The sequence below is a fragment of the Mustelus asterias genome, chromosome 25 (genome assembly GCF_964213995.1).
Source record: "Mustelus asterias chromosome 25, sMusAst1.hap1.1, whole genome shotgun sequence".
Classification (NCBI taxonomy): Eukaryota; Metazoa; Chordata; class Chondrichthyes; order Carcharhiniformes; family Triakidae; genus Mustelus; species Mustelus asterias.
In genome coordinates, this window is record NC_135825.1 from 46,484,939 (window position 1) to 46,626,770 (window position 141,832).

Here is a 141,832-nt window from a genome sequence, read left to right on the forward strand (position 1 = left end):
TTTATTGTAGATGTTTTGGAGAGGATTATGCTGCATTGATGAAGCCCTTACATGGCTTGATAAAAGGAGGAAAAGCCAGCAAAGAAAAGATAGAATGGAGAGAGACAGAAGCACAAGCTTTCTCAGATTTAAAACAACCTATGGTAAAAGCCCCAGCCTTGGGATTGCCAGATCTCACGAAACCTTTCCACATTTTCTGTCAGGAAGCAGCTGTTGTGACTCAGTGACATGGGGATAAATTAAGAGTGGTGGGATACCACTCCGCCCAATTAGATTTGGATGCCAGAGGTATGCATCGGTGTGTGAGAGCATTAGCATGTGCTTCATGGGCATTCAGTATTTCAGAGCCACTCACTTTGATAGGAAAAATAATTCTCCATAGCCCCCACACAATGGAAGATGTTCAAAATGGGAAGGGGGCACAAAATATCTCTTGCCAGGAGATAGGTACGTAGAAATTAGCAGAGATATAAGGGAAAATCCCACAGGAGGACAGACGGTGCAAGGAATGGAGCATGAGTGTGTTTCGGAAGTGAATGAGGAAGTGAGTGAAGGTTTAGCAGAAGACCCACTTGCAGGAGAAAGGGTGATTAACCTGTACGTAGATGGGGCAAGAAAATATGTCAGTGGAGAATCCCACGCTGCGTGAGCGGTGGTAAATGATGAGGGAACAGTGCAGGAGAAAAAAATCCCCGGAAATAGTTAAACACAACCAGCAGAGTTGTAAGCTTTAATTAAAGCTTTTGAATGGAATTAAGGAAAGCGAGTTACTGTTTATACCGTTAGCAGGTATGCCTTCGGAATAGTGCATGATTACATGGCAGCCTCGAGCAGGCGAGGCTTTGTAAATTCTAATGGGGGGCACATTAGGGAGGCCACACGTCCGGCTTTAGGCCAGACAGTCCGGCTTTAGGCCAGACAGTCCGGCTTTAGGCCGGATGGTCCGGCTTTTGAGCACTCTGTCCTCCGTCCGGCACCACCCCAAGCCGGACGTTAATTTGTCTTCCTTTTTTGGGTCTGACTAAAAAAGGGCAGGCGCTCGGCTCTTTCCGGAGGATTTCCGAAGTCAGCTTCGTTCCGTGGAGTGCTCGAAGGCCGGTGACGCAACCTCCGCGCCTCCGAAGATGATGCAATGCTCGGTCGGAACGCAGCGTCCTCGGCTCATTCCGATCAGTGTCCGAAGATGAGTTGGGAATGCTCGGGTGGGTGGTGACGTTCTCGGCTGGGTGGAGGCGCTTGTCGAAGCTGACGCAATGGGCGAGTGTCCAAGCGCTCAGATGTTTCCGGAGGGATCCGAAGATGAGTCGGGGGGAGCTCGGATGGTGACGCGATGACATTCTGGTCTGAGCCGGCACGTTGCCGAGGATGACGCAGTTGGTGGGGGGGGGGGGGGGGGGGGGGGGTGGAATCGGTCGGAGCGGCTCTCCTGGAGATCTTCGGCTATTTTGGGCGGCTGGCCAAAGCTGACTTGGGGAGGGGGAGACTGCCGAAGATGCCGTGTTGGGGGTGGGTGGAATCGGTCAGAGCGACTCTCCTGGAGATCTTCGGCTATTTCGGGCGGCTGGCCAAAGCTGACTCGGGGAGGGGGAGACTGCCGAAGGTGACGTGTTGGGGGTGGGTGGAATCGGTCAGAGCGACTCTCCCGGAGATTTTCGGCTATTTCCGGCAGGTGGCTGAAGCTGACACGGGAGGGGGAGAGGCTGCCGAGGATAACGCAATGGTGCGCTCGGCTGTTTCCGGATGGTTTCCGATGATGACGCGACGCGGGGAGGCTGGCTGAGCGGATGTTGTCAGTGTGCACGCGCGGCTGCCATCTTTGTCCTCGTTTTTGGAAATTTGGAAATGGCCACCCTCGGGCACATACAGCATGAGGATTTGATTCGAGGTTTACTCCAAGCAGCCCACAGCCCCTCAGAGGCAGCAGTAATAAAAGCTCAAGCCCAAAGAAAGATTGAGAATCAAACACAGCGGGAAACCGCTTGGCTGATAAAGCTGTGAAGGCCCTAGTGGAACAAGATTGGGTATGGATACAGACGACGGGAGTAGCAACCGTGTCAGTCAAAGATTGCTCAGATATTGATGTGAAACAAGTGCAGGAACAATCAGCTGAAGAGTAAAAGGAAATGTGGAAGAAAGATGGAGGACAGGAAGATCATGATAGAATGATAGAATATGGAGAAGGGAGGAGAAATAATAGCTCCTGAGGTAAGACAGCAATCACTGCTGAAAGTGTACCACGGATTAGCACGTACAGGCAGAGACAAAGGGGGTGATTCTTCCATCCCGCTGTGCTAACCTTTTAGTGTAGCGGGCCAGGAGAATCGCATATCGGCCGATTTGCAGGATTCCCGCAAGGGTTCGCACCGCAATTGCACCTCCCAGACCCGGATTTCCAGCATTGTCTGCACGGCGCCAGAAATCGGCTGGGAGGCGGGACTAGCATTTAAATAGTATTTTACATACTATTTCAATGCTATTAGCGGGCCCTGGCCTGCTAGCATCTCCCACCCCGCCAGAGTATTTCACTCCAGCAAGATTCAGACCAAGATTCAGTGGAACCAGCAGGATGACCCCGCTGGAGTGAAGGGGGAGAAATCGGGGGCCCCCAGGGGGGGTCAGGCAATGGGGGGGGGGTGGCACTCCCTGGGCATGGGCATCCTGGCAGTGCCAGCCTGTGCCCCCGGCACTGCCCAAGAGGCAAAATGCCCATGCCCAAGGGGCACCTTGGCACTGTTCATCAGGCATGGGGCAGTGCCAAGGGGGTGGGGACTATTGAGGGGCAGATTTGAGGTCCTGCAGGGGTGGGAGGGTCCCGCTGCCATTCTTCATTCGGATCCGGTCGGGGCTGGGGGGAGGCCAGCGATTGGGGTGGGCTGGGGGTGGGTCAGCCAGGGGGATCTGCGGGGGAAGGGGGGGTGGTGTTATGCTGGGGGGGTCTGCCAGAGGGTTGGGGGGGATTGTCACTGCTGGCTGGAGGTCAGGTGGTCCAGGGTGGGAGGGGGTGGGGGGGAGTTCAGGGCTGGGCTGGGAATGTTTGGGGGTCCATGTTCGGGCTATGGGGTGTTGCGGGGGACAGCACTGAGGGAGCCCCGGGCTGGCCAGCGATCGAGCTGGCCAGCAAAGAGGGAGGCTGACAGTTCAGGGATACTGCGCATGTGCAGAGGCCTGTTGGTTTCAACCTCCCGGGCGGGGATAGGCCCCACCCCCTGAAATTTAATGAAGTAAAAACTTTTATTATGGATACATGTGTTTATATCTTTTTAGTGTGGAATGTACAAACCTTGATTCAGGTAGGACCAACAACTGAGGTCCTTCCGTGTTTTCCTTGGGAGGTAAGTGTGAATATTTTCTTATATATGGCACACACATATGCTAGAATGTCCAAGCAGTCAAAGTGTTGGGTATATTCACACATCCCCATCCATGCAGGGGGAGTTGGGGGGGGGGGGGGGGGGGCATATCTACAACTATTGCCTCTGAAGTGGTCAGAATTGGTAATGGTGGATCACATAGCCCAGAATTCCAAGTATTCTGGACATCCAATACCAGGATTCATTAGTAGAAAGGTAAGTAAAGAATTTTATAACAGTGAGTCTTCTGCAGGAAAGTTGATATATATATATGGACACATATACACCTATACACATATACACATCTATAACCTAGCTCCTAGTTTAGTCTTAAAACAGCCAATACCAAAACCAAAAGGAATATATTGTGCTAGAAATATGGAAGGCCAAGGGAAAAGCTTAGGCATGAGTGAATGTGACTTCATGGTAGATCAAACCACTCGGCTATGCCTGAATCCACCCAGTAATGACCAATCTTGCAATATTTCTCACTACTTCACAGGAGGGAACACTTATCCAACTCTCAATGGAACATATTGGATTTGTGGGGATAGGGCATACTCTTGGCTCCCTGTCAGAATGAGGGGGTCATGTTACCTTGGATATGTTATCCCATATATACATATATCACACTTCTAAACTTCCTCCCTTGCCAACTCATCGACGGGCTATTACAGAGACAGAATGTTTTTTTAGCATATTGTTTCCCCATTATGGAGTAGCTAAAACAATGTGAGAAATTTTGATTCGACGCTTCATCTTGGAACAAGTTGCCAATGATACAGCCACTGCCCTTACTAAGATCAATGATGAGATGGTAGCCACGCGCACTGTGATGCTTCAACACAGATTGGCATTGGATTATGTCTTGGCAGCAAGGGGTGGGACAAGTGCAGTAATTGGATCAGAGTGTTGCACGTACATACCAGATCATTCAGAAAACATAACTAATCTGGTTGATCACGTCAAAAAAATGGTGGAGAAACTCAAAAACACCAAACCATTCACTTTAGGCGGTTGGCTCTCAGGTTGACTAGGCTCTTTGGTAACATCAATCCTGCAAGAGATTGTATTATTTTTCATTGTAGTCTTGGCATTGGTGGTAATCATAAACTTGATTAAATGTGGCTGTGCATGACTTGTTAAATCCACAGAAGGTACAACATCAGTGATGACAGTCAGGGCAAGAAAGAAAGGATACCAAGAACATTTATTGGGACACATCTATTTAGTGGCCTAATCTTGGGCTAACCAAGGGCCAGAAGAGGGGACTGCAGAAGGGGATACAGAAATCTCAACTCTTGAGACTATTAAAACAAGTAGATTAGTTTAAAATAGGGACCACAGTGCGTCTTATATATATCAAAGGTATCATAATATGCCTCACTTATTTATCATACAAAGATATTGTCTGTATAAGCACATACATAATAATTTTGAACAAGTATTATAGATTTAAACTGTATTTTAGTATTTTCTTGTGAGCTTTGGCCAACAAGCAATTTACCCCTTAGCATAATTTGAAATAAGTTTCTCCTCACCCCAGTTCTAATATCCTCAAACTAAGACCACATTCTTTTGAAGCATAGAGTGTATACTCTATTATCAGGGACAGGCAGGCAGCCACAAGAAGCCAAAGTTTTTGAAATGAATAGACAGATCCAGCTTCCAGCTGTAATGAATAGCTGCAATTCAACCTCCACTTATAAAGGGACAGAAAACAGCCCAGAGAAGATGACTCCTGTCTGGTTCCGGTACTGCAGGTGTTAGGGGTGACCCTTGAACCTACCGGATTTGCATAGGTAAGGTTACTAGGCAACGGGAGGATCTAGGTTCAGTTGATTTCCTAATTCTGCTGGAATGTAGAATGCTATTGGCCAAAGTAAATAAAGTGTATTAATGTAATTGGACCATCTTGGGTGACAGTTTGGGCAGGAGTATCAAATCTTCAGAAATGTATATTTGTTATACCCATGTGATGTAAGGTCAGAGAGAAGTTGGAATCGTCTGACTATCTCTCTCCCAATGCGTTGGTCAAATAAAGAATGTTTTCAGGCACATACTGTCTTTTGCAAGTCTTTGTGTTTGCTAAGATAGGCTGAATACAAGACCCCACCAGTGGGACGTCCCGAGAAAATCTCCTTACTACATTCTGTGGCAGTGAATTCCACACATTCACCAGCCTCTGGGTGAAGAAATTTCTCCTCACCTCAGTTCTAATAGGTTTACACCTTATCCTCAAACTATGACACCTAATTCTGGACTCCCTCCACCATTGGGAACATTCTTTTTGAATCTACCTTGTCTAACCCTGTTAGCATTTTATAAGTTTCTATGACATCCCCTCTCACTCTTCTAAATTCCAGTGAATATAATCCTAACTGATTTAATCTCTCTTCATATGACAGACCTGCCACCCCAGGAGTCAGCCTGGCAAACTTCACTATATTCCCTCTATAGCAAGGACATCCTCAGATAAGGACACCAAAACGGCACACAATATTACAGATGTGGCGTCACCAATGCTCTATACAATTGCAGCAAAACATCCCTATCCCTATACTCAAATCCTCTTGTTATGAAGGCCAACATACCATTTGCCTTCTTTACTGCCTGCTGTACCTGCGTGCTTACTTTCAGCGACTGATGCACGAGGACTCCACGGTCTCATTGAGTGTCCACTTCTCTCAATTTACACCCATTCAAGTAATAATCTGTCTTCCTATTCCTGCCTCCATGGTGGCGCAGTGGTTAACACTGCTGCCTCACAGTGCCAGGGACCCAGGTTCGATTCCCAGTTTGGGTTACTGCCTGTGCAGAGTCTGCATGTTCTCCCTGTGTCTGCGTGGGTTTCCTCCGGGTGCTCTGGTTTCCTCCCACAGTCCGAAAGATGTGCTAGTTAGGTGTAATGGCCATGCTAAATTCTCCCTCAGTGTACTCGAACAGGCGCTGGAGTGTGGCGACTAGGAGATTTTCACAGTAACTTCATTGCAGTGTTAATGTAAACCCACTTGTGCCTAATAAATAAACTTAACTATTATTGCTACCAAAGCTGATAACCTCACATTTAACCACATTATACTGCATCTGCCATGCAGATGCTCACACACTCAGCCTGTCCAAATCATGTTGAAACATCTCTGCATCCTTTTCACATTTCACCATCCCACCCAGCTTTGCAACATCCACAAATTTGGAGATAATACATTCAGTTCCCTCTTTCAAATCAGTAATATATAATGTGAACAGTTGGGGTCCTAGCATAGATCCCTGCTGAACCCAACTAGTCACTGACTGCCAATCAGAAAAAGAACCATTTATGCCAATTCTTTGCTTCCTATCTGCCAACCAGCTTTCTATCCATCTCATGATATTAGCTGCAATCCCATGTGCTTTAACTGAGGAAGAATTTCTTCAGCCAGAGGGTGGTGACTCTGTGGAACTCATTGCCACAGAGGGCTGTGGAGGCCAGGTAATTGAGGGTCTTTAACACAGAGATAGGTAGGTTCTTGATCAATAAGAGGATCAAGGGTTCGGGGAGAAGGCAGAAGAATGGGGATGAGAATCATAGCCATGATTGAATGGCAGAACAGACTCAATGGGCTGAATGGCTTAATTCTGCTCCTATATCTTATGGTCTTATGTAGTAGTCTGTTATGTGAGACCTTGTCGAAAGCCTTCTGAAAATCTAAATAAACCACATCCACTGGTTCTCCTCGGTCAACTCTACTAGATACATCCTCAAAACATTCCAATAGATTCATCAAACATTATTTCCCTTTTGTAAATCCATGCTGACTTTGTCTGATTATACCACTGCCTTCCAAATGCTGAATTATGAAATCCTTGATAATAGACTCTAGCAAGTTCCCCAGTCCCGATGTTAGGCTCACTGGTCTATAATTTTCTGTTTACTCTTGACCTCAGTTTTGAATAGATGGCTTACATTAGCTACCCTCCAATCTGTAGGAACTATTCCAGAATCCAAAGAATATGGGAAAATTCTATATCCAGGGTCACTTGCTTAAGTACTCTGGGATGAAGATGATCAGGACCAGGAGATTTATCCACCTTCAATTCCATCAATTTCCCCAAAAACATTTTTCTGCTAATGCTGATTTCCTTCAACTCTTCACTAAGACCTGTTTCTCTCAGCACTTCTGGTACATTATTCATGTCCTTGAATGTGGGCCATGGTTGATAAATGCAACTTAGTGAAACCGACCACTGATTTTCCCCCCATGTAGTTCCTTCCCCTCTTCAACTCTTTCCCATCCCTGTAACCCACAGCCTCTTCCCAATGCAACATAGAAACAGGATTAGGCCATTCAGTCCATCAAGCTGCTCCGAAATTCAACACAATCATGGCTGATCGGACACTTTAATGCATTTTACATGCACTATCCCCATAGCCCTTTGCATTATTGATAACCTACTTTTCTCTTCCCCCAGAGTCCATCTCCTTGCAGCCTACCCTTCCTCCACATCTCAAAACCCCTCTCACTCAGCCCTGCCCTTTCTCCTGCAATCACAGCTCCCACTATTCCCCCAATTACTCCCCTCCTCTCTCTTGCAGCCTCTCCTCACAATCCTGCCCCCCCCCCCCCCCCCCCCTCAAAGCCCCCACAACCCATGTTTGCGGGGTTTCCTCTGGGTGCCACTCTTTCCTCCCACAGTCCAAATATGGGCAGGTTAGGTGGACTTGGCCATCGTAAATTGTCTCTTAGTGAGCCAAGATGTGTGCCATGATGTGGAGATGCCGGCGTTGGACTATGGTGGGCACAGTAAGAAGTCTCACAACACCAGCTTAAAGTCCAACAGGTTTATTTGGAATCACGAGCTTTTGGAGCGCTGCTCCTTCATCAGGTGACTGGGTTAGGGGGATTAGCAGAGTGACTACATGGGGGTACAAGGGGAGGGCCTGGGTGGGATGCTCTGTTGGAGAGTCAGTGCAGACTTGATGGGCCAAATGGCCTCCTTCTGTATTGTGGGGATTCTATGAAACCCTGCCTCCTTTCCTCTGTCCCCCAGCCCCTCTGTCCCCCACCCCCTCTGTCCCCCAGTCTTGCCCATCCCCTCTATCCCCCACAGTCCCCCAGCCCCGCCCCCTCCCCTCAGCCCCGCCCCTTCTCGCGCGGCTTTGCCCGGAGCTGCTGGTTTTCTCGCGAGACTGCGATTTATTCCTACGTAATGTGCCGTGCTGCTTATGGCGGCGCTGGAGTGCTTCTGCTGTTGGGGTGAGTGGCTGCCAATGGACGGCATCTGTCCACCATTCACTCTTTCCACCATTCCAGGCTGCTCGGGAAGCTGCTGCTCCGGCGGGGCGCGTCCGTTGGGCTGGCGTGGGCGGCTGGGAATGTCGGTTGGTTGAGGCCGGGGCCTGGGCTGGCTGAGTTGCGCCATCGTGGGGGGAGCTTGTTGTGTTTCTGTCCGTCATGTCGCCTCAGGCGGCCGGGAGGAGGAGGAGGGGGGAGCGGCGCTTTGTGTGTGGAGGAGGGGGGGCAATGTCTGACGGCGGGGACACAGTTACCCCGCTCCTTATCACCAGCTTTGTCTATAAAGGAGCCTCGGGGCTCTGGCTGCATGTTTGTTTTTTTTTAAATCCGAAGCTCTGGTGAAAAGCTGCTGCCTGCGTGTGGATGGCCTTTTATGGCTTGCCGTTGATGGACGGGCCTCGGGGCCAATGGCTGACTGACAAAGGGGCGGGACGTCCGGCGGCGCGCACCGGCCGCTGGGAGTTGTAGTCCAGGCTCTCGGGAGGCTGCGGCCACCGGAAGCAGGGGCGGGGCCGTCCGGGACTACAAATTCCAGCGTGCACTGCGCGCCGCTGCTTGGCCAGGCCCGGCAGGCTCAGGCACAAAGTAGGTGCAATTGCGCAACCCTGTGTGCTCGGTGCCTGTAAACAACCTGCATAAGATCATGGGGCCATATCTGCAATATTGCCCTTCAGAAGGCTGGATTCTCCGTTAACTGGTGTTAAATGTTGGGTTAAGTCTCCCGCACTTATCCAAATTGGAACGCTTTTTTTTGGTTATGGATGGAACAAAGGGTTATATACATGGAGGGGTAAATGGTGCTCTTTTGGGAGAATACATGCGTTCGAGTAACCGAAGCGTTTCTTTATGTGATTTTTAAGTATGTATGTGCTGCGTTATTACAGCAACTTTTGTGCAGACGTTTATTTTCTCCATTTATACATTCAGAATCAGGTTATAGTTATCAGCTGAGTAAAATCAAATTGGGAGACCATATGGTCAGCAGGTTTATCAGCTAAACAAATCTAAATTGGGAGGTTTTTATGGTCTGCTGGTTTAATATTGCCATGATAGCAAAAGTAGTTTTTTTAGATTTTATGGTTGTCAATTTCCAGGATGGTCATCTGCACCAAACTTTAAAATGGAATATAAAATTTTGAAAATCTAATAAATTAAAATGTGCACTTCAGATTATTGAACCACTTTTCTATGGATATGGAAATGTATAATATATATGGGCTGGGTGAAAAAGTTCAACTTACACTTGGACCTTGCAGGTTTCTAGAACCTGATATTGGTTGGTTGTGATGTTATGGTTTCTATAATTGGCTCTAAGGATGCATTGGAAAGGGAGGGACAAATCAATCAGACCCAATTCTGGTTGTTACCCAGGAACTCTTGCTGCAGATGTCTGCATTGGAGACCTATATCAATCCTCACCATGATTGCCTTTGGAGCTGCCAGTGTAGAGACTCGCTAGAGAATAGTCATTTGGGCTGTATACCAAAGAGCAGTCTGTTTGTGGTATATGTACGTGCTTTCTTGGAGAACTGAGGAAAGAGAGATGAGTTAGACTGATTTAAATGGTTGGATTATTGCAAGGATAGTTCTTGTTGAAAGATTTGCTTCTGTTATATCACATTAAGAAATGGTGTCAATTAATCATGCTATATGATTCTTGTCCATGTCTTATTCTTGTGAATAGATTCAGGTCAAAGTAAGATTTTATCTTTCCTCTATTCCAGTGTACAGATCATCATTTTTTTAACTTGCCATCATTTTGCCATTGCCTTCTTTCTTTCCTGACCGTGTTTAATTATGCTGTAGGACGACTAAGGGAATTGATCATCCACTGCTTTCTCAGCCAAGTAGCTGTTGATGTTTGACTGTAAACAAGTGTTAGTGGCAGAGCTTTGGGCTAAATCTACCCATATCTGGTATCCCCTATTTCCAGCAGGAATTGCTGGAGCATATATCGAGTTTATTCTTCTGTTAATTTAGGGTATTGAAGCATTATTAAGGAACTATAGTGCATAATCTTGAAGTTAGGGATCAATATTGGACTTCATATACTGATACTGTGATAAGTTAGCACACTCCATTTTTCACTGGAAGCCCCCATTAAAACAGGCAACCAGTACATTATTTGACTATCATGACACAAAATCCTTATTTCAACCGATGGGAAAATCTTTAAGGAACTGAATGATGTTTTGTGTTGTAGTGGATGTTGAATTCTGGGAGATACAGCAGCATTTCCTCCCCCCACCCATGGCATATTAATGTGATGTACCTCTGATGTAGTTGGCATCATGTGCTCAGTAACATGGTGATCATTGTGGCACAGTGTGCGAATGTATAGAATTATCCTTAACCATAAAACATTAATCAACCAAAATAAAGTTAATGCTTTGGTGCCTTAGTGTAATTTGTAGCAATTTTGTAACTTCGACTAAACTTCCCAACACTAACTTTAAATATAGAAACATCCTATTATTGGTTCAAATCTTATAGTGCAGCACTTCACTGCTCATTTTACTTGGGTTAGTGAAGTACTGTCAACTGATCTTCCTTATAATATGGGGTGTTAAGCTAGAATTAGAAGATAAGTTAAATTGAGGGGTCATGGTTTTAATTTCAGTTCTTTAAAGTATTGATTTCTAGAAAATGCTAACGTTTATCATGAAGTATAACTGTACTCCATTATCAATTTCAGTTTAGTTCTGCTAAAGTTTTGAAAGAAAATTAATTCTTTCTTCAGCGTGCTTAAGTTGCCTTTGAATTTCCAGTGTAGCCTGCTCCCAAGTCTCTGCACCGTTGCTGTATAACTAGCTCAGGTATCTTGCTTTGCAGCTGCTTTTTGGATCACTGAAATGAAAAACCTGTAACTATTTGCATTCTTTCCACCCCCACCCCTGCAATTTTCTTACCTTTTCTGAAGACTTGGCTTCCACTGATTATTTTCAATAACTTGCTTGAGTAACTGTTCTGCATATATAAGCATAGAAAGTGAATGTCACGCCTTTCGAGATAAAGGGACAATGCAGCCAAAGCTGTCCTCATCCACAACCACATGTACACTTTCTAGATAGCGTGCAGGGATCCTAGGCAAGATTGGTTTTTTTCTTGGAGACCATTTGTCTCTCCCTCCACCTCCCCAGTGATCATGTAAAATTATTGTAGAGCTTGTTTGAAATTCTGGAACCTTGCACTCTACTCCTTCGTGGCACATTAGCTAGTGTCTTTTTATTAACCAACCCATTTGGGGGAATTCCAACTTTACTTAATTACAGAAATCTTTTGGGGAGGGGAAAGGAGAGGGAAAGTGCACTAAAATATCTGCTGTTAGGATTAGAGGGGTTACCAGACCCATGATATGCTTCCACATTTATTGCCTGTCACATTCAGAGCCAACTTGGCAAGCCTCTACAAATGTTCACAAGTGATCAGGCTAGTCCCTGGAGGGACTTATTGAAGGGCTATAAAAATGGTACTTGTCTCTGTCCTCTGAATGTGTTCTGTAGAATGTTTTACATTTCCTAGGGGTAAATCATTCACCTCAATCCCTGTTTAGTTTAAATAGCCAACATCTAGTTCTATAAGGCCCTTAATATTTTCAACTTAATTATCAATGTCCTTAACTTCAAATACCTGAATCAATCTCTGTAAAATCTGTGCTTGTCCAGTGAACCCAAATCTGAATTATAAAGTCTGCCTTCATAGCTCAATGCACTCAGGCCAAAGTTTATCCATGTTCACTTTCTCTAATGTCACAATGTCCTTGAGGTGGAGGGTGCACTAGAATTATACACCGTACTTCAAATGAGGTATCGTTGATCCTTGTTTGAGTGCATTAAATATCAATCTACAGTGCAGAAATAGGTTTGTCAGTTCTATAGGTCTATGCCAGTACTGTACTCTGAGCCTGTTCATACCCTGCCCTTGTATCCCATCTCCCATAAGCCAGCTGTAAAAGGAATTAATGTTGTCTGCTTGATCCATTATGTAAAAGTTCTTTATTTTTGCTGGTCAAACTGTATATTTAGTCCCTTGGACTACTCAGTTACAAAGTGAAGCCTTTTATCCACCTAAATTCTATTAAAACTCTTCAGCAATTAAGATCTAGAGTTTGGCATTGTAGTTCAGGAGCCTTTTCACATTGGTTCCAGGATCCTGATTTGTGCTTAAACCTTTAGCGAGTGATCAGGGATCACTTTTATTGCATTCTGAACACCTATATACATAACAGCACAGTTTATATAGCAAGATAAAATCTTGCTCCACTTTCCCAGCCTTTCCAATGGTGGTTGCAATCTGTTTTCTTTTAAGGTTCTTCTAAATTTGCTGTGTAATTTGGTATCATTTGTTGTTCAGCCACAGATTATAATGAGCCAAGCACTAAACCCATATCACCAGATCCAATTTGGAAATAACCCTGTTCAAACCCACATTTTATTTGCGATCTGTAGCCAATTTCTGATCTATCTTGCATTATCACCTTTCAAGCCAATTAATTTTAGCTTCCAGTCTCCCACAAGACCCTTTATCTAAGCTTTTAGGAATAATTGACTTAACCTTCAGACAAAAAGAAACACTGAATATCAGTGCAGTTCCTCAACTGTGGTGCTATTCGCCAGTTTTGTAGGTGACTGAAGGACCATTGATGCATTAGTAAACTAGTAAAGACAAACTATATGGGACATATAAACTGTTGCCTCTTCCTTGATGCTGTTTTTTTTATAATTAACTACCTTTGTTACTGGCCTATATCTGGTCACGTAATGTCTTGATTCTCATCCTTGTTTTCAAACCCCTCCATGACTTCACCCCTCCCCATCTCATCTCCTCCAGTCTCACATCCCTCCAATATCAGATAGTATTCTGATTGTTTTTATATATAAAGACATAGCTTTATTGTGATTATTTTCAGTGTTAATTACATTTTCAAGCTTGATGTACCTAGATCTCCAAGTCTTTTTGGACTGCAATTGTTTTTAGCTTTTAAGTGGATGATCTCACTCTATTTGCCTACATTAAATTCCACTTTAGCATCTGGAAAGAAAATCAGTTAACATAGACCTAGAAGTTTTTTTAAAATCTCAGGTACTGCCTGACCTGAGTTTCCAGCATTTTCTGTTTTTATTTGAGAATTTTAAATTGAAGTTTTGCTTGTCTGGGAGACGATGTAGGTCAGTGAACACAGGAGTGATGGGTAAACAGGATTTGGTATAAGTTAGGACCCTGGTAGCAGAGTTTGGAATGACCAAGTTATGAGAGTAGAATATGGGAGACCTGCCAAGTGCATGTTGAACTAGCCAAGTCCTGAGATATGAGTTTCAGCAGCAGATGAGCTGCGGCAGGGAGTGAAGTTAGGGGATGTTATGGAGGTAAGAAGTCTTAGTGATAGCATGGATATGTGGTTGGAACCTTGTTAGTCAAATCTGATCCAACAGGTTTAGGAGGTGGGGAAATTAACGTGGTTCTTGCTCCTGATCATCTTGATTATTCAGTGATCCAAAGCATGTATATTGGTTGAAGGCAGGATGGAGTTTGGTTGTGATGTACTCTTATTCCCCATCCCTTTCTGGCCTTTGGCGAGATGGAGACAGATTGGATGTGTCAATGCAACAATTAATTCTTCAAGAATAATTGAGAGAATTGGATTTTTTTGAACTTTACACAATTTATCTTTGTAGTGTTATTATGGTCCCAATCTAACTTTTTGCTTCCCCTCAGATCTTTCTTGTTGAATTGTTGAAAATGTGGTTTGGTTTTGACTGTACTCCGAACTGGCTTGGAACTTGCTGGACTTATTTCATTCGCACCTTTCTCCCTGACTTAAACCCATCTCTTGGAAATAATTGGACCAGAATTTGTCAATGGGTGTGTTGAGCATCCTAAATTGCACTGAGGTAGACAAGCCCCGGGGCTGGATGGGAACTATCCCAGGTTACTGCAGGAGGCAAGGGGAGAAATAGCTTCACATCCTGTTTGACCACAGGCAAGATTCCAGAGGACTGGAGACTAGCATGTTGTTCCTTTGTTTAAGAAAGGAAGTTGGGGTAATCCAGGAAATTGTAGACCAGTGAGCCTGACGTCAGTGGTGGGGACGTTTTTGGAGAAGATACTGAGGGACCGGATATATGCACATTTTGGAGGAAAATAGACTAGTTAGTGAAAGGCAGCATGGTTTTGTATGAGAAAGATCATGTCTCACCAATTTGATTGAGTTTTTGAAGAGGTGCCAAAGTTAATTGAGGGAAGGGCTGTGGATGTAGTTTGTATGGACGTTAGTAAGAAGATTGACAAGGTCCCACATAGACTGGTACAAAAACTAAAATCACATGGGATTCGGGGTGGGCTGGCTAGATGGACACAGCTGGCTTGGTTATAGAAGACAGTAGCAGTGGAAGAGTGTTTTTCAGAATGGAGATCTGTCGCTAGTGGCGTTCTGCAAGGATCAGTGCTGGGACCTCTGTTTGTAGTATATATAAATGATCTGGAGGAAAATGTGGGTGGTGTGATTAATGAGTTTGCGGATGACACAAAGATTGGTGTAGTTGCTGATTGCGCTGGGGATTGTCAGAGGGTACAACAAATTATAGATTGGACACTTGGGCACAGAAATAGCAGATGGAGTTTAATCCAGACAAATGCAAGGTGATTCATTTTGGAGGATCAAATTTAGATGTGAATTATACTGTAAATGGCAGAACCCTTGGACACTAGCATACAGCGAGATCTGGCCGTGCAGATCCACAGTTCCCAAAAAGTGGCAACATAAGTGGCCAAGGTGATTAAGAACGCATATGGCATGCTTGTCACCTTCAGCCAAGGGAAATCATGTTGCAACCATATAAAACTTGGTCAGGTCGCATTTGGATTGTTGCGTGTAGTTCTGATCACCAAACTACCAGAAGGGTGTGGAAGCTTTGGTGAGAGTGCAAAGATGATTCGCCAGGATGTTGCCTGGTCTCGGGTGTTGGCTATGATGGGTTGAATAGACTAGGATTGTTTTCACTGGAAAGACAGATGGAGGGGAGACCCGATACAAAACTGAGGGGCATCAACAGGGTGGATAGTCAGAGGCTTTTTGCTAGGGTGGAAGTATCAATTACAAGGGGCACAGGTTCAAGGTGAGAGGGGAAAGTAAGGGAGATGTGGAGTGGGGGTGTTTTTCGGACCTGGAATGCGTTGCGAGTAGGTGGTGGAAGCAGGCACATTAGTAACATTTTAAGAAGCATCTGGATGGGTACATGAATAGGGAGGGAATAGAGGAATATGGACCGAGTAAGGGCAGAATTTCTTTTAGGGCATCATGATCAGCACAGGCTTGGAGGGCTGAAGGACCTATTTCTGTGCTGTTCTTTGTTTTTCATAATGTAAGCCCACTGCATTGTCCAGTACCCCTGTCCATTTGGTAACACTGCAAAGTTGTCCCTAAATGGCCCTTAAGATGCCTGACTGCAGGACAATACAGTCTTCTATAACCTGGCCCATTGTTTTTATTTGCAGGAAAAGTTAGATGAGAACATTATCATTTTTATAAAAGTTTCATTCTCATACCCTAACTCTTTGAATCTGGATGCTATTTTAATTGCTTAAATACATTTTTAGCAATTGTTCTGCACACTTTTTGCCATTTTTAATGCTAATTATTTTTCTCTTTCCAGTATGAAGTGAAATAGAACTGAATTTACCATCTGAAACTGCTGCTTCAAGTTCGGATCACGTTGACAGAAATAAAAAAATAAGCTGAAACAACCAAAGAGCAAACTGCAGCTAAAGAAAACTTGATCTGAAACCGAAGTTTGTGCCTACTCAACAGCCTACAAAGAGCACTTCCCAACGCTGCTAGACCTTCTTTTCTCAGTGCTGCCCTGGGACACTCTCCCCAGTGCAGCAAGAATAGGAATTCTCTGCTAGCTTGATAGATCCTTTTCTCTGCCTCTTTGAACACCTAGCATTTGAAAATCTCTTTGAGCGTGTGCTAAACCGATCTGACAACCGTACAAAGTGCAATATTCAACATCAACACAAGGTATGTAATACACCCGAATATTTACTGAAAAGAAACCAATCCTGCCCCGGTCGCACTGTGGAAGTCCTTATCTCTAGGGAGAAGCAATTATCTGTTGATTATAGAGAAGCTTGTAGCCCCCACCTTTATACTTCACAATTGCTGCTATCACCTTATACTGGTGTCTGTGTCTTCCACTTTGTAACTGATATAAATACATTTGGAGGCTGTCTTGCCACAAACTCCCAGTGACAATGCTTGAATTTGCTTTCAGACTTGAAAGGAAACCTCATAACTTTCAGCCTAACGTACCAAGCTGCAATCTTACCATTACGTACCTTGAGTGGAGCCTCCTAGCGGATGCCCCACTGACGATTTAAATATTTTTGAAGTCAAGTTACTGTTGTAAAGGCTTTCCTTTTTCCAATAGTGACCTGCATTTTTATAGCTTGTTCAACATGGAGAATGTGTTGTTCATGGGAAAGAAGAACCAACCAGTAGTGAAAATGTTTGGAGGGGTGAACATGGCAAGGCCTGGCTGAAAAGATCAGTTTTGAGGAGGCTTTAAGGCTGGAACAGAAATGGAAAAAATGCAGGATTGTGGGGAGGGAGTTTGAGTAGGACTGATATAGTTGAAAGATTTGTCAGTGATAATTGGGGGAGGAATATACAGGACCAATGGACGTGAGCTTGGATGCAAGGCGGAGGAAGTTGGAACAACAACAACATGGAGCAGGCCCCTAGTGGAATTTCTGCACATTTAGCCTCACAGAAGATTGCTGCCCCTTATCTGATTCGGTTGTGTGCATCATGGGGTAACATCATGAATGATTACAGATGATTGGATAATTTACTGGTTGTATGATAAATCTCACCCAAAAGAAGATTGTGCTGCATCTCCTTGAAGGGAGAAGGTTGCGTGCAGCACAATTGGTATTGGCCAGCTGAAATGAACCAGACAAAGCATTGAAATTGATGTGTGCAGGTAAGAATTGAATTGCAAAAGTGCAAATTAATCATGCAAAAGAAGTATCATCTCAACTAGTTAAGCAATTGAATCATAAACTTAAGTGTGCCATGACATAGTGGCAGAAGAGAGAATACTTTTGTTGTATGATGATTTCCTATCTAACTCATTTGAATACCTATCTGCTTTGAGCCCAACAGGACAATGAAATAGTTTTCAGCAAATTGAAACTTCATTATTTGGTTATGCTGTACCACTCAATACTGATTTATAGGTCTAGGTTAGCAATTCCTGCTCTTTAGACCACTTAATTAGCGTACTGTATCTAGCATATTGTAGAGATTGGCAAGATAGAGCAATAGTTCTCCAAAAAATGCTTCCCCAAGCGCAGTGTGGGACTTTATAGAGCAGCACAAACCATTCTTTTGGAAACTTCTGTTTTTTTTTCCCCTTGTATTTCATTTTATAATTGCTAATTGGAATGCTTTTAGTTTTGAGTGAGAACACAGTCCAAACTATTTGCACATCTATGGAGAAATTAAGTAGGAAGCATATCACTTATACTTGTTATCTGTTTTGCAAAGGTCCTATGAAAATTTGTGCAGATTTTTGGTAATACGAATCTATTTTTGGCAGGCTGGCTACATGAGGAAATTCTAGTTAATAAAAGGTCCCTCTGTTTATAAAAGCAAAATACTGCAGATGCTGGAACTTGGAAATAAAAACACAGGTCTGGCAGCATCTATGGTAAGAGAAACAGCATTAATGTTTTGAGTCAAATATGTCTTTGTCTTCAGTTTTGAAGAAGAAATGTAATGGGTGTTATGCAGTTTAAAGCGCAAAGGGGAAGGAAGAACAAATGGAATTGGATAGAGGGTAAAGGAGAAACTGGGAGATTGGAATGGAGTCCTTGCAGGAGGTAGGGTGTGATAGCTGTGGGGCTTATATTGAATATTAATAGACAGCCTCAACTACACTTCGCTGTTTCTGTCAACATCTGTTCTGATGATGCAACCTCTCGCAACAGTTGTCTGTCTTTTTCCTCAATTGACGATTCCTCCCTCGCCACCTCTTCCCTATCTCCCAAACTGTGGTTGACAGGGCTCTCAACTATATCTGATCCTTTTCCTGAATTTCTCCAACCTCTTCTCCTCCCCCCTAAAAATGTGATAGAGTTCCCTTTATCCTCACTTTTCACCCCCAGTCTCCAGATCCAGGTGAGGCAGTGATTTACTTGTGCTACTTTCATTTTGGTCTATTGTATTTGCTCCTCACCATATCGTCTCTATTGGGGAGACCAAATGCAGATTGGGTGACTACTTTGCAGAGCACCTCTACTTAGTCCACACCATGATTCCAAGCTTTTAGATTCTTGTCATTTTAGTTCTCCACCTTGCTCTTGCACTCACGTTTCTGTCCTTGACCTGCTGCAGCGTTCCAATGAAGCTCAGTGCAAACTCCAGGAACAGCACTTCATCTTCCCATTAGGCATGTTACAGCTTTCTGGATTTGATGTTGAGTTCAACAATTTCAGATCGTGAACCCTGTTCCCCATTTTTTGTTTTCTTTTGCCGTGTGCTAGTGTTGATCTTGTTTTTCATGTTTTTGCTTTCAGGTAGAACTTCATTATTCTGCCATTCACACTCACTCTGGCCAAATGTTATTTCTTTAAGTACAACCAAAATCATGCGAGGTCTGGACAGAGTAGTTGGGGAGAAACTGGTTCTATTCGTGAAAGGATCAGGAATGCAAGAGCATGGATTTAAAATAATTGACAAAAGTGACTTTATAACGCAGTGAGTGATTAAGGTCTGGAATGCACTGCCTGAGATTATGGTGGAGGCATGTTCAATAGAGGCATTCAAAAGAGAATAGGACTGTTAATCCAAAAAGGAAGAATGTGCAAGCGAATCTCTCATTTGGAGAGACTGCAGGCGCAGTGGGCTGAATGGCCTCTTTCCCTATTGTTTCATGACATCTTTGTCATTAATCTCTCTCTTTTTTGCCTTCTACCCTATCTTAGACCTTCCCTTTTGTTCTTCCTGCCCCTCTGCCCTTTCAAGGGCATAACTGAAGAAGTCATATTTGACTTGAAATGTTAACTCTGTTTCTCCTTCCACAGGTGCTGCCAGGCTGGCTGAGTATTTCCAGAATTTTCTGCCTCTTCATATTCTGCCTGTGACATGTTGCATTGAATTAAAATTTTATGTATTTCAGATGATGCATGTTGCCAACAAATGAAGGGTGCTACTTTTTCTGAGACTTTATTTTGCATTCTAACTATCCCAATCTTTTGTAAAGCGTGCAGTATGATGCAGGATTGAAGTGTATTTCCTGTGTTTTACTTGATTAGTGAAGTGGAATTTTAGTAGATTGTGTGGGAGATTGACACACTTTTTAGGGAGGAAAAAATGTACATTTAAATGTTAAAGGCTACTGGAAGATCTGTTGATCCTATATCTTTCTATGTAGATTATAAAGGAAGATATAATTAGATTATTAAATTTAAAACTCTCAATTTTTTCTTTAGTTGTTGGTCTAGGAAAGCAGCAGCATTGTGTGTTAAGATTAAGTGTAGTCTTCGGGTGACACATGGTTAGAAGTTAGGATGATTGGGTCAGATGTCTACAGGTGTAATTTTGTTCCTGTATATTTCCATTCTAAATTCCTCTGTACCCATTTTATTAAGGAAGCTGCTCATGTTAACTTGACAAATTAATTAAATCCTTATGCCAGTAGCAACACTGTACAGAAAAGGAAAAGATGACTTGGACAGTGCACAGTTAGAGGGTTTTTAATGTATTGTTAGTTGCTTGCACTTGACATTGTTACTGCCAAGTGGAGTAGGGTTAGAGGGTAGAAGGTAATTGGAACAGGGTGTATAGGTGAAAGTTTTTAAGGTAGAGATGGATATAAATAAACATGTTGCCTTTGTTTCAGTCTTTGTCTCAATTAGATATAATAGCTAAAATTATGAAAGTTTGGGAAGCAATGGTTTGTTGGAATAATCAACATACTGAGGGCTAACTGACCAGAAACTGAACTGGACTAGTCATGTAAATACTGTGGCTTCAAGGGCAGGTCGCATGCTGGAAATCCTGTGGCGAGTAACTCACCGACTGCCTCCCCAAATACTGCATCTACAAGGCCCAAGTCCAGAGTGTGATGGAATCCTCTCCACTTGCCAAGATGAAAGCAGTTCCAACAGCATGACATGCAGAGCAAAGCAGCCCGCTTTGGCACCCCTTCTACAAACATGTGTTCTCTCCACCACTGAAGAACAGTGGCAGCAACATATACCATCTACAAGATTCACTGCTCCTTAGGCAGCACCTTCCAAACCCATTAATATCTGAAAAGATGAGGTCACCGCCTGGAAATTCTCCTCCAAGTTACTCACCATCCTGACTTGGAAATATATTACCATTCCTTCACTGTTGCTCGGTCAAAATCCTGGAACTCCCTCCCTAGGTGTACCTACACCCCATGAGCTGCAGTGGTTCAAGGTAGCAGCTCACCACCACCTTCTCAAGGCCAACTACAGATGCAGCTCGTGCCTCTTCATTGCTAAGATGGTGATGCTAGTAATGGCTACTGGCTCCTGCTGAGGCTGCTCCAAGCTGCCCTTCTGCTGCTTTGATTTACAACTTTTAAGGAGCTACACCTATCGTTGGCAGTGTGCCCTTCATGACCAGGATAGTGAGTGATTGCTGGGTACTAGCAGCGGGTTTCAGGGTGAAGTTGCTTCTCGGGATGCAGGGAGATGTGGTAGGAAGCGAGGTCCATGTCAGTCACTGCAACACTGATTGCTGCAGATCACCACTGTCTCTTCCCCTTGCAGCAAGCTGGTGCAGCCTGTTTAAGACCAATCCGTGATGTGGAGATGCCGGTGTTGGACTGGGGTAAGCACAGTAAGAAGTCTCTCAACACCAGGTTAAAGTTCAAGTTTATCTGGTAGCTCAAGCTTTCGGAGTGTCACTCCTTCAGTGTCATCTGAAGGAGTGACACTCCGAAAGCTTGTGCTATCAGATAAACCTGTTGGGACTTTAACCTGGTGTTGTGAGACTTACTGTGAGACCAATCCATCAGACTGCATTTAAAATGTAACAAGCCTGTCACTCTGGTGGCTTTAACCACACCAAGATACCAAGAAGGGGACTTGGGTGTACTTTTACAAAGAATACAAGTTTAGCAGGCAGGTACAGCAAGTAATTGGGAATGTGTGTAGTATATTGGCCTTAGTTGAAAGGGGATTGTGGTAGAAAGTAGCAGGTAATATGGCAGCCCTTGGAATCTGCTCTGCCATTCACTGATCTATCTCAACGCCATAACCCTGTGTTCTCCCTGTACCTCATAACACTTTTAAAGTCCAGAGATCTTACCTATTTCCTCAAATATATTGTGACTTGGCCTCCTCAGCCTTCTGTGGTAGAGAATTCCACAGGTTCACCACCTTGAATGAAGCATCTTCTCCTCATTCTCGGTCCTTAATGGTCTACCCCATATCCTGAGACTTTGACCCTTGTTATAGACCTCCCCAGCCAGAAGAAACAACATCCTTGCATCCAGTCTGTCCAGCCCTGTCAGAATTTTGTTTCTATATAACCCTCTCTCATTTTTCTAAACTCCAGTGAATGCAAGCCTAGTTGACCCAACCTCTGCACATCCAGGAATCAGTCTGGTGAACCTTTGTGGCACTGATGGCAAATATATCTTTACTTGGCTAAGGAGACCAAACTGTGCGCACTACTACGGGTGTGACCTCACCAAGACCCTGTAGTAAGACATTTTTGTCCCTGAAGGTCAACCTACTATTTGTCGCCTTACTGCTTGCTGTACTCACATGCTTGCTTTCAGGAACTGATTTACTAGGACACTTGGGCCCCTTTGTCTGTCAACATTTCCCAATCTATCACTATTTAAATCTGTTTTTCCTTCTGATGGGATAGCTTCACATTTATCCACATTATGCTGCATCTGCCATGTATTGGCCCACTCACTTGTCTAAATCACCTTCAACATCTTTCTCAGCACTCTCATTCCCACAGAGTTTTGTGTTGTCAGCAAACTTGGAAATATTACATTTGGCTCCCTCATCCAAATCATTGGTGTATATTGGGGCCCAAGAACTTGCACTAGTCACTGGCTGCAACTTCGAAAAGACCCATTTATATTTCTACTGTTTCTTGTCTGCTAACCAATTCTCAATCCATGCCAATATATCTCCAATCACATGCTTTGATTTTGCACACTAACCTCTTTTGAGATTTTGTCAAACCTTTTTGAAAATCCAAATACACCACATCCACTGGTTCTCCCTTATCTATTCTGTTAGTTACGTTCTCAAAAAAAACTCCAGGAGGTTATTCAAACATGATTTCACTTTCATAAATCTATGTTGATGTAGATTAGTGTCCTATTATCACATCCTTTATGATAGACTCTAGTATTTCCCTATTAATGTTAGGTCTAATTTTGTTTTCTCCCTTTTTTAGATAGCGGGGTTACATTTGCCACCCTCCAATCTGTTGTGGCTGTTCCAGACTCTACAGAATTTTGGAAGATGATAACCAACACATCCACTTATCCCCATGGCCGCCACCTTTAGTGCCCTGGGGATTTATTGGCTCAGTCCCATTAATTTCTCCAGCACTATTTTTTTTACTAATAAGAATTTCCTTCAATTCCTTCTCATTAGACCTTTGGTTCCCTATCGTTTCTGGGATGTTACTTGTGTCATCTTCTGTGAAGGCAGAACTAAAGTGTTTAATTATGGACTGTAAGGGACCTATATTTGTCTTCATTGATTTTGTTTTTACATACAAGTTTTTACAGTCTGTTATGTGCAAATTTACACTTGTACTCTTTTCCCCTCTGAATCAATGTCTTGATCTTCCTTTGCTGAATTCTGAACTGCTCCCAATACTCAAACTGGCTACCTTTTCTAGCAACTTTATATGATGATACTTTGGATCTAATACTATCCTTAATTTCTTTGCTGGCTGTGGTTGGGCTGCTTTTGTATTTTTGTACTAGGAGGGATTGTATAACTGTTGCATTGCACATTTGTTCCTTAAATATTAGCCACCGCCTAACCACTGTTATGCTTTTTAATGAAGTTCCTCAATTTATCTTGGCCTACTCACATCTCATACCTATGTAGTTTCCTTTGTTTCAGATTGAACTTCACTTTCCACCTTAATGAAGAATTCTATCATGTTATGATTATTGTTCCCTAAAGCGCACAATTTGACAGAGTCAGCCAGACTTGAAACATTCGCTTTGTGTTCTCTCTCCACAGATGCTGTCAGGCCTACTGAGATTTTCCAGCATTTTCTGTTTTTGTTTCTGATTCCAGCATCTGCAGTAATTTGCTTTATTTTGAGACTATAATTAACTCCTTATTGCAAAATACCAAATCTAGGATAGTATTTTCCCTAATTGGTTGTTTAACATACTGGTCTAAAAAAATCCATCTCGTGTACACTGGATAAAAGCAAGTTACTGCAGATGCTGGAATCTGAAACCAAAAGAGAAAATGCTGGAAAATCTCAGCAGGTCTGGCAGCATCTATAAGGAGAGAAAAGAGCTGATATTTCGAGTCCCGATGACCCTTTGTCAAAGCTCAATGGTAAACCCTCCTGGCACCCTCTCCAAAGCTTTGACAAAAGATCATTTGGACTCAACGTTAGCTGTTTGAGGAAACAAGGTTCAGGTGGCTCGATTGAGGGTTACAAGTTAGCAAGGAATGAGCTGAAAAAGGGGCTTAGGAGAGCTAGGAGGGGACATGAGAAGTCCTTGGCGGGTCGGATCAAGGAAAACCCCAAGGCTTTTTACTCTTATGTGAGGAATAAAAGAATGACCAGGGTGAGGTTAGGGCCGGTCAAGGACAGTAGTGGGAACTTGTGTATGGAGTCAGTAGAGATAGGCGAGGTGATGAATGAATACTTTTCTTCAGTGTTCACCAAGGAGAGGGGCCATGTTTTTGAGGAAGAGAAGGTGTTACAGGCTAATAGGCTGGAGGAAATAGATGTTCGGAGGGAGGATGTCTTGGCAGTTTTGAATAAACTGAAGGTCGATAAGTCCCCTGGGCCTGATGAAATGTATCCTAGGATTCTGTGGGAGGCAAGGGATGAGATTGCAGAGCCTTTGGCGCTGATCTTTGGGTCCTCGCTGTCCACGGGGATGGTGCCAGAGGACTGGAGAATGGCGAATGTTGTTCCTCTGTTTAAGAAAGGGAATAGAAATGACCCTGGTAATTATAGACCGGTTAGTCTTTCTTCGGTGGTTGGTAAATTGATGGAAAGGGTCCTTAGGGATGGGATTTACGACCATTTAGAAAGATGCGGATTAATCCGAGATAGTCAGCACGGATTCGTGAAGGGCAAGTCGTGCCTCACAAATTTGATAGAATTTTTTGAGGAGGTAACAAGGTGTGTTGATGAAGGTAGGGCAGTTGATGTCATATACATGGATTTTAGTAAGGCGTTTGATAAGGTCCCCCATGGTCGGCTTATGATGAAAGTGAGGAGGTGTGGGATAGAGGGAAAGTTGGCCGATTGGATAGGTAACTGGCTGTCTGACCGAAGACAGAGGGTGGTGGTCGATGGAAAATTTTCGGATTGGAGGCAGGTTGCTAGCGGTGTGCCGCAGGGATCAGTGCTTGGTCCTCTGCTCTTTGTGATTTTTATTAATGACTTAGAGGAGGGGGCTGAAGGGTGGATCAGTAAATTTGCTGATGACACCAAGATTGGTGGAGCAGTGGATGAGGTGGAGGGCTGTTGTAGGCTGCAAAGAGACATAGATAGGATGCAAAGCTGGGCTGAAAAATGGCAAATGGAGTTTAACCCTGATAAATGTGAGGTGATTCATTTTGGTAGGACAAATTTAAATGTGGATTACAGGGTCAAAGGTAGGGTTCTGAAGACTGTGGAGGAACAGAGAGATCTTGGGGTCCATATCCACAGATCTCTAAAGGTTGCCAGTCAAGTGGATAGAGCTGTGAAGAAGGCCTATAGTGTGTTAGCTTTTATTAACAGGGGGTTGGAGTTTAAGAGCCGTGGGGTTATGCTGCAACTGTACAGGACCTTGGTGAGACCACATTTGGAATATTGTGTGCAGTTCTGGTCACCTCACTATAAGAAGGATGTGGAAGCGCTGGAAAGAGTGCAGAGGAGATTTACCAGGATGCTGCCTGGTTTGGAGGGTAGGTCATATGAGGAAAGGTTGAGGGAGCTAGGGCTGTTCTCTCTGGAGCGGAGGAGGCTGAGGGGAGACTTAATAGAGGTGTATAAAATGATGAAGGGGATAGATAGATAGATAGACTATTTCCTCGGGTGGATGGAGCTATTACAAGGGGGCATAACTATAGGGTTCGTGGTGGGAGATACAGGACGGATATCAGAGGTAGGTTCTTTACGCAGAGAGTGGTTGAGGTGTGGAATGGACTGCCTGCAGTGATAGTGGAGTCAGACACTTTAGAAACATTTAAGCGGTTATTGGATAGGCACATGGAGCACACCAGGATGATAGGGAGTGGGATAGCTTGATCTTGGTTTCAGATAAAGCTCGGCACAACATCATGGGCCGAAGGGCCTGTTCTGTGCTGTACTGTTCTATGTTCTATGTTTTCTCTCCTTACAGATGTTGCCAGACCTGCTGAGATTTTCCAGTATTTTATCTCTTGGTTTCATCTCGTACACACTACTTGAATTTATCTATCACTATATTATTGCTAATTCAGTTTGTCCAATCTAAATGCCACCCATGATTACTGTACAAGAACATAGAACAATATAGCACAGGCCCTTCGGCTGTCCAAGCTATGTTCACCTCCCATTCATGTCTATCAAGATACACCTTGATCGTTGCTAATGTGCCTGTTTCCACCTTCACTGGCAGTTCAGGCACACACCACCCTCTGTGAAAAACTTTCCCCGTGCGTCTCCCCTAAACTTACCACATCGCACTTTAAAGCTGTGCCCTCTTGTCAACCTTTCCACCCTGGAGAAAAAAAAAGCAGGGTCCAACCTATCTATGCCTCTCATAATTTTGTGGACTTCTATCAGGTCACTCCCTCAGCCTCCATCTTTCCAATGAAAATAATGAGTTTATCAAACCTCCCATGCCTAAAACCCTCCAGATGTGGAGATGCTGGCGTTGGACTGGGGTAAACACAGTAAGAGTTTTAACAACACCAGGTTAAAGTCCACCAGGTTTATTTGGTAGCAAATGCCATTAGCTTTCGGAGTGCTGCTCCTTCGTCAGATAGAGTGGAAATCTGCTCTCAAACAGGGCACAGAGACACTGTGCCCTGTTTGAGAGCAGAGTCTCTGTGCCCTGTTTGAGAGCAGATTTCCACTCCATCTGGCGAAGGAGCAGCGCTCTGAAAGCTAATGGTATTTGCTACCAAATAAACCTGTTGGACTTTAACCTGGTGTTGTTAAAACTCTTGCTGTGTAAAACCCTCCAGACCAGGCAACATCCTGGTAAACCTTCTTTGCACCCTCTCCAAAGCATCCATGTCCTTCTGGTAGTGTGGCGACCAGAATGGCATGCAATATTTCAAATTTGGCTGAACTAAAGTTTTATACAGCTATAACTCGCCAACTTTTATACTCAATACCCTGGCCGATGAAGTCAAGCATGCTGTAGGCCTTCTTGACCACTTTAGCCACCTGTGTTGTCACTTTCAGGGATTCGTGGACCTGTGCACCCAGATCCCTTGTAACACCCTTGTTACATGCATTTCTAATTTCCTGTTTGGTGACATCCCCTACCATACCATTACTATTTGGAGGCCTATAGACAACTCCTACTAATGTTATCCACCTCTCTGTTCTCAGACTGATTCGACATCTAGATTTTCTAACCAATATATTCTCTCCAATTGCACCGAATTCATCCTTAACTAACAATGTCGCCCCACCTCCTTTTGCTTTTTGCTTGTCCTTTCCAAATCTAGAGTACTCTTGGGTATTCAGTTTCTTTCCTTGGTCACCCTTCAGCCTTCTCTCTAATTGCAATCATATTGTGCCTGTTTATTTCAGTTTGCACTGTTAATTCGTCTACATTATTGCGAATGCTCTGTGCATTCAGCTAGTGTCTTTAGACTTTTAAACATTTTTACAGTTTTTTTTGTACTATGGCCTCATCGGAGTCCTCGTTTTCTCCTGCCTTCCACTTTGCTTTCTACTTTTCCTGTCTTTCATTTCTATCTTTATTTCCCTCTTGTATCTCCCTAATCAAGTCCCCATCCCCTTAGTGGGGAGGAACAAGAAAAACTTGCTACAGTTGTGCAGAGCGGGTCCATAACAGGAGTACTGAATGCAGCCTTGGTGATCTTATTTAAGGAAGGTTACTTGCATTGGCGGCATCATAGTAAATGTCTTCTAGATTGGTCACTGGGATGAGAGGTTGACCTATAATAGGCTAAATTGGACCTATGTTCTCTGGAGTTTAGAAGAATCTTAGAATCCTACATTGCAGAAGGAGGTCATTCAGCCCATTGAGCCTGCACCAACCACAATCTCACCCAGGCCCCATAACCCCATGTATTTACCGTAGCTAGTCTCCCTGACACTAAAGGGCAATTTAGCATGGCCAATCCACCTAACCTGCACATCTTTGGATAACATCTTGTGGGAGGAAACCAGGGCACCTGGTGGCAACCCATGCAGACACTGGGAGAATGTGCAAGCTCTACAGACAGTGACCCAAGCTAGGAATCGAACCCGGGTCCCTGGCGCTGAGAGGCAGTTGTGCTAACCACTGTGCCACTATGCCGAAAGTTTAGCTTATTAGAACATACACAATTCTGAAGAGCTTTGACAGGCTGGATACGGAGAGGTTGTTTCCCCTGTTTGGGGAATCTGGAATGTGGGGGCACGTGTGGGAAGAGACTGATCATTGAGATGGGGAGGAAATCGGGGGATATGTGGTGTGGATGGGAAAATGGAGTTCAAGTTATAGGTCAGCTGCAATTGTGTCGAATGGCAAAGTAGGTTTAATGAGCCATATGGTCTACTATCTCTTATATTATGTTCGTGGGGAAGGTTCCAAGTACACAGTTGCAGTAGATGACTCCCATCGTCTTGTCCTCATGCATCCACATCTACATTGTCTTTTGTACCCTACTTGAAACCAGGACTTAAAGTGAGGGGGCTTGAAATTTTTATATTTAAAGTGGCAGAGAAGCAGAGAGCTGACTGGGTTTAATCTGTATTAGTGCTTGTCTGCCTCAGTCCTGTAGTTTCTCTGGAATCCTTTTACATCAGAAGGATTTGGAAACTGTGATCAAGACATGTTGATAGATTTCCACACACTAAAGACATCCAGGAATGCAACAATAGTCTGGGAAAATAGCATTGTGTAGGTCAGCCATGATCTAGATGAATAGTGGAGCAGGGTTGAGGGGCTGAATGGCCTTATGCTCATATTTCCTATGCTCCAATGAGAGTCCTATGGTTAGCACTGGTATCTACACTGCTCCTGGTTCCACCACTGAACAGAACACTTCCACCTAGTCTAATGCACCAAACCAGCCTTCCACTATACATTTCCTCTTTTTTGTTATTCTTGCTGGACATTGGTAACTTGCCAAGTGCTCTCGGTTATTGAGTGAAGGAAACGCAGCCACTTTACTCGCTCAGTAATACTTTGGTAGAGTTTGTATTCTGTTCCTTTTATAATGTAGTAACAGGAAAATCAGCATCCTGACCAGATCAGATAGAATCCCTACAATGCAGAAGGAGGCCATTTGGCCCATCGGATCTGCACTGACACTGTCCGATGGCTGTGAATGAACCCAACTGCGCTCATCTCGCTGTACTTCTACAATTCCTGGTGGTCAGATATTGCTCTGTTCAAAGGTGTATTGGCTCAAAGATACCAGTTTACAGTAATTATTGGGTGAAAAAACATTAATTAAATCACTAGCAACAGCAGTAGTGTTTTACTGGTTGCTACCAGTATTTAGAGCAGACCCACCAAGTTACTGTTGTGTGGAGCATGTTCAAATATAAATATTTTCCATGATTTTAATTTCCCCCCCCCCACACCTGAAGTCATAAAATACTTTGTCCTTCTGAGTGACCATATGATGGGAAAACATTTTTGAGCAATTTGACTATAAATTGTATTTTAATCAGCAGCACATGTACAGAAGAAAATGCTCCCTCAGAAAAATGATTTTATTCACAACGTAGATGCAAGGACTGTAATTTTCCTTTTGTCATTTCAGTGATTGTTAATAATTACAATATACAATCTTTACATTGTCAAGATAAAAATCTCTGGCCTTGAGCTTAAATGTGCACCATTATCTTCCCAATCTGACAAGGTATCTCAGGGATGTGATGACTACTTGCTTTAATGAGCTAGTCTAGAAGCATTTGGATTTCACTATAGATCATAAAATGTTCTATAATTTTCTGATCCCTCGCGCTGACTCTGTGCATCATTCCTTGTCTCAAATTTTCAGCCCCTTTTTTATATTCAGCCATTCTTGCCTGTTTTTAAAATTACTTAGTTTTGACATTTTTTCTTTTCAAGAATTATTTTAAGGAAACCTACTCCCTTTTTTATGCTGGAGTTAATTTTATCAGTAAATCAAACTAAAATTTTTGCTACTCTTTCGCATTGATTTGGAGTTGTTCCTATTGAGTTTTGTAGATTTTCCTGCAACTTTGTTCACTGGATGTCTTTTTTGCTTGCATAATGTCTGAGGGCAGGCAAAAGATAATCTGGTATTAAAGGATGTAAGAAGTTTAACAACACCAGGTTAAAGTCCAACAGGTTTATTTGGTAGCAAAAGCCACACAAGCTTTCGGAGCTCCAAGCCCCTTGGAGCTCCGAAAGCTTGTGTGGCTTTTGCTACCAAATAAATCTGTTGGACTTTAACCTGGTGTTGTTAAACTTCTTACTGTGTTTACCCCAGTCCAACGCCGGCATCTCCACATCATTAAAGGATGTGACATGATTTGTTTAAGAACTCATGGGTTTGTAGTTATGCGTTTTAGCATGATACAAGTAGCTTTTACGGAGTTATACTGGGGGCTTCTCATTCCTAAATATTTCTTTCTACTGAAAATATTGCAGGCCACTATTTTGCAATAGTATTATCTTCCATGGGAATCATGGCCCTCATCAAATCATTTTGCCAACATTCTGTATAAAGCTATTTTTAGATGAGAGCATTTTCTTCTGTACACATGTGCTGTTGGTTAAAAGACAATTTTTAGTCAATTCTGACATGCTGATATCTTAGAATTGGATAGTGCATATTATTTAAAAGGAGAGAGACTGCAGAACTCTTATGATGCAGAGGGATCTGGATGTCCTAGTATATTGATCACGAGTCAGTATGCAGATATAGCAAGTGATTAGGGAGGCAAATGGAATGTTGGCAGTTATTGCAAAGGAATATGAACATGGAGCAGGAGTAAGCCATTCGGCCCTTCGAGCCTGCTCTACCTTTTGGTAAGATCATAGCTGATTTGATAGCCTCAAATTTGTATCCCACTGACTCCTAATGACCTATCACAGCCTTTTCTTACCAAGAAAAGGTGCCCCACAAGGTGCTGTCCTCAGCCCCCTACTATACTCCTTATACACCTATGACTGTGCGGCCACATTCTCCTCCAATTTGATTTAAGTTTACTGACGACACCACTGTAGTGGGTTGGATCTCAAACAATGATGAGACGGAGTACAGGAATGAGACAGAGAATCTGGTGAACTGGTGCAGCAACAATAATCTCTCCCTCACTGTCAACAAAACAAAGGAGATTGTCATCGACTTCAGGAAGCGTAAAGGAGAACATGGCCCTGTCTACATCAACGGGGATGAAGTAGAAAGAGTTGAGAGTTTCAAGTTTTTAGGTGTCCAGATCACCACCAACCTGTCCTGTTCCCTCCATGCCGACACTATAGTTAAGAAAGCCCACCAATGCCTCTACTTTCTCAGACTAAGGAAATTTGGCATGTCGGCTACGACTCTCAACAACTTTTACAGATGCACCATAGAAAGCGTTCTTTCTGGTTGTATCACAGCTTGGTATGGTTCCTGCTCTGCCCAAGGTCGCCAGGAACTACAAAAGGTCGTGAATGTAGCCCAATCCATCACACAAACCAGCCTCCCATCCATTGACTCTGTCTACACTTTCCGCTGCCCCGGCAAAACAGCCAGCATAATTAAGGACCCCACGCACACTGGACATTCTCTCTTCCACCTCCTTCCTTCGGGAAAAAGATACAAAAGTCAGGTCACGTACCAACCGACTCAAGAACAACTTCTTCCATGCTGCTGTCAGACTTTTGAATGGACTTACCTTGCATTAAATTGATCTTTCTCTGCACCCTAGTTATGACTGTAACACTACATTCTACACTCTCATTTCCTTCTCTATGAACGGTAAGTTTTGTCTGTATAGCGTGCAAGAAACAATACTTTTCACTGTTAATACATGTGACAATAATAAATCAAATCAAAAATCTATTCCCCTCTGCCTTATAAAAATTCAAAAACTCTTGCTTCCATCATCTTTTCAGGATGAGGGTTTCAAAAACTCATGACCCTCAGTGAGAAAATATTGCCTCATCTGTGTTTTAAATGGGTGACTCCCTATTTTTAAAGTGACCCTAGATCTAGAATCTTCCACAAGAGGAAACTCCCTCTCCACATTCATCCTGTCAAGACCCCTCAGGATTTTCAATCAAATCTCTTATCCTTCTAAACTCTGTACAGGCCTATCCTGTCTAACCTTTTCTCATAAGGGAATTGAGTATAAGTTGGTAAGTATTGCTACAACTGCACAGGGCCTTAGTAAGACTACATCTTGAGTACTGTATACTGTTGGTCTCCTTGATAAAGATATAATGGTATTGGGGACTATTCAGAGAAGGTTCACTTAACTGATTCCTGGGATGAAGGGGTTAAGCTTATGTTCAGTCTATACCTATTAGAGTTCAGAAGAATTGGGAGGTGATCTTGAGATCATGAGGGGACTTGTTGGGGTAGATGCTGAGTCCAAAACTAGAGGACATAATTTTAAAAATTAGGTATCCCTGTTTAAGACTCAGATTAGGAGATTTTTTCCGAGGGTCATTATTCTGTGGCATTCTGCCCCAGAAAGCGGTGGAGGCTGAGTCATAATTTATTTAAGATTGAGTTGGATCAATTTTGGATTGACAAGGGATTTTGGGTTATTGGGGGCAACAAGGAATGTGGAGTTGAGGCCAAAGTCAGAGCAGCCATGCTTTTATTGAATGGGGAGGGGGCGAAGGGGCCTACTTTTCCTTGTTCTTGTGAATTTAGAACATTGGTTCTCAACCAGGGCTCTACAACTCATCTGTGATTTTTGGGGTGAGGAATAATTTTAAACAAAAAAAATCACACTCCTGATGACACTCCAATGGTACTTGATGTACAACGAATGGATAAAGCCCAAGTATAGTGCTTTTCCTCTGGTTGTAATTGTTGGCAATACTATCTGGACCTGTGAATAATGAATGGTCACTTGTATGAAGCTGCCTGTGGAAATATTGCCTGGTATGTCCCCTTTGAGAAGGAATAGAAATAAGTATTATTGATTCGACGATGCTGCAGTTCATGTTGGCCACAGAAACCACATAGTTCTGCTATCTCTTGTAGCTCCTACAGTGTATTTGTGCGAAATGAGATTTACTGGCTATACAGAAGCCAGTATATAGTTTATTTGGATACATCGGTAAACCGATCCTTTGGGTGGTTTGTCTGGGGACTGATTTTTATTTTAGCTTTGCTGGCTAGGCCAGCATTTATTATCTGTTCCTAAATGTTCCTGAGATGGTGGTGGTCCTCTACCATGTGCTTCTGGCAGTGAGAAACTGCAGATTTGTCTGACCAAGCCTGTATTTGCGAGTGGTGTACTGCACAGGAGCCATAATCTCCAAGGTCATTAGTCCAAATAAGAGCTATTGAACTAGTGCCTGAATGCCTTTATGGCAGCTTTATTAACAATTTACAGTTGGAGCACCTTTCTTCATTGTAAAACATCCCAAGGCATTTCAGAGGAGAGTTATCAAACACAGTGTAAATGGAAATAAAAATAGAGATTTTAGTGCATTTTATTGCAATTGTAAATGGTTCTAGCTCAGAGCTTCAGTATTGTCAGCATCCTTTCTCTCAATGGCTGCATCTAGTTCTACAGTTTGGCAGTGTGAACAGCAAAAGGAATGACACACAGAATTGAGAGCTGTCCTTCAGCTCAATTAATGTATTTGTTGGGACTTGGATAAAGACCAAAATGGGTCTGCCAGTCTGGAGTGTGGAGGCAATCTGGTGATGAGCTGATGAGCATGATCAGCCCCATAATTGATACTTTTGCATTGGCAATGTAAATTGCATAATAAGAGTAGCAAGCTTACTTTGATCGGAGAGCTTTTCGGGCCAAACTAACCAGAGCATTCAGCCTGTAAATGGTAATTTTGAAATGCAGATGGTTAACGGTTATTGTGTTTTGGCCTATAAGTGATTACCCACTTTAAATGTACACTTTAAGTGGTGCGGGCTATACCATTGACTGTAATCACTGCAGTATATTACCTATTCTAGTTTAATAATCTGCCTTCGCTGCTCTTTTTAATCAAGCTTATTCAGGCAGCCTAAAGTTTTTGTATGGCAGAGCAAATTTAATCTGATTTGTTGAATAATACCTATAATTGTCCAAAAGTTGAATGAATTTGATTTTACTCCATTATACAGATGCATTGCTTAAACAGAACTTCCCTGACACACATGGCCTGTGTATTGAGATCACTTCTGGCTGTCAGTTGCTGTTAATGTGGCAGCTTACCACTTCATTCTTGATGCAAGTCCAGTAACTAACAATTGAAATTTCCTTTATTATGGATTAAAATATTTTTGTACACTAGGCACAAATCCTACATGGAATTTCATTAGCAGATATTGAGTGCTCTTTTTTAATTCTTTGCTGGCTGGCCAAATTTTATTGCCCATCTCTAATTCCCCTTGAGAGGGCATTTAAGAATCAATCACTTGGTTATGGATCGGGAATCAGGTGTAGGCCAGACCAGGGTAAGGACGGCAGATTTCCTTTCGTTAGGACATTCGTGAACGAGATGAGTTTTTACTGCAATGGACAATGGTTTCATGGCTATCATTAAACTTTTAATTCCAGATTGCTGTAAAAACTTGTGTTGTGTTTTACAAAAGCAAACACTAATGCTGGAAAAATACAACAGGTCATTCAACATCTGTGAAGAGAGAGAAAAACAGTTTCAGGTTAACCTTTTGTCAGACCTGGAAAATGATGCAACAGGTTTTGAGCAAGTAAGGATATGGAAGAAATAACAAAAGGGAAGGTAGGAATGACAATCATTTTCAGTACCTGCAACTTGAGGAAAATGGGAGTGGTGGTTTATGATCTAAATTGTTGAACCAGATGTTGAGTCCGGAAGGTTGTCAAGTGCCTAATGAAAAGATTTGGTGCAGTTTCCCGTTGAGCTTCATTTGCAGGAGGAGATGTGAAATGGCAAGTGACTGAAACTCAATCCTGAACAGGAAGAGCCATTTCTAGTCTGCTCCATCATTCAGAAACATAATTCCACCTTTTCTGCACTATACCCATACCGCTCAATTCTCTTGGAGCAATAATTGCTTCGATACTGCCTTAAATACAGTAAATTGAGTGTCCAGAGCTCTCTGGAATAAACTGTTCCAAGATTCCGAACCCTTGGGTGAGAAATTTCTCCTCCCAAGTCTTAAATGACCGATCCCTATTTCTAGACTCTACAGCCAGAGGAAATATGCACCCTGTTAAACTCCTTGGGTATCTTGTGATTCAATGTGGTCACTTCTCATTTCATTCTTCTTAATTCCAGAGAATAAAAGTCCAGTCTATTATCTCTCCTTACTGTACAACACCCTTGTGCCAAGAACCAGTCAAAGAACAAAGAAAATTACAGTGCAGGAACATGCCCTTCAGCCCTCCAAGCCTGCACCGACCATGCTGCCCGACTTAACTAAAACCCCCAACCTTCTGGGGACCATATCCCTCTATTCACATCCTATTCATGTACTTGTCATGGCACCCCTTAAAAGTCACTATCGTATCTGCTTCCGCTTCCACTACCACCTCCGGCAACGGGTTCTAGGCACCCACCACCCTCCGTGTAAAAAAACAAAATCTGCCTCGTGCATCTCCTTTAAACCTTGCCCCTCGCACCTTAAACCTGTGCCCCCTAGTAATTGACTCTTTCACCCTGGGAAAAAGCATCTGACTATCCACTCTCCATGCCCCTCATAATCTTGTAGACTTCTTTCAGGTCACCCTGCAACCTGTCATTCCGGTGAGAACAAACCAAGTTTCTCCAACCTCTCCTCGTAGCTGATACCCTCCATACCAGGCAACATCCTGGTAAATATTTTCTGTACCCTCTCCAAAGCCTCCACATCCTCCTGGTAGTGTGGCGACCAGAATTGAACATTGTATTCGAAGTGCGGCCTAACTAAGGTTCTATAAAGCTGCAACATAACTTGCCAATTTTTACACTCAATGTCCTGGCTGATGAAGGCAAGCATGCCATATGCCGCCTTGACTCCCTTCTCCACCTGCATTGCCACTTTCAGTGACCTGTGTACCTGTACACCCAGATCCCTTTGCCTATCAATACTCAAGGGTTCTGCCAATTACTGTATATTTCCTATTTGTCTTGGACCTTCTGAAATTCTTCATCTCACTCCAGTCTGGTGAATCTTTACACTCCAAGGTTAATGTATTTTCTCTAGATATCTCATGTTGTCTTTAATTCACATGCCATGTCCCTCTACCAACATTTCAGTCTCTCACCATTTAGAAAATATTCTGCATTTTTTCTATTCAAAGCTCTTCACACTTCCCCACATTATATTCCAACTGCCATTTCCTTACCCATTCACTTAACCTGTCTATATATAACCTTTTTGCATGCAGTTTATTTTCTCGGCTTTCGTATTAAACATTGTGTTCAGTCTTCTCATTAAGTCATTGAAGATCCGTTAGTAGCAGAAGCCCAAGCACTGATCCTTGTGGTACTCTATTAGCTACTATCAGCTAATCCAATATAGAGATCTGTTTATTCTGTTGTCTTTCCACTCCATCTGACGAAGGAGCAGCGCTCCGAAAGCTAGTGGCGTTTGCTACCAAATAAACCTGTTGGACTTTAACCTGGTGTTGTTAAAACTCTTACTGTGTTTACCCCAGTCCAACGCTGGCATCTCCACATCAGGTCTTTCAGTTAACCAGTTTTCACTCCTTGCTAATATATTACCTGTTAATCCCATAAATTCCAATTTTGTGAATGAATCTATTGTTGGGGATCCTACTGAATGCTTTAAATCCAAAGACAGTACATCCACTGGCTTCCTTGCCTACCCTGTCAGTTATAGTGAAGGATTCGGCAAAGGAAGCACTCCCCTCCCCTCCCCATTGTAAAGACTGCCTCAAGGACCGTGGTTGCAGTATGTTAAAATTGCAGTTGAATTGCTGTTTCAACAAATGTTTGACCCTGGGTGATGAGAGAAAAGGGCAAGTATTGAATCTCCATCAGCCCAATGCCACCTTTCTTTCCATTGCCCCCTTCCCAGGAAAACACAAAATTGCAGTAACAGCATAGTGTCAATGTCGTGAAATACCCCAATGTGCCACATGGGAGCATTGTGAAATTTTATTTGCTGTTGTGCCAACTAGGACATTAACGCAGATGACCAAAGACTTGGTCAAACAGGTAGGTTTTAAGGTCTTAAATGAAGAAAGAGACAAATTTAGGGGAGGAATGTTGCAGTTTAGATCCTTGGCAACTGAAGGCATGATGGAGCGATTAAAATCAGGGATATGTAACAGGCCATAATGGAATAAAATTTAGGGTCTTTCTGGGACCCCTTTACATACTGTGGAACTCTCGGTCTTGGGACTTTCTTCCAGTTTTTTTATTCCACCCCCTTTTTATAATGGAGCTGCATGCTATTCTTTTGACTAAGTAAATTGTTCTGTGGTTCGTATGCAATTCAGTTAAACTATGCTGTAGATATGGGAGGGTAAGGAATTCCATTTGGTGTATGTTCACCGAGTTCTTCAGTTGATTTATGAAAAAAGTGACCGTATCTATCAATGTTAATCATTTTGGGGGTTTTTTAAAAAAAAACAAATTACTTGATTCCAAGTGCCAACTATCAAAGAGTGAATCACATTAGCTGTGTTTCAGCATCAAGTTTATTTTCTCTGGGTACTGGTGGGATTTTGGCTAGATTTGTTTTGGCTTTACATTCTAATGTGTTTTCGGTGACTATGGGCTGTTGTGAGGGTGCATATAATTTAACCTTGACAGTGAACTATCTTGCTGTGAAATAATAACTTGGGTAACAAGATCTGTTTTCTGTGAAGGAAATTATTGTAGAGTTTGAAATCTCCATTAGCCATGGTTTTGTGTAGAGGGGTCTGGCTCCGAACTAAAATATTCATGATTAAATGGTCATCAGAGGTAGCACCATATGGCCACCCTACTTAATAGTTGGTGGGGTTTTGCAATATTTAAAATAAAAACTAGTTCTTATTTTCAAGCCTATAAAGTTTTCAGAAGAAGCACAGCCTCATTCAATTAATTTGAGTCTGGGTGTATCTTCTCAATATGAGCATCAGTGACCAGTTCCCTCTATTTTATTCAAGCTTGAATATTCTTGCTGTACTTGTATAAGACATAGAGAGAGGAAAAATTACAGCCGCTGGAATCTGAATCCGATTGCCAATTTGTCCTGAATATTGGCAAGTTTTGTGCTGAATACTAGTCCAAAGTTAGTTTATTATAATTTTTACAGCTTGCAGAAAAACTATTATTTTGGACCTAGATCTGAATGGAATCTGAGATTTATGACCACATTCTAACCATTTTACTGCACCAGCAATCCCTTTACGTTTTCAACTACATAATAAAATGGAATAGAGCCTGATGGGTTTTATTTATTTTACATGGGTGAGGCTATGTTGAGCAGGACGATGTGGTGGCTGAGTGTAACAAGTTATGCTAACAATGCACAAACTATAAGAGAATTATAGGCAAATACACTACATTGCTTTTTTTTCTGAAGTGTGCATAGTGAATTGTTAAAATGGCACCTCCAGCTTCATGCTTGCATCACAGCTGTTAAATGGTAGTGACACTTGGTTTAGAATGAAAGCAATCTCTTGCAAAGCTGCTGATTTGGAGTGAGATGGAGGTGAACATATTATCAGAGGATGTATATTCGTGAACTGTCTTTGTATAAACAGCTGCTGTAGGAGAAAATTCTGCACTACTACACAGTTCTGGCTGTTATATTTCTTGAATAAACACATTTTTGTAACTCAGTTGAAGATTTAATCAAAAAAGATTGTGATCCTCCTTTGAACCACAGGGTTATGCAAATCTTGTCATTAATTAACGTATACTGTTGGAGATTTGGTAACTGAAAAATCCAGAGATAATCTTGTATTCAAAGTGCACCTTGTTCGTTTTTATCAAATTGTCTTTTTGTTGACATGGAGATCCTTGTGCAGTTTCTCTCTCCCCATTAAACTATCCTGGCGGATGTTGATGGGGAATGTTCATAGCAATTCCTGTTCTGGAATTGCATGGTCTTGGACAAACCCAATGTATGATGATTTCCTAGTCACATCAGCAATTTAAGGATGCCACCGAAACCAACCTTATGTTGCTCCTTTTGAGATGTATGGAACAAGCATTGCATCACTTGAATTCCATGTACAAACCCTCATTCTATAACAGTATTCGGACTGTTTGTACCAAGTAGATGAACTTCAGCAATGCTTGGAATTACGTTTTTGTAAATCTGTGTTTTTCTGTCCAGTTTTTCATCGTTTCCCTATGCACCTATGTGCAAGCTGCCATCTGATGTACCTTGCTCAAATGAACTTTATTCAAGTTTGCAAAAGCCTTCTGAGTAACCCTGACAGATACGTGCATTATCAACCATGATTTTTCTTTTCTCTAAATCATGATTTCTTGCAGTTTATACGGAGAGCCAGATTTTGCAGTGATTTTTAGTGTTCTTGGTGTAGAAGTTAGAAATTTTCTAACTTTGAAGAAATTGAGATTACTATTAATGTACGTAGTTAACCTACATTTATGAATTTGTTCTATAATGCTGTACTTTCATACTCCAGCTGTATAAAATGGAGAGTCTCTACGCTGTGTCTTCAGAGCAACTTGCTCCTCCAGCTCCGAGTACTCTCTCTCACCCTCTTTCAACTACACGCTCTGCCTCAATCAGTGCTAAAAAACAGAAGAGAATTCCTCTTTATCAGAGATCAGTAAGTGAGGAAGAACTGACCAGTAATCCAGTAGTCATACTAACAGCATGTAGTAATGGTAGCATTTCATTTGACCTGCTGACTGGGGAGTAAATGCATTTGCATGGACTGACATTGAATGCTTTTTCTTAAAATCTTGAGCCTTTGACTAACAGGTTGCCAGTGGATCACTAGATTTATCTATTTGTGGTAGGTAATGTAATAGAATTAAGTATAACTTGAATTATATCAAAAATGTCACTGAATCCTGTAATTAACCAACTTCATCTTGACCTGACATGCCTGAATTCGAATAAATGGAACGTAGAAATGTTTAGAGAAAATAGAGCTATTTTGAGAGAGGATGTTACTGGGTTTCAAAGCTAATTCTTCTAGAAGTAGAAGGGAGAAAGTCTCTACCAGGTATAATTGACTACAATACCAGAGCTGTGAAGATGCTTCGACAACAATAGGGCTATGAATTTCAGCCAGCAGCATATGGGGAAAGTAATGAGTAAAATACAGCAGATGCTGGAAAACAAGTAAGATTAAAAATATTGCTGGAAACACTGCAAATTAGTTAGCAGATTTGGGGAGAACAGATAATAACTTGCAGGTGTAAACCTTTCCAAATTGGAATGTGCAGTGGACTGTAAAATGTCCACTTGTGATTCAGCTAATGATTAGGGGGGGAAAAAATCAAAACTTGTTTAATTCCTTAATAAAGGTTTATTTAGAAACTTATAAGTAGAGGAGAACAGATCTTGGGTTGGTCTGAGGTAGATATTGAAGCACCTTTTACACCTTGGAAGTTCTGAGCATCCATTGAACCGAAGTAGAAATGATCCACACATTCGAGCAACAATTCGCATCTGTATCCCATAGTAGTCGTGGTCACAGCCAGGAGATGCTACTCTTTAGTTCAGCAGTAAGGATTGTTACAAACATTCCTCGAAACAGTACAGTAGCTATCTTCTGGCAGCAATCATTATTAGAAGTGAGCATATATTTTTAATATACAGACTGTAAGCTTGGTTTGCTAAATGAATATTAATTGATGTAGTTGCATGTTGAACTGTATCTTTGGACTTTTGCAGCATCAGTTATTTTTTGTTTAAATTGACCTTTAGATTTTTTTTACTTTGTTGCTGTATCAACCACTTTAACTGCAGATATTGTGGCTACTGAAGGATCTGAATTTTAATCTCTGACTCTGGGTGTTTTGCTTTTTGAGAAGGCAAGAAGTATTATTTTGGTTGTCTGCGGGAGCATTAATTTCTCAATACTTAATACTTTAAAAGCTCCATGTCCTTCATCCTGAAATTCAGGATACTGTAAGGTATCCATGAAGTGATATCCCCTTTAAAACTAGTTGAAGGTTGTCACAAAACTTGCATGGCTTATTTTTGCTGAATTGACTTTGGTGGTAACTACAAATAATGGCATGATTTAGTCTGAATTGTCAAATCATTAATCATTTGTATTTTGAAGCTTGGACAATATTGTCAGATGCCCTTTGAAAATAAATAAATTCAACCTTTCACATCCTCAGTTACAAAGGTACCCAATTAAATCCTCCAGTAAATTTGCTGTGGGTCAAGAACTTGATCTTAGCTGAGTAACTTTACTTTGTGCCCAGAATGGCACATTGGCTATGCTTAAAATATAGTTAACTGCTTCACTTTCCTCCCCTGAAGTTGATTTGCATGTCAGTGTACTACTTGGTTTTTTGAATGGTAGCGGTGTCTTGGTCATGGTGAGGTTTATTTCTGGTGCACCATTCGGTTAAATTTGCATGTTTCATTTTGAATGCATGAGAAAAGTGCCATTTAGAAAATGTACTTCTGATCATTATCCAAGTTCTCTAGTTCCAGCCTGCTTTGATTTGCAATGGTTATTAACAGGAAATGCTCCAGTGTGATTTCTAGTTTCTCTTGAATGTTAGCTTATTGAAACCCTCTTTTCCCCGTACAGATGAGCTTTGATCCGAACCTCTTGCATAACAACGGCCACTCTGGTTTTGCTAATGGTACCTCAGGAGCCCTGCGCGAAACAGGCATCATTGAGAAGCTGCTGACATCATATGGTTTTATCCAGTGCACTGAACGTCAAGCTAGACTCTTCTTCCATTGCTCTCAGTACAGTGGAAATCTCCAAGATCTCAAAGTGGGAGGTAAGAAATAGTCACTGTTGGTTCTTTTATAGCAGTTTACTACTTTTAGGATAAAGTTGCTATATTTGTAATGTAGTTCTGTTGTTGAAGAATGTAAATGAAACAATTTGTTCCAGAATTCTTTCATTGCTAAGCAAAGAATTGGCTATTTCTAGAATGTAGAAGATGTAATTACCCAGTCCAAATAAAATTAATTCAAGCATGCAAAAACCATTAAACACAGCTATGGCAAAGCTGATTTATTACCATTCAATAGAAATTGCCATATGTGCTCAAGTTTTCCTCTGTTTAAATTACTACCTTATTTTTTTGTTTTGAAGACATGCAAAGTCAGTGCTCTTGTGCTGAGATTGAACTGACATTACTTTGAAAGTATTCGAAGTATTTCCATTAATTGTTGCAAGGAAAGAGTCTTTGGGTTGGTGTGAAAGTTGATTTTGAATGGCTCCATCCTCAAAAGCTGCATCTGTGTTTAGTTTCTGTGGTGGCTGCCTCCACGTATTTAGTTGAGTCATGCAGGTCAAGGCTGCCTTGGACAGAAGAATACTTTATCATTGATTTTTTTTTAGCAAGACGACAAACCTGGTTTCTCCATGAAGGTCAGAAATTAACTTTGTATTTATAAAACCGTGACCTTTTAAGTGCTTCACAATCCTTTCGTATCATCTTTTGAGTAGATAGTACTCACCATTGAACAAAGAATACTCATTGCTGAAGTTCACTTTGTAAATAGTACGCAACTGCAGCCACAATATGTTGATGGTAGGAGGAGTGGATGGGTTTTAATCAGTTGGGCTGTTTGCTGGGTACGTTTGAAATTCTAGCAGGGAAGTAGAGAAAGTTCCATTGCTCTCATGACTTATGCCCTGTAGGTGCTCAGGAGGCTTTGAAGAGTTGTGATATGCATGCTGGAGAATACCAGCCTCTGCTCCAGTAGCTACAGCATTTTTGTGTTTGTCCATTGTTGCATCACTTGGGATCTGCAGACTGTTGGTGGTAAGGGACTTGACAGTGGCAATGGCTTTCAATGTCATGGGGAGGAGGTTAGGTTTTCTTTTGTTGGAGATGGTCATTGCCTGGCACTTGTGTAGTGCATATGTGACTTGCCAACTATCAGCCCAAGCCTGGATGTTGTCCAAGTCTTGCTCTAAGCAGGATGTTCTGCTCCACTTTGAGGAATTATGAATGTACTGAACACTGCAATCATTGGCAAACAGTCCTCCTATATTCTTGCAGTGAAGGGATCTTTAACGTATTCTGCTTCATCAGTGCTGCTTTAAGGAGCTCCTGTACCAGTGTCCTGAACTGAGACAATTGGCCTCCAACAATCAGAATTGTGTTGTGCCAGGTATGACCCCAGCTACTGGAAATTTTCCCCTGATTTTTAGTTGACTTCAGTTCTAGTGTTACTTGGTGCTAACTTTGAAAACTGCCTCCAGATTAAGAACCCTCACTCCTGAAATTCGACTGTTTTATCCATGTTTGGCCGAATGCCATTTTCAGCTAAATGCCCTTGCAGGAATCCAAACTGAGCATTCATGAATAAATGCTGGTCTAACACTGCTCATTGCTCCTTCCATTGTTTTGCTGATTGGGAATAGACTGTTGCAAATTTATTGTGTTTCTAGTTGTGTTGGTGGCACAAGGACTTCTGGTGTGCACTTATTAAAAACCAAGCTAGTGCATGTTAGGGGGCTGGCGCTTTAAAATATTTGGCTGCTGCTTAGTTTATTTTCCCATGCTGTGAAAAGTTGGGCCCAAATTAACATTCTAGGATAATGTTTATTTACAGAGAACTTTGGTGTCTATAGTTATGGTAAAATGGTTTTATAACATGCAATAGTCTTGATAATTACATAGTACTTGTAATATTTTTTTTCTATACCAGTCTTTTGTCCCTTGTCAGTATTTTCCTGCATTTTTTATGAACCAGTTTGGCTGCCTTAAATGATTTGTAAATCTATGCGCTCTGATTTGTCTGTGCTCCTAGCCCAATTACTCTTCTTTTCCAAGGAGTAGGTAGGTATTCCTCCCACTAAACTACACCTCACACTTATCTATTCTGAAGTTCATTAGGCATTTACCCCAATTAATGCTATTCTTCAAATCACTCCGTATAAAGAAAAGTGTACAAAATATTTATGTATAGATTCTAAAGTGTCTATTACTTGTTAATATTTCTTCAGGTTGTGGAAGTCACCAAATTAATTCAGCAGTTTTATGATCATGAAATATTTTAGCCATTTAATTTAAAATGGCTGATAGCTAATTTCTGAATGCATCAAAAATGAGCACCCATTTCCTTTAAAGCATTTGGATTTTGACCCGATGTTTCAATTTCCCATTGACATTGAGGGATATACTTGTTTGCAGAAGTTTGCTTATGGTCTCAAGTATCCTCTCCATTACATACCATCTAATCGCACCAAGTAACAATGCACCTCCACCCCGCCTCAACACATCTCCTGAAATTCTCCATCCATGCTATCCACGTCCATCTGAATGTCCACCATGCCAGCTTTCCATCCTCAATGCTTTATAACATTCAAAACACTGCCTGTCCCATTGAGCACCCAGCCAGTTTTCCTGTCCTTGTCATCAAACTTCCAATTTAAAGTTCTTGTCCTTGTTTTTAAATCCTTACATTTGTAACCTCATCGAACCCTACAAATTTCCCTTTATCCTCCTCTTCTCCCCCCCCCCAAAAAAAATCTCCCTTTATCTAATTTCATACTGCTGTTTATCTGCCCCTTCCTCCTTTTCATGCCATCAGCTCCCTAAGGCCTGTCTGTCTCTAAATCCCACCTCCTCCTCTTCCTTGAAGACTCCTTAAAACCCACTTGTTAAATTATTTTTCTGTGGACTGCTACATGTCTTGTACATCCCACGTTTAACATTGGAAACTATATAACTTTCATTTTTTTAAATGGCCATTTTTAGTGATGTATTTGCCCATTTTTGTTAGGTTACTGAAGCTGCAGCAGTAACCCATGTAACTAAACCAGTAATTTTGCCATAGCTAAAGCAAAGATCGACATTGACCAATTAGGTCAAATAACCTATTTGTGCTATAGTTGTTTTTAAAAAATGAACCCAGTAAAAATCCAGTTTGCTGCACACAGTTCTCATGGATGTCTTTTGTCTGCTGCATCTCGTCAAGACCTCAAGATACAAACTTTATGGAGTGAATTTCGCTCAGTGCGTAAACTGAATGTGCAGCTGAGCAGTTCAGTTCTTAGCTACACCATAGTTTCTGTTCTCTGCCACTGATGCAAATGTTAGAATTCGCATTATAAATGCACAAGGTAAGTTCACTTTTTGAAAGATGTTCAGTGCTTGTATTTAAAACATCTAAGCCTAGCCATATGTTAATTTTAATTTCTGACCAGTCCCTAGACTGTAACCAAGTCCATCTGTAAAGTGTGAAAAGGAAATGTTCTCAGTTTGTAGGCTCAAAATCTCTAGTCCAGTTGCCATGTTTGGTTTGATGTTTAGTGGGTACTTTTCGCACAGCAGGCAGATCCTGTTCAACTTTCGGACTTTTGCCCCTTTTCACTCAACTCTAGAAGGGTTTGACTTTTTTTTTGAACGATACAGCTGTTTACCACCTAAACTATTTTCAATGTGTGAAGATGTAGAATAAATTGTTGTCATTGAAAAGTTGAGTCAGCATTCAATACTGTGGTTTTACAAGTTGTTGCTGTTTCTCCCTACCTGTGCCCCCATCCCTCTTGTAGATGTGCTGACTTGTGCTAAAGCACTTGTGGAGAGAGGAGTTCACCCTTAAAAGATTCTGGTCAAGTTATAGTGACCCCAGTCTTGCTGAGTGAACGTTTTGATATAAAGCTATCTGAATTTGCATTGATAGGGAGTCTTTTTGGTGCATATTTATACACTCAGTGTAGACTTTTGCATGTTGGACCTAGTAAGAGCTGGCTAATAACTGATTTGAATTGATCTGCAGATGACGTGGAATTTGAAGTGTCATCTGACAGACGGACTGGAAAACCAATTGCTGTGAAATTGCTAAAAGTGAAGCCTGAAATTTTGCCTGAAGAAAGGATTACTGGACAGGTAAGGATCAGTTAAATTGCTACACTGATCTGATGATGTTTTCTACATAGATTTTTAAAATATACTTATGAGCCAACCATTTTGTAATAACTTGGTAATTGTAAGTATTTTCTCCATAAAATGTTTACAGTGGATATTCTGTAAAACTACATCCTGAATCTTGTGTTATTGCAATATCTACAACACAAATCTAACCACCTTTTCAATAGCTATTTTAAAGGGTCATTTCATAACAGTTTTTAAAATCAATTTGAGGGTTTTATGATGAGGAAAGCATGCAACAAGCCTGATCTTTTTCAAATCCAAAATGTTAACACTTTCAAAGCTGGGGGTGGGGTGAAAGTTGCTGCTTTAAATTCTTTGTTCTCCACATACCATTGGTAGCCCCTTAAATCAATAAATCTCATGTGGACTGTTGAGGTTTGAATTCCTGCCCCTTTGAGAGAACACCTTGTCTGCATCTCCCATGCAGTGATACTGTCTGGCTTTGGCTTGTTGATCCAATTTTAATGTTCTACAGTACTGGGATTTCAAATGTACATAGCCCTAATGAAGTCTATAATATGCGTTTTGAAACAAAGGAATGGCCTGTTTTTACTGCTGTTTCCAAGCTGTAAAATCCTCATGGCTGAGTAAGTTCTGTACACATATAGAAGATAAGCTTGTATATTGAAGTGACGACATCAGAAGTGACCCGATTGCACTTAAATTCAGGTTCTTGCACATGAGAAGTGTCAATAACATCAGTCTATGTTCCAATTCAACTAATCTAAATAAGCAATGGTGGTGGCGGTGTTTAGCATTCCTTTTTCTTGTATCGCATGTCATTCCCTTTCTTGGCCAATCTGTTTAATATGTCCATTTAGTTTTTTTTCGGTGAAATTACGCTTGTAGTTCAAGGTTTTTCCCCACTTCTGTTTTGCCCTTGGCTAAATAGTGAATTTGAGTATCAATGTTTTTAAGGAGTGCCTACTTCAATATAAGCTACAACTATGTGAAAAGCTAAAGTAGATGTGAGATCAAGCTTGAGTTGATCAAAAAGTCAGAATTGACAATTTACTGAATCTTTACCTTTCCATTAACTCTGGTTCCCCACTGTACTCAGTGTATCTTCCCTCTTCTGCAGCTTTTTAGCTGTTCCCTGTAAATGATTTCTACTCATCAATCCTATATGTGCTGTCTGTTCATTTGTTTTCAATGCAAACAAGTTTCAGTGAAATATTGAAATCATTTTGCCTCTTCAGTGGCAACTTGCTGTAGTCACAAGCCATTTACTCTTTGGTTCCAATCATTCCTCTTTGTTCACATTCTCTTGTCTTGCGTTGTTTGATTGCTAATAGAACTACTCTTGCATTCTTCAAGATGGGTGCATGAAACATTTTCCATACCAACCATTACTTTGTCCCAAGTCTCCTAACTTGTGAATTTTGAATATTGCTGTCAAAGCTCTTCTAGCACCTTCCTGCTTGGTGATATTTCTTTCACCTCTGAATTAAGCACCTAGTTAGTGCTACTCCGAACCATTCTGTTTAGTTGCTCTTTACCAGAGGCTTACATATCCTACATCTGTTCCGGCATTTGAATCAAAACCCATTGTGCTATATCATTCTCTAATTCATTCCTCGCGTATGCACAATGGAACTTCTTGACTTTTGTTTTCTCATGTCCTATAATCTTTTGGGAAAATCTCAGGTGCTGCCTAATTACTACAACTTGATGTTCTTTTGAGCCTTGCACTAATGACCTTGGCCCTACAATCAGATTTCTGAATCTAAAAATAAATATTTGGGAATCTCAGAATTTACAGTCCTTTGCTGTTTAAAGAGGAGACTGTTCTAATTCATGAAAATAAATGGAAGACACAGCATCTGCACAGAACACAAGTGTGGTAGTCAAATGTTGGCATAAATCCTGTCAGGTTCAAAATCTACACTGGTATATTTGCATTTCAGTAGTGACGACCTTGACAGGTAAGTGTACATAGAAATTCAAATGTCTTCTGGGAAACGGCTCTTGCTTTTAGGTGGCTAAGATTTCGCTGATCAAGAGAACTCTCGATGCTTCAGGAGAAGCATGGTTATGCAGCTGACATCCCCAAAGCAATGATTACTACTTCCATGACACAACCAGTATCAAGCCCAGTATTTCTGCTCCATACTCCTTGTTTAATTTGTAAGGAAAATGGGGGTAGGCCTGGAGGAGAAGAGTTGGAAGTTGATCAACTTTATCAACAAATGCTGCTCACTGGACTTTTGGACCCTGCTAACTTGGGAATTCTGCCACAGCATTCAGGTACATGACTGTTTGTGTCATGCTAGTACTTTGGGAAGACTTGTTTGTTAGTCATGTTATAGGGTTTTGCAGATGGACTTCATAAATGTTAGGAACTATCTCAGTTTTGCCTATACTTTTGTGTTCTAGGCATATTGCTTTTATTCATGGCCCAACTGGGTTAGAACATTACAGATGCTGTTTTACTTATTGAGGATGCTGTGAAAATAAACAGTCTGTACACATGTGAGATGGGATCTAAACAGGCCTGACATTTGGGCCTGCCAGTTCTGCAGGCATGCATAGATTAAAATAAGAACAAAATATGTATTTTTCTAATTGAATTGCCCTTCAGTTGCACCAAGCTTTTACTTCATACAGATAATCTTGCCTCTGACCTATCTTTCAATTTTACTGCTGCTCCCCTCCAAGTCCTCACCGTAAAATTTGCCCAATGTAAAAGAGGCTATTCTTTGTCACAGGGCAGTCCTGCTTAAGACTAAAGCACTATGATTGCAAAAAAGACCTTCGCCTGGACATAATAGTAGGTTGCCTCATTTAATGATCATCCTGACTGCGTCATTAATCCTACTGGGTGGAGTAAATGTCGGGCAGTCGTTTTGATCAGAATGTCAGAGCAGCAAAGCTTGATGAAAATTCTAATTTTGAGATTGTCGGAATGCATGTGAGGGTTGTATTGTGATCTCAAATGCCCTTTCCCTCCCTAGGCTCCTGTCCTCTACCCCAACTTTAGTCAACTTTTATTCCTATACTATAAATGGAGAGGAGAAAGTAAGGAATCATGTTTACTTGTCTGTGAACAGCTGCTTAGAGCCCCCACACATGATGAAGGAATCCGTAAAACTGCCCTGTCTTATTGTGTGCAAACTTGGACATGTCACGTGGTCAATAAATATAAGGTATTTGAAGTTAAAATTGAAGTTCCAGATTCAAGGAAGCCCTGTTTTATCAGACTGAGTACCTGGGCAGTACTAGCAACCATATCAGTTGTCCCATAATGTTGATTTGAGACCACTGCAACTGAACTGCATGTAATAATTTGGGGTGGATCCCAAGATTTTCAGTGGTAGAAAAGTTGCAGAGATATTGGGCATTATTAGTACAAATGCCTCCACAGATTGTCCCTAACATTCAACACAACTCCCACATGCAAAACTGGCAAGGAAAAGGAATGTGATTTTTGGTCTGCTTAACATGATTGGGTGCTAAATATTCAGCTTTGATGCAAAGTTACTTACTTGGTCTTGTGAATGGGATAGCACTGCAGCGATTTAATTTTTGGTAAATCAGAAGGGGTAGTATGCCTTCAGGATGTTTTGCGATGGGATTTGTTGACTGTAGCAGTTCAAGAAGACAGCTCACTTCTCCTCGAGGGGAATTGGGGAAGGTCAGTAAAAGCTGGCCTAGCCAATGGTGTCTCACCCCATGAATCTTTAAAAACCAGTGCTGACTTGCCAAGCATGCAAGTATGTGATATATTTGCACAAGGGCCCTTCAAAATCTGGTCCTGTTCCCTAAAAATTGAAAGTTTCTCATTTAATGAAAGATCCCTGCATGTTCTATTTCATCAGCTTATCCAGGTGAGGAGATTGTGTTCTAATTCATCTTTAGGTTGCTGAAGTAAAGAAAAGGGGAATCGGGTTAATTCTACTTATTCTTGGATCTCGCTGCTTGTAAGACACTAGCTTTTTCAAAAGGGAGGAATATTTTTGTATTTTTCCATCCCTTTTTGGCTATAGAAAATGACAGATTTACTAACTCTTGTCCACAGTTATAGATGAATCTCCGAGTATGGCATCCACTGCTGAGTAAATAGGAAAGATTTGCCCTTTGTGATAGCAGGATTAACAGGCTTGTCATGTGTGCAAGTCCATAAGGCCCTTGTTGCCTACAATGTTTATGAGAGGGTATGGAACACTCCCATTGTGATGCGTAAGAATTATAATCCAAATTCTGCACACTGTCGAATAGGTAATCTGCTTGACTAAAATGATGGAGGCAGAATAGAGTAGCATTAGATCTGTTTATTCTTTAGATATGAAACAATTTCATTCTTGAGGCTCGAGTATCAGCCAACAGGGTGAGTGAACTACATGTATTGGTACATTTTTTTTGAATAGTGTTGGAGCACAAGATTGTTATTTGACCACTAATGAGGATATTAGTTTGAAAGATTAGGCTGTAAAAATCAAACCAAGATATTTCTACCTGTTGCTTATTGAGGTGCGCATGATTTGTGGAAGATAGTTGAAAGTATGTTCTAATTTTTATAGCTTAAGTTGTACCTTGCATATTCCTTGTCTCTTGTGTCTTTCCCATCTCGTCTCTCCCCCCCCCCCCCCCGCAAAAAAAAACCCCTTCCCCTGCTTCAGTAATGGGATTCTTGAATTTAGTTTTTTTTTATGTTCCTAGTTTCAACAAGCTCAAAGGTGTGACCTGCTCTGTAATGACTATCCCCTTGAAATTAATAACAGATTTTTGATGAGGGGATTAGAGGGGGCTCTCCTACATATGGGGGGTGGGGTGGAAGGGTGGTGCATAATCCACAGTAAATCTCTTTAAAAGGGACAGATGACTGTAATGACTATCCCATTGCATCACGTATTTTTCCCATGGTATGTGGAGGATAACTTGTTTTCATGATTGAAGGAAAGAAACTATACCTTATGGTGAGTAAGCTATCTTGCTTTAATAGAAGAGTATCTGCAAATTTCTTACTATTGATTTGGTGTCTACAACTAAACCGTTTCTTAGCAACCACTGACCTGTAAAAGAGCACTTTTTGCCAACAAATCAGCTGGAAATCAGGGGTTGAAAAGTTTGTAGTGGTTTGGAAACAGGCATGCCAATATATTCAGGTTGTCAGGCCATTGCACATCTGATATTTACTGTTTCAGTACCGAATTACTGCTGCTAGATACTGTTGTTTGAATGGGATACCCAGTGGCAGAAATCTGGTACTATAACAGAAGGTCATAGTTCTTCAACCAATTCATAAGACATTGGAGGAATATTTTCTGCTGGCCTAAACCCAAAAATAGAGACCTAGGGCCTTGATCAGTGGCATTTTCAACCCCTGGAAAGCCTTCATATACCCTCCTGACATTATTCTTTGTTATGTCATGGTATGTCCAGGTTGTCTGTGCTGCTCCCCTTAACCTTGAGAACAAATCTGGGCTGAAACCTTCATCTCCTGGTCAGACTTCAGGCAGTGTGTGCTATGAACGCAATGGGGTAAGATTGGATTTTGTCTTTCCAGGTAATAAATGATCTTCAGGTAGGTTGCCCATAAAGGCACTTGAGTTTAGGCATGCATGCATTCATCAGCCAGATTGTTTGTTTTAATTTAGATGGCTCCTATTTTGTGGGTAGCCTCCACACCCAATTGAAATTCCATGCCCCAGTAACCTTAGTCCTTTTACTTTTAGACTTGCTATATGCTAATTTGGGGCTCTTTGTCAGTTGGGTAGTGTTTGAAAATGTTCCCATGTGGAATAAGCTTTAAGTAGTCTAGCTTTTTCTAAACTTTGATTTTTTTTTTTAAAGATTTGAAGTTTCACAATGTACATAATGAAGCAAAAATTAGTTTTGTTTGACAAAAGCATGGAAATGTACAAATGTGAGTTTGAGCTATCAACTAGATTCTACCACTGCAGAAACAGTGGCTTTATGCTACATTCCTTCAGTGTGTGTTGTGCATGCTCTTTAAAACACTTGGAAGATTGCCACCTTTTTGAAGTTTTAATATACATGCTTATTTCAGCCCCTGGGAAAAAAATAGATTCTTACAAAGCCTCACCAGCATTGATTCCAGCATCTTTACCTGCAGATGGAGCCTTATCACCATCAAACTCCAAGATGTCACACTTTTCTGATTTAAGGGAAAGGTATTTGTTTTTGAACATAAGCAGTACAGCGAGAATCAAAATGGACATTCCTGGATACCGAAGATGCACTTGGATGCCACCTGGCCTTTAGAAGACACATGATCTAACAGCATGCAATGCTATTATCTCAGTGACATGTATTCCGTTCTTTGTGCTGAAAAGCCTTCTGCCTTGGGTTATTGGGCAGTTTTTTCTGGCCTAAACTGTTCCTAAAGACATACACAAGACAAGGCTGTAGCAAAACTTTTCCTTTTTTTTCCCTTTTAAGCTACATAAAAGGTTTCAAGGAGTGAACCTTCTGTGGCCAAGGATAATTCCACTTTAAATCCTGTCTGATTTTTTTTTTAGGAGCAAGACTGATGACAAATTTGCTGTCAACTCATTTGGAAGGGCTTCCAGTGGGAAACCAGTTCAAAATGGTTTACTTGAAAAGATTGCCAGTTGTTCGGAGTGAATGGTTGGCTTCTATAAACCTTAATGCTGTGTACTTCAAATCCTGACTTCTTGGAGCATGTTAATTTGTCTTCTAATCCTATGGATTGAGTGACTCTTGTGAACAAAGGCAGCCTGGGTTGTTGTAGAGTGTCTTAATGATGCCTTATTTTTATACATGATTCAAAGGTTGTGTCTGCTGTAGATCAGTGTTTTGCTTACACTAATCTCAGCTAGAGGTTGTCCAGTGACTTGCTTGAACAAAAATATCAGCAGCAAGTTGTAAAATGTCTCAACTGACGGCAGTATGCAAGTTGCATAACCTGAAACTGAATTCTATACATGCTCGTCACAGGATTTTCTTTTATATTGTGGTTACTTCCCACGATAAATAATTGGTTTACTTGCCAGAAGAAGGATTTTCACCAGGATGTTACTTTTGTTGATTATTTTGTACAGAATCTTGAGTGAATGGGTAGGCGGGTTTAAAAAAAATAATGCTCCGCATCTGGTTACTCTTCTTGAGTTTTGATACATTGGTCATTGTGATTCCAAGTTAGACAAGATGTGTAAATGATAGGACTAACTACAAGCTGGTGATGTTATCCATGTTACTGAAACTTAATTCAGTTGGGGAAAAGCTTCTGAAACACTTGTGTTGGCTCCATACTTATTACCTGAAATGTGTAAGGGATGTATTTGGTGCATCTGGGTTTGATATTAGACCCTTAAATTTCCTGATCAGTCACGTGATAGAAATGGGCAACTAGTTGGACTTCAGCAATAGAATATTGGCTCTTCGGCAATTGGATTTAGTTACCATTTTGCAACACGAGTAAAATTGACTGCATTGAAACTCTTGTAATAGAGATTTGCTGTTTTTCCATGGATGCTGTGACGTGTCCTTGAATAATTAATTAGCTAGCTTATGCATTATCCTCCACATACCATGAAAAGTGTAGCAGTCCTAAGGGAATTTTTTAAATCCATTCCTTTTCCAAATGTGTGTGCCCTGCATAGATCTGTGTTGCTGCTCCTGTAAACATATCACCAGTGTAGTGTTTGGCTTTGTTCGTTTTGATTTTAATCTCCATGTGATGTTTCTTTTTTACAGATTTAAAATTTCTAACCACAAATTTCTTTGCTGATACTTTAGCACTTAGTTTCAGGAAAGGTAAACAAATGGAAACCTCTTTTCAAAAGGAGCATTTCATTAGTTTCATAAGGATTGTGATTGGAGCAGCATATATTTATGCATTCCATGGACTGTTGTGCGAATGTTACCTACCTTTTTACATGATTTAAGGGTACAAATTTGGTTTGGCTAACATCCTCAGAATTTGTTTTTAAATTGAGGACTATATTGGGCGTGTGAACATGTGTGGTGGTGGTGGGGGGATAGGCGGAGTCAATTAGTTTTAAGAACTTAACCTCTTTAGAACAGATGGGCACAGGTTGCACAGACTATATTCAGACTAGGCTACAGACCAGTTCCCTAACTCTGTAAATGATCGAGATGGCATTGAGGATTGTCATAATATTCAAACAATGGAGTTTGTGCAGCAGATTATAATGTCTGCTCATTTCATGGATTCATGAATGCTTTATCTAATCTCCACATTGGTATTGGAGTTCAGAACCAGCTTCTTGCCTGAATCATACTGTAACACTGAATTTGAGGTATCTTGTATTGGGGCGTTATGGGATCAGTACCTGGTGCACCAAAAAGAGGTGGCAATCTGGTGAAGCTACAGCATAGGACTATATATGTGTTAAACAGTAGAACTAGAATGCTGTTGATGGAGCTATGCTGCCCCACAACCCACTGATCAAAGCTCCGCAGTCCTGCCACATTTGGTCATGTACGGCAGACAGTTAAATAGCTAGCAGGAGGAGGCTTCATGAATATCCCTATCCTTGATGATGGAGCATTTGAATGTGCAAATGAAGCTGAAGCTTTTGCAACTATCTTTTGCCAGAAATCTCAAAGATGATTAATCTCTCCTTCCTTCTGACGTCCCCATCACAGAAGCAGATCTTCAGCCAATTCAGTTAATTCCACGTGATGTCAAGCAACTGCTGAGTGCACTGATACAATGAAGGCTATGGCCCCTGACGGCATAGTGCTGAACATTTGTACTCCGGAACTAACTTTGCCTCTGGCCAAGCTTTTCCAGTATGGCTGTAACACTGGCATCTACTTGACAAGATGGAAAATTGCCCAGGTATTTCCCATTTAGAAAAAGCGGGACAAATTCAGTCTGGCCAATTGCCACACTATTAACCTACTTTTATTAGCAAACTGGAAGGTTTTGTTGACAATGCTATCAAGGGGCACTTAAACAACAGTAACTTGCTCACTGCCGAATTTTGAGTTCCCTCAGTGTCGCATTGCTCCAGACTTCATTACAGTCTGTGTCCAAACATGGCCGAAGGATCTGAATTTCAGGCGTGACTGCTTTGGACATTGAGGCACTATTCAACTGTTTGGCATAGTAAAATTGAAGTCGATGAGAATTGGGAGTTCTGGTTGGAGTTATACCAAGCACAAAGGAAGATGATTTTTGTTCAAGAAGAATCACCTTAGCCCAAGGATATCATTGCAGAAGTTCCTCTGGCCAGTGTGGCCAGGCCCAACTATCTTAGCTACTTCATCTGTGATCTTTCCTCCACCACATGGTCAGAAATGGTGCTGTTCCATTATTGCTCAGTATTGGGTTCCACTTGCAACTCTTTGGATAAGAAGCCATTCATGCTTGCAGCAAAATATGAATCACGTTTAGGGTTTGTCTGATAAATGGCAAGCAACAATTGTGCCACAAAAGTACCAGACCACCTGCAACAAGAGTCTAACCACTTCCCCATTGCACTTAACAGCATTCCTCACAATTCACTTCCTGGACCTCACCTTGGCCCAGAAACTGAACTGGGCAAGTCACTTAACTACTGTGGTTGCAAGGGCAGGTCAGAAACTGGGAATTCTGTGGCAGGTAACTCACCACCTGACTTCCCAAAACCTGTCCACCATCTATACTCTCCACTTGAGCTCCAACAACATTCAAAGCTCATACCATCTGGAGTCAAGCAGCCCATTTGATTGGCACTTCATCCACCACCTTAAGTATTCACTCACTTAATCTGAGGTGCATAGAAGCTGCAGTGTGTACTATCAATAAGATGCTCTGCAGCAAGTCATCAGTGCCCCTTCAACAGCATCTCCCGAAAGGTGACCTCCACTGCCTTGAAAGACTAGGTCAGCAGCCACATGGGACCATCTCAGACAGACACCTTCCTGTCTTGGAAATGTATCACTGTGCCATCATTGCTGGGTCAAAATCCTAGAACTCCCTACTTAACAGCATTGTGGGGAATACCTTCATAACAACATAGAAGCAGGAGTAGGCCATTTGGACCTGCTCTGCCATTCAGTAATTCCACTTTGTTGAGGCCCCCCCTCCGTGACTCGGTCTCCACTGCCTGCCCCCCCCCCCCCCTTCCAATCTGCATTGGAGCTGCCTCCAATGCAGATACATCCCTATCCTTAAATGAGACCAAAACTGTACACCTGTGTAGTCCCACCAATGTCTTGTACAATTGTAGCAACTTTTATACTTCCTCCTTCCAATAAGATGAGTACTCCATTTACCTTCTTTGCTGTACCTGCATGTTGTGTTATTGAGATTAGAGTATGAGAACACCCAGATCTCTCCCTCTTGCAACATTCTGCAGTCTCTTGCCATTTAAATCTTTCCACCCAAATCAGGCTACCTCCTGTTTTCCCCACATTATACTTCATCTGCCATTTTGTTTTCCACTCTCAATCTATCTGCATCCATTTGCAGAATCTTTGTATCCTTTCCTCAATTTGCTTTCCTACCTATATTTTGTATCGTTCAACATTTTTTCCAATGACAGATGTTAGGCCAACTGGCCCAGAGTTTCCTGCTTTCTGTCTACTTTCTTGATTAGAGCGGTGTTATATTTGTGCTTTTAAAATCTGCCAGAATGTAAGAAACTTTGGAAGATTACAACCAATGCAGCCACTTCCTTTCAGGCCCTTGGATGGAGACCATCGGGTCCAGGGGACTTGTCAGCCTTTATTCCCATTACTTTTCTGCAGCTGATTGTGATTTTGTTTTAATTTTTCTCTCTTGTGCCTCTTGATTTTTCTTCTATTCCTGGAATGCTTTTTGTGTTTTCTGTCTTAAAGACACATACAAATACTTGATCAAAATCTTTGCCATTTCCTTGTTTTTCATTAATTCCTTAGTCTCAGTCTCTGAGACTAACATTTACTTAGCTGCTCACTCCCTTATATATTTGTAGAAGGTCTTCCTGTATGTTTTTGTATTTCTTGTTTCCTTTCATTCCAATTCCCCCCTTATAATATTTTAAGTCATCCTTTGGTTTCTAAAACTTTCAGCCACTGTAGGTCTTTTCATTTGATACAATTCTTAACTTCCAAAGTTAGCCAAGGGTTATACATCCTTCTCATTGAGTCTTTTATTCTCAATGGAGAAATTTCTTTTTTAGAGCTATGAATTACCAATGTTTGCCATTGCTTTTCTACCGTAACCTATTTTGCTAGTCCAGTTCTCTCTCCATATCCTTGTAATTGCCTTTAAGTTTAATACACTAGGTTTCAGTTTCTCACCCTGAACTTAAATGTGAAATTCTGCATGTTATAATCACACTTCCCCAGATAATTCTTTGAGATCATTCATTAATCCTCATTGCACATTGCTTAGCATGAAATAGTTTGACCCCTGTTTGATTCCAGAATGCACTTGGACTGGTTTTACTGTTGTCGTCATGGGGACTGGGGTGGGAAATGTGGCGACTTTGCTACTGACGCCTGCTCACATGAAGAAATAAAAGACACTATGACCCTGACTTGTCAAATTGGTTGTGGTGATGAGTGGTATGACCTATATTTAGTAATATTGCAAAGTTGAGTAATTGTAGATTAGTGTTTTTAAAATTGTAAAATGCTAGGAAAGAAGCATTGCATGGTCCCTTTAATAGATGGTACTTTTTCTGTGCTTAGAAAGTTTTAAAAATTCAAGTATACATGAGTGCCCAAAATGAAACCATTTGTATCAAAAGACCAAGCAGCAGTGTTACCAAGGCCACAAGCTTTCAGGCTTTTGAATTTTTTTGAATTTAGCCAATCGATTTGAATTAGGCACTTGGATACCAAGAACCTATTAAATTTAAAGCTGATGGTTTTGGCAACCTAGGACCAATCCTATTGTGGGGATATTGATATGTCATCACAGGTATAAAAGGAAGGGGGCAGTGGGACAAGGAGGGAGAGCAACTGCCACTTACCACAGCTCACAGCTCATCTAGATAGCAAAGGTACCAAAGAAGAATCAACAGAGAAGGCCCAGGAGATGCAAAACCTAGTTGTAATTTAGTGTCTAAAATTCTATTTTTAGAGTGGGAAGTGTATTTGTTGGAACAGCATTCCATTAGAATCATGTTTTATTCGGTTTGTTAGTTTAGTTAACAGTGAACACCTTGCTGATTTTAGTGTGTCAGAGTTACTTTGATTCCGCACTAAAAGTTGCTAAAGAGCAAATCGTACCTCTTTACAGATGATAGGGCGACGTACTCCTCTTTGGTTAGGTGTTAGTTCTGAGGGGGGACCCACCTCCGCTATATAGCAAGTAGGTGTTTATTAACTCTGCTAGTTGTTTGTAAACAACTGCTTTCAGTCTCTGGCTGCATCAATTGTTTCCATGCAGCATGTATTTGATTGAGAATAATGTTTAAGCATGCTCGAATGGTAATAAATAGAGTTTGCGGCAGTTACTCTTGCTCTCCTGTGTTTGTGGTCAGCCTTATGAGACATTTATCAAATGTATGCTTTGCAGTTAATTTGAACATAGTGTCTGAGGGATTAGGGTCTAAATTTTCATGGAGATCATAGAATATTTTATATGGTTGCAGTGTGTTGGAATGCCATTGTGTGGCACTGAAGATTGGCATGCATTTGCACCCGTCATTTCACAACAAAAATTATGCATTCAATTCTCTTGCTGTGGAAGGATTTGGTGAAGAAACTGGGGGCAGAATTTAATCATGGCGACGGGTGTTGCCTGCTGGTTGGAGAAGTAGCGGCAGTCTTATGTTATCTAATTGGAGAAGGCATGATAAAATTAACTGGCCAACATCAGACCTTCCCTGGATTTCTGAACTCTGCAGCAGCAATCCCGCCTGTCTGGAATCAGAAGCTAGCACTTCTGGAGCGGTGTCAGCTGCTGGTGAAGGACCCAGGGCGAGGCCTAGGATTGCAGAAGCACTCAGGCCACAGGCAAGTGAGGGTGTGCTTGGGATCATGGGATGCAGTCACCAGCTTTTAGGGAAGGTGTGGGGAAGGGAGGTTGGCAGAAAGCATGCCCCCATCCTACCCCCCCACAATACGGTTTGCTTGTTGGTCTCCCCATTTTGCCTGCAGCTGGTTAGGTGGGCATTAATTGGCATCTGGAAGGGAAGGCAATCCATGAGGGGTGGGGAGAGAAAGAGAGAGAGAGAAGTGTGGAGTACCCACTCACATCCTCCTGCTCCCATTTCGCCACCACCACCACCCCCAAGTATGCCTCTAGGGAGCATTCAGTTCTGCTCTGTTTCCTGGCAGTGTTATGATGATGCCATGCAGTTGATTTGAGTGGTAAGATATTAATTTGGTAGTCGTTTGTGTGCTGTTGGCATATCTCTTGAAAAATTTGGAGGAGGGAGGTAGAGAAACTGAATTTATGCTCTGACAAAAAGATGGTGCACAGCTAATGTTTTACTGTACTCTATTCACGGAGATACTTAGAGCATGTATTCTTGTCCTAGCCCTAGGCTTAGATCCTGCATATCCTCCAACAATCGGTGGGTGAACTGCTCCTGTTTGGGACTGGCTGGGATGGTGTATGTGACAGTATCTGACATTTGTTTTTGTCTCCTGTGGAGAAGTTCCTGGTCTCTGACTCCCACATCACTCTGGTAGAGATTTGAGTAGAGAAACAGTGTATAATGGAGCTTCCATGTTATTGTAGTGACCATTAGGAGTAGAAATTGTGTAGTCTGTGATGCCAGTTAATTCAGTATTACTACTACTGTCTTCCCTAATTATTTCTGAATTTCTCCAAATTCCAAAAGTCCGAGCATCCCAAACTTTATAAAATTAAGACAGAGTACAATTTTTTTGTTTCAAAATGGATAACATTAGTTGAAACATTTATCTTTTTTTGATGGATTAATTTAATTCTGTTTAGGCAAGTGTCGCCTTGAAACCTATTGGTTCAATAGGGCTTGACAATTAGATCTTTGTAACAACATTGAAGAGGCTCTTGAGGTTTATTTTGCAAGAAAACAGCTGTTGAAAAGAGGTCTGGAAGGACAGTGAGAATCTTAGCTGTACCCCTTGGCTTAAATTGTTTTTCTGTTGTGCAATTTGAAAAGTTCCTTCCAAGCTTCCAAGTGCCCAGTTTATAGCATTGAAATGCTTCTAGAAAGCTGTCCTTTATGGCTGTATTATTTCTGCGAACAGATTGCAGTTTTATGGTCTTGTAGACTATGCAAGATCTTGAGTCTTTACCTCGGGTTCCTTTACCTCAAGTTCTGCTCAACCAATCTTGCTCTTTTAGAGGCTCTACTTTATTCAACTTTCCTGGAAGAATTCGCGGGGGGGCGGGGGCGCAGAAATGGATGCAGATTAACTTTCATCTAACTATGTACTCTAAACTGGACCTTTTTTAACTGCTTATATAATTTCATTGCCTTACCTTATTTGATCTGTAGATTGAGTGCCCCTTAGTTTTGAGTGTTGTATTCTAGTCTTCCCATAGCGCTGTACTGTATCTCAACTTTTGGAGCTACTCCAATCGCCCACAGGCTAAGGAGCTCTACTTGGGTTGGCAGGACATGCTATGGGGGATGAGGAATCCCAGCTGATGGCATCAATCTTCTGTCTCAATTTCTTCTGCCATTTCTTTTCCCAGGTGACCTGTTCCCAGACATCCCTTACATTTTATGCAAGTTAAATGATCACTCGGAATAGTGTGCAAGTGTATCTGTCCTTTGAATATTTTCATTTGGTTCTGTATCTGTACTCTTATTATTATGGGGAGTTGTGCTCTGCCAGTACTCTGAGCTACTGGGCTGTTTTTATGGTTTTTCTTATCTGGGTATTGCTTTGGAAAACTCCAGCTCTGTTTTTTATTCATTCATGGGATCTGGGTGTCGTTGGCTTGGCCAGCATTTAATGTCCATCCCTAATTGCCCTTGAGAAGGTGGTGGTGAGCTGTTGTCTTGAACTGCTGCAGTCCATGTGATGTAGGTATACTCAGTGCTGTGGGGAGGGAGTTCCAGGATTTTGACCCAGTGCCAGTGAAGCAGTGACGATATATTTCCAAGTCAGAATGGTGAGTGACTTGGAGGAGAACTTCCATGTGTATGCTGTCCTTGTCTTTTTTGGATAGTAGTGCTTGTGGGTTTGGAAGGTGCTATCTAAGAAGACTTGGTGAGCTCCTGCAGTGCATCCTGTAGATGATGTGCAGTGTTGCCACTGCATTGGTGGTGGAGAGAGAGAATGTTGTGGATAGGGTACCAATCAAGTGGGCAGCTTTGTCCTAGATGGTGTCAAACTTCATGAATGTTGGAGTTGCACTCATCTAAGCAAATGGTGACACTTGATTTGTATCGTGCTCCTAAAAGAGATACCATGTAGATGCTGGATAGCTTCAGGGAGTCAGAAGGTGAGTTCCACTCTGCAGGATTCCTAGCCTCTTGATCTGTTCTTGTAGCCACAGCATTTTTATGGCTAGTCCAGTTCAGTTTCTGGTAAGTGTTGACCCAGGATGATTGGGGGTTCAGCAATATGAATGCCATGGGGTAATGGTTCAATTCTCTCTTGTTGGAGATGGTCATTGCCTGGCCCTGTGGTGCGAATGTTACTGCATAGGAAATGTTACACGGTAATTCTGTTTTGCTACAGTGTCTCCTGTACACCATTTTGCCCATCTCCTCTTAACTAAATTAACATTTATTCCTCCCAATACTGGGTGGCCATTAAAACATGTTATTTAAGGGAAGTGGTTATCTGCAGAAGAATGCAAAACATTTAATTGGCATGTTCAGAGCTAAACCCAAGTGTGTATGGGAGACTGATCTGAGGAATTTTCTAACTTTGCACATCTGTAACATTGAGCATGTGGCTATTCCTGAACAGCTAACGTTTATGTCTCCGCTACCAACATGCAAGAATTTAGATAAACTGGATAGTTAAATATGGAACAATGTCATAAGAACATAAGAAATAGGAGCAGGAGTAGGCCATCTAGCCCCTCAAGCCTGCCCAGCCATTCAATAAGATCATGGCTGATCTGAAGTGGATCAGTTCCACTTACCCGCCTGATCCCTATAACCCCTAATTCCCTTACCGATCAGGAATCCATCTATCCGTGATTTAAACCTATTCAATAAGGTAGCCTCCACCACTTCAGTGGGCAGAGAATTCCAGAGATTCACTACCCTCTGAGAGAAGAAGTTCCTCCTCAACTCTGTCCTAAACCGACCCCCCTTTATTTTGAGGCTGTGCCCTCGAGTTCTAGTTTCCTTTCTAAGTGGAAAGAATCTCTCCACCTCTACCCTATCCAGCCCCTTCATTATCTTATAGGTCTCTATAAGATCCCCCGTCAGCCTTCTAAATTCCAACGAGTACAAACCCAATCTGCTCAGTCTCTCCTCATAATCAACACCCCTCATCTCTGGTATCAACCTGGTGAACCTTCTCTGCACTCCCTCCAAGGCCAATATATCCTTCCGCAAATAAGGGGACCAATACTGCACACAGTATTCCAGCTGCGGCCTCACCAATGCCCTGTACAGATGTAGCAAGACATCTCTGCTTTTATATTCTATCCCCCTTGCGATATAGGCCAACATCCCATTTGCCTTCTTGATCACCTGTTGCACCTGCAGACTGGGTTTTTGCATCTCATGCACAAGGACCTCCAGGTCCCTTTGCACAGTAGCATGTTGTAATTTTTTTCCATTTGGATAATCCAATTTGCTATTATTTCCTCCAAAGTGAATAACCTCGCATTTGTTAATGTTATACTTCATCTGCCAGATCCTTGCCCACTCACTCAGCCTGTCCAAATCTCTCTGCAGACCTTCTACGCCTTCCACAATATTCACTTTTCCACTTATCTTTGTGTCGTCTGCAAACTTTGTTACCCTACACTCGGTCCCCTCCTCCAGATCATCTATATAAATGGTAAATAGTTGAGGCCCCAGTACCGATCCCTGCGGCACGCCACTAGTTATCATCCGCCAACCAGAAAAGCACCCATTTATTCCGACTCTCTGCTTCCTGTCGGATAGCCAATCCCCAATCCACGCTAACACCCTACCCCCAACTCCGTGTGACCCAATCTTCTTCAGCAACCTTTTGTTAGGCACCTTTATCAAACGCCTTTTGGAAATCCAAAAACACCGCATCCACCGGTTCCCCTCTGTCAACTGCACTAGTCACATCTAACTAATCATCCAACCCATGTACCCTCATCAAACCTCTGTTGTATCTGAGGCCAATTAGTACCTGCTGGTGTTCAGCTGGCTCTGGTGCTGTGACTGGGGAAAATATGAATCCTGCATTTGGATCCAAATTCTGCTAAAGTTTTCTACCCCCGTTTATTAAAGTTTGAAATATATTTACTTACATGGACCTTCTGGGAGTTTGTTCACTTTGTGTCTCAATTTAAGATGTGAAGTAATCTACTGCCTGAATAGCATTTGGGTGACTTCCTACGTAGTGCAATTCAGATAGTTTACATTGATACAACCTTTGCAATTGGCCTATACATGTTTGCTCTTCCTTCTTACCCCTCTTAATCTTTATATAATTTCCTGATCTCTGCTGTGCTGCTTTGATGGACAAAAAGTGGTGAGGGTATCTATATATTTTTTTTTAAAAAGGTGCCAGTCGCAAGTTAATGAGTGGCATTCAAGCAGGTTGACTGCTTAATCAGATGGTATGTATAGCACTTGTTTTGATGGGCATGATTGGGAAGAACAATTAGAGATGCTCTTGTTCCACTTGAAAGAAATGATTGCCACTGTCTGCATTAATATATTTTAAAAGACTGACCATGGACCAGCATTGTAAGCATTCCCAATACCTGTTCATCAATTCAATGGCTGATCTCTACAGACAAGAGAAGTGTAATGTTTGATCTGAGACCAGTGCTAAATTAACTGATCTCAACTGGACAGCAGTCCTAATAGAACCATAGAAAATTACAGCTCAGAAACAGGCCTTTTGGCCCTTCTTGTCTGTGCCGAACCATTTTATGCCTAGTCCCACTGACCTGCCCTTGGACCATATCCCTCCACACCCCTCTCATCCATGAACCCGTCCAAGTTTTTCTTAAATGTTAAAAGTGACCCCGCATTTACCACTTTATCCGGCAGCTCATTCCACACTCCCACCACTCTCTGCGTGAAGAAGCCCCCCCTAATATTCCCTTTAAACTTTTCTCCTTTCACCCTTAACCCATGCCCTCTGGTTTTTTTCTCCCCTTGCCTCAGCGGAAAAAGCCTGCTTGCATTCACTCTATCTATACCCATCAAAATCTTATACACCTCTATCAAATCTCCCCTCAATCTTCTACGCTCCAGGGAATAAAGTCCCAACCTATTCAATCTCTCTCTCTAACTCAGCTTCTCAAGTCCCGGCAACATCCTTGTGAACCTTCTCTGCACTCTTTCAATCTTATTTACACCCTTCCTGTAACTAGGTGACCGAAACTGTACACAATACTCCAAATTCGGCCTCACCAATGCCTTATATAACCTTACCATAACACTCCAACTTTTATACTCGATACTCCGATTTATAAAGGCCAATGTACCAAAGGCACTCTTTACGACCCTATCCACCTGTGACGTCACTTTTAGGGAACTCTGAACCTGTATTCCCAGATCCCTCTGTTCAACTGCACTCTTCAGAGTCCTACCATTTACCCTGTACGTTCTTCTTTGGTTTGTCCTTCCAAAGTGCAATATCTCACACTTGTCTGCGTTAAATTCCATTTGCCATTTTTCAGCCCATTTTTCTAGTTGGTCCAAATCCCTCTGCAAGCTTTGAAAACCTTCCTCACTGTCCACTACACCTCCAATCTTTGTATCATCAGCAAACTTGCTGATCCAATTTACCACATTATCACCCAGATCATTGATATAGATGACAAACAACAATGGACCCAACACCGATCCCTGCGGCACACCACTAGTCACAGGCCTCCACTCAGAGAAGCAATCCTCCACAACCACTCTCTGGCTTCTTCCATTGAGCCAGTGTCTTATCCAATTTACTACCTCCCCATGTATACCTAGCGACTGAACCTTCCTAACTAACCTCCCATGAGGGACCTTGTCAAAGGCCTTGCTGAAATCCAGGTAGACAACATCCACCGCCTTCCCTTCATCCACTTTCCTGGTAACCTCCTCGAAAAACTCTAATAGATTGGTCAAACATGACCTACCACGCACAAAGCCATGTTGACTCTCCCTAATGCTGTAATTGACCTCCGATTTTGGAAATTGGTTCTGGTTATTATCCCAAATGCCCTGGACAACTACTAAAATTTATCCACTTACTTTTCTCACTCAATGTTATCAGCTGATAGTACTTGCATTTAAGATTGACGATATAGTTGCCACCATCAGCCAAGTACAAACCTATTAGATTTTAAATGTAATTGGCGAAAAAGGTAGCTGGTGGGGTGTGGGTGGTAAAATGCTTTGATAGTTTGAAATCCCCATTGCACAGTGTTCCAAATCTGAACCATTGCCAAGGGAAAATGACAAAGGGAAAATAGATTTTATTGGGAAAAGTTCATTTGAATCGAATGTGTGCATTGTTCCTACTGACTGGTTAGAGAGAGGTCAGACTGTTTTGCGCTGAAATCATGAACAAAAAAATTGGGAGTCTTTTAAAAATTCAAAAACATTTGGTGGGCCAGATAGTTGAAATGTATAGTAAATACAGCAGGTCTTGTGCACCAGTGATTCTTATTTTCATGTTGCTGTTTTAACATTGTTATCCATTTTAAAATTGTATATGGTAGAGAAACTTCTTTACCTGCATGTTGTGAAGTTTCAGATTTTTCAGACCTGTATATGTACTGCTATCTATCTGCTAATTTAGTATTGCAAGACTAGCAAAGATTCAATACTATTTAGCTGCTTATTAGGTTCATCTGAATAACAGGCTGTATGTCAGTGTCTTCAGTTATGACAGTGTTATATTTATTACAACTGGTTGGATAGCCCTAAAAGCATACAAATCACCTTTTAGAAAGTTGGCATTTGTGTTTTCATCTGTGCTTTTTAGCAGGAAGCTAGTAGTACATTACTGCAAACCCAGAAAAGATCATCTGAATATTTTACTGTACATGTACTAAGGAATGTGAACTATATTTAAAAGTTAACTCTTTTTTGGTGGTTTAGGAAGTATTTTATCTGACATACACACCTGAAGATGTTGATGGAAATGTCCAACTTGAAACAGGAGATAAAGTTTCTTTCTCCATGGAAACAAACAAACAGTATGTATAGCCACCTTATTCAATCTGGGGTATGTTTTTTTGCGATTATACCATGTTGCTTCATAGCAGAACAATTCAAGTTCCAAGCCCCTTAGAAACTATTAGTATTCTGAATAGATGATATTTATAAGGGACCAAGTACCTCGCTCAAATTCATTCTACACCATGGAACAGGTAAACCATTTCTATTAATAGCCAATCTCTCTATATTTATTTAGTGAATTTTGGAGAGACAGTCATATCCTTTGCTACCATCAAGCTTTGAACTGACACCATTTTTCAGAAAGTAAATAACTTCTTGACTCCCTTATTAGTCAAAAATATAGTCACTTCACCCTCAATTTCCATCATCTTTGTTCTGATTTCCAATCGCCTGTAAGTGGATTAGATAGTATTAGTTTGTCATAAATTATGTACCAGTGAACAAAACTTTTGTGAGGAATACAAGATACTCCCACAAAAGTTACCAGCTTAGCTTTCAACAATCTGCCTTCACCTGTCCTGTCTTATGGCAAAAATAACATGCTGGTTCCTTTGAATCATACTTCTCTTCCATACTGTCTCTTTTACTACATGGCTTTTATAGTCCTACCATACCCCTCTTAGTGTTCTGTTCACTATCACTTGGCCCTCCAATTTCTGACTGAGTTTGTTGCCACCTATGTGTTTGTGGGATCATTTATAATCAGCCAAAACTGCTGCTTCCCTTCGAGTCCTCTGGGTGAGACCTGGATCTTAAAGGAATACTATTTTTAAATTCATCCATTAAAGGTTTTTAAAATCTTGATCAAGCTTCATTATCCTATATCATTGATCAAATGCCACTTTTTCTCCAAGTTCTGCAAATCTGATCATCTCGGGTCTGATTTCCACATTTTTGTCTAAGCTTCATAGCTAACTCGTATGTATTAAACATAGCAGCCTTAAATATCTTAATTGTCTGCAGAGTATTCATCTTAAAGGGTTGAATAAGACTCTAATGATTTTCCTACCAAACACTTTGTAATAGGATCGACCAAATTTCTCTTGGCTGCCATAACTTTATAGCAACTGGACTTTGGTCTTGGACAAATGCTCCTAAGTGTTAAATCTGATCAATTGTAACAACCATCTTCTATTTCCTATTCAAAGCCTTTATCTAATTCAAATGTTCCTGACTCCTCCACCGCAGCCAAAATTCTGCATTTTCCTTTTCTTTAATTCTTTGAAATTCTGATTCAAGTTTTTGCATTTCTCTTCCCATCTCTTTTCCATTTTTCACTTCTTTCTTTTCTGAATTCAATTTCTTTTTCTAATTCCGTTGGCTACATTTGAAACTGAACCCTAGCGGTTTCAAGCATTTTCTAAAATATAGATTAACTTTTTTTTCCTCAAGATTCAAGTGTTGAGCCAATATTTCAACTGTTTCTGACTTTTACACACATTAAAGTCTTTCTAACTTCTCTGCTGCTATTTCAAATAACTGTTGCACTCCCAGGACAGACCTCTTTCAAGGAATGTTTCAGCAATCAACATAACCAACACAGCAAAAGCCACTGAAATCTTGTTTGTTTAAACTCTGGCTAAAACCAATATACTTATCTCAGCCTGTGGATTCAAAATACCAGACAAGTCCCCAATTTATGATCTTGGTAGAGACCGATCACTTTTTAAAATAAATTTGAGTTGCCAGTTAATAACTGATGGATAAAGCAACAAAATTTATGTTTTAACTGTAACACAAGATAAAAATACTCTACTGATTAAACACTATCATAGAACTGAACTTCCCCTTTTACTTTCAGCACAACAGAACTGTCCTTTTAAGTAGACCGCCAATTTTTCCTGAACCAGTCCAAAATGATTCTAGCAGAAGCGAAGCAAATCTTTTAGCCTCATTCTAACTCCTCACAAATTTGATCTTTGCAATCAGCATGCACACCTCCATTCCTGTGTAGTGAACCACAAAGTCTGTGTGCTCAGACTAACCTTGGCTGAGTTTTCATGGATATCTTTGAATCCCTTCCTTCAGAGCCCATCTCCATGGCAATGTAAATCACAAGGGCCTCATACAGGTAGAAATGCTGAATTGTCTATTGATACCCCAACTCTTTTTATCTTGAAGTAAATGGACAGTTTAAGGTACAGCTGCTGACAACTGTCCTTTACTGGGGTCTCACAGGCTTCTGCCATTGTCTCAAAAGTGCACCTTTTTATTCGCTCACAGGGTGTGGACATTGCTGGCTGGGCCGGCATTTATTGTCCATCCTTAACCCAGTTCAGAGGGGCATTTGAGACAACCGCATTGCTGTGGGTCTGGACTTACGTAGGTCAGACTGAGTAAGGACAGCAGATTTCCTTCCCTGAAGGACATGAGTGAACCAAATAGGTTTTTATGACAATTGACAACGGTTTCATGGTCGTTAGATTTTTAATTCCAGATTTTTATTGAATTCAAATTCCACCATTTGCTGTGCTGGGATTTGAACCCGGGTCCCCAAAACAATAGCCTAGGTTTCTGGATTACCAGTGACAATACCACTATGCCACTCTCTCCCCTTGTTCCCAGTGAAATAACCTGTGCCCTTTTTAATTTCAAAATCAAACTATCTAGGCTTGCTATAGGGAGACTGCAGGACTAGGCATATGACCCCCTTCATTTTTATCTTAAAGTAACAGTCCCAAAATGCACAACCATCTTTTATACCTAATAATTAAAATCATTCCGTCCAAATGGTCCCCTCCCACTTGCAACAAAATGATTTTTCACTAACTTATGTCCATCAGTGCTGTCATTAAAGGGTTTACATTACCAGAACCTGTGGTTTCCAGTATAAAATGTAGACTGCAATTTGAAATTTATTTTGAAAACCATCTGCTGTGGTGGGATTTGAACCCGGGTCCCCAAAACAATAGCCTAGGTTTCCGGATTACCAGTGACAACACTATGCCACTCCCTCTAGATATTTGAGCCAATAGCTGCTTGCAGTGCTAATCCAAAATAACAATACAAGCTGAAGGAGCAGCATCACATGTTCTGATTAGGCACACTACAGCAACAATTAATTTCTTAAACATTGTTTACCTTGCTATTGTTTGCAAAACAGCAATGATTTGCAAGACAGAGCACACTCCAAAGATCCTTGGTGGTTCCTGACCAATTAACAAATGAAATATAGTTTGTGGTCTATTTAATGCAATAAGGCAATCTTGCAAAGGAGTTGCTCATCAAATGAAACTGCTCAGGCTGGCAATACCTTTGGTTTCAGTTAGCTGAAATACAAATACAGTATCAATGAAAGAATACTGGATCTTTTCAGAAAGGAGTGTGGCAACAATTTCCTGACCAAAAAAAACGGTCACAACATTAAGCGCAAACTTTAGATTTAGTTTTCTAAAGTACCATATACCAAACTACTAGAATTCTAATTATCTTGCTGCATTAACTTTCTCGAATCTTACTGTATAAGTATAGTATTCCTGATTATTGTACAAAAGCTCAATCTTCACCTGTTGTGTTTCCCATCTGGCATGGAACTTTTTGTAGATGCAGCTTCTTTGTATTGACCTATTCTATCTAATATTCCTCCTTTTAAAAAGGTGAAATGTTATTCCCAAAAGGAACATTGTCTATGCCCTAGAGATGGTGAATACGCATGGTGCAATAGTGTAAATTTGAATGGCTGGTGACCTATTGTGTTTCATCCTTTTTTGGATGATGGACTATTGTGTGTGAAGGTTGAACAGCATTCAAAGAATTGGGAAGGCAGCATTAAATCTCCGTGTAATCCTTTACATTATTCTAGCTGGAGTCGGTGCCTTTAGGGTAATTGTGAAAAGCCTGTTTATACTTTTGAAAATATTTAACTTTGTCTATTGGTGTTTTTGTGCTTATGAACTGATATTTAGCTTAATTGTGAAGATTGCTGGGACAGATTTGCATTAACTACAAATGCTTTTGTTTCTTAGTACTGGTGCTGTAAATGCTCACAACATTGTACTGGTGAAGAAGAAACCGGGTCGGTGTCAAGGTGTAGTTTGTGCCATGAAGGTATGTGTTCTGGGCTATTCATCATCTTTAGTGAGGTGGAGATGGTTTATATTTGGAAAGTTGGCAAATCCCCATTTAAATGAAAACAACAGAGTTTGGCCATGGAACAGAGAATGCTGGAAGAACTCAGCAGGTCTGGCAGCATCTGTAGGGAGGAAAAACAGGGTTAATGCTTCAAGTCTGTTTGGCTCTTCAGAACTAGAGCGGGAGAAATGTGTTTGGATATTAAACTGTAGCTAGATGTACTTAAATGTATGGGATATTTAAGGTGTGTGGGGGTTTATGGGTTTAAGATGGAGGAATAAGATCACAGTCTAAAGTTGTTGAGCCCCAAGGACCAAAACATGATTAATCAGAAGATGAGATGCTGCTCCTTTAGCTTGCATGAGGCTTCACTGCAGCAGGCCAAAGATGGATATGTGGGCACAAGAGCAAGGTGCTGAGCCAAAATGACAAGCAACAGGAAGGTTGGGGTCATGCTTACAGACCAAGCAAAGATGTTCCTCAGGGTGGTCACTCAGCTGCATTTAATTTCCTCAATGTAGAGGAAGCCCCAAAGGGAGCAGTGAATACAAGAGACCAAATTGAAGAAGTGTAAGTGAAAAGCTGCTTGGCCTGAAAGGAGTGTTTGGGGACTGGAATGGTGAAGAGGTAATGGGGCAGGTGTGGAGGGTCCTGGATGAGCACTGGTCTAATTTGTTAGAGCTTACTTAACACCTGAAAAGGAGAAAAAGCTTAAGGTGTTAAATGAGACGAAGAATAAAATGGAACTGGGGACAAGGACAGCCTTGAGAGAACAAGCTGGTGCTGCTGGTGTGTACGTATGGCGGCACATGTCACTGAATGTGGATATCAGAATACAGTGAGAACAGCAGCCTGAGGTGCATTATACATCCCGGAGATAGCTGTAGCCTTGGGTGGATTCAAAACACGATGGGTGGAACTTAAATTGGAATTCATGTGGGGTGAGTTGGAGACAGACAGTTGCTAAGAGAGGAAATGTGGCTGTGGAAGCAACTTTTGGCAAACACCTTGTCAAACACCAAGATGGAAATTGAAAGCAATGAAGGGAAACATGGTGAAATAGACAGATGGAAATCCTGAAGAAAAGCAGTAATTCTTCAATTCCATAGGGCTACTTCCTCTGACATCCTGGTCCGCTTTTCCATCATGGCCAACTCCCCTTTCCTTTCCTGCAGTACCTTCCCTTGCAGTCACAGAAGGTGCAACGCATGGCCCCTTTATCTCCTCTCCATATAGGGCCCCAAAACACTCGGGTTAAACAGCATTTCACTTCAATTTGGTTGTTTTGCTGCTCCCAGTGTGGTCTCTTCTACCTTAGGGAGACTGAACGCAGATTGGGTGCTGCTTTTCAAAAGACCTTCGCCCAGTTCTTAAGCATGACTCTACTCTTCCTGTTGCTTGCCATTTTAACTCAGCACCTTACTCATGCCCACATATCTGTACTTGGCCTGCTGCAATGCCCAAAGTCCAATGCAAGCTGAAGGAGCAGCATCACAGGTTCTGATTAGGCACACTACAGTACTTGGAACTCAACATTGAGTTCAGCAACTTCAGACCGTGACTGTTATCCTCCATCTTACACCCTTTTTTAAATACATATATTGCTCAATGCAATAATCCTCCCTCCCATATCAGGCTATCTTTTGTGCTTGAAGTTGCTTTATCTTGTTGCAGTCTGTCTCTAATATCTAACATGTTTCTCCCCCTCTTTAATTCTGAAGAGTCAAATGAACTAGAAACGTTAACTCTGTTTTCTCTCTGTACAGATGCTGCCAAACCTGCTGAGTTCTTCCAGCATTTTCTGTTCTTGTTTCTGAATCCAGTATCTGCAGTGTTTTGCTTATTTTGGGGTTTGGTCATATTTGGTTGACAATTGCATGGGGCAAAATAGTGGAGGAACCTGAGTTGATTGCTTATTTCAAAATAAAAATGTAAGGACTGTGATCTGTAATGATCAGAATCTGCAAAAACGTGTCCTTAATTAAGTTACCGGCTTGTCAATTTATCTGCCGTTCTATTTTGAGAAGAATCTAGTGGACTGTATTGAGGTAGTGTTATAAATGTTCGTAGATTTGAGTAGTGTAGCTTTAGCATAAGCACTAATGATTCAGGTTCCTGATCTTGGCCTAGACTATATTATTAGAATTGTCACCGAATTTCTGACAGCCTAATTTCAGTGTCCTGGACTTTGGTACATCAGCATATTTCTCTTTTCAAAGGAACCAGCAGAATAGGTTTGTACGCATCAGATTTCACAAACCAATTTTCTGAATTAGATGCTTTATATATTGAATTAAGTCAGATCTTTTTATGAAATGAAAAATTAGCTATGTCAGTGCTGGTATGCAGTTAGTACGGAAAGGGAGATTGCATACTTTGTTACAGTTGATTTAAAATCTAAACTGAGCTACTTGGTTAGAAAAATGGCACCTTGTACAAACTTGTAATTTAAGGCCCAAGCATTAGATTACTATATGTGGGTGTAGATATACATCTCAAGGTACTGTGTTAATGCTAATTCTTTATTGATCTTTAAAGGAAGCTTTTGGATTCATTGAAAGAGGTGACCTTGTGAAAGAGATCTTCTTCCACTATAGTGAATTCAAGGGAAACCTGGAGACCTTGCAGCCAGGCGATGATGTGGAATTTACTATTAAAGAAAGAAATGTAAGCAATGTAGTTGTATCCTATGGAGGAATAACTAATCTGTTCGTTTTGGGAAGTATGAAAACACAAGTCACGCAATGAGCCAAGTGCCTGCTCATTTAGCTAGTGTGGGATCTTTGCAATCACTTGGCTGTATCCATGTAGCTGTGATCAACAGTTTCCAGGACTTGAATGGATGCCTCCTTCAGTAAGGACACCACATGTACCTGTCTCTAATCATCCTACACTGTTTTTTCTCAGTGGGCTGTTTGTGATGTCCTGGTAAATATTTTCCAAGACTTCTGTACATTCTATAGTAGACAAATTATTTCTGGCCCTGTTTGTTTTTCCGCGATTTTTAAGTATTGCTGTTTTGCAATTTTCAATTATTTGGCCACTTACTACTCAGCCCTCGTGTAGAAAAAAGGAATCCACTGTCGTCGTCCCCAGAACAGAAGTGTCAGGTGAAGACAGATGTCATTTTATGCATTTCATTTTCTTTAAACAAGAGGTCTGAGACCAAAGTTTAAAGATAGACCACGTTCTGTGTAACTCAGTTCGAGTATTTATATCAGATACTGAGTCATAAACCTGAAAGGTCTTGGATCTCATCCTCGGCCTATAAAAGCTGGTTGCTCTGAACTTGGTGGTCGTATGTGCATCATTAAGCCTTTCTGAGAAGCTAGGAGGGAGAAAATCAGCCACATTTTCTTGTTATTGCTATCCCAACAATTATTTTTGGAATGTACGTTTTTTTGACATTTAAGTTGAAAGGAATTGGACTTGGCTGTGAAATTTGCCCCCACACCCATCACCACCACAAGTGCACACAAGTTGCTGGTAGATGATTCGAGTGGAGGATGGTGGGAAAAAACTCAATCCTGGAATTCCACTGCACACTGACTTTGGTCAGAATTGATGATGCAGGAAGAAATTAGAATGGCGAATCTGTACCTTGTATTTGATTGCAAGGTTATTTTAGAACCCTGCAGTAGCCGCAGATTTCAGAAACATGGCAAAATTACAACGGAGTCCCTCCTTCCAATCTGAAACATTTAATTCTAACATTCAAAGATAACCGCTTGTGTTTTCCAACTTTGGTTGAGACTATAAATATAATAAACAGCAGAATTTGACTTTCATCCTCGAACTAATGTCTACGGGTGACCAGGTTGTTGAGAAATTAGCATTCTTTTCTTTCTCTGTTAGAGTTGGAGGGAGATTGCAGTAGTACAAAATATAACTACTGTTAAACGTTTTTGGACCTATAACTGTTGCGTGCACAATCACAGACAACCTGAATTCAACTTTTCTTAATGTTAATCTATTCCAACTAGGGTTCTGCAGTTCGAATTGCTTCAAAAATTGTTAATTTTTTTTCAGCCACTTGTTTTTAAAGTTACCATAGTGGGGTAAAATGGGGATGTCTGATTTCAGCATGCAATAATTTCTAATGTTTTCTGTGGGATCCACTGAATATAATTGGTGTTTCCTTGTATATGCACTTCATTCTACACATGCAATAAAATAAAGTTAAACTATCTAGCTTATTTTTAAATTGTTGATAGGAGTTTTTAGGAAAAAGACCATAATGTATTTTTCTGAATCCTTTATTTCTAAATCTGGAAGTATATAGTCTTGAATATCTGACCACCAGGAACATAAATAATAAGTGCCTTTTACTGAGGAAACTTCTAAAATAACTCCTCTTTGTGACGACATACAATATACAGCCCAGTAACTGATGCTACTTTTTTTTTTCAGGGAAAAGAAGTTGCCACTGAAGTGAAACTGTTACCCCAAGGAACCGTTATATTTGAAGATGTTAGTATTGAACAGTTTGATGGAACTGTCACCAAAGTTATTCCAAAAGTATCCAGTAAAACCCAGGTAAAGTAGCTTACTGCAGACATTCCCCATGGTTCTTTGAAAGATACACGTACAAAATGTTTTGTTTTACCTGAGGCTTGAATAATCTGAAAGCAAATGTTCTGTCTCCAGTTACAGAAGAGTGGCAAAATGGCCAATTAGTCCAATGTTTATATTTGACCACAAGCATGTTCATAAATCGATAGCCAAACCATGGTTGGAGGGAATTGTGAAAAAAAAGTTGAAACTTAAAAATTGTGTAGACAATAGTTACAAATCGAGGTTTGGGAAGAATCCTAAATATACAATTATTTCCCCTTTATTCTTTCTTGGGATGTGGGTGTCGCTGGGAAGGCCATCATTTGTTACCCAATCCTAATTGCTTTGGGACTGAGTGGCTTGTTGGGCCATTTCAGTCGGTCACATTGCTGTGGACGGCAGATTTCCTTCCCTAAAGGACATTAATGAACAGGGTGGGGTTTTACAACAGTCGACAATAGCTTCATGCTCACTATCACTGAGACTAGCTTTTCAATTCCAAATTTATTCATTGAATTTATATCCCATCAGCTGCCTTGGTGGGATGTCCTCCGAACATTAGCCTGGACTTCTGGATTGCCAGTTCAGTGACACTATCATTATACTACTGCCCAAATGGAGAAAGTCCGAACCATGCAGCAGGTTATTGCAGTGGTCACTTTAAACAAAAATGTATAATGGTTTTGATTAAACAGCCCAAGAGGCTAAAAGTAATCATATGGCCATTCTTGTTGCTTTTTTAGCAGTCTTACTGGCTGCTGATAAGGTTTGACTGCCTTGACTGTTGGGTTTTGCTCTATATAAATGTTGGTATTGACATTGGGGATTGAGGGCTGCTGTAGTTTGGCTAGTTTCAGGCTATACACACTAATACCTAGTGACAGTTTCTGTTCTAACCACCATTAAAGGTTTTGAATACTATGGTCGGTCTGTGGGAATAGTGTGATTGTAAAATTACATTCTTAGATATTTGGTATCCAATTAACTAACCAGGAGTGAACTCCCAATGGCTGTGGCTACCCTGGGAAAGAAGTTTTTTTTATTGAGTTACAAAGGATGTAAATAGGTTAGGGAAATATCAGCATCTTTTTCTATTTATTTGGAAATGAATAAAGCTATTAGCACAAGCAGGTGGACAATGAAGTAGCAAGCAATGTATACCAGTACATGTTTATACATCCAGTATGTTGTGCTTCAACTTATATATACATATGTTGTGCATTGCATGGGCGATGACTAGTAAACTAAAACTACAATGCTTGCAGTAATAAAAGACAATAAGTGGAGGGGAATCTGCATTTCCGTACCAGGGACCACCATTAGAATGGGTGCATTTGTTGGCCTGGAGTCCATTGTACTTGTGGAGAAACTGAATTCAGAGTTGATTCTAATTTTATTTTTGTTTTGTAGACTGACCCTTTGCCAGGGCGCATCAAAGTAAACTTCGCCATTTCCAAAGAACTTCCCTTTGGAGATAAGGACACCAGATCTAAGGTGACGCTATTAGAAGGTGACCATGTCAGGTTTAATATCTCCACTGATCGACGTGACAAATTGGAACGTGCTACAAATATTGAAATTCTGACAGATTCTTTTGAGTTGACTGGAGAAACCAGAGAAATGGTAAGCTAATCTTTTAACCCTTTTAATCACCTTTATTTAACCCAAGTACCCTGCTCAGACTAGATGTTGATGATCTTGAGAGCCTTGAGTAATTTCAGAGAGGGAGGTAGGGTAGTTACAGTTGATGAGGTGACAGTCGTGGAGTGGGAGCAAGAATCATAGAATCCCTACAGTGCAGAAGAGGCCATTAGCCCATTGAGCCTGCACCAATGACAATCCCACCCAGACCCTATCCCCATAACCCCACTTATTTACCCTGCTAAACCCCCTGACGCTACGGGGAAATTTAGCAAGGCGAATCAACTGAACCTGCGCATCTTGTGTGAGAGGAAACCAGAGCACCCAGAGGAAACCCACGCAAATGGTTCAGAATATCTTGAATGATGTTTTGTTAATTAAAGATCACTGAAAGCATCTGTATATCTCAAGTTGATTTTTTTTTTTCTGGAAGATTTACAGACTGTTTTTGTCTCTGTAGGGTGTGATTGCAGCCATGAGAGATGGGTTTGGTTTCATTAAATGTGTAGATCGCGATGCTCGAATGTTCTTCCACTTTAGTGAGATCATGGATAGTCTCCAGCTCCACATCTCAGATGAAGTGGAATTCACAGTTGTCCCTGTAAGTGCTTCAACTTGTATATTGGATACTTAAATTGTCTAAATATTGATTGTCAGCTTCCCAAATGGCTAAGCAAATATAGAAACCTGGACATCTGGTTCACTGCTCTCGCCTGGGGTTGTGTTAAACGCACTACAGTTGACCTATGTTTACAAATTGAGACATTTTACATGGTACTCCTCCTCCAATGGATTGGCTTAACAACAGATGCTGTAGGCAAATGGCCATTATGTTCAGCAAGATCCCAGAAATTGCAATTGAAGTACTTAACAGTTGGTTTAATCTTGATGTTGGTTGGTAGAGCAATATTGGCTGTGGTATATGTAGAATGGTGCTGTAGGATCTTTTGTATCCACTCAAACAAGAAGTGAAATGTAAGTTTGAGCTACTTGATTTCATGACAAGTTATGGACTGAATTATCCGCCAAATTATATGCTATAGTTCAGTTCAAACATTGTTTGACAAAATTTCACTGACCCATATTCAAGCACCAGTTACTTTAGCATTTTTGTGTGCATAAAGTCTTGTAGTGTTTTTGCTATTAATGTGCAAAGTACAAATGACTTTAAAATGCTCTGCTAAATTTTGATTGCTAGATGAGGGGTGGGGGCAAGAGACTACTTCATTAAGGGCATGGAGTGCTGGAGAAGAATAAGAATTCTTCCATAACATAATTTTGCTGTAGATATTACTCGTTTCCACATTGGTTTCAACTAGCACAGTCAAATATTATGGCATGTAATTCTTGTGCGTATGTCTACTCCTGAATGAGTAAAACTTCCAGTTTTATTGCTAAGTCATGTGTCAAGTAGAAACTGAGGATGAACATTGTAATGCCCATTTTCTAACCTTAGCAAGATGACTGGTCTTCGTATTGTTTTCTTAAAATTTGAATTTTTTTTTTGTAGTATCCTCCATATGGATGATGAGACTTTTGAGTAGTATTGGGTATTAGCTTTATCCATTAAAATGTTTTTCCTCCTTTTTTAAAGGATGTACTTTCAGCCCAGAGGAACCATGCAATTCGTATTAAAAAACTTCCAAAAGGAACAGTGTCTTTTCACACGCAATCTGAGCAGCGTTACTTTGGGATGGTGGAGAAAGAGGCTACTGGTTCAATATCTAAATCCACGAGCCCAGCCAAGGGTAAAGAAAAGGTATTCCGAATTGGAGTAATGTAAACTGCAGATAGTTTTAAAACTATGATGTGTGCACAAAACCTAATGGAGACTCTTCCCAAACCATGTTTAATTTTGCCCTATTGCAATACAACAGCATGTTTGATTTTGGAGAAAATTGGGAACTTATCTGAACTGATTGAAATTTAAATGTTGTTCCTGCTTTAGAAATGTTGATATCACTGAAGCGATGTAGGATTCTGTTTCTAGTTACCCTGAATAAAGAATGGAACACAGAAGGTCAAGAGGCAACCTAATTGAGATTTTGACGAGAATGAGGGCCTTTGACAAGAGTAGATAACAGCTGTTCTCTGGCAAGTGGGTCAATAACCAGATGTCATAGACATTGGCAAAAGATCGAGAGGGGAGATGAGGTGAAATACTTAGAGTTGCCAGCATCTGGAATGCTGCACCACAATTAATCTTGAGAGTTGGACAGCTCCTTGAGGATGAGGAGCTTGTAGGGTAACAGACAAAAAAACCCAGGGTCATGTGGGACCAGGTACAATGGGCTGAATGCCTTAATTTGTGCTGAGAGTTTCCATGATTCCACAAGAGAATTGTTTAATGGGCTGTCTTAAATAGCTCACTTCTCTCTGGGAGGGATATGCATAGTAAGAAGTCTCACAACACCAGGTTAAAGTCCAACAGGTTTATTTGGTAGCAAAAGCCACTAGCTTTCGGTGATCACCTGACGAAGGAGCGGCGAGCGCTCCAAAAGCTAGTGGCTTTTGCTACCAAATAAACCTGTTGGACTTTAACCTGGTGTTATGAGACTTCTTACTGTGTTTACCCTAGTCCAACGCCAGCATCTCCACATCAGGGATATGCATTCCATGATACTGATATATCTACTAGAGTCACAGTTTTTTTGCCTCTCTATTCTTGTTTTCAATCCTGTGCAGCAATGGGATGTTAGAAATAAGTTAGCAGTTCAGTTGCCAAGTGGGCGATATGGCAGTTGCCTGCTACCTGGAATATCGCTCGTAAGCCAACCATTATAGTTTGCCTTACAAATGGGGGCAGTAGTATAGTGGCTGTTACTAGGCTTGTAATCCAGAAGCCTAAATGGTGAGTTCAGATCCTACCACAGCCAATTGGGATAAATAAATCTGGAATGAAGGGCTGTGTTGACTAGTAAAAACCCATCTGATTGACGTTCTTTCAGGAAAGAAGCCTGCTGTCTTTAACCTGGTCTGACCAAAGAGTACATTATTTACTATGACGAGCTGCTGCCTTGGATTCATTTTTCTGAGTGCTGGTAAAAATGTTTATAGTCAGCATTGCAAACTTTTGTTCAGACATATAACTAAGAAAATGTATTAAAGATTGAAGTTGGGGGTGGAGAAGGAAATGACAGATGTTAAGGAGTTCATGGCATGATATATCCTAGTGATTCAAATGGCTTGTTGAGGTTTGAGTGATTGTTTTCAATGTCATTTTCCCCTTCCAAATCCTTATGTGCCATTTTACCAATTGATATTTTCTTGCCTTTTTGTTTTGGGGTTGGGCTGGGGGTGGAGAAAGAGTCATGGAAATGAGTGTCTTTGGATGCAAAGATAGGATAGGATGTCAAGCTTCTGGAACGAACTTTTGGTCTTGATCTCAGTTAAGTTTGTGGCTTAATTAAATTCAGAAATGGATCACTAAGATATTGGATAAGTAACTTTGGGTCTGTGGTATGAAAGGAGCCAGCTTTAATTAGAAACATCTTGTTCACCCATTTCTTGGCTGAAATCCATGTAAATTAATTAAGTGAAGCCTGTCTTTTTCCCTTGACCCAATTTGAAAGTTGTCTCTTTGACACTGAGGTAAGTTTTCTAATTCTCACAGCTCTCTCTCTTCCCCCACCGCCGCCGCCAAAAACATGATGCAGAAGATTGGAAGCTGGCATTTTACATTCTTGTGTTTAGAATTTCAAGTGCTCACTAAAAAACTGATTTTTGAAAGCAATTGGTGCTGCAATTGGTAATGGGCTGGTATTCATTTGGTCAGTGTCTTCATAGTCATTGGTTAACGTCTTGTAGAAAAAATGTATGCACATAATGAATTGGATCTCTTCATTGTGCTTACCAGCTGCAATCTTGCTCTCTCTCTCATCATTTCCATCTAGCCTTTGTACTTGGGTTCTATTAAAATCTCCCTTTTTTTCTTTTGTGTGTTATCTTTGCTTGTTCAGAAAAAAGAAAAGGTATGAAAATTATTTCAAATCCTGTTTGCTGCAGCAGTAAGACGCATGTTATTGTATGTTTAGGTTGTGAAGCTTTGGCTGTTTTACAGGTGGAAGTGGGACCTTGGCTTAGATTGACCAGAGTAGTGATTTACTATTTAATTGAATCTTATGAATCTCATAAATGAGTAGTGAATTGGGCATTTGCAAATTTTGAAATGAATTGCAAGGCTGTGCTGTGAACTAGTTATTGGCTCATGGTTTCTTGGTTTAGAAACCAAGTGCATGATGTGATGTTTGTTTCTGCCTAACTAAATGAACTTTGTAGAAACATACTTTTAACTAATTTCCATATGGTATTAATATCCTGTGCAGTGTGAAACTGGAGGCAAATGGATTATTTGCCAAACATGTTTAATGACATTCTTTGCAAGATGCATTAAATTGAGTTCAAAGAAGCAGTTTTCCTTGAATAAAATTGAAATTAGATGAATGTAGTCAAATTCTATTTTCCTTGGTTTTACAGTGGAATTCCTCATCATGTTCTCTTTAAATGCACTTGGGTAATATAGGGCCAAAGGTGCTATCCTACCTGGTGCTTGAGCTGAGCAAATATTACAACTTTGTGCTATTTACTGGCTTCCATGTCTGAGACAGGAGGCCAACCAGGTACTGGTGTGAAGCCACTTGTGGATAATCTTGTATTTTGGCAGTTTGAGACTCTTGTCCTTTGAGCAAGGTATGGCAGTCTGAATTATCATTCCAACACGCACTCTAACCTGCTCCTTGTGGAACCAACTTATTCAAGATTCCAATTCTCTCTTGTTTCTAATAGGCAGAAGCAAACGAGTGAATCATGAGTCTTAAAATTAACCCTTGACGGGGTTAGCTATCCTTTGCAGTGTTATGCTATTTTTGAAATGACATTTTATATAAATGGTAGCTAGAATTGAGCACTAAGTGATTAATCCAGTTGAATGCACGTTTTCCTGTTTTGGGGATCGTAGAGATAGCAAAATGGCTTTATATTTAACAAGTGTTCTTTTTTAAGAGGCAAAGTAAATGTAGATTTCAGAGGCAAGGTGTTTAGAATTTAGGAACTTTATTCTATAATTCCACTTGTTATTGAATTATTCAAATGTGTAGCTTGTCATGGAATTTAACCTTGGAAGTGCAGATGTTTTTCTGGTATACTGATATCTTGTGCTTATAGACAGTGGCTCTTGGTGAAAATCTTTTGTGGGCTTTCTATTGGCATGTTTGTATAATATGTACTCGGATATGGCAGAAGTGATGTGTTTTTATTCTGTTAGTGTAACCTGTGTGAATTTCATTTATTGTATCCACCTTTTCGGTTGTTTCTTGAGAGTAGAGTAGTGTGGTTGGCCTGTACATGCTGTTACAAGTTGGGTGTGGGAATTGAGTATTAGTATTGTCAGATGGTTAAAATTTTAATTCCAGGATCTACCTTGTGTAAATACTGAATATTTTCTGAATTTAAGAGTGCATTTTATGATTCGAGGAACGACTTGTAAAAGTGCATGATAGCAGAAATGGGATACTTGCATTTCATTCCAAACTGATATTTTGTGCTTTCTCTGCATTTTGATGGATGATAGTTAACCAATGTTAGAAAGCAAGTTGTTGAGAGTTGCTGTGCCATCAAGATTTTAATGTGCCCTAATTTCTTTTGTACTAAAATGCATGCGGCAGTAAATTAAATGTGACTCATATTAGAGGCATGTGCACGTACAATTGTGATGTTGAGTTTATCAAAAATGGATCTACAAATCCTCCACTTCAGACTAGAGGAAGATTGATAGAGTTAAACATGGCTCAAAGCTAGGCACTTTTTTCCAGAGATTGCAATTACCTATGTTGAGTTATTTCATAATGGCTGAGAAACGTGCAGATGAACTGTCAAGAAGCTCATGGGACAGATGCTGATATAGAAGGAAAGAACTTTTATTCATATTGTTTTGTAAATAAATGAGTTAGTGTTGGCTTCATGTCATGAACAAACAATCATATATTTGCTTCTTGCCACAGAAACATTGTTAATCCCTCAAACGAATCTCCCTGGAAATGTAAGCGTATGTATACCAGGGCACAGATCTTGGAGAGAAAACTATGGCTGAATTTATGCTCTATAGTCAGTGGTCCTGAGTCTAATTACATTTCTGTAGCTAGACCCTCGGACTAGCTGATTTAGTATTGACCAGGAGTTGAACAGAGGCTTATTTATTGATTGCCTTTACCAATTGAAGCACAGGTCCTGTGTGCATAGCTCTCATTTGGTTCCGTCTTCTGGATTCCCCCTGAGAATGGCCTCTTCATTCCAGTGCTTATCCAGGAGTGGCACTCAGATCTCCCAAGAGAAGAAATGTCCAGTTTTTGTACAGCTGGACTCTGGATAATGTATCTGTATGGAATCTGTGATAATGCCACAGCCTCCCCCAAAGCTTTCAAAAGAGCATGAGTTTAAAGGGAGCTTAGAAAAAAAAGATAAATAACTTTGGATATTTCCAAATGGCATTTAACATTAAAGGCAAGGAGTGAGAAAAGCTTACAATGATAGAACAAAGGCCATGTTTGGAATGAATGACCAAACTAAGCAAGCCAAAATTTAAGGGATGCCTGAGAAGTAAACATTGCTAGTAAACAATAGACTGAAGTTATAAACTTAAAACTGAGAAAGTAAATTAAAAGAGGCCAAACAACAGAAATTGGATTAAAAGGAGAGTTCATGCAAGATCAAGGCTATGGGCCATTTACATTTGGAATGTTTTTGAATAAAGCAATATAATGGCAGTCCTAATGAGATATGAAAACAGTTTGCTAATCAATGTGTTTTGCCTTGAGAGAAAAATGCTGTAATTGCAAGAGTAGACAAATGAGGGGATAATGAAGAGTATTAGACCTGAAAAAAGAATCACCACAGCTTGCTGAAATAGCTGGACTAATAAGAACAAAGATAGGAAAAGGAGTAAGCCATTTGGCCCCTTGAATCTGCTCCACCTTGAGTAAGATCATGGCTGATATGATCCCAGTTGATGGGAAGGTCCCAGAATTGAACACTGGCTTCAAAGACCGTAACTTTTTCAAATCAAATGAGGAGGAACAGAGGCAAAGAACTGCCAATTAGTTTTGACAAGTAAAAAAAAACATTTAAGCATGAAGAATGGATTATAATAATGGTCTCATTAGCACACAAATGTAGTGCTCGTGGATTTCTCTTCAGACTCGCCCCAGATGAGTTTCCAGACTGCACTCCCAAAATACTCTTTGAAATCGTCTCTCATAGCAATACATTCTCTTAGCGATCTGCATTCCAAAATTCAATTCATTTTCCAAAAGACCCATTTGACCAGAGTTTCCACTCCATTTTCAGCAATATGTCCATGCCAGGATTTCAGATTAACACCCAAATTTTCACATTAGTTTTCACTGTTGTACCAATTCTGATAGTCAATACTTTACAATTTATTTATAGATGCTAGTAAGACATTTCAAGTTTTAGGATTACTTTTGGAAAACTAACCAGTCGGCGGCTTCTCAGCCTTGTCTTGAACAGAATCCTGTTCTATTTCCCAGTATCATCTTTGTTCCCTTTAACGCCACGTTCCTAGAAAATTTTCTTTTCTCTAGCTTCTTAATTAGTTGCTCTTTAGAGCTTTGGCACTGGCTGCCTGAACCATTACCCTATTGTAGGGTTTTTCTTGTAGCAAAGCTAAAACAGCCAGTTCCTCTAGCTTTCCTTAGCAGAGCTAAGAGTGTTGTTCACTGCTTCATTATCTCCAACTGCCTCTAATGTTCAACTTGAAAACTAAACAAAACTTCTGGGCGGCACGGTAGCACAGTGGTTAGCACCGCTGCTTCACAGCTCCAGGGACCTGGGTTCGATTCCCGGCTTGGGTCACAGTCTGTGTGGAGTTTGCACATTCTCCTCGTGTCTGCGTGGGTTTCCTCCAGGTGCTCCGGTTTCCTCCCACAGTCCAAAGATGTGTGGGTTAGGTTGATTGGCCATGCTAAAATTGTCCCTTAGTGTCCTGAGATGTGTAGGTTAGAGGGATTAGCAGGTAAATGTGTAGGGATATGGGGGTAGGGCCTGTGGGATGGGATTGTGGTTGGTGCAGACTCGATGGGCCGAATGGCCTCCTTCTGCACTGTAGGGTTTCTATGATTCCTGCTCCCCTCAGAGCAGCCCCTCTAGTTGCTAAGTAATTATCTTAATGCCATAGCTCTCTAAACATAGTGTCTGAACTGAAACTAACCCCTACATACCAATGCTATTGTTCAGCATGAAACCAAACTGCAAATTCCCTTAAAGGCACAGAAACAATAAATTAAACCTATCGAAAACCTTTCCAATGTTTACCCATACAAGTATAAATGCCTTAAACTACTGTTGGTTTCCTAACACTGCTCTGATTGTGACAACTCCACTTTCCTGTCTGCTCCCATAACGCTCGACTCCCTTGTAAATCAAAAATCTGTATTGAAAATTCAGCCTTAAATATATTCCAAGACCCAGCCTCCATTGCTCACAAGGGTAGAGAATTCCAAAGATTAACAACCATTAGAAGGAATTCTTCTGTCTTAAATGGGGGTAACCCCTGTTATGGTTCAGGTCAGAAACTCATGATCCAAACAGGGTCCATGAAACATAAGTTTTTTTGAATTTGGCCAGGATAAGCATGATAGGTTTCACTTCAGGGATGATTCAAAAGGCGGCATGGTAGCACAGTGGTTAGCACTGCTGCTTCACAGCTCCAGGGACCTGAGTTCGATTCCCGGCTTGGGTCACTGTCTGTGTGGAGTTTGCACATTCTCCTTGTGTCTGCGTGGGTTTCCTCCGGGTGCTCCGGTTTCCTCCCACACTCCAAAGATGTGCGGGTTAGGTTGATTGGCCAAGCTAAAATTGCCCCTTGGTGTTCTGAGATGCGTAGGTTAGAGGGATTAGTGGGTAAAATATATGTAGGGATATGGGGTTAGGGCCTGGGTGGGATTGTGGTCAGTGCAGACTCGATGGGCCGAATGGCCTCTTTCTGTACTGTAGGGATTCTATGATTCTATGACCCACTAGGGAGCTTTTATCAAATACAGTTTATTTAAGAAACTTGGTTAATATGTATAGTAAGAATCTCAGAAATAACTTCTATCAATTGCAAACAACACCACCAATCACAATAATGTATAACCCTTAAACATGGGCACTGTTCCAATCAAATCAATCCCATAAACAAGAGCCTTCAAACAGGTTTAATACAGCACATGCTCCCGTGATACTGGAATTGAGTCCTTTGGATGACGTTTGCAGTTCTCTGGATAGACTCGAACAGCTTCACAAAACACCAGGGACTCTAGGCAAGCCACCAACAGCCGATTCCCCCCCCCCTTCCGAAAGGCAAGATCTTGCTTTCAGATAACCAGCAGAATTTCCAAATAAAACTGAGAGAAACACTTTACAGCTTGCTGTCCCTTCTTTAAAAAAATCTCAAGCCTGCAGCTCAGAACTGAAAATGAAAGAGCTCCTGTCGCCTGACCTGCCAATCAGTTTTTCTCCTAACAATGCAGAACCGTAAAAGATTCCACAGTAAAAATATACCCCCCCCCCCCGTTCATGAAAGGACATCTGACAAGCTGGTGCCATAATACTCAGGCTGTGAACTGAGAAAACACTGAAGCTGAGAGCGCTGCGGAGATCGTGATTTTTTTTTTTAACTTAAAGGTACACTAACATCACACCCTTATTTTTAAACTGCCTGTTAATTCTAGATTCTCCCATTAGGAGAAACAATCTGAGCATTTACCCTGTCGAGCCCCCTCAGAATCTAACTTTAATGTGATCACCTCATGTTGTTAGGCCCAACCAATCTCTTGGAACTTTCTCATAAGACAATCACTTCATCCCAAAAATTAACTGTCAAGTAAGGAAACCAAAACTGTACACTGTACTCTAGGATCAAGACTTTCCTACTTTTATACTTCATTATAATGAAGACTAACATTCAATCTGCCTTCATAATTACCTCTGCCACTGAAAGTGCATTAAGTGCCATGCTTCCTGGAAGTCCATGTACACCACATCAACAGCATAACCCTCATCAGTCCCCTGTTACCTCATAGTTAATCACGATTTACTGGTATCAAATCCATATTGGCTTTCTTAATTAACTGGTGTTTGCCCAAGTTAATGTTAATTTTCACTCGTATTACTTTTTTGGAAAATTCTTTTTCTTTCTCTCCTCTTTCTCTTTGTCTCTCCCTTTGTCTGTGTGTCTCTCTTGTCTGTGTGTGTGCCTCTCTCTCTCTGTCTGCGCCTCTCTCTCTCTGTCTGCGCCTCTCTCTCTCTCTCTCTCTGTCTGCGCCTCTCTCTCTCTCTCTCTCTGTCTGCGCCTCTCTCTCTCTCTCTCTCTGTCTGCGCCTCTCTCTCTCTCTCTCTCTGTCTGCGCCTCTCTCTCTCTCTCTCTCTCTCTGTCTGCGTCTCTCTCTCTCTCTGTCTGCGCCTCTCTCTCTCTCTGTCTGCGCCTCTCTCTCTCTCTGTCTGCGCCTCTCTCTCTCTCTGTCTGCGCCTCTCTCTCTCTCTGTCTGCGCCTCTCTCTCTCTCTGTCTGCGCCTCTCTCTCTCTCTGTCTGCGCCTCTCTCTCTGTCTGCGCCTCTCTCTCTCTCTGTCTGCGCCTCTCTCTCTCTCTCTGTCTGCGCCTCTCTCTCTCTGTCTGCGCCTCTCTCTCTCTCTGTCTGCGCCTCTCTCTCTCTCTGTCTGCGCCTCTCTCTCTCTCTGTCTGCGCCTCTCTCTCTCTGTCTGCGCCTCTCTCTCTCTCTGTCTGCGCCTCTCTCTCTCTCTGTCTGCGCCTCTCTCTCTCTCTGTCTGCGCCTCTCTCTCTCTCTGTCTGCGCCTCTCTCTCTCTCTGTCTGCGCCTCTCTCTCTCTCTGTCTGCGCCTCTCTCTCTCTCTGTCTGCGCCTCTTTCTCTCTCTGTCTGCGCCTCTCTCTCTCTCTGTCTGCGCCTCTCTCTCTCTCTGTCTGCGCCTCTCTCTCTCTCTGTCTGCGCCTCTCTCTCTCTCTGTCTGCGCCTCTCTCTCTCTCTGTCTGCGCCTCTCTCTCTCTCTGTCTGCGCCTCTCTCTCTCTCTGTCTGCGCCTCTCTCTCTCTCTCTCTGTCTGCGCCTCTCTCTCTCTCTCTCTGTCTGCGCCTCTCTCTCTCTCTCTCTGTCTGCGCCTCTCTCTCTCTCTCTCTGTCTGCGCCTCTCTCTCTCTCTGTCTGCGCCTCTCTCTCTCTCTGTCTGCGCCTCTCTCTCTCTCTGTCTGCGCCTCTCTCTCTCTCTGTCTGCGCCTCTCTCTCTCTGTCTGCGCCTCTCTCTCTCTCTGTCTGCGCCTCTCTCTCTCTCTCTGTCTGCGCCTCTCTCTCTCTCTGTCTGCGCCTCTCTCTCTCTGTCTGCGCCTCTCTCTCTCTGTCTGCGCCTCTCTCTCTCTCTGTCTGCGCCTCTCTCTCTCTCTGCGCCTCTCTCTCTCTCTGTCTGCGCCTCTCTCTCTCTCTGTCTGCGCCTCTCTCTCTCTCTGTCTGCGCCTCTCTCTCTCTCTGTCTGCGCCTCTCTCTCTCTCTGTCTGCGCCTCTCTCTCTCTCTGTCTGCGCCTCTCTCTCTCTCTGTCTGCGCCTCTCTCTCTCTCTGTCTGCGCCTCTCTCTCTCTCTGTCTGCGCCTCTCTCTCTCTCTGTCTGCGCCTCTCTCTCTCTCTGTCTGCGCCTCTCTCTCTCTCTGTCTGCGCCTCTCTCTCTCTCTGTCTGCGCCTCTCTCTCTCTCTGTCTGCGCCTCTCTCTCTCTCTGTCTGCGCCTCTCTCTCTCTCTGTCTGCGCCTCTCTCTCTCTCTGTCTGCGCCTCTCTCTCTCTCTGTCTGCGCCTCTCTCTCTCTCTGTCTGCGCCTCTCTCTCTCTCTGTCTGCGCCTCTCTCTCTCTCTGTCTGCGCCTCTCTCTCTCTCTGTCTGCGCCTCTCTCTCTCTCTGTCTGCGCCTCTCTCTCTCTCTGTCTGCGCCTCTCTCTCTCTCTGTCTGCGCCTCTCTCTCTCTCTGTCTGCGCCTCTCTCTCTCTCTGTCTGCGCCTCTCTCTCTCTCTGTCTGCGCCTCTCTCTCTCTCTGTCTGCGCCTCTCTCTCTCTCTGTCTGCGCCTCTCTCTCTCTCTGTCTGCGCCTCTCTCTCTCTCTGTCTGCGCCTCTCTCTCTCTCTGTCTGCGCCTCTCTCTCTCTCTGTCTGCGCCTCTCTCTCTCTCTGTCTGCGCCTCTCTCTCTCTCTGTCTGCGCCTCTCTCTCTCTCTGTCTGCGCCTCTCTCTCTCTCTGTCTGCGCCTCTCTCTCTCTCTGTCTGCGCCTCTCTCTCTCTCTGTCTGCGCCTCTCTCTCTCTCTGTCTGCGCCTCTCTCTCTCTCTGTCTGCGCCTCTCTCTCTCTCTGTCTGCGCCTCTCTCTCTCTCTGTCTGCGCCTCTCTCTCTCTCTCTGTCTGCGCCTCTCTCTCTCTCTCTCTGTCTGCGCCTCTCTCTCTCTCTCTCTGTCTGCGCCTCTCTCTCTCTCTCTCTGTCTGCGCCTCTCTCTCTCTCTCTCTGTCTGCGCCTCTCTCTCTCTCTCTCTGTCTGCGCCTCTCTCTCTCTCTCTCTGTCTGCGCCTCTCTCTCTCTCTCTCTGTCTGCGCCTCTCTCTCTCTCTCTCTGTCTGCGCCTCTCTCTCTCTCTCTCTGTCTGCGCCTCTCTCTCTCTCTCTCTCTGTCTGCGCCTCTCTCTCTCTCTCTCTCTGTCTGCGCCTCTCTCTCTCTCTCTCTCTGTCTGCGCCTCTCTCTCTCTCTCTCTCTGTCTGCGCCTCTCTCTCTCTCTCTCTGTCTGCGCCTCTCTCTCTCTCTCTCTCTGTCTGCGCCTCTCTCTCTCTCTGTCTGCGCCTCTCTCTCTCTCTCTCTCTCTCTGTCTGCGCCTCTCTCTCTCTCTCTCTCTGTCTGCGCCTCTCTCTCTCTCTCTCTCTCTCTGTCTGCGCCTCTCTCTCTTACTAGTTTCAGGCCCAAATTTCTCACCCTCCAACTGAATGTGAATTCCTCATGCCCTAATCACTCTTGCCTGAGGATCCTTTTATTACAAGATCCATTCATTAATTCTGTCTCCTTACCAGGTGTAAAATAACCTGGTCCCTGGTAGGTTCCAGTACACATTGCTCTAAGACTTTGAAACTGTCGTACTCCTTGAGATTTGATTGATCCAATCTATATAGAGTCCCTACAATGCAGGGGGCGACCATTTGATCCATCGAGTCTACACTGACTCTGACAGATTTTCTTACCCAGGCCCTCGCCCAACAGTATTGCTGCATCACAGTGCCATGGACTTGGTTTGATTCGCTGCTTGGATCATTGTCTGTGTGGAGTCTGCACATTCTCCCCATGTCTGCATAGGTTTCCTCCAGGTCCTCTGGTTTCCCACCTCAGTCCAATTGACGTGCTGGTTGGGTGCGTTGGCCATGGTAAATTCTCCCTCAGTGTACCTGAACAGGTGCCGGAATGTGGCGACTAGGGGATTTTCACAGTAATTTCATTGCAGTAACTTCTTAATCCTACTTGTGACACTAATAAATAAACCTATCCCTATAACCCCACATATTTACCATGGCCAATCTACCTAACCTGTACATCTTTGGACAATGGATGGAAACTGGAGCACCAGGATGAAACCTACGCAGACACAGGAGAAAGTGCAAATTCCATGCAGTCACCCATGGCTGAAGTTGAACCCAGGTCCCTGATCCTGTGAGGCAGCAGTGCTAACCACTGTCACTGTGCTGCCCTATGAAGATTAAAATCATATAATGAGATTGAAAGTCAACCTTCAGGGTCTGAAGGGTGGAAACCATGACAACCTGCATTAGGGTAGTAGGGGTATAGTGCTGATGGCTGAAGAAAAACAAAATAAGCTGGCATTGAATGGTAGAAGTAAAAAAACCTGCGTAATTGCATAAGATCACTAGGCACACTCCACATTATAGGTGGTAAAACTTAAGAAACCATTAAAAGTTGCCGTGAAAGGAATGTATATCTTTTCCATTCTGAGTATGTATCTAAGCCATTCAGTCCCCTGAATCAGTTATGGGTCAATGAATATTATGATATCAGGTCAAATGAGTTTCTGCTTGTAATCTTGATAGTAAAGTCATTCCATGCTCAACTGTTTAACATATGATTACATTGGATTTTAATGCACAAATAGGCAATCGGTACTAACTGTTTGATTTTAAAAAAAAATTATTTCATTACTGGTGGGCCTGCTGGCACAGCTGGCATTTATTGTCCATTCTTAATTGCTCTCGAAGATAAATCCCACTGCAATGTTCCAGGACTTTGACACAGTGACGGTGAAGGAATGGTGATATTTCCTGGTCAGGATATTGTGCGACTTTGAGGTAGTGGTGTTCCCATGCCCCTGTTGCTCTTGTTCTTCTATGTTGTCGAGCATGTGGGCATGCTAAGAACCTGTTGCATTCCTGCAGTGCATTTTGTATATGGTACATGCTGCAGCTAATAGTGGAGATTGTTTGTTTAAGGTGGTGGATCGGATGCTGATCAAACAGGCTGTTTGTATCCTTGGTGGTCTCGAGCTCTGTGTTCTTGGAGCAGGTGGAGAATATCCCACCACAATTTTAACTTGTAGATAATGGGAAATGCTTTGAGGAGACAATGTGATTCACTTGTTGTAACCACAGTATTTATGTGGCTAGTCCAGTTAAGTTTGTGGCCAGTGGTTACCTTTCTGTTTCTTTCTCCCTCCTGCTTATTTAGTTTTTCCTTGAGTGCATCTATGCTGTTCACCTATTAATGAGGAAATAAGTAGCACCTAAAACATGATTTTAACAAGAGAAAATGTATTAAATGTTATCAAGTATTATTTTGGGGGCATGAATGAAGTTCACTTTTTTTTTTAATATGACCCTGTTTGAATTTAAATTGAGAAAAGTCAACTTTGAACTAAAACTATGTGCAGATGGAGTTTTTGTTAGTCTATTTGATGAACATAGTTGAATTTTTTTTAGGAACCAGAGCATCCCACAATGAAGACAATTTTTGTAATTATGGACGAGTTAATGTGTAAGGTTTTGCCAGGGAGTGGCTTTCACCGTTGTTCAACTTGTCCTGTTTATATTGCTCTTTTAGGATGCAGAAGAGGGAATCATTGCATATGAGGAAGCTGGGATAAGAATGACCGTACCATACCATATAAAAGACCTGGAAGGGTGTGCAATTCCACAGCATGGTGATAAGGTAAACTTGTATATGAAGTTGAAAGATTTAGCAGTATGATTTTTCAATTGTTACTGTAGGTCAAATGACCACCTATTATTAAGATTATAAGATTGACCAGACCAATATGTAATGGTGGTTCACAGTTTGGGTTTCTGTTGTAGCTGATTCCTACTGAAGAATTGTCGGTGCCTCTTATTGCAGTTTATTTTAGTTATAGAATGGCAGTACCACATGAAGGTAGTAATTCTTGTGGGCCCCTCTCTCTCGCACTTAATTTTGATTTCTTCATTGTAGAAAAATACTAGCCCATCTCCTGTGATATTGCATAGAGAGTTGAGATAAAGTGCACTATTCAGTTCAAGAATGATAAGAGGGCTGAGCCAGCTATACCAAGGCAGGGAAAAGTGGGTGGCAGAGAACTAAAGGGACATAAGAATTGCTGGATTAAAAAGGTCCATCTAGTTTGACCTCCATCATCATGATTGCATCATACAATAATAATGGGCTTTTTAATTGTGACAATCTCACTCTAGCATTTTTACAATCAACTTGATAGTTGAGGGATAAATGTCCATAATGTTCGAAGAACTCTCCTATCCTTCAAATGGTGTCATAAAGACTTGCATTTTTATAACACATTTCATATCCTCAGGATGCTTCAAGCACTCTAACCAATTCTGTATGTAGGAAACATAGCACGTAATGTGTACACAGTAAGCTACCACAGTCAGGTGATGGTGGCATATTTTGTTCTTTTACCTTGGGGCCAAAGAAACACTATGCTGTTTAGATGCAACATATAATCTTTCAAATGGAAAGATTGGTAGAGCCACCATGTGGCCATGGTACAAAGCATGGAAGAATTTATGAATTTATTTCTAATGTCAGGTTCTGATTTTGTTTTTAAACCCAGTGCAACGTGACAGATTTCAGCAATATCTACAGGTATAATGCACATTGCGAATTGTACTTTTATAATAATTTTCCCATTGTTGCATTTGGAAAAGGATTGTTGTGACTCACTTAACAGTTTTACCATATGATAGATATAGGTCTCTGCATATGTTATATTCCCAAAGACTACAAATTAGCATATCTGCATTAACGTTCCATCATCCTGTAATGTGGCTGGCGATCACTATTGTAGCCATCTTAAATGCAGTTCATCCTTGGATGGGGTGGGGAGAGGGCTATAGGAATAAAGCAAAATTTGCACTATCATCTTGGAATGACAATCTTTAACCCATTGCAACGTCACCCTGTTCTTTCTACTGTAACCATTACAGTCCTCTGGCTGCTCTCCGGCTGGATGTGTGTGTAAGAGACATCACCAGGTATGGCTTCTGTCTCTGTTCCTCCAATTGTTAAGCAGTTAAGATCCTCACTGAAGGCTGAACTCAAACCTGCAAAGTATTTAAAAATTGTTCAGAATAAGAGTATTAATTGAAAATTTATATTCCTCATTTCTTGTGGCTCTTGCACTGGGCTGTAGAGGATTTGAAACAATATTTTCAAAGTTAAAAAGAATCCTCAAATGGAGGCAGCATTCAGTATCTTGTATAATTGCAAAAATATAAATCAAACCGAACAACGCAGATTATATATCAAACCAAATTTGCGTACCCATATTAACTCATTCTGATCAAAATCTCAACAGGACAATGAGTCAAATTTCATTTGAAGCAAATTGCTTGCACCACTTGAGGAAACAGTTCAAACCAAAGATTTTTTTTTTTTAGTTGCAACAGACCGGAATTTTTAATTGTCTTCCATTTAGATTTGTCAGAGGACAGAATTGAGAATCAATTTTTTAATATTGAATTGTTGGTGTAGGATGCTTTGCGACAGAGCAATTGAGGCAGGGATCTTTTTAAAAAAAATAATGGGTACATTTTTGAAACAGTGGGAAATACAAGGTGATGGAGAGTAAACCGAACATATAATTCATTTTTGATTTTTCCAGTAAAAAGCCAGCATAGAGCTTGATGAACCATATCTATTCTATTACTTATTGTAGTTCATTAATTTGCACTGACTAGTATGTTTTGAAACATTTTGGTTTCCAACTGAGGCTCAAAGCTTCGGCTAATCCAGCTCACTTGATGGAAACTCTGCCAAAAAGTATTCCGTCCTTGGATGGAAAGAATGGTGGTTCAGATGCAACTACACTTTCCTGCGTTCTTTGGTCATATTACTGGCAGGGGACTGCTGTAGATGATGCAATGTCAGTATGGTTCTTTTTTAAGAGAGTAAAACCATGCTTATTCAATACTGCATACCTCCATTTGCAGAAGTTCTGCCTCTTAATATGTTTGCTTAAAAATCCCAATTTGATCAACTAGTATAGTTATTTATTTAGTAGGAATATCTAAGAATGACGTACAAATGTCTCCTATATGGACAGCTGCAGTTTGGTTGTGATCGATCAATTTGTTTAAAATAAAACACAGCTATATTGTTCTCGAAGACTTTGACTCATTGGGATTTCTCTCTAATAACTGACAGGAATGGGGGTGATGACTTAAGTGAGGCTCATCACTTGTGAAGATTCACCTCTAGTGCAAAACAAGGTTTTCTTATTTTTCCTATCCTGCAGTTTCTGTTGTGATTTTTGGTTATGTAATTTACTAAAACTATATTTTTGGTGGAATGTGTTCTGAGATGCTTGTGCCACAGACTCGGGCTTTCCATTTTGAGACTAACTGGCAACTACCTGGTCTGCAGGGAGCAGCTACTGATTGACTAAACTCATTGTGCTGAGGAGTTGCGAGCAATTTTGTGATGACTTTAGAAAACTAGAAGATACATCCATTTGTATCCACACCGGTTGTCAAAATCTTAGCCGTAAAAATATTCAGTAAAATTTAATCCTAAAGACATTTAAGGAATGACCTTTATAGCCATCAAACTATCTACAGCTGATAAGTTCACAATCTGGTTAGTGTCATTTCCTATAGAGTTGTAGTGATCTGTATAAGCTCCACTTGGGATGTATCTGAAGTTTCAACTGAGAATTGTAATTCTCTACCAGGGTGGCACAGTGGTTAGCACTGCTGCCTCACAGCACCAGGGACCTGGCCTTGGATGACTGTCTTGTCTGCGTGGGTTTCCTCTGGGTGCTCCGGTTTCGTCCCACAGTCCAAAGATGTGTGGGTTAGATGGATTTGCCATGCTGTGTTGCCCCTTGGTGTCAGGGGGATTAGCAGGGTAAATACGTGGGGTTACAAGGATAGGGCCTGGGTGGAATTGTGGTCGGTGCAGGCTCAATGGACCTCCGTCTGCACTGTAAGGATTCTATGATTCAAGTTATGTATTTCCGTTGGTATATGCTTGCTAGTTTTATAAAGCCATATTACTTTCGTGGGAATAATTCAGTTAAGAAAATGTCTTAAATAATTTTTTTATCTCTACCCCTCCATGTAGATTGAATTTAGCATTTGTGAAGTTAAGAGAACTGGCTTACAGAGTGCAGTGTCAATCAAAATTTTAAATCGTAACCCGAATGCCAAGAGACTTGTAGGATATGTAGCAGCTTTGAAGGATAACTTTGGTTTCATAGAAACGTCCCAGCATGATCAAGAAATCTTCTTCCACTACAGGTGAGCCACATATTTGACTCTGCATTGTATTTGCAACGTAACTGTGGAATGTAGTCATTTGGTGAGGGGCATACTAATGAGTTTCAAATCCAAACTACTGTTCACTATTTGCACATTTTGTAGGACACATTAAGTTGTCCTAAGCATGACTTAAGTTTTTTGTCTCCATTCAATATGCATTTATTGAAATAGCCTTTTTTTTTGCTGCACCGTTTCCAATGCTGTTTTTTTATATAGTCGAGACCTTAATGATTTTCAAATCTTGCTTCTGTGGAATGTGCGCTGATTGGCATCTTGTGATGGATATAAATGTTTATGATTCCTTTCAATGAGGTCAGCCACCTGTGGCATTGTCGTGATAACTCATTAGGCTACATTTCACCAATGGAGAATATATATTCTGTGCCAAATTTGTTACAATTACTATACATGTTCAGGACCACTGTTGATGATTTTTATTCAAAATCTCTAAAATTCATCTGCCTTTAGTTTATTGAAATAATTTTATGTTCAACATGGGTGGGGGAAAACTGAACTCTGGTCAGGAATCCACCAGTAGGTGGTGTTGCTGAAATGGGTATTCAACTTGCGACTAACAATAAACAATATTGCAGTGAACTGTCTTAAATATCATTAAAATAAGTTAGAATTGTGTATTTTTAAGAAGTTTGTCTTCTGAAGAATGTTAAGTTTCTACAGGTTACTTTTCCACTTGATACTGGAAGAGTAATTGTGCATTTTTTACATTTGTGAAGAGATGCCTATACAACAGTACTCAAAATCCTGATTTCATTGACTGTACTCATGAACAGCTGCTTCACAAGCAATGGCCTTTTTCATTTACGTGATCTCATCAAATTTACTAATTAAGTTCCTTTTTAAACATTCTTTTCCCCATTCAAATTATCCCAAAGTAATTATCATTGTTGTTCAGGGTTAGCAAGAGAAATGGAGGGCAAATGGTTAACACTTTTTAAAGTTCAAATATTCTCTGTCTGCAGCTTTGAATTATTTTCAGCTAAACTAACACATGGTGCCTAGAAAGTAGAACATGTTAGCCAAGCCAGTTTGCTTTTTATGAACTAATGAATGTAGCTTTAATGTGGTCCATTCAATTCTGTCCATTCAATTCTATCCATTCAGTACTGAAATGGGATACTTGGTTGATTTTGATGTAAAGTGTGTCAAAACTGAGTTATTCTAGGTATTAAAATGTGGGTCATTTGTAGATATGGGAACAATTTCATGTTTTCTAATATTACAGTGCAAACCATCATGTGTTTTAGATTGACCAACAAAATTTGTAGGTGTTGAATTCATTTTTGTTCCTCCTCTGATTGCCCAAGTGATTAAACATTCCCCCAAAACTGGGGGCAGTAAGATAACAAATTCACTTAGCAAAAGTGGCCTGGAATGACTTGTCCACCAGCCTGCCTTTCTCCTTTTGAATTATGCCTTAGAATCCCAGCAGTGCAGAAGGGGGTTATTCGGCCCGTCAAGTCTGCACTAACTCTCCAATAGAGTTTCTTGTTCAGACACATGGACAATCTCAAGTCCGTATATGCCAATACTTCTGGTATTGCCTTTATGGCAGAAGTTCTGGCGAGAGCTAGTTGGAATCTATTGTGCATTCACTTAATATCACTCTCTTGGTAAGTTGGGGGTATTATCCTACATTTTATTTAACCAGACCATCTCTATATGAATGGACATCTAAAACAATAATTGCTTTCAGGAAACAAATTTGAGTACAAGAGGATGAATTTTGTCTCAAGATTGCAACAACACCAGTAAAACGTTGGCCTCGCTGCATGCATTTCATGTAAAATTTAGATATGCCGTCAAACTCCTGGTGTTCCAGTTGGCTTCTGATAGGTGCAACTATTGGCACCAAAGCAAAATGAGCAGCAGATCAGTCTTGTTTACCTCACATTGTGGGCCCATTTGAATTCTTGGAGCTGTTCTTTCATTGAAGTAGTAATTGTACATTTTAAACCAAAATAGTCATCTTTAAGTGAGTACACAAGGCATTCTACAGTATAAAAATGGACTACTCATTGCATCTATGCTGGGTCTATCTGCTTGGTCCCACATCTAGTTTTTCCTTTTCAAACATTATCCACTTCCTTTTAAAACCCACCATGAATACTGTTTCCAACAGTTTTTGAGGGTATTCCATGCTAATACAGAAAAATACTAATTTCGATTCCTTTTGGTAAATCTGTGCCCTCTCGTCACTGATTCGTCAATCGATATAAATTACTTTCTCTTGTGTGGGTGATGCTGGCAAGGCCCTCAATTTCTGTCCATTTTATGTAGTCATGAGAAGCTGGTGGTGTGCCACCTTCAACTTTATGATGTTGCCCAGAGCAATGTTGGGAAATTCCAGGAAATTGACTTCATAATTTTGAATACTCAGATTTTCTATTAACCTTTTTTTGGCTCTGTTAAACAGTTGTCCACTCAGCAAGCATACCAGCAAAACAAAATGTAAACCAAAACTTTGGTGTCAACTCCTGACACAAAGCCATCCCTCCCAGTTCATCTTGGTATTCATTCTTTTTCCTTCAGAGTAATAGGTCAAGAGTATTGAAACTTTCCAGCATTTAGCAATTCTTGTAAATTAGGAATTCCACATACACACGTAGTAGACTTTGGATTCCTGGAGTAACAGCACCATTTAGAATGGGAAGTTTGGGGGCCTTGACTTTAATCAAATTGAATTTCAATTGAAAATGCAGACTGTCTGAAACATGGGACAGTTACAACATATACAGAATGGGAGATGGAATGCCTTGTCTGGTATTAACCTTTTGAGATCTGTACCAGCATTTAATAAGTGATTGATCAGGCAGAGTCCTGAAGAAAACCATGAAAAGTTAATTGCTATTGGTGTAAAACGTTTTGCTGGTGGCAATTATGCAATATTATTTGTGGTCTAGCTTCGTGGGTGAAGGCACTTTGTCTGATCAAGTGGGTAAGCACAACTCTCCCAGAATAAATGGAACACCACATTCTGAACCATTTTGAACATGGGGTGTTTTATTTGTTTGGGGCTGTTTTTAAAGATATTAACTTGCATATTGACACTTTATAATTTTGCCAGTGTTTGAATCTCTGTTCTAAAATATTGGTCTTGGCACAAAATCAATACAAGGATGTCCGAACCCTGTGCACTTAAATCTTTGAGCAGTGCTGTATCGTTGCGCTTGCTGTATTTCATCCACTGATGTTCCTGTTGTCCCCAGTGAATTCTCAGGCGATGTTGATGAGCTGGATGTCGGAGATGTTGTGGAATACAGTTTGTCAAAGGGCAAAGGGAATAAAGTGAGCGCTGAGAAAGTTGCCAAGATTACAACCGGTAAGAACCAAGTGGACCTTATGGGTTTGAGAAATAGCTCAATATTTCTAATCTGATCATCTCTATTTAGAATTAAGAAATCCATTTTTTTCAGATGTCAAAGATTGATTTATATTGGTGAGTTGAACAGTTTTGGTTAAATATAGTTGTAATTTCATTGTATGTAGTAAGGTAGAATGTGGCTCTTAGATGGTCGAAAATTCAAAGCCAAGCTTTGTGGTTGGCCTCCTTGACAGGACTACTGATTTTTTTTTTTCATTGTCTTCCACTGTTGTAATTGTCATCCAGCAATACTGCAAATAATGCAGCAGGGCAGGTTAGTTAACCCTTCGGTGAATTAATATCTTAGTAATTTTGTCTTTTAAAGTGTTACATAATAATGTATGATGCCTTCTTCCAATGATCATTGCGTTTCCTTTTTTTTGCTATCCCATTGTATATGTGCTAATTAATGTCTTGGCATCTTTTGGAAATGAAACCACTGCAAGTGTGTGTGTTTGTATGAAGAGCATAGTATAAGTGGAATAAATGACATGGTATACTGCTATCCACTATGTACAATACTTTTCAAATGTAGAAGTTGTGTGGGCTATTTTTGTGGAGCCGATCCAATATTCAGAAAGGTTTCTGAACTGAAATTGAGCTTGATTCTACAGTGGAATTTTGTGCTTGTACTTCAACTATCCTTCAATTTGATATTTGCTTGAAATGTTGTACTCATTATCCAGTTAAACTGGCATTTCTATTCAAAATATCAATTTTACATGCACTCGCTCAATGGAAGTAGTTTTTTTGTCATTAGCTCGGCTGAAACTTGTACCTTTTACACTATGCAATTCAGGTTAAAATTAGGAAATCACTAAATTACTTCGTGCACTTAATCCCAGCTACTTGTTTTATGCATTCAGATCTTTGACCAGGAAATCAATATTATTAGCTGAAAATATTACAAGTTATAGCTTTGCAATTTGGGGCCCTTGATGCATGAACTGTCATTTTATTTGACAGCAGTGAAGTGGCAGGAATATGGTACAGGATGAGTAAAATAATTGATCTAATGTATTGAAATCTTTCCACCTTGTTTAAATGAGTAATAGTGACCTATACAGTATTCCTCCTAGGTCTCAATTGTGAGACACGGAATTTGAGTAGTTGAATCATACAGAAGGTCCAGATTCAATCTATTTGTCAGGATGGATCTGAGGGAGGCCTGGAAGAATTGTAAATCATTAAGCTCCGTTCTCTTCAAATTGGAGAGACTGAGAAACTTTGGGGTTGAATTAATAATATTATGAATAGATCACTACATTGTTTGTTTGTTTTTATTAAACACATATAAAATTGTTTAGGCCATTATGTACAGTGAGTGTTTTACTCCAAAACGAATACCCTGGCATTGGGATGGGTACAGAACAAGTCAGTAACATGCCACAATTTTGAAGAGGCTTTAGTTATTAGTAAAGAAAGCAAGACTGGTCATTGGGGTGAGAATTATTGAGAGCAGATGTAATAGTATTGTAAATCAAGATGTTTTGATCAATTAAATCTGAAAGCTAGCGGACACAACATTACCAAAAGAACAAAAGGAGAAATTTGCTCTTCAGAGGATTGTTGGGACCATGACATGTTCTACCAAAATGATGGTAGAAGCCGTATCTGTTCTAGCTTTAAAAGGTGGAGAAATTGTGAAGAAAGCAATTCAATGTTTAGAGTAAGGGCAGCGATTGGAACTATGGTTCTTTGAGCTGAATGGTTTTGTCAGTGCTGTAATTTATGGTGGCTACCTGGTGATTCCTGTTGAAAAATGCTGGTTTTGTGATGAGGCCTTTTAAAATCAATACAGACTTCTTTCAATATACTTCCAGATTTTGTTGACTTGAATTTAAAGTACCAATTTATTTTGAATTGCTAGAATTTCCTATTGTTTTCTTGCCAAATATCAGGGCGGGAAATGCACTGTGTAGAGTGACCACATCATACTGCATGCTCTGCAAAGTTATATCAGTAATATCAATTCTTCCACATTTAAGTTTGAGCTACTTAAACATCCATTTTAGCAGTCAACATCCTAGCGCACAGTCTACTTGCAAACACTAAATCTGTTTTACTAGTCAAATAGCTTGACATTGTGTAATCGTAGAAACATACTGCATTGAAACAGCAGTGGCTGGCTATTTGGAGGGATGATGTGGAGATGCCAGCGTTGGACTGGGGTGAACACAGTAAGAAGTCTCACAACACCAGGTTAAAGTCCAACAGGTTTATTTGGTAGCAAATACCATAAGCTTTCGGAGCGCTGCTCCTTTGTCAGATGGAGTGGAAATGTGCTCTCAAACAGTGCACAGAGACACAACATCAAGTTACAGAATACTGATTAGAATGTGATTAGAATTACAATTCGCATTCTAATCAGTATTCTGTAACTTGATGTTGTGTCTCTGTGCACTGTTTGAGAGCACATTTCCACTCCATCTGACGAAGGAGCAGCGCTCCGAAAGCTTATGGTATTTGCTACCAAATAAACCTGTTGGACTTTAACCTGGTGTTGTGAGACTTCTTACTGTATTTGGAGGGATGACAGTAATATGTGTAGCTGTCATAGAACATAGAACATAGAACATTACAGCGCAGAACAGGCCCTTCGGCCCACGATGTTGCACCGACCAGTTAAAAAAAAACTGTGACCCTCCAACCTAAACCAATTTCTTTTCGTCCATGAACCTATCTACGGATCTCTTAAACGCCCCCAAACTAGGCGCATTTACTACTGATGCTGGCAGGGCATTCCAATCCCTCACCACCCTCTGGGTAAAGAACCTACCCCTGACATCGGTTCTATAACTACCCCCCCTCAATTTAAAGCCATGCCCCCTCGTGCTGGATTTCTCCATCAGAGGAAAAAGGCTATCACTATCCACCCTATCTAATCATCTTATATGTTTCAATAAGATCCCCTCTTAGCCGCCGCCTTTCCAGCGAAAACAATCCCAAATCCCTCAGCCTCTCCTCATAGGATCTCCCCTCCATACCAGGCAACATCCTGGTAAACCTCCTCTGCACCCTCTCCAAAGCCTCCACATCCTTCCTGTAATGTGGGGACCAGAACTGCACACAGTACTCCAAGTGCGGCCGCACCAGAGTTGTGTACAGTTGCAACATAACGCTACGACTCCTAAATTCAATCCCTCTACCAATAAACGCCAAGACACCATATGCCTTCTTAACAACCTTATCTACTTGATTCCCAACTTTCAGGGATCTATGCACACATACACCTAGATCCCTCTGCTCCTCCACACTATTCAAAGTCCTCCCGTTAGCCCTATACTCAACACATCTGTTATTCCTACCAAAGTGAATTACCTCACACTTCTCCGCATTAAACTCCATCCGCCACCTCTCGGCCCAACTTTGCAACCTGTCTAAGTCTTCCTGCAAACTACGACACCCTTCCTCACTGTCTACCACACCACCGACTTTGGTGTCATCAGCAAATTTGCTAATCCACCCAACTATACCCTCATCCAGATCATTAATAAATATTACAAACAGCAGTGGCCCCAAAACAGATCCCTGAGGTACACCACTTGTAACCGCACTCCATGATGAATATTTACTATCAACCACCACCCTCTGTTTCCTATCCGCTAGCCAATTCCTGATCCAATTTCCTAGATCACCCCCAATCCCATACATCTGCATTTTCTGCAGAAGCCTACCATGGTGAACCTTATCAAACGCCTTACTAAAATCCATATATACCACGTCCACTGCCTTGCCCCCATCCACCTCCTTGGTCACTTTCTCAAAAAACTCAATAAGGTTAGTAAGGCACGACCTACCTGCCACAAAACCATGCTGACTATCACCTATCAATTCATTACTCTCCAAATAACTATAAATCCTATCCCTTATAATTTTTTCCAACATCTTGCCGACAACAGAAGTGAGACTCACCGGTCTATAATTCCCGGGGAAGTCTCTGTTCCCCTTCTTAAACAATGGGACAACATTCGCTAACCTCCAATCTTCTGGTACTATACCAGAGGCCAACGACGACCTGAAGATCAGAGCCAGAGGCTCTGCAATCACTTCTCTTGCCTCCCAGAGAATCCTTGGATAAATCCCATCCGGACCAGGGGATTTATCTATTTTCAGACCCTCCAGAATATCCTGCACATCCTCCTTATCAACTGTAATACTGTCTATTCTACTCCCTTGCAACCCAGTGTCCTCCTCAGCTATATTCATGTCCCCTTGCGTGAACACCGAAGAGAAATATTGGTTCAATGCTTCACCAATCTCCTCCGGTTCCACACATAACTTCCCTCTGCCATCTACAACTGGCCCTAAACTTGCCCTAACCAACCTTCTGTTCTTGACATACCTATAGAACGCCTTAGGATTCTCTTTAACCCTATCCGCCAAAGTCTTCTCATGTCCCCTTTTAGCCCTTCTAAGCTCGCTCTTCAACTCCCTCTTAGCCAATCTAAAGCTTTCTAGTGCACTACCCGAGTGCTCACGTCTCATCCGAACATAAGCCTCCTTTTTCTTTTTAACCAACAAAGAAACTTTTTTGGTGCACCACGGTTCCCTAGCCCTACCAATTCCTCCTTGCCTGACAGGGACATACCTATCACAGACTCGCAGTAGCTGCTCCTTGAAAAAACTCCACATGTCGGACGTTCCCAGTCCCTGTAATCTCCTAGTCCAACCTATGTTTCCTAATTCTCTCCTAATAGCCTCATAATTACCCTTCCCCCAGCTAAAACCACTGGCCCGAGGTTCATGCCTATCCCTTTCCATCACTAAGGTGAACGTAACCGAATTGTGGTCACTATCACCAAAATGCACACCAACTTCCAAGTCTAGCACCTGGTCTGGCTCATTTCCCAGCACCAGATCCAATATAGCCTCAGTCTGTGGGTATCCTTTAGCTGAGCTGTATCTCATTAGTTATTTCCTCAAGTTAATGTTCAAAAACTGATCATAATGTCATTGTCTGAATTTATACTGGTTTTGATTTCAGCATCCCCCAATTTCCCCCTTCATGATTTTTGATGCCAAAAATTTTTTAAAAGGCCTGAAAGAAGCTGGTATAAATTAAAAATTTTGACGCTCCTTCGTGCCTTTTTGTTCAAATAACTCACTGATATTTTCCACAAGACTTAAATGAATAGCCTCTTGGGTATGGTACTGGATGTGTTCTCATGCCAAAACCCAGTAATAGCTTGTATGCTTTTAGCAAGGGAACATTGGCAGGAAGTTGTGATGTTTTAAGAACCTGTTGATTTCTATAGAGACCTATAAAAATGATTATCATAAGTTCGTTTTACGTTCTATAAGAGAGAAACCAAAACTATTTTATTTGAATCCTTCAATTGAATCTTTTGAGCAATGATCCATTGGGGAGTTTCTGCTTCTATTCTTAAATGCATATTGGGCGATTGCAAACCCTTACCCTGTTTTTTTTTCATCTCTTAAAAGTAATTGACAGGCTGGTGTGAAGTTTTGTGATGCACATTTCCAACATGTACTAGGAGGGGAAAAATGGAAAGTCTTCTGTTAAGAATCTACTCTGGCCATTGCTAATGTTGTTCTAAAAATAGGGAAGATTGGAGATTCAATTGGTCATCTACATGCCCAGAACTGGGATGATGCAGTGTTGGCTTCCTAAACTTGGAAAATTGTGCTGCTGTGAGCTTTTGTCAGAATTTTTTATTACAGTGATAAGGTATTTAATAGACAAGGTGACATGGCTTTGACTCATTTCCAGTAATGAACATTTCAACTCAGATCTGGGTTAATTCCTGAAAGATCAGGATTAAAGTACAAATTAAGTCTCATTTTGATTCCCCTCACTTAAAAATATTATGAAGGAAGATTGCAAAATCTTTATCTGTCATTTGCTGCTTTTTAGTTTTTTTGTCTCAAAACTGGTTCGAGGTATATTATGAAATCAATATTGGTGCATGTAGTTCTTCCCCTTTTTCTGATTTCAAGCTTCGATTGCTACCAGTTGTCTATAATCAACTTCGGCAATAGGTTAGGCCTCCAACTTAATGTTTATTTCTCTTGCAGTGAATGGTCCCAGTGATGAAGTGTTTCCAACCGTATATACTGGTAAGGTGGTGAGGCCATTACGCAGTGTGGATCCACAGCAGGCTGAGTATCAGGGACTTATTGAGATTACTGAAGAGGGTAAGATTCTGTTATTAGTGCAAACGACTATTTCATTTAAATTGCCTATCAAGATGCGTCCTTGAATTGTGTCTCCATCAGTTTTGAAATTGAAGGATATTGAGATAGTGAATTTGGAGTGGGTGGATGGGAAGAGACCAGGGTGCAGGATTGAATCCAGGGCCAATGATGAGCTATTTAGTCTTGGAAAACAAAATTGCTAAGTTGATCATTCTCTCAATCTGTCTTCTACTAAAGTTAATTCTCCCTGGTGGCTGGTTAATGGCTGTCAGATCATTTTTGTTATGCTGCTTTCTCAGCTTCTAATCTAAAGCAGAACATTTCTTGGCTCATTAAATTTGGCCATCTCCAAATTTCCTTTACATTCAAATATTTGACAAAACATTACAAAAAGCCTTTTCTCACTTTACAAAAGCCCTTCTCTGGTCCACCCCTGCTGTTCATCAATGGCTTTGCCAGCTCCAGAATCAGTTAGCCTCCCATCCTCCACCCTGTTTTTAAATACTAAACTTGTCTGAAACTGCTACATCTAGTCATGTTTTGCTGTTGCACCTTGATGACCTGTAATGGGTTTTGGTGTCCAGTAACTGGTATAATCTTCACTCATTTAAATCACTATAGATTTGCACATTCCCTACAAATCCACCTCCCCATAAAGCTTTAAATTCCATTGCTTTTGACCATTTGTACCCCCATTTGTAACTTTGTCAGTTACAAACATAGGAGCAAAAGAAGGCCATTAGAGCCTGTTCTGCCATCTGGTGAAATCGTGACTTATCTGGGATCAAACTTCCAAAACCTGCATTTTTTCCAATATCCCTTAATACCTTTTGGTTAACAATCTATCAATCTCCGATTAAAAATTAACAATATATCTAGCATCATTTGCCTTTTGCGGAAGTGCTCCAAACACCACCTGTTTCCTGATTCCACTCTTACAGGATCTGGTTCTAATTTTTAGACTCTGTCCTCAATCCTAGACTTCCCAACTGGCTGCACTTCAACTTCTATCAAGTCACCTCTTTACCGTCTAAATTTCAAGGAGTTACATTCCTACTTTGTGTAATCTCTCCTCGTAATTTAACTTGAAATCCAAGTATTCTGGTAAATCTGTGTTAAACTGACTAAATTTTGCATAAGTTGCTTCATCATTTCCAACCCCTCTTGAGAATTTCCCCCTGACCAAACTCCCTCCTGACATTGCCACCTCAGCATATTTCTAATTGCATTTCTGTGAAGCATCTTGCAACATTTAAATCAACCTGTCGTCATCACTCACCAGGGACTGAACTGGATCAGCTGCAAGTGTAGGTTAGAGGCCAGGGTACTGTGAGTAAACTGCTTCCTGACTCCCTAAAGCCTATCCACCATCATTAAGACACAAATCAGGAGTGTAATGGAATACTCGCCACTTGCCTGGATGAGTGCAACTCCTACAACACTTGAAGATTGATACCATCCAGGACAAGATTGCCTACTTGATTGGGACTCTTTATTCACCATCTTAAACATTGATTCCCTCCACCATCATCGCTGTGTGCAGCATCTACAAGATGCACTGCAGCAACTCAACAGAACCTTCAAACCTGCAACCACCTAGAAGGACAAGGGTAGCAGATGCATGGGAACACCACCACCTGGAAGTTCCCTTCTAAGCCACTCACCATCCTGACTTGTAACTATATTGTCGTTTCTTCACTCTCACTGGATCAAAATCCTGGGACTCCCTTCCTAACTGCACTGTGGGTGTACCTACACCACTTGGACTGCAGTGATTCAAGAAGGCAGTTCACCACCACCTTGAAGGCAATTGGGGTTGGGTAGTAAATGTTGGCTTATCCAGCAACACCCACATCCTGTTAAGGAATATAAAACAATTATTTTTGTAAGATTTCTGATTGCTCAATTTGTGTTGGATTAGTAAAAGACCTCATAGTAAAGAAGTTGAGTTAAATTCCAAAGTAGACTTGCATCCTTCAGTGCAAAAATATTTTTTCATGGAATTTGAAACTTGACCTCTGAGCAAACATGGCTACTTAAATCAGCAGCATTTTAATTAGAGCTTTAGTTAATGGGCTGTCTATTTTTCTAGTCACCCATACATGCTTTACTGACAGACCTGCTGGAAAGATTTTGCTTCCTGACTTGAGCTTGGGTATTCCAAAGACCCATGTGAGGTGGCAAATTCAAAGCTCGCATGATACCTAGGAAGTACCTTGTCTCTTCCTCATTCACCAAGTTTATTGGTGTATTAACATTTTAATTTTTTGTAACTATGGAATTTTGCTCCCCACTTTTTCTGTCCTAAAGATGTTGAGTCTTTCAAGTGGCTGCTTTTAATGTGCTAATTTAGAACTGGATACTCAATTTAGTTCAGTTAATGCTTTGCTTCACAAAAGTCACCCTTGATGCAGTAGTGTTTTTTCAGGTAACTTGTGCTGAAAAGAAATAATTATGTTTTTAACTTCAGGGACCATGAGAGGAGAAGTATATCCTTTTGCCATCATCAGTCTGGCAAACAAAACAGATTGCCTTCAGAAGGGGGAAACTATCAAGTTCCAGCTATGCACTGTGGCCCTAACGGGACAGAAATTGGCCTACGATGCCACACCTTTACGGAGAGGCTCTGTGGACTGTGTGAAAGACCAGGTGAGGGTTAATGCCAGCGACTGTTCTAGATTGTGCACAATTACTTTGTTTAAGCTTTCTAGAATTCCTCTTAAGGAGTTCAATTTCAGACACTTGACTTAATTAAATATAAAATGTGTGTGTGTGTGTGTCCCCTGGAGTGAGGCACTGTTCACAAATGTACAGTCAGACCATTAAAAATAGTCTTAATGTTTTCCCTGTACCTGTATACTTACCTGAGTTGTTTACATCCAAGGAGAGACCAGCACTTTGTACCTTGCATTCCCTGACCTGTGACCAGGATGGTTATTGTGGGCTGGTCTGCAGTCGAGGAAGCTGAATAAATAACACATGCATGCTTTCTTGCGGCAATCACATATAGATTAAGAATTGAAGTATGAATGCACCTTCATTTTAGATTTGAAGAAAGAAACTTGACTATATTGGAATAATCACAATTTTAATAGCAATACTGTGGAAAAATTACAATGAAAGATATACCACTGTGAATTAGTGTGGGAACATTCTCAGTATTTGCATTCGGATATTTTGTTGTTGCTTTGCTGACTTGTAGTAAATAATTGGAGGAAACACAATGTTTATGTTGTTTACAAGCATGTTACAAAATGCCTAAACACTTTGTCCTAAGTGAATGCCTTTTGTGATGGGTCTAACAGATCTATATCACTCTAATGGAAACAGATGAAACTCAAATTAGATGCAGCAAAGGTTTGAAAAAAGGTTATTTATTGAGACCAGTAGCTCCATGGATAAACATATTACATGGTACAGTACCAGGAGATTCCATTGTTTGTTCACTATCTGTTATCAAATCCAAGCTGGGCCTATGGTGTTATGATAGTAGATGAGAAAAAGTAACACTCTTACCTTGAGGAAAAAACAGTCACGGTCTCTTAGACTGAAAACTGTCCAGTTTGCTGAAAACATCTATTAGCCTCAGGTGAGAGAACCAGTTAGGCTGCAGGGTGACAGCACAATGTAAATAACAGCAACTATGGAAATGTTTAAACCACTTTTTAGGAGAGGCAATGGCCACAGTGATGAATAATTACGTGATAGTAGACAACTCTGTGTGGCTATGACTGTGATATCTTAGCAAGCCTGTCAAATCTGGCTATTTCGTGTCTCAATCTGCTTTTGAAGCAGGAAGGAACACCAGTAACAAGGGGGCAGGATTCTTGTGTATGAGAGGAAAATGGGCAGCTGGGTGGCTCAGTGGGTTATTTAATTTGCTGTTGTAAGTTGCCACTTGGACTTGGGTTTGGATAGGCTTTGAGCCCAATTAATAATCTCTTTATAATCGGGCTTTGTATTTCCTTTGTGAACTAGTGTTGATTTCACCATGTTCACTTGTGCTTCTGGCTGTGACACAGCATTGAATAGCTGTCAACAAATGATTTGAGTCTTGATTCTGGTCCCCCTCAGCAGCAACAAAATCCACTATATTTTCAGCCTAAACTCTTGCTGAGTCTTGAACATGTAAGCAGATCACCTAATGGAATGAATATTCTGGTCAGCTTCAGGTGTTGTATTCTGTTTATACAAGTTGTTGATATTTCCTTGTGTGGCATTAACAGGACAAGGGTTGGCCATTTATGGATCAGAATTTTCTTCACTCCTAGATTGTGAACCTTTGGAATAGCTGTGGAGATGCTCAGACATTTTGAGTATGTTCAAGACCAGATTTTAGGGTACAAAGGGAATCAAGGGATCGTGGGTTTAGGGTACTTTAGCTACTCTAAGAATATAGAAATAGGAGCAGGAATAAACCATTTAACCCTTCAAACTTTCTTTGTCATACAACTCCACTTTCCTAGCTTATCCCAAATCCTGATATCCCCAAGGAATTTGAATTGGGCAGGGAAGTGAGTTGATGTAAAAGTTTAGTCATTATCTTAATAACCGAGCAGGCTCCAGGGGCATGTGACCCTCTCTCTCTCCCTCCCTAGAATAGCCAAAATACATTTTGCTTTTATGTCCTTTCAAGAGAGGAGGCTATTTACAAGAAAGTAGAACAGTGTTTTAAATTCTAGGTCATAAATAGACAACCTATTTTAGCATTATCTTGCAAAACATAGTCAAATATGTACATTGTGACATCCATTAGCCCGAGGACATTGGTAGCATCGATCTATCTTCAACTAAAAACAGGAAGACTTACTGCAAAGAGAGATTTTGAAGTGTTAATTTTTAGGTAAGACTGGAATTTGAGTTGCCTTTCCTTCCGTGACAACTGACACTAGTTCCCAATTCTCCTAATTACTAGCTGTGTACTTGTAGCATTAGTGTTAGCAGCTGTTATATGGTTCTTATTTATTACCCACTTTACTGTCTGTGACCTTGGTTAGAAATCATAACCCTTAAATTAGTGCAATATTTCTCATCCTTTGCAACAAAATGGAGTTCAGTGTTGAGTATTCTTGTCAGCCTCTGCTCTTTACCTTGATTTCTGCTCCAAATTTAGTAGGAACCTGTGTGCCTATTACAAAACCTTCAACGTGACCAGAAAGGCAGACTTTTTCCTTTATGGATGTGCCTGTTCCATCTAGATGGCAAAAGTGTGCATTGGTCATAGAGTATCCATGACCACTGATTTGAACTGTTTAACTAAATGTAATGTAAAATGATTTTTAAAACGTGTGCCAAAGGTTTGTGTACATTTGTCTAAAGATTCACGCGAGCAGTCCCATATCTAAGTTCTTGATCTTGGGAGGGATACTGGAAAGGGAAATCTAAAATGAGTTGCTTTCATCTGGAAAATTTGGGGTTAAGTTGGTGTCAAATATGTGGAATAGGATTGACTTTTTTTTTCAAATAGAAGTGAGTCTACTACAGATTACTTGAGCATCAAGATTAATGTAGCATTGAGATTGTTTGAAATGTAAATGTTGCTACCTGCTGTATTGAGTTTTAGGTTTTCAGTGCATATGGAACGTCTTAGCATTTTTCTGTTTACTGACATGAATAAATACTCACCATTTTATATTTCCACTTTAAAATTTATATTGAATGGAGTTTGATATTAACACCTTCCAGAAGAAAATGGGAAATCAAAATTATAGTTCAGGGCTTTTTCCCTGTGAGTTAATTCTATTGTAACAATGAAGTAAGTATACAATATAATACCAAAACCGATTTATTTCACTAATAACTTTAAACTGGTTTTCTTATGCTTAGATTTCTACTTTAACATTTCAAATGTTATGAAATCCAAATACTGTCATTCACTCCCTTTTTCCTTCTCTTTCCCCTTCTCCAACCACCTTTTAAAATGCAAATTGTTTAGCTTCATTTGCGCCTCATGCACTCAGGTATGTGTATGGCATTCTGAAGTAGTCACTGCTAGGGTATCTACGTTTTCAGCCCCCTTCTCTCTGCATGGTCAGAGTTTCAGTCCATTACACCCTCTGGTATAGGGACATAGAGTTTAGCAATTAACATACGCTTTTCATTATGTGCAATTCCATAATTTTTTAGTAAAATATTTTTCAAGCATTTGACCAGCATAGGATTGTAATTTGTGTAGGATTTATATAGGCTCTTTAAAAATAATGCCTACTCACTGCATTCCAAATGAAGGATTACTTATGCACACTGTTTATTAAATGGCTACTTTATGACTAAAGCATAGATATGTTAATTGGAGCACTTAACAGAATGATCGTTTTGGAATTCTAAAACTGTTTGACTTGCATCTTCATTTTTGTAAAACTGCAATGAAGCTTTTCCCAGTATGACCTACCCGATAGTAACAAGCACTGCAGCAGTGGTTTCCATGGTAATCTACGATTTGTGCTGCATTTTTGAAAAGGGTGTATTGGGGAGAATAACATTACACTGGTAGATGTGTAGTGTTAATTTTACTCCACCTTTTTCAACCAGCATGTACCATTCCAGGATTTGTTCATTAATGCTGTTTTTTTTTAACTAAATGAAAAAATACTCACCATTTTGCATTTCAGTATAAATTGTACAACAGAGTTCTAAATAATTCTAAACGCCTTGCAGCAGTAAATGGGCAAATCAAAATGTGTTAATTGGGGGCTTTTTGTCCAGTGTTGTCCAATGTATCAGCTGAAGGATTTAACCCTATTGTAACAATGATAGAGATTAGCAAAACTAATCATTTATTTCACTGTTAACTTCAAAAGTGACTTTGTTCTGTTTCAGAATTCTACTTTCCATAACGTTTCAAATGTTATGAAATCCAAATACTGCCATTCCCTCCCTTTTTCTATTCCTCCCCATGTTCAAAATGCAAATTGTTTATCTGGTTCCACTTGACTCATGCACCCTAAGTAGTCGCTGTTAGGCTATCTGGATTTTCAGCCCTCTACTCTACGAGGTTAGAATTGCAGTTCATTATACCCTGTAGAATAGGGAGATTTCAGTATTGGAGTGATGACAAAGGTTGTGGCTTCAGAGAACATTGGAGCCCTTCAGTTTCTCATTTAAGTTTTGACTTTCATTGTTTTAAAATTCACTGACAGTTGACCTATTGAGAAGGCTTTTGGGGAGCTTTATATTCTTGCACGTTGCCTAATTTGGTTATTCCATTGTGTGCATATTTGCATGTGATTCCCATGATCTTGATCTTGTTTGTATTTTCCTAGTTTGGCTTCATTAACTATGAAGTTGGTGATGGTAAAAAGCTGTTCTTCCGTGTGAATGAGGTACTGGATGGTGTGGAGTTGCAGCCTGGAGATGAGGTGGAGTTCTCTGTCATCTTAAACCAACGTACAGGAAAGTGCAGTGCCTGCAATGTGTTCCGTGTCAGGTAAGCTTCTGGTATGCACAAAAATGTATTACACGGGGGGAAAAAAAATACTTGAACGTCTAAATGGAATGCTCTCAAATTATCCAGAGTTGGAGATCATTTAATAACCTACTTGCAATAAATGTTACAACATTACAGGTGTCACAATGTTCACTGGCTCTTCAGCTAAGATTCATTAACAGGGCCCTGGTTTTGTCTTCAGTGTTTTTTATAATTTCAGTGGAAACTCATAAAATATATTTTGGTAGAGCTGTGTAAAACTGATATCAAAATCTGAACAACTCGGAGCAAAATGTAATTATTCTAATTTGTCTTCCTTGCTGCTTGAAATGTAGATTTGCTTTGCCTAAAGTATGTATAAAAGACACACACAATATTTACCAATGTATCAAATCATTGACTTCATTATTATTTTGGTGGCACAGTGGTTAGCACTGTTGCTTCATGGTGTCAGGGCCCTGGGCTCAATTCCAGCCTTGGGTGACTGTGTGGAGTTTGTACGTTCTCCCCATGTCTGGATAGGTTTCTCTCTGGCTGCTCCATCCAGTTTCCTTCCACAGTCCAAGATTTGTGGGTTTGGTGGCCATGCTAAATTGCGCCTCAGTGTCCCAAGATGTGTAGCTTAGATGGATTAGCCATGGTAAATGTATGGGGTTATGGGAACAGGGTGGGAGAGAGGGCCTGAGCAAGAGACTCTGTAGAGAGTTGGTGTAGACTCAATGGGTTGAATAGCCTCCTGCACTGTAAGGATTCTATAATTTCAAAGATATTGCCATTGTGTTCTCAAGATTGTTGAATGCAGAATCACTGCATATTTCTGTATTTCCCCCTTTGCAAGATGCTTTGCATTCCCAAGTATGGTTCTGTCCAGTGTGTGGGGAGCAATGTACATTTCCACACTGCATACACTGTCAACGTTAATATGGACAGAACATGATGCTTCAACATTGTTCACTGTCACTTGATTTTCTATAGTGTAATTGAGAAGATTTGTTTCAGGTGCATTTTGCAATTTTTTTGCTTGCATATTAGTTAAAATGGTGAATTCTGAAATTGAAGCCCTTAAGTATTTTCCTTGATTAGCAAGAGTGATTTTTTAAAAATTTGCGAAATCTTTGTTTTTGTCAGTCTGCCTAACACAATGGATATCTACCAAGTAACAGATATTTGAGTGGTGGAATACAGTTGCGCAGAGTCAGATTTTAATTGGGCTTAAGACCACTTGCTTTGAGAATATTAAAGCATCAATACCTTGTAAAAGTGAGAATGCAAAGTATCACCTCTGAATCAGAAAGTTGGGGGTTCAAACCCCACTCCTGATAACCTTAGCAGACAAGCCATTATTGAGGGAGTGCTGCACTAAGCTGCTATGTTTGAGATGAGACATAAACCAAAGTTCCATCGATACTAAGGTTCCATTTGAAGTGAACTAGTTGGTCTCTTGGTTTATCCAACTAAGATCCCACCCATAAGGCTTGCAGAGTTTTGAAGATTGGCGAGAAGAATTCCAGCCCTTAACTGCTCTTCCATAAATGTTTCTCTTCTGCCAAAATGTACTTTTAAGATGGGCAGAGTGATTTTTTTAAATATGTAGTAAATTGACTAGATATATTGTTTATATTTGTCCTGGCAGTGAGGGCTCTCGGCCTGTGGCAGCTCCACGTCCTGATCGTTTAGTACATCGTCTCAAGAGCATCACATTGGATGACGCAAGTGCTCCAAAACTGGTTGTGCTTCGCCAGCCAAAAGGACCTGATAACACAAAGGTAAATGCTATCATATGGTGGTGAGAAATTGATTTAAATCAATTGAGTGATACATGAGTAGTTAGAGGTTGAAACACTACATAATAATTAACACTCTCCTAATATTGATTTGGATCACAGGCTGTCTTTGGCAAAACATTGCAATTTGTATTGAAAGTTATAAGCTTTAAATTAAATCTTGCTGAAAAATGCAACCACGTCTTCAGATGAAACAGTCCTGAGAAGTTAACATGTTATTGATTAGGCTGTAGCTTCATACTAAGTAGAAATGCCAGATCTGTCATTGCTTCAGTTTTAAATGTGCTGAAGTTTCAACCCATGCTGATTTGTGGTCCAGATTTTTTCCTACCTTGTAGATGGGGACTCTGGCTATAATACCTGGTTTGTATCACCTTTTTGTCGAAAGCCCAGATTGAAAGAGGAATGGAATACAAAAGTAGGGATGTTTTGCTATAGTTGATGAGACCACATCTAGAGTGCTGTGCACAGTTTTGGTATCCTTATTTAAGAAAGGATAGAAATGTGTTGGAGGCTGTTCAGAGAATGGTCATTTGACTGATACCTGGGGGGGTCGGGGGGGGAAGAGATAGTGGTCTTACCTTACAAAGAAAGGTTGGATAGGCTGGACCTCCTGTATTAGAGTTTAGAAATTTGAGAGTTGATCTCAATGAATCGTAAGATCTTGAGGGGACTTCACAGGCTGAACACAGGAAGGATGTTTCCACTTGTGGGAGAGACTAGAACTAGGGATCTCCCATTGAAGATGGAGATGCAAACATTTTTTTCAATCTTTGGAACTCTTTCCCCAGAGTGTGGTGGAGCAGGGTCAGTGAATATTTTTAAGGTAGAGGTAAACAGATTCTTGCCTAATGGGGAAGTCAAAGGTATTTGGAGGTGGCAGAATGTGGCTTTGAGGCCACAATCAGATCAGCTGTGATCTGAGTGAATGAGCAGGCTCAGGGATTGAGTGGCAATAGAAGTTAGGCATGCTGAAAGCAGGATCACATTTCCAATTCACTCAGAACTTGAGGAAAATTGAGGTTTGTGGAAGACTCAGTCGCTCCAGCTGAAATTGACTAACTCAGCACACAGGAAGATTGAACTTGCTCATTATCACACCACTGAGTAATTGGATATTCAAAAAGAGCATTTTGATTCATCTCCAACTGCTGATGTAATCCACTGTACAGAGCTATCTGTTTTGTGAATGAATCAACAATAGTGAAAGGCATTGCTATAGACTCTACAACTTGAATTTACTTTCTATAGCTGAAATTAATTGACTACTGGCAACTTTTTCACAGGTCAGTTTTTGATTTTAAATAATGCAGTTTGCCAAAGATAGACTTGCTCATAATGCATATGTATGGGTATATCCCTTTGTTCCTCCCTGCATGATTTCATGAGTGAATGTACTGAGATGTACAAAAGCATACAAAGTAGATTTCAGAGGACTACAGAGGATGTCAGTTGTGATTGGTTTTGACCTCATCTAATGCTCACACTACACTTTCAATCGGAGGTTACTAGTTTTGGAGCAGTGAGACTGTTTCTATTCACCAGTTATAGCACAGACTGGAAATCTGAGCTAGCACTTGCCCATAGAAACATAGAAAAACTACAGCACAAACAGGCCCTTCGGCCCACAAGTTGTGCCAAACACATCCCTACCTTCTAGACCTACCTATAACCCTCCAGCCTATTAAGCTCCATGTACTCATCCAGGAGTCTCTTAAAAGACCCTATTGAGTTCGCCTCCACCATCACTGCCGGCAGCCGATTCCACTCGCCCACCACCCTCTGTGTGAAAAACTTACCCCTAACATCTCCCCTGTACCTACCCCCCAGCACCTTAAATCTGTGTCCTCTTGTAGCCGACATTTCCACCCTGGGAAAAAGCCACAGAGTCCACCCGATCTATGCCTCTCAACATCTTCTACACCTCTATTAGGTCTCCTCTCATCCTTCGTCTCTCCAAGGAGAAACGACCGAGCTCCCTCAGCCTATCCTCATAAGGCATGCCACTCAATCCATGCAACATCCTTGTAAATCTCTGCACCCTTTTAATCTTTTCCACATCCTTCCTATAGTGAGGCGACCAGAACTGAGCACAGTACTCCAAGTGGGGTCTGAGGAGGGTCTTGTATAGCTGCATCATTATCCCCGGACTCCTAAACTCAATCCCTCGATTGATAAAGGCCAGCACACCATACGCCTTCTTAACCACCTCCTCCACCTGCGGGGCCGATTTTAGAGTCCTATGGACCCGGACCCCAAGGTCCTTCTGATCCTCTACAGTACTAAGAGTCTTTCCCTTTATATTGTACTCCTTCATCCCATTTGTCCTACCAAAATGGACCACGGCGCATTTATCTGGGTTGAAGTCCATCTGCCACTTCTCCGCCCAGTCTTGCATCCTATCTATGTCCCTCTAACTTCTAACATCCCTCCAGACTATCCACAACCCCACCAACCTTCGAGTCGTCGGCAAACTTACCAACCCATCCCTCCGCTTCCTCATCCAGGTCATTTATGAAAATGACAAACAGCAAGGGTCCCAAAACAGATCCCTGGGGCACACCACTGGTGACCGACCTCCAATTAGAAAAAGACCCATCTATACCCACTCTTTGTCTCCTTTGGGCAAGCCAGTTTTAGATCCACCGGGCAGCAGTCTCTTGGATCCCATGCCCTCTCACTTTTTCTAGAAGCTTTGCATGAGGGACCTTATCGAACGCCTTGCTAAAATCCATATAAACCACATCTACCGCCTTCCCTTCGTCAATGTGTTTAGTCACATTTTCGAAGAACTCCACCAGGCTCGTAAGGCACGATCTGCCCTTGACAAAGCCATGCTGAGTATTCTTGAGCATACTAAACCTCTCTAAATGCTCATATATCCTGTCCCTCAGAATCTTCTCCATCAGTTTACCAACCACTGAGGTTAGACTCACCGGTCGGTAATTACCTGGGCTATCCCTATTCCCCTTCTTGAAAATAGGAACCACATCCGCAATCTTCCGGCACCTCTCCCGTCTCCATCGACGACGCAAAGGTCATCACCAGAGGCCCTGCTGTAGAGATTCTTCCCTCGCCTCCCACAGTAACCTGGGGTACATCCCATCCGGACCCGGCGACTTATCTAGATGCCATTCAAAGATTCCAGCACAACCTCTTAAAGTCCACATACTCAATCCTTTCAGTCCACCGCACGCCTGCAGTACATCCACCCAGGTCCTTCTCCTCTGTGAAAACCGAGGCAAAATACTCATTGAGCACCTCTGCCATTTCTACTGGTTCTGTACAGACTTTCCCGCCTTCACCTTTTATAGGCCCTATTCCGTCACGTCTCATCCTTTTACTCTTCACATATTTATAGAACGCCTTAGGGTTTTCCTTCATCCTACCTGCCAGGATCTTCTCGTGACCCCTTCTGGCTCTCCTAATTTCCTTCTTTAGTCCCTTCTTCCTACAAGCCGTATACTCTTCTAAATCCCTATCTTCGCCAAGCTCTCTGAGCCTTTTGTAAGCTTTCCTTTTCTTCTCGACTAGGTCCCGCACAGCTTTCGTGCACCACGGTTCCTTTAACCGACCAACACCTCCCTGTCTGCTCGGAACGTTGTCCTGTAGAACTCTAGACAGACATTCCTTGAAAAACTGCCACCTCTCTTCAGTACATTTCCCCGAGAATACCTCCTTCCAATTTACTCCTCTAATTTGCTGTCTAATGTCTTCATATTTCCCCAGACTCCATATAAACACTTTCCTAGCTTGCCTGATCCTCTCTTTTTCCAATGCAAGCCTAAAGGAGATAGAGTTATGATCGCTATCCCCAAGATGCTCTCCCACTGAGCGATCTGACACCTGTCCAGGTTCATTGGTCAGTATCAGATCAAGTACAGCGCCTCCTCTTGTCGGCTTGTCCACAAGCTGTGTCAGGAAACCCTCCTGAACACACCTAACAAACTCTCCCCCATCCAATCCCCTTACCCTAGGGATATTCCAATCTATGTTTGGGAAATTAAAGTCTCCCATCACAACCACTCTGCTATTATTGCAACTCTCCAGGATCTGTTTCCCTATCTGCTCCTCCACCTCCCTGTTACTAACTCCCAGCAAAGTGACCGGTCCCTTCGCACTCTGAACTTCCACCCACAGAGACTCTCTGGACAATCCCTCCACAGCATACACCTTCTCTACAGCTGTGACACTATCCCTGATCAGCAGTGCCACTCCACCCCCTCTCTTGCCTCCCTCCCCGTCCTTCCTGAAACATCTGAATCCTGGCACCTGGAGTATCCAGTCCTGTCCCTGAGACATCCAAGTCTCCGTAATGGCCACCACATCATACTTCCAGGCATCGATCCATGTTCTGAGCTCATCCCCTTTATTCACTATACTCCTGGCATTAAAGTAAACACATCTCAATCCTTTGGTCTGAGCTCTCCCCTTCTCTATTCCCTGTCCATCCGCCCTCTTGCACTGCCTATAACCCTTCTCTGTTTGCGAGCTACCCTCCTCACTCTGTCACCTCATTTTGATCCCCTTCCCCCAACCTATCTAGTTTAAACTCTCCCCAGTAGCCTTAGCCAACCTTCCTGCCAGGATATTGGTCCCCCTGGGATTCAAGTGCCACCCGTTTTTTGTGTACAGGTCACACCTGCCCCCGAAGAGGTCCCAATGGTCCAGGAACTGAATCCCTGCCCCCTGCACCAGTCCCTCAGCCACACATTCATCCTCCACCTCACTCCATTCCTGTCCTCACCTTCCCGTGGCACGGGCAGCAATCCTGAGATTACTACCTTTGCTTTCCTCCTTCTCAGCTGTCTCCCTAATTCCCTATACTCTCTTTTCATGACCCCTTCCCCCTTCCTACCCACATCAGCGGTACCAATATGTACCGCTACCTCTGGCTCCTCTCCCTCCCACCTCAGGATTTCTGGGACTCGCCCAGCGACATCCTGGATCCCAGCCCCAGGGAGGCAGACCACCATGCGAGACTCCCGCCTGCTTCCGCAAAATCGCCTGTCCGTCCCCCTGACTGTTGCGTGCCCGATTAATACTGCCTTCCTCCTCTTTTCTTTAGCCCTCTGAGTTACAGGGCCAGACTCCACCCCGGAGACACGGCCACTGCTGCTTCCCCCATCTCTGTGGGTTTGAGCTGCACAGCTGTTTTCTCCAAATTTATTGAGGGAGGTTGATCTCAAAAAATCACCATTGTCTGTCTGAAGTGTAATAACATCATTTGATCTGTCCACTCAGCATACCTCTTTTGAGTGTCTTCTCTTGTCTGCTACAGTGGGTCCTGCCGAGAGAATGTTGCAGCATGTTTGCTCCATGTATTAAAGTTAAAGTTGATGTATATATGTCATAGATTTGGGGAAGGGAAAATGCACGTTTTTATTTCATTCCTGGGATGTGGGTGTTGCTGGCTAGACCAGCATTTTACACCTATAATTCTGTTGGGGAGGGCATTCCAGGATTTTGACCCAGTGGGACTCTTGGGAAGCAGGTGAAAAGAAGTTGACATCTGTTATCGACTGTAGGGACACTTAGAATTGGCAGAAAATTGAGATTTCCATCTTTGCTTTGCCAATTTATGATCTCTACTTGTTTTAAAAACTGTTGGTTTTTCATCCAAACAAGAATCCCCCAGCACCTGGGATCCCTTAAGACTAGCCTAGAGTATACTTCTGTTCCTAAGAGAAATAAAACCCTGAATATTACAGCACAGATCCTCCCACAGTTAGGGTTTTGTGCAGAAAAATAGCTTTCATGTATCTAGAGAATTTCATTAAACAAATATGGTTTACTTGATGGCTTTTTCAACAGTCATAGCATATGATGTAGTACTGAGCATACTTACTGTAAGGCTTGGCCTCTTAGTACTGACTCCCTACTGAGATTACAGGGGGCATGATTGGCTGCTGTATCCTTGGCTGAGGAAGGGGTTTTTTTAAAGTTCCTCTTCCTGACTACTTGATCTAGACTGTCTCCCTGTTTCATGGCCTGCCAGCAATCAACATCTGGAATTAGATTATTTAAGTGACTTTTGGTCTGCATCTGCCCCCAGTGGAACCTTGGGAAAGCAGAAAGTTGGGGAGCTAGCAGGCCTCTGTCATTTCAGTGATTCAACTAGAGTTTCGCATTTGTTGTCTGCATAGCACAGTTGGGTTGTTGCTGTTAATCAAATTTACTATTGCTTATTTGACTTGCAAATGAAGATTGAAAGGTATTCAAGATCAGCATAAAACTAGCAGCTGCACCCCTGAAGTGTGAAGAATGGAGCTCCTGAGTTTTATTATATTGACTTTGGGCCAACTCTGCAGTTTTCTAACCAATGAAAATGTCTAATTATGAAGACCCATTTTGTCAGCTTGTTTCTGGTGTATCCAGTTTGCTGAGGAACCATTGGGAAATTAACCATTTGTTTTACTTCTTGCAGGGATTCACTGCAGAGAGAAAGATTCGTCAAGCTGGAGTCATCGATTGATTTCTTTTCTCTTCCCCCAGCAAGCACATTACCCAATGCAGTATCTTCGGGGAGGGGAGGGTTTACGCAAGATTAGTCTGCCTCTACTACCCTCTTGTGTTTCCCAGTCCAAAATGGAACACAATTTATCTATTTTCAAGCAAATCTTCAGTTCTACCACTTGTCTGTGCTTTTATCAAAAGCTTAAAAAAAAAATACAAAATGAAGCAAAAACAAAAAAAATACAAAAAAAAAGGTAACGCACAGGCTCGGGGCAGTGAATGAGCAGGAAGCCTTATAGTTTCACAACCTTATAGGAGCTTGATTTAAACTCAGACAGCATCTTACATCAATGCTAATTTGAAATTTGTAAGTTTATTTGCCTTTATATGTTAGAAAATCTGTGAAAAAAAAGCTATACAACTGAAACACTTGAGTGCCATGAGTGCTGGCTTTCATTAAACCTTTCAGTACAAGTTTGTTGATGCTGTGGAGCACTGCAGCCTTGGAACACTTTTTCCCTATTCCAGAAACTAACAGATTTGTGCCTAAAAATAAATATCACTGTTATTCCCACAAAGGGCACCCTGTGTAATGCCGAATGAAAAAAGAGAACGGCTGACTTTTTTTTAAAAAGTATATTAATGCATCAAGGTGGAAATGTTAATTGTTGGTACTGTATATATGCCTTTTGCATAGAAACAGGGAGACTAGTTGATATCAAGCGTTAGTAATCAAAAAAAACTGGTCTGTGTTACTATACCAAATAAGATCAGGAATTTAATTGATGTTGATGTGGGACGGAGGCAGTATCCTGTTTCTGTTTCGCCTCTGCTCACAGTTTGGGGTTTGTATAAACTGGGAGATTGCTTTGTTCCTACAAGAAGGAAACTAAAACACCTGGCTTTCTCCTGTGTCCCTGTTAATGGTCATGAAAAAGAAACTACAATAAAACGTTTTACCATAAATTCTGAAATCTCAAATCGACTTTGTCTACCTGTGTCACTCGACATTGTGAAATTCTTTCATTTGTTTCATTGCCTGAGCTTAAATGGTTGATTTAGTAACTTTAGGGCACAGTGCGCATAAGAACTTTACAGCTGAAATTGCAGAGAATTTGCATAGACTCTAGGCATGTGCAGCCTGACAACACAGAGGCTATAGCTTGATACTTGCTGACATGAAGCCCTACATTGGTGAGATTGGAGTGGGTGAAGGATAAAGAGAGAAAAAAAGCAGGAATTCTGAGATTAATTTGATTTACAAGTATTGGATAACAGGCCGTGTTGGTGTTTTTGATGCACACAAGTCTCCTGCTGGCCTTCATCTAATCCCAATAATGACAGCTTGCATTTATAATTGCACCTTTAGCATAGTAAAATATCTAGCCACATCACAGGAGAATTATCAAACCAAATCACCAGACCACAAAACATTGGGACAGCTGACCAAAAGCTTTGAAAGTGTCTTGAGAAGAGGGGAGAGCGGCAGATGGAAGGAATTCCAATTAGGGTGCAGACAGCTCGAGGGACAACTGGCAGCAGTTTTGTAGGACAGACTTGCAATCTTGGAACATCACGAGGGCTTTACAGCCAATGAAGTATTTTTGAAATGCAGTCACTGTTATAATGCAGGAAACTCATCAGCTGATTTGTGCACAGCAAGCTCCCAAAACCCCCAGTGTGATAGTGATTTAGTATGTTGCTTGAGGCATAAATATTGGCTAGGACACCAGGGATAACACCTCTGCTCTTTACAATAGTGTTATGACTCTTATACATGTGAGAAGAATGCCAGAGCCTCCGTTTAATGCTTTATCCAAAAGACAACACCTTTGATTGCACTCCCTTGTACAGTACAGTACACCAAGTCAACTTGGTGCTCAAGTCCCTGGAGTGGGCACTTGGATTAACAGCCATCTGATTCAGTGAGAGTGCTGCCAACATTTGGGTGGAGCAATTGGGGTGCACGAGGCCAGAATTAGAGGAGCACAGAATTCGCCGTAAGATTAGAGATCATGGAGGGAAGAGGCATAGAAAGATTTGAAAACTAGAGTAAGAATCAATGGCTTCTGGCCTAGTAACACAAAGTAAGTGAAGCAGACTTGTTGCAAGGATCTGTTGCAGAGTTTGGGATGAGCTCAATCGTAGGTAGGGTGCAAGCACGAGGCTGGAGAGCATTGGATTAGTCTGAGATAGTAAACAATCTGAGGCATGGGTGAAGTTATAACGCCCCTGGAAATTAATGATGGAATAGATTTGTGGATGGAAACTGAATCACACGAGGCTTGTGAAGTCTGGTTCAACTTCAGACACTTGCCTGCAAAAGAGATGGTTTCAGTTGATTAGGGAGCAGACTTTCGGCAGAGACCAAATCAATTGCTTCAGTCTTTCCAGTTGAAGGAAATTACTGCTCATCTATTATTGGATAAGCATCGTGACAAATCGGAGGTGATGGTGCTAGTCGAGCTGGTTGTTGGTGTATGTATGGAATGCATGGAGGGGTAGCATTTGAAAATGAAATGCAAGACGGTTGAAGTCTTTGGATTTTAGATTTAGGTGATTTTCACTGACTACAGTTAATGGAATCAGGCAAGGGCTGTACCAGCCAGCTGGACATTAAAGGTGTTGGAAGAGGATCGTGTAGTTGTCAGTGTCAAAGGTTGCAGATTGGAGGAGGAGGGCTAGTTTTCCAGAATCTCAGGCTGTGACTTTGAGGGGTGTTTTGGTACTATAGCTGGGGTGGAAATGCAATTAGCGTTTCAAACCTGACACCTGAACACATCCTTCTGACTTTCTGCCTCTTGTTTAAATGTATCAATGTTAACCATTTCAGTACCTATGTGCTGCATATTCTAACCAGATATTTCTCTTGAATTCCCTGTGAATATATTAGTTAAGTACCTTATTTATGGCCCTTTGTGCTCTGGCTGCCCCCTCCCCCAACTCCACAATAGGAAACCTCTTTGGTCTTATCCTTTCACAATCTAAATACCTCTAGGTCTTTAGGGAGAATTAGAATTCTCAAATGCTATGTTTTCAATGCAACAAATAAAGTTGGAAAAACTAGAATTCCAATAGATTGGATTGCAGTAGATAGAGAAGTTAATTATGTATGCAAAGATCTCTGTCCCGGTAACAAGCTGGTCATGTATAGTGTTAATGGATTTAAACGAGGAAGAAAGTCAAAGAAGGGTGTGTTCATGTCAGGTTTGAAATGCTAATTGCGTTTCCACCCCAGCTATAGTACCAAATCACCTCGAAGTCTCATCCATCAGTCACCAGGTTGCACTGCATCCATCCCAGAACCCCTCTATCCACAACTGTGAAGAATCCAAGGGCTTTATAGTAAGATTGATAATACCTGTTCCTTCATGCTGGGGCTCCAACATATTTGTTTCCTAACTCCCCTTGTGTCCCATTTCCATTCATGCACTCTGCAAGCTCACTTTTTTTCTATGAATCCTATCTCCTGCATCACTGCTTCCCGAAACTACCCCAGCTTCCCCATCTTTGAGTAAGCATTATAAGTGGTCACCCATCTTGCGCACCAAGGAAAAAAAGTCCCAGCCTCTCCTTTTATAATTCAAACCTTTTGACTGCACCATCATCCATTGTCCAGTTCTAAGGCTGCTTTTTTTAAACTCCATATTTGCATGTCCAGTAGTAACCATTTCAATGCTGTGGGAGAGAAGATAATGAGGATAGTGTCGGAAGAGTTGGATGGGATTGCATCATGGGACACAGTATATGGAATCTCAGGTATGTAGATGACACCACACTCAACAGGGCAAAGGAAGAACTAGAGACTTTGGCAGCCTGGCCAAGAGTCTTTTGGACAATGTAAATGAGGCAAAGTCCAATGTTACGCTTCTAAATGGCAAATTCAAATTGGAAATACGTAGTGGAAATATTCTAGTACCTTGGCTCAATGATGAACACCAAAGTTACATTCAATAATGGATGGCTAGCTGTGACCAGTGACTTAGCATCTGGAAGTACAAAGCTTCAGCAGGAAGCTGAAAAACTGTCCAGTACAGTCACTAATGTAGACTGTTGTACTCTGGGTGTGTTGGATGGAGGACAATTAACAGCTTTTGAAACGTGGATATAACAGAGGTTGTTCAGAATCAGCTGGATGTACAGAACAACAGATGAGTGGGTTAGATCAAGAATAGAAGTTCAGGGTTGCTGAGCGCAGTTAGCAACCCTGCACAGACATTGGAAATGAAGATCCAACAGCAATGCTTTGATGGTAACTGAAGCAGAAATTGAAGGTAAAAGTAGAAAAGTCATGTGGGTGAATAACATTGAGATGTGGACTGGACTGCAGGAAGCTTGAAGCAAGCCAGAGGAGAAGCAGGATAATGCCAACAGTCCCACTAAGACTATAATGACAACAAATGAACAAGTAGCCAGCAATGGCTTTTCACTCTGCTACGCTTTATTTCCAGAGTTCCCCGAAGATCTATTACAGACTCTTCACCATCTGCATTTTGTTACTTAGCTTGTCTGTCAGATGTGGAGTCAGTTTGCATACTTGTGAAACTTGACATTGCACCACCTCTCTCAACCATTCTAGTGCCTCTGTGGTCAAACTATTGTCCTACACACAAGTTTAGATGAGCTTTAATTTCCCCAGGTTAATCATTGTGAAGACAAACTTCTGCCCTGTCACTAATTACATTCCTCTCTCCAGTCATTGTCACTGGTTGAATGAGGCTGTTTATAACCTGTGTGTCCATGGGATACAAATATAAATTCTTAAAGTAATCTTTCAGGTAAAAAAAGGCCATTTAAAAAAACAAAAGTGGTATTTCGGGATGTTAATGTGAAGGTATTGAATATCAAAGCAAGAAATTAATACATTTATACAAGATAATGTTGGACTGTTGTGTATATAGTCTGGGGTAGCTCATTGTAGAAAAGTTATTGAAGGCAGAAATGGTATAATAAAAATTAACTAAAATAATGCCAGAAACCAAAAAAAAAGCCCCAATATTGTCTTGTCAACTATAATCCTAGAATTGATTCTATGATTCTATGATTATAGTTGGCAAGACAATATTGGGGCATTTTTTGCTTGAGCATACTGTGCAGGGGCTTCAAGTCCTCATGTAAATTTAAACTTGAATAACTTTGGAAGTATACATGATAGAAGCAAGCTGTAAATGACATGTTTCATAAAGTTAATGTATAGGAATATAGAATTTGGGAACAGATGTAATCCATTTGATGCTTGAAGCCTGCTCCACCATTCAATAAGATGGTGTGGATGATCTGGTTGTGGCCTGAACTCCACAATGCAGATTGAATTCCTAGGTCACCAGGATGACGGACGCAAGTGACAAAATCACTGTGCAGCAACAGGAGATATTTCTGAGTTGGAAAATCGTATGGAACGATGTGTCACAAGATATGGGAATTATATTGAAACCCAGACATTTGAACTGTTTCATATGTTGTTTACAGCTTGTATCCAGTATTTGTACATCGAAAGTTATTAAAGTTTGTTGCACAAGGGTCTTATAAACAGCCTGTACGGTATAAAAGCAGAAAATGCTGGAAATACTCAGCAGGTCTGGCAACATCTGTGGAGAGAGAAGCAGAGTGGCAATGTTTTAGTTCAAAAGTGAAGGAACTGTAATGGGTTTTGTGAAAGTGCAAGTAGAGAGGAAAGTTAAATGACAAAAGATTTCATGGTACAGAAGGCAAAGGGATTGGTAACAATTGTAAAGAAACAACAGATTTGTCCAGAGTGGTTGTAAATGGTATGTTAATGAACAATAGTTTCCGAAAGCAAAAAACATGAAAAAATTAAGATTGGCATCTGGAAAAAAAAAGTACAGAAACAAAATAGTCAAACACAAATTCATGTCGAGTCCAGAAGGCTTCAAAATGTGTAATCAAAAGATGAGGTGCTGTTCCGTAAACTTAGCTTGCTGCTATTTGCCAATGCAGATCACTAAGGGTGGAAATGTCAGTATGGGAACAAGGCAGAGAATCAAAATGGTGGGTGGGCAACCAAAACTCCGGGTCATGCTTGTGGACTGAGCAGAGGTGTTCCGCATAGCGGTCACCCAATCTGTACTTGGTCTCCCCAAAAGAGAGAAGACTGCATTATATAATTGTGTATACAATAGTCCAAATTGAAAGAATTACACAAACCACTGCTTCATCTACAGTGTTTGGGGCCTTGGATGGTGAGAAGAGAGGGGGTAAAGGCGCAGGTGTTACATCTCCTGCAATTGCATGGAAAGGTGCTGTGGGAAGGGAATGAGGTATTGAGGGTGACAGAGAAGTGGACCAAGGTATTACACAGGAACAGTCTCTTCAGAATCCTGACAGGGGAGAGCAAGGGAAGATGTGTTTGATGGTGGAGAGGAAAAGGCTGATTTTATTTATTACTGTCACATGTATTGGTGTACAGTGAAGAGTATTGTTCCTTGTCTGTTATACAGACAAAGCATACTGATCGTAGAGTACATAAGGGAGTAGGAAAGGGGTGCAGAATATAATGTTACAATCATAGCTAGGGTATAGAGAAAGATCAACTTGATGTAAGGTAAGTCCATTCAAAGGTCTGATGGCAGCAGGCAGTTGTAATAAGACAGAAACTGCTTACAACTATCCAGGATGATTCTAGAGTAGTGGAAGGTTTTGGCAAATGAAGAGTATGTCCTTTATGTTGTTCAGCCAGATCTGGCAATGCATGGTAAAGCTAGTCTGCCATCTATACACAAGTTTTCAGCGCTTGTTATTGAGTGAAGATGAAGACCATATAAAGTTTTGAGGAAATGGAAGTGTGTGAAGGGTTTACTTGGAACAAGGGCAAGAAAGATGGAGTGAATCAGTAAATATACACTTATGAAAGTACAGTAGTGAATGTGGGGCTATAGATTATGAAGTTAAGCATTTGGAAGTGTTATTGTAAGTGACTCACAAATAAATTGCATTTATATAACACTTTTCACAACCCAGAGCACATAACATCCAGTGAAGCACCATTACATTATAATGACTATTGTAACCAGGTAAAGCTGGCAGCCAATTTGTGTATCCCAGGGACCCACTGGCAGAAATGAAAGAAATAATCAAATATTCTTATTTTTGATGGTGTTGCTTCAGAGATAAATATTGATGAGAACTCCCCTAATCGTCTAAGTAAAGCCATGAAATCTTTTACATAATCTGAGAGTGTGGATGGGGCCTGAGTTTAACGCTTCATTTACAATTTTCGTGCAGATGTCAGTCCTGCATTTTGTCAGACTCAGACCTGACTATTGGGGGTGGGTCTGTCTGTGTGTGGTGGGGGGGTGGGAATTTTATGGAGTCTACAAGGACAGAAAGGCAGAATATAGTGTGACTGAATTAGGTGAGATGTGAAATTTCCTGACAGTGGGTTGAGATGGAGATATTGTCAGTAGCGTGTTTAACCTGTGTCGGGCCTTAACACTGGCCTGTGGTGGATTCATACATGTAATACATTTGTATGCCATGAAAACTCAGTGTAAAACTTTTTAATAAAGTTCTACCTTCAAGATAGTGGCACATGAGAATCTTGTGCCTGGTTCACATTTGTTTACAGGTGGTGTGCACCTGTCTGTTGGCTTTGTGCAGTTGTCTGTGATCAGTGTTTTTCCTGAGGGAGGAGAGTAGGGGTAGCAGGCTAAGTCTGTGGTAAGGGGACTGGGGTTTGGAGGAGTGGAAGCAGAATCCAAGGGAGGACAGAGCATGGGGATTATGGAGCAGTGAAGTGGGAAGGGCCTGGTGGGAACTGTCAGTCAAAGTGAGAAAATTAAGGGTCTAATCAATGGTGTCAATATTGTCCACTTGTGGATCCCTCTCAGGAAGTTGGCTGGCAGAGACATTACAGAACTTAACCTACATCATCTTAATTATCCTCACCAAGAGAGTGAACTCAATGTCCTTTACAATCTGTAGAAGGGAGGGCTAGCTAAACCTGCACACAGAGCGGTGAGTACAACACTGAATACTGGCGTGAATATTCAGTAAAGAATGAACAAAAAAACAACATTGTGGAAGAAACAATAAAGGAAAGGTTTTTAATTCTCTTGTAAACATCAGTGTGTGCTAATTATACGTGTGGCAACAATCAGGAACAGCATGCCACTGTCAAAACTTCTGCCTTTCATCTGTGGAGTAAGGCTATAACCCCTGGCCCAGAGGCAAGGGAACATCAGTCATCCCAGTAACCTTCTATAATTTTTGATTTGATTTATTATTGTCACATGTATTAACATACCGTTCATAGAGAAGGAAACGAGAGAGTGCAGAACATAGTGTTACAGTCATAGCTAGGGTGTAGAGAAATATCAACTTAATGCAAGGTAAGTCTGTTTAAAAGTCTGACAGCAGCAGGGAAGAAGCTGTTCTTGTGTCGGTTGGTACGTGACCTCCGACTTTTGTATCTTTTTTCCGAAGAAAGAAGGTGGAAGAGAGAATGTCCGGGGTGCGTGGGATCCTTGATTATGCTGGCTGCTTTGCTGAGGCAGCGTGAAGTGTAGACAGAGTCGATGGATGGGAGGCTGGTTTGCGTGATGGATTGGGCTACATTCACGACCTTTTGTAGTTCCTTGCAGTCTTGGGCAGAGCAGGAGCCATACCAAGCTGTGATACAACCAGAAAGAATGCTTTCTATGGTGCATCTGTAAAAGTTGGAGAGAGTTGTAGCTGACGTGCCAAATTTCCTTAGTCTTCTGAGAAAGTAGAGGCGTTGGTGGGCTTTCTTAACTATAGTGTCAGCATGGGGGGACCAGGACAGGTTGGTGGTGATCTGGACATCTAAAATCTTGAAACACACACAACCCTTTCTACTTCATCCCTGTTGATGCAGACAGGGGCATGTTCTCATTTACGCTTCCTGAAGTTGATGACAATGTCCTTCGTTTTGTTGACATTGAGGGGGCGATTATTGTCGCCGCACCAGTTCACCAGATTCTCTATCTCATTCCTGTACTCTGTCTCGTCATTGTTTGAGATCTGACCCACTACAGTGGTGTTGTCAACAAACTTGAAAATTGAATTGGAGGAGAATTTGGCCACACAGTCATAGGTTTAAGGAGTATAGTAGGGGACTGAGAACACAGCCTTGTGGGGCACCAGTGTTGAGGATGATCGTGGAGGAGGTGTTGATGCCTATCCTTGCTGATTGTGGTCTGTGAGTTAGGAAGTTCAGGATCCAGTCGTAGAGGGAGGTGTCGAGGCCCAGGCGTTTGGAGCTGAGTTTCGTGGGAATAATAGCGTTGAAGCCTGAGCTGTAGTCAATAGGAGTCTGACATAGGTGTCCTTGTTATCTACATGTTCCAAGGTTGAGTGCAAGGTTGTCTGCTGTGGACCTATTGTAGCAGTAGGCAAACTGTAGTGGATCCAGGTAGTCCGAGAGGCTGGAATTGATTCGTGTCATGACTAACCACTTCATAATGATGGATGTCAGAGCCACTGGCCGATAGTCATTAAGGCACGCTGCTTGGTTTTTCTTGGGTACCGGGATGATGGTCGTCTTCTTGAAACAGGTAGGGACCTAATTGTTGTAAAGAGAGGTTGAAGATGCCTGTGAATACCTCCGCCAGCTGATCCACGCAGGATCTGAGTGCACGTCCGGGTACCCCATCCGGGCCAGTTGCTTTCCGTGGGTTGACCTTCAAGAAAGCTGCTCTGACATCTGCAATGGTGACCCCAGATACAGGTTCATCTAGGGTGGAGGGCAAGCTCTCGCTGACCTCTTGCTCAAAACAGGCGTAGAATGCACTGAGCTCATCAGGGAGGGGTGCGTTGGAGCCGGCGATTTTACATGCCTTCATCTTGTAGCCTGTTGTGTCTTGCAGACCTTTCCATAGTCAGCAGGGGTCAGTGTGGCTAGCCTGGGACTCTAGATTTTGAAATGTTTTCCACTTGAGATCTCATCCAGCTTCCTTTCAACAGTGAATCCACACTCCACATTTAGAACATAGAACAGTACAGCACAGAACAGGCCCTTCGGCCCACAATGTTGTGCCGAGCTTTATCTGAAACCAAGATCAAGCTATCCCACTCCCTATCCTGGTGTGCTCCATGTGCCTATCCGCTTAACCGCTTAAATGTTCCTAAAGTGTCTTGACTCCACTATCACTGCAGGCAGTCCATTCCACACCCCAACCACTCTCTGCGTAAAGAACCTACCTCTGATATTTACCACTCTCTGCGTAGTAAAGAACCTACCTCTGATATTTACACTCAATTTATGTCAAAGGTCAATACTCTGTAAAAATTACTTCCTAGCTTCTAACTATTTTCATAACTTAACGAATCCTCCTCTGACTATGTAGCTGGGACAGAATTAAAGTTTAAAGACTGCAGTGACATCCCCTTTTCTGAAATAAAAGTTCCAGTTCTCTAAACTACTTTGACCTGGGCTTCATGTAAGTGGTCTTTCTCTGAATCTCTTCCAGGATCCTGTGATGCCTCATCATAATTCAACACAATGTTATTGAGTTTCACCAAGCCCTTGAAACAAGCAAAGTAGTGCACTCCTATTTTCGACATAACTTGTCGTAGTTGTACATCTTAACGCCTTATTCTCTTTTGCAAGAGCTACCCTGATTTGGAACTACACTGCCCCACATCATATTCTCCTATTTACAGGTTTTGAGCATATAAGCCTGTATTTAGGTGCTTCCATTCCAACCCAATTCTCTTCCCACACCTAATGGTGCACTAAGGCAGACTTTTGTCTGTTTCCATAGCTAGATCCAGAAAAGGTCACTACAAAGATCAAAAAAAAATTACAGCACAGGAACAGGCCTTTCAGCCCTCCAAGCCTGCACTGACCATGCTGTGTGTCTAAACCATAGAAATCATAGAAACCCTACAGTGCAGAAGGAGGCCATTCGGCCCATCGAGTCTGCACCGACCACAATCCCACCCAGGCCCTACCCCCACATATTTTTACCCACTAATCCCTCTAACCTACGCATCCCAGGACTCTAAGGGGCAATTTTTTAAAATCTGGCCAATCAACCTAACCCGCACATCTTTGGACTGTGGGAGGAAACCGGAGCACCCGGAGGAAACCCACGCAGACACGAGGAGAATGTGCAAACTCCACACAGACAGTGACCCGAGCCGGGAATCGAACCCGGGACCCTGGAGCTGTGAAGCAGCAGTGCTAACCACTGTGCTACCGTGCCGCCCTAAAAAAACCAAAAACCCTGACCCTTCCAGGGACCATATCCCTCTAATCCCATCTATTCATGTATTTGTCCAGACATCCCTTAAAAGTCACACTCGTATCTGCATCCACTACCTCCCCTGGCAGCAAGTTCCAGGCACCCACCACCCTCTGAAAAAAAAACTTGCCTCGTACATCTCCTTTAGACCTTTCCCCTCGCACCTTAAACCTATGCCCCCTCATAATTGACACTTTCACCTTGGGGAAAAGCTTCTGACTATCCACTCTGTCCGTGCCTCTCATAATCTTGTAGACTTGCATCAAGTCGCCCCTCAACCTCCGTCGTTCCAATGAGAACAAACCAAGTTTCTCCAACATCTCCTCATAGCTGATGCCCTCCATACCAGGCAACATCCTAGTAAATCTTTTCTGTACCCTTCCCAAAGTCTCCACATCCTTCTGACAGTGCGGTGACCAGAATTGAACACTATATTTCAAGTGCGACCTAACCAAGGTTCTATAAAGCTGCAACATGACTTGCCAATTTTTAAACTCGATACCCCGGCCGATGAAGGCAAGTATGCCGTATGCCTTCTTGACTACCTTCTCCACCTGCATTGCCACTTTGTGACCTGTGTACCTGTACACCCAGATCCCTCTGCCTATCAATACTCTTAAGGGTTCTGCCATTTACTGTATATTTCCTATCTTTATTAGACCTTCCAAAATGCATTACCTCACATTTGTCCAGATTAAACTCCATCTACCATCTCTCCGCCCATGCCTCCAACTGATCTATTTCCTGCTGTATCTTCCGACGGTCCTCATTGCTATCCGCAATTCCACCAACCTTTGTGTTGTCTGCAAACTTACTAATCAAATCAGTTGCATTTTCCACAAATCATTTTTTAATATATAATTACAAAACAGCAAATGTCCCAACACTGATCTCTGAGGAACGCCACTTGTCACAGCCCTCCATTCAGAACTGCATCCTTCCACTGCTACCCTCTGTCTTCCATCACCGAGCCAGTTCTGTATCCATTTGCCAGCTCATCTCTGATCCCGTGCGACTTCACCTTTTTACCAGTCTGCCATGAGGGACCTTATCAAAGGCCTTACTGAAGTCCATGTAGACAACATCCACTGCCCTACCCTCATCAATCATCTTCATCACTTCCTCGAAAAATTCAATCAAGTTAGTGAGACATGACGACCCCCCCCCTTCACAAAACCATGTTGCCTCTCACTAATATGTCCACTTATTTCTAAGTGCGAGTAAATCCTGTCTCGAAGAATCCTCTCCAATAATTTCCCTACCACTGACGCAAGGCTCACCGGCCTGTAATTACCTGGATTATCCTTGCAACCCTTCTTAAATAAAGGAACATTTGCTATTCTCCAATCTTCTGGGACCTCTTCTCTGTAGTCAGTGAGGATACAAAGATTTCTCTCAAGGTCCCAGCAATTTCCTCCGTTGCCTCTCTCAGTATTCTGGGGCATATTCCATCAGGCCCTGGGGACTTGTCTACCTTCAAGACCCCCAATACCACCACCTTTTTGATCTCAATATGACTCAAACTATCTACACACCCTTCCCCAGACTCATCGTCCACCAAGTTCTTCTCTTTGATGAATATTGATGCAAAGTACTCATTTCATACCCCGCCCATTTCCTCTGGCTCCACGCATAGATTCCCTCCCTTGTCCATGAGTAGGCCAACCCTCTTGCTCTTTGTATGTGCATAAAAAGCCTTGGGATTTTCCTTAATCCTGCTGGCAATGACTTTTCGTGATCCCTTTTAGCCTTCCTGACTACTTGCTTAAGTTTCTTTCTACTTTCCTTGTATTCCACATTTGCTTTGTGTGTTCTCAGCCTCCTAGCCTTGACAAATGCTTCCTTTTTCTTTTTGACTAGACTCCCAATATCTCTCTTTATCCAAGGTCCCTCAAACTGGCCATACTTATCCTTCCTCCTTACAGGAACGTGCCGGTCTTGAATTCCTATCAACTTACACTTGAATACCTCCCACATGCCAGATGTTGATTTGCCCTCAAACATCTGTCCCCAATGTACATTCTTCAGTTCCTGCCTAATATTGTTGTAATTAGCCTTCCCCAATTTAGCACCTTCACCTGAGTACTTACTACACATATCTTTATCCATCAGTATCTTAAAGCTTACTGAATTGTAGTCACTGTTCCCGAACTGCTCCCCTACTGAAACATCAACCACCTGGCCGGGCTCATTCTTCAATACCAGGTCCAGTATGGCCCCTTTCCTAGTTAGACTATCTACATATTGTTTCAAGAAGCCCTCTTGGATGCTCCTTAAGCTCTGCCTCATTCACATAGCATTAAGTGAGTCTTATCAATATAGGGGAAGTTAAAATTACCCACCACAACAACTTTGTTACTTTTACACCTTGCCAAAATCTGCTTACATATCTGTTCCTCTATCTCCCGCTGGCTGTTGGGAGGCCTATAGTAAACCCCCAACATTGTGACTACACCCTTCCTATCCCTGAGCTCTACCCATGTTGCCTCGCTGTATGAGCCCTCTGAGGTGTCCTCCTGCAGTACAGCTGTGATATTCTCCTTAACCAGTAGTGCAACTCCCCCACTGCTTTTACATCCCTCTCCATTCCACCTGAAACATCTGTATCTTGGAACATTAAGCTGCAATCCTGTCCATCCCTTAACCAAGTCTCTGTATAGGCAACAACATCATAGTTCCAAGTACTAATCCAAGCTCTATGTTCATCTGCCTTACCTGTTACACTTCTTGCATTGAAACAAATGCACTTCAGTCCACCAGCCCCTCTTTGCTCAGCAACCAAGCCCGCATGTTCTTCCTCTGAGTCTTACTGGTCATACACTCGGGTTCCCCTTCAGTTAATTCACCTCTGCTTTGGTTCCCACCCCCCTGCCAAACTAACAGACCTCCCGGCCAGATATTTACTAGTTTGTGGCCAGGGGCTTATAGCTTGAGGGGCACCACTCCACATCAAGTGTCTCTGACCAGGAGTCTCTCCTGCTCTTACCATCTGCTATTGGTGTGTTTGAAAAGATTTGCAGGGCCACAGGCCCCACTTCCGGCTACGTGCCTTGGCAGTGCCAGCAGTGCACTGCCCCCTGGCACTGATAACCTGGCCTGGTGCCTTGGACCCCAAGGGGGGGGGTGGTCAAGGAGATAGGTCCGGTGGCCATTTACCCCTCTGCTGCTGTCAGGCTGCAGCAAGAGTCCCTCAAGAGTCCAGGGGATTGGGTGGGCTTGGGCTGGGGGCTCAACCTCACCACTCTCCCCTGGGATGGGAGTTTCGTGGCTAGACTGCTCTTTCTAGCCCTGGCAGACCTGAAAGGTCGGGTTACCCTCATGATTTGAGTGGTGCACCAATCCATTAGCACCAGCACTCCTTTGGTACATCACTTACGTTACAGTGAATGTCAGTGCACTATTCAAACACAATGGGCTGCATTCTCATCCTCGAAATGGGCAGTTGGAATTGGGATCTCACCCGCCTCAGGAGGAAGTACCCACAAAGGCAGGATTTTCATTGCAGGAGGGCAAGGGTGGGCTGCAATCGGACCAGCCAACCTGGCCAAAGGGGCTACTGGATGTTGAGGTGGGCTGTTTCAAAGGCCTGCCTTAGTGCAGTAGGACTGCTCCCCAGCTAGGATGAAAAAAGTAAGGCCTTCCAGTCCTTATCTCTCTCACTCCCCATGCCCCATCCGCACATATGCACTCTTTCCCAAACTTTCATATGATAAAACTCAATCTGTTTATGTGACAGTTTTACAAATTCGTATACAAGACTATTCCAAGCCGGTAAATAATATCAAAAAATGTAATTTAATCTAGCCCATCCGATCATAATGATTATTAATTGTGTAAACTGCATAAAATGTAGTAACTTGCCGGAACACATTGGATTACATCAAGTGTGGTACATTACACATTAAAATGCATTTCCTCCTGTACGTTTCCTGTGAAAAGTGTAGAACAGTGAGAAAGTACGATCAATATCATCCATGAAAGTGGAGAATGTTATAAGAAATCTGTAATTATAAATGCAGAGTTTTTATTCATTTTAGTGCACAATATTGATTTTTGAAAGTTAGTTATGGTGTGGGTGAGGGGGTACAAGTCTTAAGGTTTGTCAAGAATACCCAATACTCTTGCATCAGCCCAGTTTTAACTAAGAATAAACCTAACATCAAAAAGTAACAGGGAATTGAAAAACTGAAAATTATTCAATTTCATGAAACAAAGGGTAGATTTCCCCATTGAAATTTTAGTTAAATTATAAATATTATCTGAGTTTGGGCACCTTTAGTCATCTTGTTGGTACACAATGCCACTGTGGAGGGAATGAATGCTTAACATACTGCATGGAGTGCTGATCAAGTGGGCTGCTTTATCCTGGATGGCGTTGAGCTTCTTGAGTGTTGTTGGAGCTGCACAAATCTAGTCAAGTGGAGAGTATTCCATCATATTCCTGACTTGTTACTTGTAGATGGTGATGGTGTAGATGGTTGTGAAAGGTGCTATACAAATGCAAGTTATTTTTAACACTTTGATGATTTTCCACTCCAAGTTGCTCACAGTTTATCCAAGACAATCCTGGAGGATTTGCAATCCTTGTGTCCGTCAGCATTTATGCTCCATAGGAGTTTCCTCCCACCTTACTTCATCTCATGCTATCAGTGTATTCTTCTATTTCTTTCAACCTGTGCATTAATCTGTCTTTCCCTTACAACGGTCATCACCTTAACCACTCTCTACGGCAGCCTCTTGCACATTCTCGCCCCTTGCTGAGTATGAAGACAGATCACAAAGATTAAGGCACCACTAGTTACCCCATCCTAGCAAGAGATTCCACACATTACCCAGAGCTACCATATCTCAGATTATGTAGCCGCAGCACTTAAAGTGATAATGTATCTTTGTGGATTTGTTATATCGGGGAGCAGTTACAGGTCAATATGTTGATGAGGTCTCAGGTCCCCTATCAGTAGAAAGGTTGTGTTTTGCCTCCAATTGCTAATACGTTGGCCTTGCTGCCGTGGTAGAAACCTGGCTCCAATCCGCCATCTCCGGACTGTGGTTTACAGCTTTCACCAGGCAGGCTGTACAGAGTACGGGTCAGAGACCAGCTTTGAGGGAGTGGGAATGGGAGTGAGGGAATTGCAATGCTCCTGATCAATAATAGGTCTTTCTCAATTGGGGTGAGAGTGTGAGTACCCGACATCAAGGCAGCACTTAAGTGTGGGACCAAGGAGTCCCAGCAAAAGGGAAGTCAATGGAAATCTAGCACAAAGGAATATGGTTGTGGTTGCTGAAAGCTAATCACCTCAGCCCCAGAACATGAGTGTCCTGGACCCCAACCATCTTCAGTTACTTCATCATAAGGATAGAAGTGAGAATGTTTGCCATTTATCTGTCCTATTTATAACTCCTCAGATACTGTCGTAGTCCTCGTCCACAAGATTATAAAATATGCACAATGTTTCAAGCTTGGAGTGATTTGTCCTCCAGACAATGGCCATCTGCACTAGCAGAGACCCTCATCTTGACATTCAATAGCATTACCATTGCTGAATCCTCATTATCAGCATTCTGAGTTACCATTGACCAGAAACTGAAATGGAACAGACATATGAATACTGTGGCTACAAGAGCAGGTCAGAGGCTGGAACTCACCTCCTGAATCCCCAAAGCCTTTTGACGTGTAGTCACGGAATCACAGAATTATTACGGTGCAGAAGGAGGCCATTTGGCCCATCATGGCACTGTCTCTCCAAACAAGCATTATGATTTAGTGCCATTCCCCTGCCTTTGCCCCGTATCCCTGCACGTCGCTTTTAATCAAGTAATCATTTAATATCCCCTCGAGTGCCTCAATTGAACCTTCCTCCAGCACATTGTCAGGCAGTGTATTTCAAACCTGAATCACTTGTGTGAAGAAGTTTTTTCTCACTGTTATAATGTAGGAAATTTGCCAATCAATTTCTGCATAACAAGGTCTCACAAATGTGATACTGACCAGCTAATCCATTATTTCTTGTGATATTGATTGAGGGATAAATATTGGTTAGGACACAGATTAAAAATTGTGTACATTTTACATTTTGGCTTATTAATTTTAAAGATAATGCAGGATACAAGTAAGAGTCTGTTTAATTTGGTGGGACAGTCAGGTGCATGTGGTCATGCAATGAAATTATCAGGAAGATATCCAAACAGAATTGGCAGCCCTAACACAGACCTGTATGTTGTTGAATGTGCTAAGCCAGGATTCTGACAAGGAAGAGCTATAAGGGTATCAATGTAAAAACATTGATATTTAGACTATTTGGGTTATTGGCAAGACACATCTCTCAGGGTTACATGTCTGCACCAAGACTCTGCTTGATGTCATGAATTGCATTCTTCTTGTCTAAACTTACACAGTCAGCAGTCCTTACATGGGAATGCCAGAATGCCACAGCCAAATGCAACCCTGGCTTCACAATGTCCATCCATATGGGTTAGGGAGCTCTGGGTAACAATCCTTTGTAGCTCACAGGGTATCTGCTGTGCTTTTCATCAGCATGCAGCATTCCAACGATTATTTTGTAAATTGAGTTTGTGTCTTTATATGCCCTGTTTGTGAACAGAACTCCCACTCACCTGACGAAGGAGCAGCGCTCCGAAAGCTTGTGTGGCTTTTGCTACCAAATAAACCTGTTGGACTTTAACCAGCTGAGTATTTCCAGCATTTTCTGTATTTATTTCCCAATTGACAAATAGGTCCACCAGCCTCCTTTATAGATAGTGGTAGCTGAGAGGCAGCTCCCTCACTGTACGGAAAGGGCAGCAACATAGGTGGCTTTTTGCGTGGCTGCTGAGCACCTGAAAAAACTGATGGCAGAATGCACAGCGCCTAATTCCTGGAGCAGCCTGACCAAGTATGGCAGACTACACATTTTTGACAGGAATGGAATGTGTGAACGTTGCCCACCATTTAAGATTCCTAGATCCCTGTTTAACACCTTTCCAGGCCGTATTGTGTACACAGCCCGAATCTGGACTTAAAATCTAGCACAAGTCTGATAAGAAATGCTAAGTGATGCATTCTGAAGGATTAAATTTAGGTGTGAATTATACTATAAAAGGCAGAACCCTTAGGAACATTAACATACAGAGGGATCTGGACGTGTAGGTCCACAGTTCTCTAAAAGTAGCAACATAGGTGGTCAAGGTTATAAAGAAAGCTTATGGTATACTTGCCTTCATCAACCGGGGGATTGAGTACAGGAGTTGGGAAATCATGTTACAGCTATATAAACCTATGGTTAGGCCGCATTTGGAGTAACATCACCACATTATCAGAAGGACATGGAAACTTTGGAGTGAGTGCAAAGGAGGATCATCAGGATGATGCCTGGTCTCGAGGATGTTGGATATGAGGAGAGGTTGAATAAACTAGGATTGTTTTCACTGGAAAGATGGAGGCTGAGGGAAGACCTGAGAGGTCTACAAAATTGAGGCATAGACAGGGTGGATAGTCAGAGGCTTTTTCCCAAGGGTGGATGTATCAATTACAAAGGGGCACAGGTTCAAGGTGAGAGGGGGAAAGTTTAAGGGAGATGAGCGGGAAAGGTTTTAATACAGAGAGTGATGGGTGCCTGGATCGCGCTTCCAGAGGTGGTGGAGGAAGTGGGCACATTAGTAGCAGTTAAGAGGCATCTAGATGGGTACATGAATAGGGAGGAAATAGAGGGATACATTTGAGTAAGGGCAGGTGGTTTTTTTAAAGTTTAGTTAGGGCATCATGATAGGGCTTGGAGGGCCGAAGGGCCTGTTCCTGTGCTGTACTTTTTGTTCTTAAGAAGGGCTTGATTCCACTTTTGGTGTCAGTCCTGGTTTTGATACCCAATTTACACTCCACCTGTTGGAGCATAGCCTCAAGAGTTTCCCATCATTGCTACTCCAGTGGAAGCATATTGTTAACACAACACAGGTATTGTTTTTACCCACTAAATGACTTTGCTTCTATGGTACAAACTTGGCGGAAATGTATGTTTTATACAAACAAAGCAAGTCAGCCAGGTGTAAGATTTCACAATGCAGGGACACTGTTGTAGGGTGTTGGATACCATTTGGTAGGTCTTAATGAAGTTGCCACCTTAAGTAGGTTAACTGTAGATATTCATTGACTACAAAAACTGTACATATCTACAGTAAATAGTTCAAGCTAGGAGCTATATCCATGCTTGCTTGGGCACACGGCTCTATCCAACACTAAACTGGCCCCTGGGTGCAGATCATGAGGTCTCTTGCATCATTCTGCAGGTGGTAGCACATTCAGTGTTGTGATCCGTGGCCAGGCCCCAGGACGTGGAGTTGGGGGGCGGGCGATTCAGTTGGGTACCAATAATGTTTTATTCAACAAGATAAAAGGTTGAGATTCAAGACGCCTGCTGATGGATTGTGAACAAACAAAAACAAACTTACTGTTCAAGCTCAAAAGGATAAAACAATTTACAATATGCATCTCATACTCTAACATTCAGGGTTTGTACGAGATACTGCGAACTAACAGATGAACTGCGGTCGAACACACCACATTAGAGTAAATGACAGATGCAACCAAGACAGAGTTCAGTGATTTCTGAAGAACTCACCCAGATGTCAGTGAACACCAAGTCAAAAATTCTCATCTCAGGAGGGATTCCCAGCTTCACCTTCGACGATCTCTCCTTGGAATTTTCTCCAATAGTTGCTCCCACTTGGATGTCTGTAACAATGGCCCACCTCATAGGATTTCAATCTTGACTTCCAAAATTCTACTCCCAGGATTCCCGAGTCCACACTTCAAACTCTACTTACCGGTGTATTCCCAGCTCTTTGCTCGATGGCCAGCTTCACTGAGCTGGCACTGCCCCTGAGTTTCTCCAAATTCCTGCCTCCTGATTGTACCCAGCTATAGATAACCCCCAGGACTTCCTTTGCGCCCTCTTCAATTACTGGGGCTTCCCCTGAGCCATCTTCAATTACCAGGGTTTCCCCTGAGCTCTGCCTGGGACACTTCTGGCTGACTCCCCCAAAACTGCCTTGAGAAGAGCTGTTCACTAACCTTTGAACTGTTCTGGTGACCTATCAAAATACTTTGTGGATCACACTTTTGTTGCTTGGCTAGAATTGACGTAACAAGTTTTGGTACATCCTGTACCTTAAATATTGCAATCTCCACAGATGGCTAATTTAACACTCAGGGACACAGATCAATGGATTGCATTACATCAGTTCCACATTAACAGCCAGACCTGTATTTTACAGAAATTAAGGGCAAAACTGTTTTCAAGATAAATACATAAAATGGTAGAACCACTGATGTTATATAAAAGTAACACCAATATGAAGTGATACAATATCGCAGATCAATGTAGTAGTGTATTTTTTTAAGCACATTCATCATTGTGTTTGCAAATACTGAGCAATAAATTGCCATGGTCAGCTTGGTTATACAGAACCCTGCTTTTTGTACTTCTCTATTGTCCTCTCTGGTCCATAAAAGGATTTAATAACAATTAGGCCAGGCAGCTACTTTTCAGCAAGCCAGTTTAACTAGTTCATTAATAACAGATGGAACAGGGAATAATTTTGTATATGCAAATTACATATTAAGGGTAAGTAACATAGCTTAGATCTACAGAATTTGCCCACCTAGAAATCTTGCAATATATCTGAACCCCAGATTCAACTGTAGAGTTGAGAATTTGGAGAAACTGTAGACTTCAATGGAGTAGGCAGAAGTGTTCCAAACTTTTTTTTCAATCTGTTATGGGATCCTGGGGGTTATCAAGCTGAATGTTAAGGCCGCCGAATTAACAGTGGCACTCTTAAGAGTCAATAAGCCAAGGCTGATTTATCACCAGTTGTCCATACTGCTGAGTTCCCTTGCCATGTCAAGCTTTTCCCAAGTACCATTTCTGATGCACCAATGTTCAGAT

At 41.6% G+C, this 141,832-nt stretch overlaps 1 protein-coding gene across 50 annotated transcripts; it reads left to right on the forward strand.

The window, feature by feature from the left end:
• Positions 1-8,457: 8,457 nt before the first annotated feature.
• csde1 (cold shock domain containing E1, RNA-binding) lies at positions 8,458-121,647 on the forward strand. 50 transcript variants are annotated; one of them, XM_078242435.1, is made up of 22 exons: positions 8,472-8,587; positions 16,279-16,646; positions 39,792-39,938; positions 41,892-42,090; positions 46,055-46,164; positions 51,592-51,690; positions 66,285-66,382; positions 70,331-70,412; positions 72,975-73,103; positions 74,847-74,972; positions 76,401-76,613; positions 77,092-77,232; positions 78,226-78,390; positions 80,591-80,602; positions 91,750-91,857; positions 95,263-95,438; positions 98,687-98,799; positions 104,881-105,000; positions 107,471-107,649; positions 112,263-112,426; positions 114,060-114,192; positions 120,638-121,647. In XM_078242435.1, the coding sequence occupies exons 3-22, from the start codon at positions 39,801-39,803 to the stop codon at positions 120,683-120,685; spliced, it is 2,553 nt and encodes an 850-aa protein (XP_078098561.1). In that variant the 5' UTR covers positions 8,472-8,587; positions 16,279-16,646; positions 39,792-39,800; the 3' UTR covers positions 120,686-121,647. The 50 variants fall into 50 exon arrangements, with proteins under 50 accessions (XP_078098574.1, XP_078098561.1, XP_078098565.1 ...); XM_078242438.1 differs by having other exon boundaries at positions 8,585-8,712; XM_078242437.1 differs by lacking the exon at positions 8,472-8,587 and adding an exon at positions 9,219-9,485.
• Positions 121,648-141,832: the final 20,185 nt, after the last annotated feature.

Coding starts and splice junctions, on each gene's coding strand:
- csde1 (XM_078242435.1), top strand. CDS start 39,801: ATGGAGAGTCTCTACGCTGTGTCTTCAGAGCAACTTGCTCCTCCAGCT. Junction 107,650..112,262: donor TGGACTGTGTGAAAGACCAG/GTGAGGGTTAAT, acceptor GTATTTTCCTAG/TTTGGCTTCATTAACTATGA. Junction 112,427..114,059: donor TGCAATGTGTTCCGTGTCAG/GTAAGCTTCTGG, acceptor TTGTCCTGGCAG/TGAGGGCTCTCGGCCTGTGG.